This window comes from Orbicella faveolata, unplaced genomic scaffold, assembly GCF_042242905.1.
Source record: "Orbicella faveolata isolate gen_17 unplaced genomic scaffold, um_ofav_v1 contig_25, whole genome shotgun sequence".
NCBI lineage: Eukaryota > Metazoa > Cnidaria > Anthozoa > Scleractinia > Merulinidae > Orbicella > Orbicella faveolata.
In genome coordinates this window covers 6,772,253-6,915,880 of record NW_028301553.1, presented here as the reverse complement: position 1 = coordinate 6,915,880, position 143,628 = coordinate 6,772,253, and the positions used below count along the sequence as shown (strand labels likewise).

The 143,628-nt window shown below is 40.5% G+C and overlaps 7 protein-coding genes, 4 long non-coding RNA genes and 9 pseudogenes across 14 annotated transcripts in view; 11 read left to right on the top strand and 9 right to left on the bottom strand.

Annotated features, from left to right (window-relative positions):
- Positions 1-3,463, top strand: part of LOC149108761 (uncharacterized) — a 25,351-nt pseudogene extending 21,888 nt beyond the window's left edge. Inside the window, exon 8 of the transcript XR_016208276.1 lies at positions 1-3,463. This exon is cut by the window's left edge and continues 526 nt beyond it. The product of XR_016208276.1 is annotated as an uncharacterized LOC149108761 (transcript).
- A 3,371-nt stretch (positions 3,464-6,834) lies between these two features.
- Positions 6,835-10,213, top strand: LOC149108760 (uncharacterized; annotated as a pseudogene).
- A 5,503-nt stretch (positions 10,214-15,716) lies between these two features.
- Positions 15,717-18,490, top strand: LOC149108759 (uncharacterized; annotated as a pseudogene).
- An 11,988-nt stretch (positions 18,491-30,478) lies between these two features.
- Positions 30,479-32,364, bottom strand: LOC149108758 (lys-63-specific deubiquitinase BRCC36-like). Its single transcript, XM_089293373.1, has 2 exons — positions 32,075-32,364; positions 30,479-30,855 (listed from the first exon to the last, which is right to left on the bottom strand). Exons 1-2 carry the CDS (start codon positions 32,177-32,179, stop codon positions 30,760-30,762), a joined length of 201 nt encoding a protein of 66 aa, XP_089149499.1. The 5' UTR covers positions 32,180-32,364; the 3' UTR covers positions 30,479-30,759.
- A 158-nt stretch (positions 32,365-32,522) lies between these two features.
- On the top strand, positions 32,523-39,633 carry LOC149108757 (2-acylglycerol O-acyltransferase 2-like). The gene is made up of 5 exons (XM_089293380.1): positions 32,523-32,656; positions 34,275-34,606; positions 36,013-36,232; positions 36,580-36,758; positions 37,901-39,633. The coding sequence occupies exons 1-5, from the start codon at positions 32,562-32,564 to the stop codon at positions 38,053-38,055; spliced, it is 981 nt and encodes a 326-aa protein (XP_089149506.1). The 5' UTR covers positions 32,523-32,561; the 3' UTR covers positions 38,056-39,633.
- On the bottom strand, positions 39,347-40,340 carry LOC149108756 (uncharacterized). Its single transcript, XR_016208487.1, has 3 exons — positions 40,189-40,340; positions 39,736-39,809; positions 39,347-39,412 (listed from the first exon to the last, which is right to left on the bottom strand). It is a non-coding gene; the product is annotated as an uncharacterized LOC149108756 (long non-coding RNA).
- A 10,905-nt stretch (positions 40,341-51,245) lies between these two features.
- On the bottom strand, positions 51,246-52,371 carry LOC149108755 (uncharacterized). Its single transcript, XM_089293826.1, has 2 exons — positions 51,890-52,371; positions 51,246-51,342 (listed from the first exon to the last, which is right to left on the bottom strand). The coding sequence occupies exons 1-2, from the start codon at positions 52,369-52,371 to the stop codon at positions 51,246-51,248; spliced, it is 579 nt and encodes a 192-aa protein (XP_089149952.1).
- LOC149108754 (uncharacterized) lies at positions 52,356-53,817 on the top strand (annotated as a pseudogene).
- A 238-nt stretch (positions 53,818-54,055) lies between these two features.
- Positions 54,056-55,424, bottom strand: LOC149108753 (uncharacterized). The gene has a single exon (XM_089293311.1). It carries the CDS (start codon positions 55,422-55,424, stop codon positions 54,066-54,068), a length of 1,359 nt encoding a protein of 452 aa, XP_089149437.1. The 3' UTR covers positions 54,056-54,065.
- A 5,712-nt stretch (positions 55,425-61,136) lies between these two features.
- On the bottom strand, positions 61,137-64,441 carry LOC149108752 (uncharacterized; annotated as a pseudogene).
- Positions 64,442-65,560: 1,119 nt separating this feature from the next.
- LOC149108751 (uncharacterized) lies at positions 65,561-66,205 on the bottom strand. The gene has a single exon (XM_089293825.1). The coding sequence runs from the start codon at positions 66,203-66,205 to the stop codon at positions 65,561-65,563; it is 645 nt and encodes a 214-aa protein (XP_089149951.1).
- Positions 66,206-68,257: 2,052 nt separating this feature from the next.
- On the bottom strand, positions 68,258-77,508 carry LOC149108750 (uncharacterized). Its single transcript, XM_089293277.1, has 7 exons — positions 77,353-77,508; positions 76,878-76,991; positions 75,967-76,217; positions 75,283-75,544; positions 74,543-74,656; positions 73,112-73,762; positions 68,258-71,954 (listed from the first exon to the last, which is right to left on the bottom strand). Exons 1-7 carry the CDS (start codon positions 77,369-77,371, stop codon positions 69,064-69,066), a joined length of 4,302 nt encoding a protein of 1,433 aa, XP_089149403.1. The 5' UTR covers positions 77,372-77,508; the 3' UTR covers positions 68,258-69,063.
- A 10,710-nt stretch (positions 77,509-88,218) lies between these two features.
- LOC149108749 (uncharacterized) lies at positions 88,219-90,131 on the bottom strand. Its single transcript, XR_016208297.1, has 2 exons — positions 89,544-90,131; positions 88,219-88,567 (listed from the first exon to the last, which is right to left on the bottom strand). It is a non-coding gene; the product is annotated as an uncharacterized LOC149108749 (long non-coding RNA).
- Positions 90,132-95,990: 5,859 nt separating this feature from the next.
- LOC149108748 (uncharacterized) lies at positions 95,991-97,983 on the top strand. The gene is made up of 2 exons (XR_016208306.1): positions 95,991-96,135; positions 97,836-97,983. It is a non-coding gene; the product is annotated as an uncharacterized LOC149108748 (long non-coding RNA).
- A 1,123-nt stretch (positions 97,984-99,106) lies between these two features.
- On the top strand, positions 99,107-102,589 carry LOC149108747 (uncharacterized). Its single transcript, XR_016208303.1, has 3 exons — positions 99,107-99,504; positions 100,466-102,262; positions 102,344-102,589. It is a non-coding gene; the product is annotated as an uncharacterized LOC149108747 (long non-coding RNA).
- LOC149108746 (uncharacterized) lies at positions 102,140-103,341 on the bottom strand. Its single transcript, XM_089293369.1, has 3 exons — positions 103,014-103,341; positions 102,597-102,697; positions 102,140-102,243 (listed from the first exon to the last, which is right to left on the bottom strand). The coding sequence occupies exons 1-2, from the start codon at positions 103,227-103,229 to the stop codon at positions 102,611-102,613; spliced, it is 303 nt and encodes a 100-aa protein (XP_089149495.1). The 5' UTR covers positions 103,230-103,341; the 3' UTR covers positions 102,140-102,243; positions 102,597-102,610.
- A 3,843-nt stretch (positions 103,342-107,184) lies between these two features.
- LOC149108738 (uncharacterized) overlaps positions 107,185-143,628 on the top strand; it is an 87,020-nt pseudogene continuing 50,576 nt past the window's right edge. Inside the window, exons 1-5 of the transcript XR_016208486.1 lie at positions 107,185-108,385; positions 108,755-108,868; positions 109,528-109,778; positions 110,201-110,462; positions 111,092-111,205. The product of XR_016208486.1 is annotated as an uncharacterized LOC149108738 (transcript). The remainder of the gene's footprint in view (positions 108,386-108,754; positions 108,869-109,527; positions 109,779-110,200; positions 110,463-111,091; positions 111,206-143,628) is intronic.
- Positions 124,237-130,087, top strand: LOC149108745 (uncharacterized; annotated as a pseudogene).
- On the top strand, positions 133,356-136,746 carry LOC149108744 (uncharacterized; annotated as a pseudogene).
- The window catches only part of LOC149108743 (uncharacterized), a 2,768-nt pseudogene continuing 1,407 nt past the window's right edge, over positions 142,268-143,628 (top strand). The window contains exons 1-3 of the transcript XR_016208443.1: positions 142,268-142,361; positions 142,741-142,814; positions 143,138-143,245. The product of XR_016208443.1 is annotated as an uncharacterized LOC149108743 (transcript). The remainder of the gene's footprint in view (positions 142,362-142,740; positions 142,815-143,137; positions 143,246-143,628) is intronic.

Sequence of the window (143,628 nt, the reverse complement as noted above, 5' to 3'; positions counted from 1 at the left end):
GGCCATGTACTTAAAACTCGTTCAAGGTCGAGAGTTCTCTAAGTGTCACATCGTTTTTACATCTAGACATGAAGTTGGAATGAAATTTAGGCGGTTCTGTGATACCCTGTGGGAAATTGTGGGATTCACTACGGAAGATGCAGAAAGCTTCATCTTCAAGTATTTTAAAAACAACAGACCTTTGGCTTACAAACTCCTAGAACTACTTAGGTCAGGATCTAAAGACTTACGTGAAATGATGGCAAATCCTTTGAACACCACTTTACTTTGTCTTCTTTGCGAGGATTTCCAGGGTTCTTTTCCGACGGGCAGGACTCAATTGTACATTGAAATTGTACTTTGTGTTTTGAGAAGATATGAAGAGAAGAACCAATTGCCGAGTACCAACGACGACCTGATTAAAGTTTACGAGAAAGAGCTGATACATCTGGGGCATATGGCGTTCAAATCTCTGTGTGAAGGACAGCTATATATTGAAGAAAGCAGATTTGATTGCAGTTCGACTGTTTTAAGTCTTTTAACCAAGTTTGGATTTTTATCAGTCCAAGTCAGTCTAGGTAGTCGAAGAAGACGTTGTGTGCGTTACGGATTTATGCACAAGAGTTTTCAAGAATTCTTTAGTGGTTTCTATCTCGCTTCGAAGATTCTCAGCGGAGAAGTTGACTGTGACACAGTAGTAACTGATGAGAGATATTTAGATGAACTGAACCAAGCGTTTTTGTTCATGAGTGGAATTGTTGTCTCACGATGCGAAGAAACCGCAGTGGGTCTTGTAAAAAGCATCGCAGCACATATAAACGGCGAAAGTCAAATAAGTAGGAATCTGAAATTCGCGTTTGACTGTGTAGAGGAGTGCGCAACCCATAAGGAAAACCTTCAATCGCAATTGTTGCATACTTTTGGTGCCCACCTCCACATTACGGCTTTAGGGTTAAATGATGAAACAGTACTTGATGCACCGTTGTACTTTGAGTATTTCTGTGAGGCCCTTACTGTAAATACTTCTTTGACTCATTTGGCTATAGAGATTCCGGAGGATTCTGATGCTGGTTTACTTTCTGATGCTATTAAAGTCAATACCGTATTGACTAATTTGGATTTGACCTTGAACTATATTGGTGCTTCTGGTGCAGCTTCCCTCTCTGATGCTATTAAAGTCAATACCATATTGACTAATTTGGATTTGAGCCGGAACAATATTGGTGCTTCTGGTGCTGCTTCCCTCTCTGATGCTATTAAAGTCAATACCGTATTGACTAATTTGGATTTGAGCTGGAACGATATTGGTGCTTCTGGTGCTGCTTCCCTCTCTGATGCTATTAAAGTCAATACCGTATTGACTAATTTGGATGTGAGCTGGAACAATATTGGTGATTTTGGTGCTGCTTCCCTCTCTGATGCTATTAAAGTCAATACCGTATTGACTAATTTGGATTTGAGCCGGAACAATATTGGTGCTTCTGGTGCTGCTTCCCTCTCTGATGCTATTAAAGTCAATACCGTATTGACTAATTTGGATTTGAGTGGGAACGATATTGGTGCTTCTGGTGCTGCTTCCCTCTCGGATGCTATTAAAGTCAATACCGTATTGACTAATTTGGATTTGACCTTGAACTATATTGGTGCTTCTGGTGCAGCTTCCCTCTCTGATGCTATTAAAGTCAATACCGTATTGACTAATTTGGATTTGAGCTGGAACAATATTGGTGCTTCTGGTGCTGCTTCCCTCTCTGATGCTATTAAAGTCAATACCGTATTGACTAATTTGGATTTGACCTTGAACTATATTGGTGCTTCTGGTGCAGCTTCCCTCTCTGATGCTATTAAAGTCAATACCATATTGACTAATTTGGATTTGAGCCGGAACAATATTGGTGCTTCTGGTGCTGCTTCCCTCTCTGATGCTATTAAAGTCAATACCGTATTGACTAATTTGGATTTGAGCTGGAACGATATTGGTGCTTCTGGTGCTGCTTCCCTCTCTGATGCTATTAAAGTCAATACCGTATTGACTAATTTGGATGTGAGCTGGAACAATATTGGTGATTTTGGTGCTGCTTCCCTCTCTGATGCTATTAAAGTCAATACCGTATTGACTAATTTGGATTTGAGCCGGAACAATATTGGTGCTTCTGGTGCTGCTTCCCTCTCTGACGCTATTAAAGTCAATACCGTATTGACTAATTTGGATTTGAGTGGGAACAATATTGGTGCTTCTGGTGCTACTTCCCTCTCTGATGCTATTAAAGTCAATACCGTATTGACTAATTTGGATTTGAGCTGGAACAATATTGGTGATTCTGGTGCTGCTTCCCTCTCTGATGCTATTAAAGTCAATACCGTATTGACTAATTTGGATTTGAGCTGGAACAATATTGGTGCTTCTGGTGCTGCTTCCCTCTCGGATGCTATTAAAGTCAATACCGTATTGACTAATTTGGATTTGAGTGGGAACAATATTGGTGCTTCTGGTGCTACTTCCCTCTCTGATGCTATTAAAGTCAATACCGTATTGACTAATTTGGATTTGAGCTGGAACAATATTGGTGCTTCTGGTGCTGCTTCCCTCTCTGATGCTATTAAAGTCAATACCGTATTGACTAATTTGGATTTGAGTGGGAACGATATTGATGCTTCTGGTGCTGCTTCCCTCTCTGATGCTATTAAAGTCAATACCGTATTGACTAATTTGGATTTGAGGTGGAACAATATTGGTGCTTCTGGTGCTGCTTCCCTCTCTGATGCTATTAAAGTCAATACCGTATTGACTAATTTGGATTTGGAGCCGGAACAATATTGGTGATTTTGGTGCTGCTTCCCTCTCTGATGCTATTAAAGTCAACCCGTATTGACTAATTTGAATTTGAGTGAGAACAATATTGGTGCTTCTTGTGCTGCTTCCCTCTCTGACGCTATTAAAGTCAATATGCCTTATGTGAAATTAGTAACATGACAGTTGTAAATATACAGTATGGCTTCCAAAAGATAGTTTGCGTGAGATTGTCACGTGTCATAATCTGATCAGCGCTAACATGTCGCCGAAAACTTATGTAGTCTTATACTAACGACAAACTGACGCTCTATTTTACCGGTACTGTGGTAGCTGACTCGTTCCCAGTCGTTTCCATACAACTTCATGCAGAGCGCGGAACGGGGCGAGGCGGGAGTGCAGGGTGAGATCACCCCTTCCTCACCTTGCGCCCTGCCGCGTGTTGAATGAAGACGACTGGGGACGAGTCAGCTGTGGTAGAGATTTTTACATAGCAATGCCCATAGAACCGGTTGTTTTATGTCAAAGAAGTGCTTACAATTTACACCCATTTCGATTTAGTTCAATTATATTTGAGACAGAAACCTTAATGACGTATGCCAATGAAAAATTTAGAATCCTTTAATTAACATTCTGATACCAGAATCATGGGTAATAAAGAGCCTTTACTCTCCGAGCTGGAGTTACGTGAAACGTGTCTAGATGTTAAATACAAGAATTTTCTAAATGATATGTTGCAACCCTTCATTTCCCCGCTGTTTAAAACACATTGATTTTGACTCTCAGGGAGAATAACAACAAAACAAAATCAAAAGGCCCCTTTGGGCTATCTCGCCTAACGTTTCTTCCCGTCATGCAATATACTCCTTCAGATTACTGGTCCCTCTCAGCCAACCATTAGCCCACTGGGTCTCTGTGTGTACCTGTATCAACTTCAAGTCCCTAAAAAACTGAATGGTACCCGTTTATACTCCTTGCCGGGTGGTGAGAGGCACTATGAAGGCACAGGTGGTAAAGACGTTGTATACAATTTACGTGACATGCTCTTGGTAATTGCGCAATGATTTCAGCCGTTACGCGTTTAAGCCAATGTTTGAAATTGCGTCGAAAATTGCCCTAAATTATAAATACTGCGTGTAGAAAAAACAAAATATACATATATAAAGTGTAAAATTTGATTTTCGTAAAACAGTGCTCAATACATCAGAGTAGAGCGAAGTATATAATGTGGGAGGAAAAACACAAATAAACTACAAGTTCGTCCCTACAAGCCGGTTTCGTGGTTGCCCACTAATTAGGGGCTTTAATGAGAACAATCTTTACCACCGCTTATATACAATATGTAGTGAATTTTTGTTTAAGGTTTTTTAGTTGTAAACATCATCTTAACGTATGAGAAGGTATACTTCAATAGCATCGTCCTTCAGTGACTTCTTTCACGTACAAGGCGAATAGAAGCTTTTCATTTCATCGTGCGTGTGCAATATAGAACCAGTTTGTTTTTGAAATTTTGGCACAGTTTTGCTACAATTATACCACTGAACCATTTTGTTCACCACGAAACAAGTCAACTGTATTGATACAAGCCTTGCATAAAACACGGAGCTTTCACGGTGTAAACACAGCAAATACAGTGTATGAGTCCATCACGTGTAAGCCCAGGTGTTTTGATAAAAATCTTACCGAGCACAGCGAAGCTGTCGCGAATCATGTAAGTCCAGGTCATTCGTTGAAGCCAACCAAAGTTTAGCTAATTTGCTTGCTGCGATTTCAAATATAAACAAACCTCTACAAACCCTTCGACTGCAAAGGTACAGAAGTGTTTGATTTAGCTGAAAAATGCGTGATCATTCTGCCAAATCAGTACGATGTGATAAAACAGACGGGGAACCCCCGCGTGGGCTTTCTGCCAAATCAGTTCGATGTGGTAAAAGAGACAGGGAACCCTCGAGAATACCTAAACAGAAATTGTTTCAATTTCTAAAACACAGACAGGAGAGAAAACAAATTAAACTTATTTTTCAAAAAAATTGTCCTAGCTCATCCGGTTTTAACTACTTCTGCAAAACATTTAAAACTTGGTTTCTAAGACACTGCTATGAAAGTTGTTTTCACTATTATTACTTTGGTTCAAAGCTAAATGCAAAAAATGTTCCAGCTCATAACAGAATATTTCAAAAATTAAGGTGTAATAATTCAAAGCCTTCATTGAAAAAATCTTCCAGGTTTGTACTTTTTACAACACTTTCTGGTGATATGAATCCAGACAATAGACACTCATCTCAAATGGATACAAATGCTTCAAGTACAAGTGCTGAAAACAGTTCATATGACCGAATGATTAATAGACTATGTCGTAAAGGTTTGCAGGCTTTGGATGTTGGTAGTTCTGGTGACTGCTTTTTCAGAGCAATTTCACATCAGTATTATGGCACTTCTGAGTTTCATATTGCTGTAAGGCAAGCTGGTGTTAGCTATTTAGAACAACATGCTGAGTTGTTTGTAGAGAGTATATCCGAGGATTCATCGAAAAGTTATTTGAAAAGAATGGCAACACCAGGCACATGGTGTGACAACATTATCATACAAGCTGTAGCCAATCAACTTAATTGTGTAATTCATATCATTGAATCAAGGCTTTCTTGCCCAGAGGGCACTACAATAACTCCACCTCCTGCTAATAAAAACCAAAGAGTATTGTTTGTTGTTTTCATAGAAGACTTGCATTATGTTTCTACAGAACCTCATACTATTAATAAGAATGCCTTGACATATCTTAAATTAAAATTATCAGAATCACACGAGCAACATCAAAAGAGACTTCAAAACAGGCGAGATAATAGGCAGAGAAAAAGGAAACAAGAACAAAGTCCTGAAAATATTGTAAAAAAGGCATGTAATAATCAGCCAGAGGGTAACTGTACCATTACACAAAAACAGTACTTACTAAATTTTGATGCAGAAAAAAATGGAGATATTCACAAACAGAGTTGGGCAAAAGAAAATATAACTAAATTCCATAATTCCAATAATTATGCCATTTACCAAAGCAAAATTTGTTTTGAAGCATGGCCATTGAGAGTGGCACCAAAATGTCTGCAAAATTATAAGTGTTCTAGGTGCTCAAGGGAAAAGGAGTCACCAAAAAAATTCTCCAAGGAAAACTTAATGATACCCTCACCAGTACCCAGTGAACTTCCTGGTTTAACGCAAATAGAAGAAATGCTTATTGCTAAAGCTCTTCCTATAATGCATATTTATATTAAACCAGGAGGACAAAGAGGATATTCAGCACATACAATAAATTTTCCTCAAGATGTCAGTGAATTGGCACATTTACTTCCAAGATACCCTAAAGATTTATCAATAATTCTTGTTAAAGTTAAAGGAAAAGGAAATTTTGTTAAAAACCTTTCGGTGAGAAGACAAGTGGTTTCAGATGCAATTCACTAGCTTGTTAAAAATAATCCACATTATTCACACATTGAATTAAATTATCACGCATTCAATTCTTTACCAGAGAATGATGTTCCCAATGAAATTCTTTCTATAGAAACAGATGAGACTTCATTAGAGGATAACGCAACTTCCAGACCAGATGTTGGTCCTGTTTCTAATGAAGATGATGTTGTTTATAACAGTAATACAGATTCTTCCAGGTTGCTACCTGTTAATGACACCCAGCGACAAGAAATTGATTTCATTCGTCAGAATGTTTCACAGGGACATATGAACAGGCCAAATTTGGGTAATAGCCCTTTAAATGAGTATGTCACTCCCTTTTTAGCCACAATGGCATTTCCAACATTGTTTCCTGATGGTAAAGGAGATCCAAGAAATCCTGCAATTTGAAAAAAAATATAACTCTGAAAGAAAAGATAAAACACCTTATTAAATTTGCAGAGAAAAAGGACAATAAATGGATTTACCGGTTTGCAAATCATCCGAGGTTTTCATATTGGGCTTTAAACGTGATTCAGCGTAAACAAATCCTACAACAAACCGGAATATTTGTAAAACAAAATCGTGGAGAACAACATCTGACTTTGGAAGAAATAAGAGAAATGGTTGACAACAATAATGCAAACCTTTAGATGACAAAGCTGTCCCGTTACATTACTAACATAAGTGGGCCAGATGCTTATTGGTACAAAGCAAAAGAGGATTTGAAAGCAATCATTCAACATGCTGGACCTCCCACATTCTTTTTCACATTTTCAGCAGCAGATATGCATTGGCCAGAATTACATTATTATTCTCTTATTGGAAACAAAACAGATAAAGGAAAAAGCTTATCTGAAACGAGACGTCAAAATGTTATTACAATCCTCACATTGTTGATTGGTTTTTTACTGAACGCTTGAAACAATTTATCAAGCACTGGCTATATGATTCACTTGATGCAAAATGGCACTGGTACAGATTTGAGTATCAGTCTAGAGGGAGCATTCATTGCCATGGTGTTGTCAAACTCAGCAATGATCCAGGCCTATGCAAGTTAAGTGAAACTGCACTTAGTGGTTATTTGGCAGAAAATAATAAAGATAATGCTACCAGTACAATAGTGAGTGAGGGGAAAATAGCTGCTGAGAAGATCTGTCAATATGTTGATTGGTTATTGTCCACCTGTAACCCAAATCCTCCAGATAATGGCCTGTGGATAAAACCTTCTATTCATCCTTGTCAAGAATACCACAAAAATATCAAACATTCTGACACTGACTACGTTGATTTGTTGAATATGGTTCAAAGACACACTCGATGTAGTACAAGTTATTGTTTGCGAAAAAAGAACAATGAAACAGACCCAAAATGTCGATTTAACTTTCCATTTGAGACTTGCGAAAAAACATCATTGCATTTTGAGCATTCATTCAAAAGACAACACATCAAAATACAGAGTTCAGGTAATTACAAAAAGAAATGATCACAGAGTTAACAACCACCAGCGCCTTCAACTTCAAGGCTGGCGTGCAAATTGTGACATTCAAGTAGTTGTAGATTACCATGCATGTGTGAAGTACTTGGCAAAGTATGCAGCAAAAACTGAATCCAGATCGCATCTTCTTAAGCAAGCATTCAGTAATATTGTACATAATTCACAAATAAATGCCAATGCTGCATCCATGATTAAGAAAACTGTGATGAAAACACTTGGCCAGCGAGATTTTTCTGCACAAGAAGCAATGCACAATTTACTTTTCTTAAACCTTGTAAGCTCGTCCTTTAATGTAATCCCTATCAACTTAAATGGTTCGCGAAGGCCTAATGTAACAAAAAAACCTGATGATAGAGCAACAACAGACAGTTTGCTTGATGTGTATGCTCAACGTGAAAAATATCAAGGCACTGTAAAATGTGACTTGCGTAATTTAAAATTTTCTTCAGTTTGCAATGAAATACAAACTTGTCAATGGAAAATTAGTAGATCAACTAAACAATGTAGCACCAAGAGTTTTCCCCACGTATTCATCCAATCCAAAAAGTACAAATTTTGGATTATACTGTAAGTACCAATTGCTAAGATATAAACCTTGGAAAAACAAACAGGATGACGCATGGGAAAACCAAGCAAGCAGCGATGATGTATTTATTTTACAGTGAAAAAGTTTCTTGCAAACAAATTTTGCAAAAAAAACACGTACCTGATTGGCATGGAAAGCTGGAAGACATACAGTCTCTCTCTGATATTCAGCAAAGTGAAAATTGTGTACAACCAGAGCAGCAACGCGAAGAATGGATGGTTTTAGCAGACTTAATTAACTCAACTTATACAAACAATTTTGAAGCCTTCTCAGAAAATGACTGGCACAGCTACAGTTATTCATACACCCCACAGCAACTGTTAGAAATGAGTTCTTAGATAAAATCCTAAACACAGTTTTATGAAAGTCAAGAACAAAACTTCAATGTAGATATAAATACTTTTAGTAGCATGCAGTCACTTGCATTCAATATAGTGAAAGACCATTTCAACAACCCGGACCCTCAGTCACCTTTGCATCTGATAATAAATGGCTTTGCTGGAACAGGCAAAAGTTACCTTATCAATGCATTGAGAAACCTCCTGCAAAATAATTGTACTGTGACAGCAACTACTGGAAAAGCTTCATTCAGTGTAAATGGTATAACCATTCACTCACTTCTGAGCTTACCTGTTGGCCCCAGGGGCAACACAGATCTCAAAGGCCAAACCCTAGTAAGATTACAAGATAAACTACATGACATTAAATACATACTTATCGACGAGTACTCTATGATTGGTCAAACATTGCTTGGCTGGATTGATAAACGCTGTAGGCAGGCAACTGAGCAACAGGAGGAAGTTTTTGGAAATGTATCAATTATTTTAATAGGGGACACTGCACAATTACCACCTGTCGCAGGCAAACCTTTGTATCATACAAAGCCATCAGGGGTTCTAGGTGAACAAGGCCATCTTGCATATTTGATGTTTGACAAAGTTCTAAAATTAACTCAAAATCAAACAGTAAAAGGTTCTAACCCAGAACAGGTTTCTTTTAAAGATTTATTAAAGCGTCTCAGAACTGGAGATTCAACTACAGAAGACTGGCAACTTCTTCTTACTCGACAGCCATCAGCGGTACCCAATCTACATGAATTTGAAAATGCAATAAAACTATTTTATGGCAATGATCAAGTTGCCTCTCGCACTAAAACCTTGAGAGTTGTTGGATTTGATCAATCAACACACAATCAGTGTCAGCATTTTGAAACCACAGGAAATCCAGTAAAGCTCGTTAATGTCAGGGAGGACAATGGACAGATTCTGGTCAACCAACAATCAACATTACTGCAAATGTCCAATGGTGATGTTACCTTCCAATATACACCATCATCACTATCTGCAGATTGCACTGCACAAAATGGTCCTGCTGTAACTTCCACTGACATATCATTGAACCACCTACAGAATCTCACAAGAAACCAAAAGGTAAACGTCAAAGGAGTTATCACTCTTGGCGGCAAACCACCTAAGCAAGTCAAGAAAAGAAATGGAGAAAATGGCACAGTGAAAGAAGACTGTGCAATAGAAGATGCAACTGGGAACGCAGTTCTTCACATCTGGGATGAAATGATAAATAAACTCCAAACCTCCAAGAGTTACAGCATCAAGAATCTTAGTGTTAAAAACTATTCCGGAAACACCATGTTAGGAACGACAGTGACAACAACATTCGAAGAAGTACCACCTCTACTTGAACAAGTTCAAGGGTCAAACCTTCTGAGAAATACAGATAAAAAAGTTACTGTCAAGGAATAGACCATTTTACAGTTGTCTGCTCAGTGACCTGGCCTTTGTATGGCAGCGAGGCTAGAGTTGACCTTGTTTTGATACAGACCTCTCTGCTTTTGTTGTGTAAAACAAGTTGTTCTGATGCTAACTAGGTGCATTTACATGACAAAAGCAGTGAGGTCTGTATCAAAACAAGGTCAACTCTAGCCTCGCTGCCATACAAAGGCCAGGTCACCGAGCAGACAACTGTAAAATGGTCTATTCAAATTTGTTGACAAACTTAACATTTACCTCCAATGTCAACTTAAATCATGTAACAAGAAGATACCATACACCATAAATGATAAAATTGTCACCTGCCCATCATGTAGTGCCACCCAGAAAACGAAATCATCAAAGAAAGCTATGTCAGCAAGACTTTGTGCTGATGTTGATGGCACTGAAACGTGGTTCACTGCATTCACCGATGTGTTGCAATGTCTTCTGAACAAGAACAAAGAAGACACTCCGCTAACATCCGATCAAATTTCTGAAGCGTTACTTTCCGTTGAGAACATTACAATGCTAGTGGACACAACATCAAATTACATCAAGGAAATAATGAACTTGAATAAGAGTAAACACTTTGTATTCTCAATAGAAGTTAATCTGTGACAGCTTCAAGGGCCAGACCTTCTGAGAAATACTAATAAAAAAGTTACTGTCAAGGAATTCAAATTTGTTGACAAACTGAACATTTACCTCTCATGTCAACTTACATCATGTAACAATATTGGTTTCGTTACAGTTCCTAACATGTTCAAGTTTTGCATATGATAAGAAATGCATTTTGTTGGAAATTTTTACTTATCATTGAAATCACTTGTTCAAATTTATATAATAGTTTCGTTATAGTTACTGTCCAATAACATGTTCAAGTTTTGCATATGATAACCAATGCGTTTTGTTGGAATTCTTTGTTAATCATTTAAATCACATGTTCAAAATTTTATAGGTTATAATATTTCAATAAATATTTGTTGAGTTCCAAAAATTCATTTTGACTCAATCATTACAGGGAATATAGAGGGAGTTTAAGGGGGAGAGCGGGAACGAGGGGAGGGGGGAGAACTGCAGGAGCAGGGATTGCCTTAGAAAATATTTCACATCCTTATAACTACTATGCATCACTTACTGACTATACCTTGGACAATATAAACCTTTTTTACCCAAAATGACCTCATATCGTCCTCGCCCGCACTTTCTAACCTTTGGTTATTACTAGTTTACATAATATATGCAGCGCGAAATTTATCGGGTTAGTTGTTTCGTAGGAGGGCTTTGTTTCTGTGGCGGCAAGATGACACGAGTTCATTACGTTTGTTTAGTGTTGATAGCTCGGGTTGGCAGATGATAAGGAATTTTTCTTTAAGGCAAAGGTTACATCTTTTACTTGAGCTGTTGTACGGCGAGTGTGATGAGAGAATGCGCCAGGAAATAAAGTGTTCGATGTTATTGTCTTTGAGGGTCCAGATGTGCTTGCTGAGTTCGGTCGAGTTTCTGTGTTTAGTGTGGCGGAATGATGCGGGTTGGTACATTTCACTGACCTCTAGTCCATGGACTACCCCGATGGACCTGGTCCATGGACTACTTGAATGGACTACCCGTGGACTACCCTAAATGGACCACCCTGAAATTTGTGGCAAACATAAATTTAACGATGGTAGAACCCGAACAAAAGATGCGATCGATCGGGAAACACAAATTATGGAACACTTGCGATGTAACAGATTTAATCCCCAGCTGGACCTTTGCCACAAAATGTTACAACCGAAATAAAGGAAATGAGTTGCTTTTTTCGTTCCCCGTCATGGCGTAAAGAACTGGCTCACGAGTCAGAGATGAATGCATTATATATGTAAAATTTCCACTTAACATCTAGCATGCTTTCCATATTGGCCCATATTGTGAGTGACCGTAAGTGACTCGTGGGCAACTACTGCGCCTGCTAGCTACACTCATTTGGCCAGCGGTAGACATGCATAATGGCGGTGTATTGGAGGTGTATGGGTGTATGGGTGTGTGGGGTTATGTGAATGTCGTGTCTTATCATGTAGGTAACAAAAGAAAAACTCGCTCTAATCCAATATTTTGTAACAAAAGTCCAGATGTTAGGGTAGGAAAAGTTTGAGGATTAAATCGCAACTGTTCTGATCGATCGCGTCTTTTGTTCGGATCTTTAAATCTATTACATCGCAAGTGTTCCGTAATGTGTTAGTCGATCGATCGCATCTTTTGTTCGGGTTCTGGCATCGTTAAATTTATGTTTGCCACAAATTTCAGGGTAGTCCATTTAGGGTAGTCCACGGGTAGTCCATTCAAGTAGTCCATGGACCAGGTCCGCCGGGGTAGTCCATGGACTAGGGGTCAGCCAAATGTACCGAATGATGCAGTGTGGTTTCTGTATCTAGTTTTGAAGTCGTTCTCTGTGAGTCCGATGTACGTTTCTGTCGTGTTGTTGTCTTTGCGTGTTACGGTGACTTAGTAGATTACAGATGATTGAAGGCAGTTTCCGTCGAGCGGGCATGTGTTCTTTTGTCGGCAGTTACATGTCTTTTTATTGTTAATGGTAGCGGCGGCGGCGATGTCACCAGTCGGCATAGATGCAGTTAGGATGCGTTTGTTATGGCTGTCGATTATTTGTTTTGTGTTGTTCATGTAGCTGTAACTGATCTTAATGGTGTTTCGGTTGAAGATTTTTCTTAGCTTGTGATCTTTCGGAAAGTGGTTGTCTATTAGGGCGAGGAATTTGTGTGCGATGTTGGTGCTGGTGTTCTTGCTAAAAGGAGGATTGTACCAGGGGATGTTATTACGTTGTCGGTTTCTCCGTTTGCGTGTGTTGGCTGGTTCGTACCGTAGTGTGTAGTGATATCCACTTTCGTCGAGTGCTTTCTGGTATGGAGGGGCGGCTTGGTCAAAGGATGCTTTGTCGGATGATAGGGACGACAGTCGTTTGTTGATGCCGGCGGGAATGTTCTTAGTAGTGATCGGCGGGTGGTTGCTCTCGCGGTGAACGTATTGCAGTGAAGTATTACGGCTTTGTAATTTATGCTATACACACAGTGTATGTATAGCATAAATTACAAAGCCGTTACAGAACACAAGCGTGCATATAAAGAATGTTTGACAAATTAACATATTATAGGTTAAATTGAGGTATGTCCGCCATTTTGAATAATCAAATCCCGCCGGTGTCAGAAACTCGTTTGTCTAGTTTGGCTATGACGCTTTATAAGTTAATAACTCCACCGTAATATATACATCTCTCTTAATCTCTCTTAAAACAATACCGCCTGGATATATAATCAAGTATTCTTCCTCAACCACATATATACCTGCACATCCTACATCTCATTAATCCCTCACATATACCTACACAGCCTACATCTCATTAATCCCCCCTCATATACCTACACAGCATACATCTCATTAATCCTACATATACCTACACAGCTTTCATCGTATTAATTCCCAACATATACCTACACAGCCTACATCTCATCAATCCCCCTAATATACCTGCATAGCCTACATCTCACCAATCCCCCTCATATACCTACACAGCCTAGATCTCATTAATTCCCTACATATACCTACACAGCCTACATCTCATTAATCCCCCCTCATATACCTACACAGTATACATCTCATTAATCCTACATATACCTACACAGCTTTCATCGTATTAATTCCCAACATATACCTACACAGCCTACATCTCATCAATCCCCCTAATATACCTGCATAGCCTACATCTCATTAATCCCCCTCATATACCTACACAGCCTAGATCTCATTAATTCCCTACATATACCTACACAGCCTACATCTCATTAATCCCCTACATATACCTACACAGCCTACATCTCATTAATCCCCCTCGTATACCTACACAGCAATACATCTCATCAATCCCCTACATATACCTACACAGCTTTCATCGTATTAATTCCCAACATATACCTACACAGCCTACATCTCATCAATCCCCCTCATATACCTACACATCCTACATCTCATCAATCCCATACATATACCTACACAGCCTACAGCTCATTGATCCCCCACATATACCTGCACAACCTACATCTCATTAATCCCCTACGTATACCTACACAACCTACATCTCATTAATCCCCCTCGTATACCTACACAGCAATACATCTCATCAGTCCCCTGCATATACCTACACAGCTTTCATCGTATTAATTCCCAACATATAACTACACATGTGACTACACATCCTACATCTCATTAATCCCCTACATATACCTAAACAACCTACATCTCATTAATCCCCCTCATATACCTGCACATCCTACATCTCATTAATCCCCCTCATATACCTACACAGCCTAGATCTCATTAATCCCCTACATATACCTACACAATCTACATCTAATTAATCCCCTAGATATACCTACACAACCTCCATCTCATTAATCTCCCTCGTATACCTACACAGCAATACATCTCATGAATCCCCTACATATACCTACACAGCTTTCATCGTATTAATTCCCAAGATATACCTACACAGCCTACATCTCTTTAATCCCTCACATTTACTTTCACAATCAAACCTACAACTCGCTTACGACTGTTGTGTACGTCAAAAAAATGTCGTAGGATTTTAAAACATGTTTTAAAATGCTGCGACAATCGTAGCCGCAATCGATAGAAAATGACGTATTTTGTGACAAATTTCTTGCGTCAAAATGGCGGACGGAGTTGTTGTTGACTGAGTCACATGAAGCCGTTTCTCGAAAAGTACTGAACGGATTAAAGCGAAAAATGTCTCGTTATAAAGTTTTTTTTTAAAGCACAGGACAGCTAAAATATCTGTTTAGAACTTTCGCTCTGAAAATCCCGAAACAAACTTTTGCATATTTAATTTAGTACGTGAAAATGTCGTGCGCGTGTAAATGGTCCTTGGTCATGTCGTAAGCCCGTCGTAAGCTTGTGTTATAAGACAAAGTCGTACCGTGTAAATCGGCCCTAAGAACAAATATCCGAGCATATTTTCGCTTCAAATGGAGGCTACTGTGTGCGACCATTGTGTTTATTATCCTTCAAATATTTTTCGCACGGGCGATTTTGAAAATTGAGGAATTTCATTCGGATATTCCCCAGTTTCAGTCATGTGACGCGTTTTGATCAATCGCGGAAATATTTGATGTATTATGATGACTACTTCTACTTTCAGTGGTCACTCCCTAAGATTTATGTTGAAACATATGAAACGTCAAGTAAAAAGGTATCATTTTTGTTTTCCAACAACGCGTATTTTTATCATGTTTATCACCGCAGTTTGCATGCTATTCCTTGTTAGGCTACGATGGCCAAAGAAAAAGAGTATTTACGATTTAGTTTTTGTACTGTATGGTCAGGAGACGTTGTCAACAGTCAGGGTTTATGAGAAGGATCTATCACGCTCTCGCATAGATTTGTCCATCTAAATTAAACTAGTGAGAGTTCTTTTCCACTATTGTGAAAATTACTGGGGGTTAAGGAATCATTCGCCTACAGCAGAGAAGTGTGAAGCGCAACGGGCAAGGAGAGCCGGCAGCCGCACCGTGAGGTAAGAAGGGATACTGGGACTTCATTAAGTCGCGTTCGCATAGCTACGAGGAGACGCAAAAATTGAAGATGGCGTCTGGAAATCCCTTGCTAACGCTAGAACGAATGTTAAATGGCAGAACAACCTTAAAAACACAAAAGGTTACGCACAACAACATCGTATGTAAGTAAAGTATTTATCGTCTTCGTTCTTCATCTAAAGATATGCTGCTATAGTCTTAAAATCCTCGGCGTGATCACTATGTTCTAGAACAACTGATCTGTACTCGAGTTCAACAGAAGTGTTCGTATAAAAACTATCTACCAAACCTGGCTAAGATGTGCTAAGGAATATTACATGAAGTTAGGGTATAGTGTTCGGGAGCAAATCAAGCTAAATGCACACTGCAGCCATATCAAGAAATTGATAACAAGAGAAATTTTGATCTAAATAATTTACAATATCATCATATGATATAATGGCTACGGTTTGGTAGTAAATTTTGAGTGTAAATTTGATTGATTTTGATTCACTTAATGTGCGTAATTGTGTATATTTTCAGGTATTGGAACAGAGCTTCTGAATGAAATCCAGCAAGTTATGAGAGAAGACAAAGAGAAAGCAGTCCGAGATGCTGTGAGTAGCTAAATGTCCACGCATGCTCTATTTTGCGCCTGCTTAAAGGGTGTGTTTGGAGATTTAAAATGAAAAAGAAAAAGAAACAAGAGAAAAAGGCTCTTTTTATTTTAAGCTTTCTTTATTTTTTGAGTAATTTTTTGAAGTTACAAATTAACTAGGATATTATTCTGTAATACTAACAGACCCCAGCTTAAAAAAGTCTTGTAATCCCGGCTTCAGTGTCATCAGTATTATCATTACTCAATATTTGCTCATCTGGTCTGAAAAATTAACTTTACATCAAAAGGTGATGTTTTGAATGTTTCTTTCATAAATACCAGGTTGCTGCTGCTGAAGCAAAGGCACTTGCAAAGCTGAATCAATCTTTGAATGAACTAAGAGAACGAATGAATGAGGAGAGAGAACAGGCCTTGGAAGAAGCTAGGCTGGTAATATAATTGAAATAAAAGTCTTAATTTTATATGCTATTCTCTTGTCTTGACCATTTTTTGCTTGATTTCATATCAATTAATGTCAATATGAATTTGGCAAATCATTTTATTCCAAGAGTGATCCACATCTAATGTATTTGATTCTCTATACAATAATAACAAGCTGATGTACTGATAACAGTGATGAGAAAACATAATCTTATGGGTGTTCTCATAAAACAGTAATAGAGAGTACCGGTAGTCATTGTGTTTCTCTCAGATCATACAATCATGCTAGTAGAAAAATACAGTTGATGCCTGCTTTCTCAAACTCTCAAGGAAAACAAAAAATAGTTCAAGGTAGCAGAGGTTCGAGATAGCTAATACTAAGACTGAAAAAGTATATCCCAGGTAAACTGAAACTTGGAAGTGTTAAGCAATCAATACTTTGGCTAGGTGTTTTTTAGGCATCTAGTAATCAATTGGTCCAACACTTGTAAGTATTACATGTATCTGTTAGGTGGAGCACAAGCTCAACCAAATTTCTGTTCAATATTTAGTGGATATAATTTGATATTGCTTTCATTCATTTGAATCCTGATCTCAGATTGTGTCAAATATTAATAAAATTATCTGCAGAAAATTCTCACCAATTGACAGCAGTTGAGAAACTCTGCTTTTTATGTAGCCTCCTATCCAGATGTGCTTATGGCTCGCCATGCACTCCTCCCCAACAAAGCAAAGAATGCTTGGCAAACTGATAGAGAATCAGTGTAAGAGCCTGCTCTTTATGGGAAATACAGTTTATAACCTCAGACAAGATTATTGGACTGCTTAATTTATTTTCTCTTTTTTAGCGAGCTGAGGAGCAAGTGGGAGAAATTCAGTACAGATGTGAAGTCGCAGAGAAGAAGCGTGCACGTTCAGCTTGGGAGAGATCCCAGGAGGAAAAGCAGGTAGCTCTGCAGAAAGCAGCAGAAGAAGCCGAGAAAAGGAAACAAGAAGAAATGAGAAACCTTACAGAGACACTCACAAGAAAGTTGAGGAATGAAGCAGTGCTGTAGAGAGAAATGGCCGTTGGGGAAGCACTTGCTGTTGCAAGGGTAATATTTTTAATGACATAATTATTTTATGATCATGTCTCATGAGGACTGGGAATGTCAGAACATCAGATAGAGTATAACCAGAGAAGGGAGAAGATTTTGCAAGCCCAGAATCAAGATCATGATCACTCTACAAAATTATGAAGATAAGAATAGAGACATCCGTAATGCCTGCAATAAGTTTTTCAGTAAATGAAAAAAACTAGGGAAATTGGGAAACTTCTTTTGACCTTCTCTTTGTCATGGCTCTTGCTCTTGGCCAACCATTGTCACTTACAACATTGCTACCTCTTATAAGCCTGAATTTTAAGGCATCTCTTTGAGTCACATATGGCTAAAATTCGCTACCCCATAAAAAAAAATGAGTCCAGTGCCTTTTGAGAGATTTCCTTTCAATTTCCCGGGTGGGGGCGGGGGGGGGGGGGGGGGGGGGGTCATGGAACATTTCATGTAGGAGTCCTCCCCTGCCCCCACCCCCTTCCCCTTCAGGGGCTCAGACTGTCAACTTGATAACAACGTTTGAAACAAAAAAGTCATCAATTAGTGTTGATCTTTGGAATTGTTTTCAACTCTACCTAGAAAAACGCTGAGAGACGTCGACAAGAGTCCATTGAAGAGACAACACGAGAATGTGGGAGCAAAGCTGCAGCTGAAGCAGCAAGAGTAGCTAGGTCACACAAAAACAGAGTGGATGAACTCAATCAGAGGTAACGTTTATTTGGATTTTTCTCCATCTCGGGAGATCTATAATTAACAAGTAGTGGATGAGCTGAAGTGTGGTAGCAAGATTTGTCAAGACCGAGGTTTGTGGTCAAAAGTACAGTGAAGGATCGTTTTTGAGTTATTTTTTTTGGTAAAAAAAATACCTCTTAGTCGGCGCGTCGGGTATGTTATGGACGGGTCAATGGGTGAGTGAGTGAGTGAGTGAGTGAGAGATGTATGTATGTCACACCAATCAGATTGGATCTACTATGAACAGCCAATCAAATTTCTTGTTGTAAAGGTAAATGGTACGTAAGAAACACAAGGTATGTATAAACACAAGGACTTTGGTAATTGAAAAATAAAGAGTGGCGTGTATGTGGCCGGTTTGCGATTTTTAGTCCGGTTTGGAGGGGAGTATGACAGTTACATACGTACATTGGGTTGTTTTAGAGTGCATAATTTTCAGTGTAATGGTGGCTAGTTATGAACGAGATGAGTCTTGAGTTTTGAAGCAGTTCTTGAGTTAGTAGTAGGCAAATGGCACGAGATATTTTTATTTTTAATTACAAAGGGTAACTTGATACTTCTGTTTTTCGCAAGGAGTTAATTCAATTAGAGGTCACGAATCGTCGGTTCTAGTTCTTAGGACATGTTTTAGAGGAGACGAGACTATTTAGATTTGAAGCATTTCTAACGTTTACAATAGTAAGTGCAGGTAACGATTGCTTTGTTCTTATTGCATGCAAATATAACAAGATACTTTTATTTTTTAGTTACAATGGGTAATTTGACACTCTTGTTTTTCACAAGGTGGTAAATTCAATTAGAACTGACGAATCGTCACCACTTGTTCCCAATACAAATAATAAATGTTATTGTTATTGTTATTGTTATTCCCACGAGATGTTTGCTATTTTTAGTTACAAATGGTAACTCGACACTTTTGTTTTTCATATGGGAGTAAATTCAATTAGAGCTTACAAGTTATCGGCTATTGTTCCCAGGATATCAAACAAAAAAGAAGCTTTCATTTCTGGACGGTTTTTACGTCTCTGCAGTGGCACTTTAATATTTTTATTTGATGGGCATTTTATGACATTCTTTTCAGGCCGATATTTTTTAAAGGTAAAAAGTATGAAAACTGTTCAAATGTTCTTTGAAGACTGTGTGGCACCAAGTTAAAGTGCAATTTAATTAAATCAGACTTTCAACGTGCCAGAGAGGTTTTTTTTCTCTTTCTTTCAATTTTCGGTGAAGTAGTGTTGTGTAAAAAGGGTAAACTTACGACTCGTATAAAATGCGAAAAGTTCTCTTACTTGCGTATTTTTGAGCAAAAATTCCTCTTGGGGGCTAGAAGGGCTCCCGAGGGGGTACTCCCAGAAAAATTGGTCGGGGGTGTGTGGCCCGCTTCCCAAAACCCTTACCCTATTTATGACCAAAATCTGCGATATTCTTTACCCTATTTATGACCTGACCAAAAATTCGAAACCCTATTTACGACCTGACCCTCAAATCAAAACCCTGTTTCAGACCTGCGTTATAATTAGCTCCCTAGTTCAAACCAATGTTAAATTACCGTAAACATATAAATTTGTGAAGAGCTTTTGTTGATTTTCTTTTCGATAATGATGAAAAAGTGGCTTCTTCTTAAAGCATACCCATATCAAGGCTAGAGTGCAAAAACCATACCCTATTTATGATCAAAATGGCCAAAATCAGCTAAAATCGATACCCTATTTATGACCAAAACGGCTGAAAAACCATACCCTTCGGGGCCGCACAGACCTATATAGCCCATATAAGGGAGTCCCCCCGCCGGGGGGAAGGGCTACGTGATCGGTGAGTGAGAGAGCTATGCATGTGCGAGTGTCAGACCAATCACAGTGTGGGTTGTATCAAAGAACGAATAAAATTGCCTGTTAAAAAATAAGATGGTATCTACATTAATCTGGAGACGTGTCAGATTACTGTAGTTTCTTCAGTCAAACATTTTATGGCATACTATTTAGTTATCTTACCATTACCGATGTAACATTGTATGTACATCATAAACTCCCAGTTTCTTTCTTGCTGTACATCGCAACCAAAAAACTTGTTAAATCAACCAAATCATTACTGTAAACAGTTCCATGAATGCTGCTATCTCCGAGACTTATAGTTCACAAAAAAATAACTCTTGCACGCCTTGCGTGCCTATGTTTTGAAGAGCCAGGAGTTTAGCCCTCACAGTCTAAAATAAAGTCAGCCGCCGGCAGCTTTCACAAGTTGTTCATGTTGTTATCTAGGAGCGGATAGGTCACTGCAAATGCTTCAAGGCTCCGTCCACTCTATGCCGGGGAAATTAAAAAAAGCTTTGACTGACGAACAATCAACCGTCACGAAGTTAAGAGCATCTCTGAAGGAGGTAGGTTTCTACATGCGTGTTTTTACTGATTTAAATCGTCAAGTATATAAAATTGCCCTGTCAAAACCGGCGAATAAATGACAGTCAGATCTTTTCTGGTTAATCCCTTAGAGCCTGGCAGAGAAAGAAGTCTACAAGTCCCGATTAGAGACCCATCTACAGACTGCCGAACGGCACAGGACGACGTCAGTGCTTGTAAGTTAGATGTTCGTACAGTGCGCCATGTTATCACTAACAAAGCAGCCTTAATCAATAATGAATTTACTATTGGCAGCTCTCAGTTGAAAAATACGACTACGCGACTTGGAATATTAACTGAACAGTGAAAAAGCTAGCAGGACAACTCAAACTCTCTCCCATACCATAATCAATAAGTAAAGTAAGGACCGTGAAATTGATAAAGTTTATCTAATGTAACCAGGATGTTAACTCAGTGGTAAGTCAAAACGTCTTGCCTTAATGTTCGATATTAGGGCCCGGGGCGCTTATTTACTTTTGGTACTTCAAGGAAGAGCGCTTATTCGAGACAGGGCGCTTGTTCGGAACAGGGTGCTTATTTCTGTTTTGAGAAACAACCGAATGTTCAAAACAAAACTCTAATACAGTATTTATTAAAAAGAGGATCAGAAACTGTAACAGTAACAAACATGTGGTGAATGTTCAGTTAACATGAGTAAATTTTAATTTATTTCGACGCCCGATAGAGATCATTCGTTTGAATGAATTATGCACTCACATGGACATAACAGTTTAGAAATTCAGATGAAGACCACTGTTTTTGTAATGCGGCAGTACCTGTGTTAGCAATCAAAGAAGATGAACATTCCTTGAAACATACTCTGACAGTGCTATAATATTATAATATTGAAATAGGGGCGCTTGTCAATAAAAACACATTCGAAGGGGCGCTAAATCGAATCATTACGGTACTTTTTCGATAGTCCTGTCTCACTGCCGTGACACGAGTGATTCGTCGATAAGGATGACTTGTCGAACCATAACAAAGCAAATGATTTGTACATTTTTTTCTCTCCTGATAGGAAATTCAAAAGCTTAAAACAGAAATGTCAGAGTTTAAGATGTCTTTCATCAACAGAGAGACAGATACTGTAAATACTGAGGAGGTAAAGCTTGCGTTTCCTTCAATCACCTGTACATGAACTTCAGTGAATATCCCATCTTATAGTCTTCACGCTGATTATATTAATATTCATTTCATGGCTAACTCCGCGATGGAGAAAGATATACCAAATCCTGCTCTTGATTGGCTATCCAACCCGGAGGACTGAGCTATCTTTCCCGCTCGTTCGTTTATTACACGTTCATGGACCACGACTGCGCTTCGGTCCATAAACACGCCAAAAATGAAGAAAATCAAAAAACGAAAAAAAAAAAAAAAAAAAAAAAAAAAAGAATGGCCAATACCCAGCCATCACCGACCTCACACTTGATCGGTAACCCATATGTACATGTGACCGATACATTGACTTCCTCAGTTAAAAGGTATCATCGACTGATGTGTTGCAGTCCTCAAGTACAGGAGCAGACCCCTTAATGAACGTGGTAAGTCAGTGGATGTTGCTAGACTCAAGTGAAAGAAGTTGCTGTTTAACATTTCTCAAGTGCAAGTTGTCTACTCTCACGCTACCTTAACCCTTTCCAGGAACGTAGCGCATCGAAGAGAAGAGCGAATGAAAACAAAGAGAGAACAGGAAATTCGACAACGGTCTCCAGGCATGCTGAGGTAATTGTGACCCCTTTTAGGGTCATTGTAATTTAATAATCGAGTCAATTTGGTACGTAGGTAAAATTCATAATAATAATAATAAATAAATATTTATATAGCGCCTATCCATGCCTGCTCTAGGCGCTGTACAATTCGTCAAAATGAGCTGTACTAATCTTAATAATTAAAAATGTGCATTTAATATTAATAATAGTATTATAGTATTATAGTAGTATAATATAGTATTATAATAGTATTATATTTTGGCGTGTTTAATAGTAATAATATTAATTAAGTTTCCTTTTTTCCCTTTCTATTTTGAATCAGGTCAAAGAGGGCGTTAGCCTCCTTATGGAGAATATTTCCTATATGTTACCCGGTAGTACTTGCGAGGTATGTAAGACAAAAGTCAGTGGCATAAAGAACTTTGACTAAAAACCCACTAAATAGAAAATTATTAAAAAGCCTGGATATTTTGGTGATGATATTTATTTTACCGCGGGAGAGTGTGTTCCTCTGTATCTGAAGTTGACAATAGCACCAGTTTTCCTCCCAACTCGAATCTTGGAGGTCAATCTCCGTTACTCAACGTTTTTCTTCATTTGGACAGGAGGACGACCAATTCCTAGAAGATATCGATGTTTCATGGCCGCTTGAAAGTGAAGAGGTGGAAACTTTTCCAATGGTAATGTCCTATTCATTGGTTCCAAAACAATTATCATGCATGGTGTTCTTATGCTTGTTGTGCCAACTCGAGTTGATCCTGCTATGCATATTTCTCTTGCGACTCTTAGGATACAGATATACAAAGAGAAGAGGAGGATGACGAGGATGATGAGGACGATAATCTGCCTTTGGGAGTAGTCCGAAAGGTATGTTAAACATTACGAAGAAAAACCGGCAAATGTTTAATTCCTTCCTTTAACACCGTCTTATTTTAAATTTCAAACAGAAAATGAGAAGCCATTCGGAACAGGGAAGCCACGCAACGGTTTGCCAAATAAAAGAACAGGTATTTCTCATTTATTTCAGTAACTGCGGGAAATAACCAGTTATTATAAACGTCGAAACTAGTAACAATTCAAAACTGTTAAAAAACCCGGTTTATGTACATTTTCTGACTACCATAAAAAATTGTGCTTTCTCGCGTTCTATTCTGTAGGAGCACTCTGAAAAGAAAGAGGAGTGGGTAGCGGTAGGCTACTCCAGAGATTTAAAGTACATAGGGAAAGTTGTGAGTGAGGAGGAAACCACACTAACGGTCAGGTTCCTGGAACGAAGAGATGGAACGTATGAAATTAAGAAGAATGCCGAGGAGGTGGAAAAAAGTTTAGTATTCATGCGTGACGTCCAAGTCAAGTGGATAGGACCTGGCCGTTATGAGATTGCCGAACCGAATACCGTAAAGAAAGAACACGAGGAGCACTGGAGGATATTGCGTCTACGCGAAAAGGTGCACTTTATTCAGAAAAGTGTTAGTTTAATTTTAACGCTGCCTAATTTACTGCAAACAGATAATATGATCACTTGTTGCAAAACTTGTATACGGTATATAATTATCAGGAAAAAGCTTTACGCTACAATGCAATACAATCAATACAATCCTTTATTTACCCACTATAGACTCGAACAGGGCTTAAAGTTAAATGCTATGATCTGCTACCGCTCATGTTGGATTTTTTTATTCTAGGTTGATCGTTGTTGGGATATCACCAACTTGGCACAAGTAGTTTGCCAGTCGTTAACAGGTGATGCCCTGACTGTGGCTGATATTAAAACAACACAGCCCAAGATGAGCAAAACCCAACAAGCGAAAATGCTGGCACTCTCACCAAAATTTCGTGTTGGTTGGCTCAACGACAAGGTTAGAATGTGATTGAAAAATCTTTTGAGAGTTTGTTCCTGCCATTGACACAAAGTCTTTGAACAATGTCGATAGGTCTTGAGGTGACTAAAATATTTGACTGTCTCTTACACAGGTGATGAATGCAAGTTTAAAGACACTTGAAGGTTCCAGTAAAAAGGCGAGCACCACAGTAGTAGTATATACTATTTCTCTTTACTATCTTTACTATGCTTAATGAAACACTGTTTACAATTCCATGCTATGTCTTCATACGTAGGCAGGGAAGATGCTGGCCGCAGATTCATTGCTGCTGAAAAAAATTCACAGCACAGAAATCGAAAAGTTACCCAAATGGAGGTGGATACAGAAGGTCAGTAATGTTCTGTTGCTATTTATTTTTCATTCCTCGTTTAACTAGTGAATTGAAGTAGCAATTAAGATTTCAAGATTATTATTTCGACTATTACTATTACTATTACTATTACTATGAAGGACTATTCGGTTTGGTGTATTATCCTTCACCGGTTTGGCAGACAGTTTTGGGCATGTTTTAAAGATTCATACGATCGCACAATCACGATATGGCAGTCTCTCTTCCTTTTTACGTCAATAATGAAAATAATTTTTCCCTGCATTAGGTAAATTTCATGACGAAAGACCTCGTCATCGTCCCTGTCAACCATGGCAACCACTGGACGTTAGGGGTATGGCACTTTCAAGTTCATTGCTAAATGTATATGGAAGCAAGGTGAGCAAGGTTTATAGAATTTCTCAGGAAAGATGATTATTCATTTGTCTTAACGATGTAGATTGTGAAACCAAGAAAGCGAACGCTGCTCCACTTTGACAGCTATGCTGTCATTAACTCTGGAGGAAAAGAGTTCTTTTTTACATGCATGAGGTAAGTGATGAATAATACTATCTGTACATTACTCTCCATCGTTAGTTTGTGAACTTCAACTTCAATTTCACATGTTTGATACACACAGAAAGCTGCTCACGGCATGGAAGATCGATACAGCTTCATGGGGGGAAGAGACGCCCCAAACGCCCCAACAAGACGATGCAAAAAGTTGCGGCGTCTATGTTTTAAAGGTAGGTCTACATTGACCCGCCATATCAACAAAAATCACTGAGAAGTTTCCATTTAAATTAAGGAAATCAAAGAAATCGCTGAAAGTAGTGAGCTCAAGATATCACAATCCCGGGGAAGGTAGTCCCTATCATGATGACCAATACGGGTATGGCCCGCCCGAAAGGGATACTTTTCCCAGGCTTGTGGTGTAGGGTAAAAGGGTAGGGATGACACAAGTGGAGGTATTTGAAATGGTAGCGCAATCTGTCATTTAGGTATTTAAAGGGCCTTCCATCATTTAAATCATTCAATTTATTGAGCACTACATTAAAATGACAAGAATACTTCTTTTTCGCGATTTAAAGAAAGGGTGTACCCTTTTTCAACAACATACAGGTAAACAAAAAGGTAGAGGATTGGACGTCGAGGCGGAGCCTCACCGTAAAAAGCATTTTCTGAGAGCATTGACCAGAGGAACAAAACTACAAAGTGATAAAATGCACTTCGGTAAACAGCGCCTTAATTACTTAATTTGTGATAAACGTTCAGTTTTAGCGAAGGGGCTAGAAAACTGGAGATACTTTTTTGCCATTTCAGGTGGCAGAATGCGTTGTGAATTGTAAAGAGCCATTTATTTTAAAGGTAAAGTCGCTTTATTTCTGTTTTTGTTTTAACTTCACTTCTCACCACTATCCTTATTGATTGTGCAAATGTCTCCATTTTTATTTAGGACGAAATAAATAAATACAGAGACGAAATCGCTGCAAGCCTGCTGAAGAAGACACGGTAGCTCGGAGATCTACAGTTCACAGTGAAAATTGGAATGTTCTGTTCGTGCACGTCAATGGTATTCTTGACTTCTGGAAGTTCAGCAGCGTTTAGAATAAAGTTACAACGAAGAAAATGAGGAGGGGGAGTAAAACTCAGTAGGCAAGATAACACAGTACTGTTTCCACGGCATCTGCAATCACCAGGACAGTCGTAGCCCATTTCGTAACGAATTTGCAGGAACTGAAGTTACAGCAAAGACATCATGTAACCTTTCAGCGAAAGTTTTAAGTAATCGCAGTAATGTCATTCTTTATTGTATACATGTCTCTGGATTTATGAAGAAAGGGTTGACACAAAAAAAGATTTGAATGGGGTTAACATACAGCGTTTACATAATTAGACCGTCTATATCATCCAGGAACCCGGTGACATTTCAATCTTTTTACACAAGCTCAAACAAAAGTTCTTAATTTGTCTTGAATGGTAGGAAACCTTGGGTGGGCTGAGGCAATGTCCATCATGAGCAGTCTTCCTTTCGTGCCTTAATTTTGAAACTTTAGAACTAAAGCATTTACCACAGTCAGCTTTAGGGCAGTAAAAGGGCCCGTGGTGAGAAATGGCCAGATGTGCCTTCATGTTGTATTTCTTTCTTAACTTCTTGTTGTAGTCAGGAAATGGGCAATGATAATAATTGAAATTGTCGGTTCCGAAGAGCACGGATGTCATTTCACAGCCACTCCAGTCACGAACTATTACAAGCTCAATTTTAGCAATCGGTTCCTTAACGTTGTCACTGAACTTGACAGCTTCAAATAAGTGCTTTGAGCAATGCACGTCTTGACGCAGAAAATGCGTCGTCAGTTTAAATGATTTAGAACCCAAAGAATATAAACTTTCCATAAAAGGAACACATGGAGCAGGACCCATAACTATCACGTGTAGGTCGGAAGAGCTTTCGTCTTCCATATCTTCAGGATCGCTTTCCAACACGAGTTCGTAATTAAAACTGCTTCTTTGTAAGGAAACCTTCGTGGAAGCACTAATGACTTCACAGCAAGGAGAGAGGGCAGCATAACCAATGTCAATTAGCGGGAAAACAGTTTCTTCTTCTGTTTCACTTTCCGAAACGATAACTTCGCTCCTATCTTCCATCTAGAACGGTTACCGTAATATACCAAGTATCCACTGTCGCCACCTATTATTTCACATGATTTAAAACCGGCGGAATATTCCGCTCATAAACCAATGCCAAAATGCCACATGCAAAACGTGACGTCATCTTGCAATGTTATCAAAATGTAAGGTACCATATTTTTTCTCACCTTACATACATTGTATTATTTTATGCTACTGGTTTGTGAAAACGTGGGACAATTCCGTTATAACATAACAGGAAATAGTTTTTGCACAGCTAAAAATTATACTGTTAATTGTTATCGGTAAGACTTGTTTGCAATATGATATCACGATGCGAAAATAAAATAGTACATCTCATTACATTAGCGTTGCGTGACCTTTGTTGGGACTGCGCGTTGTTGCTGTGCGCAACTCCCCGGCGAAACTTTGCCTGCTTCCAGAATTTAGTTTAAGTTGGGAAACAGACTTTCGTATTTCAAGACAAAAATAGAATTTCAATCGGCACAACGCTTCGTGTAGCACTCATTTTTGAATGAGTGTATTACTGGATCTTGGAATATTGACTGCCATGCGACGAAGGCGCCAAATGAACACGAGGGCGGGAAAAGTACGATAAACATTGCCGGAAAATAATGAAGGAAAAACGCTACAGAAAAGTTACTGGCAAAATCGGAGGAGAAAAACAATGTTAGTGCATCAATCAGCTTGTCACAACACATAAGATGAAGTTAGCGAGAGAGATTTGATGGTCTTGGAGACCTTGCAGAACTCGAGAGATAGAGAGCCCCGGCCCCCCAGCGTGACGGGATGAACACAAAGGTAAGCCTCAACTTATCACTTATCGTTAGCGATAGGTCTATGTAAAAACAACTTCTTAATGAATATCTTTAGTTTTATATTGAGGGAGAAACAAATTAGCGAAATTACATTTTCTAGGAACCTGAAAACTGTTCTAACATCAGGCCGCCGGGTAGCGGGGGTGTAGTTTTATTCGTTTTTAATACGCGTTCACAATAGCAGTGACAAAATGTGACGAGTCAAGCAGAAATTAAATCGAACAAACCGATCGCGTCTCATTAGACCGTCGTGCGACTTTGAAATCGTAGAGCAAGATTAGAAACAGTGCCGGAGAAAGTCGTATTCAATTTCCGACATTGAACAGATTCTTCTCGATCTCATTGGATTAATGCATCAGTCAATTCCAGCAGTGCCCATCCCCCCCCCCCCCGGGCAACCGCGGGGCATTTGCTCACGTTGTCAGTCCCGGGGATGGGGCATCCGCAATTTTATCGCGGTCCGGGGGCTGGGCATTTGCGTACCCCGGGGCGACCCCCGGGCATTCGACACACGTGTTTTGGAAAGTGCCATGGATGAGTTCATCGGGAAAGACGAGGCGTTTGTCGAACAATGGCTTGTCCGTCAGGGACTAGAGAAACTTGCGGATGTTTTTAAAGGCATGTTTTCTCAATTTTAGATATTTCTTCATTACTTGTGAGCATATAAATATAAGAGACAAGGTGAACTATATTTTGTTTATCAAAAAACAGTCACTGACATGAACACGATTATTTCGCATTTCGCATTCAAAACTAGCCTAGTGGAGTTAAAATACTTAAGGTTTGCGAATTCAAATGATGCGATCTTCAAGACAGATCCTGCGAGCTTAAAATGCAATGCATCATCATTTAAAATGTGTTGATCCTTCACATAAAAAGTAGCCCGCGAGTACTGGCGCCTATCATCGCTCGCGGCTGGGGACACGTCCGCCGCAATCCCAGCTATTCTCTAGCAAACTGTTAAAAACAAATATAAAGAAATAAATATAATCAGAATCAACTAACACGTACTGTTGTCCTTGAAGTCTTACCGTTGCATTAAAATACTGAACAGTTGACCGTTTTATTCACTGATTAATTAAAAAACTGTGGAGGTGTCGGAAGGCGACGATCCCGGGGGCGGGGCATTTGCCCTCTTTCTTCGTCCCCACCCCGGGGAATTTGCCAATTTTTTTAAAAAAATGCTAATGCCCGGGGGTTAGCCCGGGGGGGGGGGGATGGGCACTGCTGGAATTGACTGATGCATAAGACCGGAATATTCCTCAGAAACTGACAGAGTTCACGTTTGAAAAACACCATGCATGTCATTTTAGACGTAAATGAAATGGCGCGCTAATGTAAACAAAGACTGTAGATCGAGAGTGAACATAAAATATTCGACTCTAAAGGGGCACGATGAGTAGAAAATTTCTGTCTGCTTTTGGACAATTTTTGGCATATGAATATTCGTTCGTGAAAGAGTCGATCGAGGTAATTCCTAGGAATACCGGTACATTTTTTTTGCGCGCCCGTTAACCGGAAACGACTACTGAATATCTGGAATCTGTTCGGCGGAGACAAAAACATAGCTGTGGCTCGATCGATGTCGATGACAGAGTCGTAATTACACCGATGCTTCTCATTGGATCAAGAACGGAATATTCCGAAGAAGATGACAAAGGTCACGTTTGAAAATCATCATGCAGGAACCATGCAGGCGATATTCACGCAACATTTTGTAAAATAAATGGTGCAGAAAATCTGAACAACGAGAATAAGATTCTTCAAACGCAAAATTGATCGAGAGTAAATCAGAGTAAATTGTTCAACTAAAATATTTTGAGTAAATAACAAGTGTTTATGAATTGTATACTCTAAATAACAATATAGTACCAATAATAGCGTACATAACATGTACATTTCTATGAAAGAAAAAAATATAAGTCGGTTGATATGTTGATATGTTGCAATTGCTAGCGTCGACAATGTTTGTGTGGCTAACAATTAGTTTTGTAGATGTGTAAATTGATTTCTGCCAAAATAGCACCTCTCATTGGCTAAAATACGGAATATTCCGTTTGTGAAAGATATCATATTACTAAATGATCACGTAAATAACAGACGGTCCTGATTGGATCACAGGCGGAATATTCCCTGAAACACTATCACAATTACAAGTACAGATTTAAATGAAGTCGTACAAATTTAAATCGAGAACTGTTAGTAATGATTCATCGAGTTTAATTTACCTTGAGATGGTGTTTTGATATCTGATCTTTTAACAATTTTATTTCCCCATTTTCTCGTTAGTTTAGTTTTGGTTGTGAAGATATTATCAAACACTCGACACACTGTTTTACCAAATCTCCAAACAACTCAAAGTTCATCAAAGTTTCTCTGCTGAGTGTTGTATTTTCCACTTTCCTCTTGGTGTTTGGAAATGCGGTAAAACATGTTCTCTTGTGTGTGATATAATACATAACAATTAAACTTCAGTTTAATTAGACTTCTGGAGAAATCTCTACTCGATCTTTCCGTTTGTCCAGTCTTTGAAGCATTATGACTGAATAAATGTGAGCAACGTTCTCATCCTCAACCTAAATTAGAAAAGGAGCATAAACATTTCTTAAAAGGCAAGAAAAAATTAAATAAAATACAGCACTCTGAATTCATTTTTTACGGTGAAACTCCAATATAGTGAACTGCTGGTCTTGAAAAACAGGTTCATCATGACAGAGGTTCATTAACTTATATCAGGATAATTTCTGTTCCATACATTTTACTGTAAGTAGCTTTTTTCTGCAGAAAAGAATATTGGAGTCCTAATGAGTCCTGACTTTTTATATAAATAGCGGTTCATTATACCCGGCATTGACAATTGCGCTCAATCGGACTGAATTTCAATTGAACTCAGTAAAACTCTATCCATGGAGTTTGACAACTGAAGCAGTAAATAAAACCCTCACAAAAATAATTGGACAATCGAACTCAATCAAACATCTGAGTTCTGAACTATTGATTTTTGTAAAACTGGTGTTGAAAATCAATAACAAGTTTTTGGAGGCTCAAGATACTTTGGTATAACACATGTTCTTCATGTTTTCGAGATCACATAACATGATCTTTGTTCCAGCGAATTCACTCACCGAACACAATGAAACACAATCCACTGGATTATGTTCCGCTGAGTTTGGTTTCTGAACTCATTTGAACACAGTCTAATAGATCAAATACGATTGGGTCCGATCTGCTTGATTGAGTTTGATCAGTTCGGAAATCGAATTCACACAAAGGTTGATGTTTGATTTCCTTCAATATGTCGAACCCAGTCAAACTCAATCCGTGGAGTTTGATTGTGTTCGATTGAGTTCAATTTCTGAACCGGATTACAATAGTGCTCCACTATACTGTATAAAGATGTGGAGATCAATGTAGATTCCTACATGCAATGGGATGAAAGCATAATTAATAACTTTGCACAAGTACATCAAACGATAGAAAACATATTAGCTTAGTTACATGGGCGAGAATTGCGATTAATAAGTTTAGGGTGAAAGTAACTCTTGTTCCTTGCAGGATTGCCAAACTTTTACGACAAATATATCTTTTAGGCTCTTATAGCTCCCAACTTTTCTTTTTACAACACATCACATAAGAGCGGCTGATCATAATACGGTCAAATCGTATAATTATCATGCCCGTCAGAGGCAACAATTCTTTCGGTTTAGTCGAAGAAAATGGCTTTTATTTATCTTTTTTTGGTTTTTCTTTTACGGTAGCAAGCCCTAAAAATGTAACGTAATAACAACAATATACCTCTCCAATTAACAGGCCCATGACTTCTTCTCTTTCAGTAGTCAATGCATGCGTTAAACAGACCATATATGCATCCGCTTCTATCTTCACAGATTCGACCGCCATCTTGACTTCCTTATCCTCCAGCGGCCATGGGGAACTCCGCTGAAAATAAAAACTGAAGTCTAGCTGTTATTGTCACGAAACGAAAAACGTTGCGTGACGACCCGAGACTGGCTTTACTGGCCAATAACATGGTGAAAATTACGAAAAAGTCGATGAAATTAAAGACGTTAACTACATCTTCTTGAAGAGCAAAACTTAGCTATGGCTCTGTGATTCCACTGATGCCACTTTCCCATGTTACAGCTGTTCTTAGCACTGTGACTTGTGCGAATGACGTACACATGACGTAACCAGTTTTCCGCTTTTATGAAAATCATACACGACAGAGGAGAGTAAGTACACTATATTTATCGATCGCTGTTTCTCGTTCAAAATCACAGACATGTCGTTTGTTAACTACATTCTGCAAACAGCCAGTGTCACGTTTCTGTACGTGGTGGGTTTCTTAGGAGGAATGCATCTTCTCGGCCTGGTCACGCTATCTGTACGGGTCCGCAAATGATCCCGGACCGCAAATGATCCCCAAATTGGACCGCAAATGATCCTGAACCGGAAATGATCCCCGATAGGGACCGCAAATGATCCCGACTAAAAAATTAGGAATGGCATGGATAGTGGGATGGTGTGGATAGGGAATTGCCGTGCGTGAATACCGATGGTTTTTTTAAAGCCATCTTATAATTATAGTGGCTTACAACTTGCTTTTTTTTTCGTACTTTCGACTAAATTTTGTTGCTAACTACGATGTTATGAATATCACCACTCAATCATCAAAACACGACTTGGCTTGCATTTCTTTGCTCAGTAAAATCATGATCAGTGTAACATACGCTACATATCCTCCTTTGTTAAACATTGATAGTTCGGTGTTATAGTTAAATCACATTTAATCAGCCATTAACGCCACTCGTCTAACGTTTTAAACTAAAATCTAACCATGAAGCAACTATTAAGGAAGACCCTGTCACCTGAGTAGACCCACAAGCCTACAACGCTTCATCACGCTGTAAAACACCTATTGTGTAGCACTGGAAATTTGAACAAATTTATTTTGTAATTTTTCCTCGGTCGTATTTTGGCTTTGATTCCTTGGAAATGACTACTTGAGTATTCTAAGAAGCCAAAATTCCAAGTTTTAGTTATGAAGTTCAGCCTCATGACCAAGCAAGACCAAGGCTTGCGCTTCGTTTTGACAAGTTTGCTGTACGATAGATGTTTGATACTATCGCCAGGATCGCTACTGGGATTTCGAGAATGTTTACAAGTATGTGTTTTTCTAAGACTTCTAATTCAATAGATCGTCTTCACGTGACGTATTTTTATCCTCATCAGGCATAAGAGGCGGTACATTTATATCTGTTTACAATTAGAGTGCTTCGTTTGGAAACCAGAACATTTTGAATTTCAGGGTTATTGAGGTTGCGTGACACAACGCTACGATCGAGTTTGTTGAAAAATATATACTTATCTCATGATTTTGAGCCTTTTTAGAAGTTAGAGCATTAGGAAAAGTGCTTATTTAAAAGCTTGTTTGTTTAGTACTGATAATCAGTCGCCTAGAAAGCCAAGGTAAGTTCCAGATGTTTACACTATATTCCAGCCGCCATATTGGTGTACCACGGGTGTATACCAACATGGCGTTTTCTTACTGGGCTCTGTAAATTTCTGGGAAACATTTACGACGAATTTCTGAAGTTTGGGGAAACGCACAGGCCTAAAACTTGGAGAAGTGTCTTGTTTAGTTATCTTCTATAGCGTACGTCACAATTTCTTAGCTTTTTCCATTGGTTGGTTTTCGATTTATTATTTTGTTTATTGCGTGACAGTGAAAACGATCTGTACCGTTCGAAGAACAAAACAGCAACTGTGGAATATTTTTTTGCAAAAATGATAAAACATGTTTTTTAGTTCATAATTTTTGTACATGTTCTCACCTTCCTCTGAAATAAATCCATGCCATTGCTTATTTTTTAGTCGGGATCATTTGTGGTCCAATATGGGGATCATTTCCGGTCTGGGATCATTTGCGGTTCAATTTGGGGATCATTTGCGGTCCGGGATCATTTGCGGGCCTGGGATCATTTGCGGACCCGTACATATCTCTGTTGTTCTTTTACACACCTCTGTGGCCGTTTGTACTTTTGTATTTATCATGGATGTATCTTGCGGAGTGGAAAACTCCCCAACGAGGGGGAAGAGACCTTCTAAGGAGCTTCACAAGGCGGCTTTCTGTTTTCAAGTACATAAGCGATTATTTCCCGATCACTCTCGTCAAGACGAGCCAACTTGATCCTCAGAAGAACTACATCTTAGGCTATCATCCCCATGGTATATTTACCGAGGGAGTATCCATGGCGTTGAATACAGAGGCTTGTGGATTTAGTGAAAAGTTCCCTGGGATTATACCGCATCTGTCAGTTCACTCAAGTGAGAAAACTAGCAGCGCTCACGATATTTGCGATATTCTTTAAAATGCTTTTTCGCGGTCGCTATAAATTTAAAATTTCTTTATTTGACTTATTATATTTAGCATATATTTGTCCCGACTTGTCGAATCTAACATCCCCTCCTAGTGTTATCGAAAAAACATCGTTGTTTTAGGTACCACAGTATTTCTTATATTCTATGAATTTTATTGCTTTGTTATTTCACTTGTATGAAATCATTACAATAATGAACTGATTTGTAATAGTAATTCGACCTCGTGTCGCATAAATATTATTCAGGCAGTATTCGCGCGAGTTACTTTAAACTCGGACGAGCGCCAGACCGATTTGAAATTACGAGCAAGATCACTCCCTGAATAGACTTCCCTCAAGTCGACCTTTGTCGCATATTCAGGCTGTCACGAGGACCAGTTACTAATTAATCGTATCTATAACAAATCTCTAAATTAAAAAAAGTATTTTGAGAGCTTCGTTTGAGCGAAAAAGTCGATAGCGCTTTCTATGTATGTTTTAAAAACTATAGGAAAAGCCATTAAAGCGCGCGTAATTGACGTGCGAATGGCGAGCACCGATTACGTGACAAATAGACGCGCGGAGAACCAATCACGATCGAGAATTTAGTTATAGATACGATTACGAAGTAAAATCGGTATTGGCATACTGGTGTTCGAGTAAATGGATCATGGATCGGATTGGCATGACATGTAGCATTAGAATCAGCTGTAGCAGTAGCAGAGTAGTAGCAATGGCATTGACAAAAGAAGTCAGTAGTAGCAGTGGCAGTGGCAGTAGTAGAGGCCAGCAGTAGGGGCAGTAGAAGTGGCATTGGCAGTGGCAGCAGTAGTACCTGTAGCGGCAAACGTAGTAGCAGCAGCATTCAGTGGCAGAGGCAGAAGCGGCCAGTGGCAGCAGTGGTAGTAGTAGCGGTGGCCGTGGCAGTGCCAGTAGCAGTACCGGTAGCAGTAAAAGTGGTAGCAGCAGCATTCAGTGGTGCCAGTGGCAGCAGTATTCATTGGCAGTGGCACTAACAGAATAAGTGACAGTAGCAGTAGCACTAGCAGTAGCAGTAGCAGCATTGGGGGCAGCAGTAGTGTATAAAGAAATAGTGTTAGGAGCCCATCCGCCCCTGTGGTTCGGTGAGGTCGTAGAAGTAGTTTAATGGTATTTTTGTATTTCCAAACTCATTTGAGGGAGAAGATTTTTCTGTATTGCCCAATATTGATAGAAGTTGATAATTTTTCGTCAAATTGAAGAGTGCAAATGTAAAAAGACAAAAGTAGAAACGGGAAACGCATGCATGGGTCTTCCTCGTGTAGGTTAATCTGATTAAACAGAGTAAAAGGAACTACCATTGCAATAATTACACAGTGGTTGTTACCTTCACAGGTCTTTTGACGGCTTGGCTATACCGTGACGTTCTCATGAGCCTGGGTGTGATTGACGTGACACGTCCAAGCTTGGAATACACGCTGACACAAAAAGGGGCGGGGCACTCTGTTGTCATCGTTGTGGGCGGAGCAGCAGAGATACTTGACACTCGCTTTGATAGCTACGTGCTGACACTAAAACGTCGAAAGGGATTTATTAAACTGGCGTTACAGACTGGGTTTGTATGAGATTTTGTGGCGAGAGAATTGTCTGAGATTCGACCCGAAAAATCAGATGCGCTTTACATCATCCGTTGTCGTTGTGGCATGGGGCGCATATGAGGTCTTAACGGATCATTGTAAAGCTTTGCCATCTTGTGCGCGCAAATGTTTGTTAACTGTTCTGAAACTAACTTTAAATTTGCTGCGACTTAAGTACATGCACTTATTTCTCAGCTTTTCCACGCCTATTTACAATCAAAGGGCAATCTAAGCAATCTCGTATAACGCCTTCTCCTAAACAGCTAACTTCCTCTAAACAGCTTTTTGATGTGATTTACACACTGCGCTTTTCTGTTCTTTGCAGATGTGAACTTGTTCCTGTTTTTGCCTTTGGACAGAACAATCTGTTTCATATTTTTGGTGGCGGTTACTACTCTCGATTTTCACGATTTCAGCGCTGGCTTCGATCCAAAACCCAGAGTGGATTTTGTTATTGTTGGGGAGCTTGTATGCTGCCGAGACGATCTCCAATCCACGTTGTAGGTAGGTCGAGCGTTTCACGTGTGCCATTACATTCCTGGCTGATTTTAATTCCCGGCAACGGTGTACAGCCTTAATTTTTCATTAAAGCCAGGAGCCCATGCTACTGATAAAAGCGAGCTTTGTTATCCTTTCCAAGTTTTGCGATTTCGCGGCCTTTCCTTCAAAGTTCGTTTTCAGATTTCAAGCTAAATTGCATATAAACTCGTGCCATCTATCCCCTAGATCTCAAGTTCCACAATTTCACCCCGCAACCTCGTTCCCAGATCTCTCATCTTACAGCCCTTCAGATGAGAGACCCTGGGAACGAGGTTGTTCATCCCGGTGGGAACTCCCATATAAAAAGGACGGGGGGGGGGTGCTCGTCGTACCTTTTGGGGGTTAAAAAAATAGTTTTGGTACCTCTGAGGGTGTTCATCCTCAACAGGTCCACAGCGGGAGCTGTTGTGGCACCTTCTACAGGTATTGAGCCGAAAAAAATATGACAGGAGATAATGTGTTGTTTTAGATTTGGTACCTCTTAGGGGTAAAGAAAATGTTAAGCCACACCCACAAAATAGAACCTTGGTACCTGTTAGGGGTTCTTTTCAAAATTTTCGACGAGCATGGACCCCAGTCCTTTTTATATGGGCGTTTCCTCCCGGGAATTCACTGACCTATTAGCATAGAGGTTGTAACCAATTAAAGGCAAAACTATCCGAGTTTTTATGTAGCTCTATAGGACCGTGCGTCCGTGCTTCGATGAACTAAGCTAAGCTTGCGATCTTGACGGGCTCAAAATAGAGGGTCTGTGAACAGGCTAGACTTCGTGTTTTCGATCGAATTTCAAATCCATACAAACTCCTATAGATCGCTCCACACAAGTTCTCATACGTACGCTTTAGTCATCTGTAAGTAAACTATTGTTAACGCTTTCGGCAGAGTTCTGAGATCATGCTCGAGATTTGAAAAAAAGGGAGATATTGATGGCCAAGCTCTTCAGAAGAGCAGGATTATTTATATTTTTCCTTCTTGATATTCCGGCATATCTGTTCTAAATATTCCATATTGATTTTTTTTCTGAAATATCCCGTTTTCTGTAAACTCCCTTATAGGGCATCATTTATCGGATATTGTTGTTTTTTTGTTCTCTTTTACCTTGACAGTGGGATCGCCTATTCCTGTGCGCAAAGTTGCTAATCCAAGCCAAGAAGAAATCGACAAACTCCACTCGCGATACATAGAAGATCTTAAAGAGTTGTATGAAAAATACAAGGACAAGTATCATCCAACAGATACCTCAGAGTTATTGATCGTTTAGCTACAAATACTGAATAACCGCTGCAGAATTAAACATTATCTTTCGTTTTATCCTCAGCGTAGACTGACAAACGGATCTCCTTAATAAGTTTTGGACTAACACTTCCGGCCTGCGAGAGAGACATCCGAGATTTAACCCGAATGACATGCCATGCATGATAATGCAGGATTTCGCGCGGTCATTTCTTTTTTTTTTTTTTGCGGTTTTCTTTCGTGTCACGCACGACGGACTAAGCGAAAGAGGGACTACTCGTAGTCTAGTAGAGTGTCGGTCTTAGAATGGCTGTCTTTTGCGCGCGAAAATCCAAGACGACAGATTTCCGTAATTAACCAATTAGAGACTCTTTTCATTTCTTTTTATGTGTGCTTTTGTTGCTATCTTGCTGACCCGTAATTACTTTTCCTTTAATTTTTTTTTTTATTTAACGCTGATGTCAACTGGCTGCTTGGTTCCGCTAGCCCCTATGACTACTCCAGTCAGCCAGTACTCTAATTTTATTATCTGTATTTTCTGTAATAGTTATAAGGCAAGAGAGAGTACTGTGGAGATAAAGATTGTTGTTTTTGTTGTTGTTCTAAGAGGGTGGCAAAAGGTTTTTGCGTGACGCGTGATCGCCCCAAAATTAGCAGCGTGATTGAGACCAAATTAGCCGCGTGACGCGGGACAGGACATCGTCATTTTGAAGAGATTCACAACATCACTCGGATTAATACAGGCTAATTGAAAAACGGATGAAGCTGGGGTTATGAAGAGATTAAAAGCCTTGATAGTGCTTGACACTACACCGGAGATATTGAAAAACGCAACAATCACCGGTCGTTTTATACTTTTGTTTGAGGAAATCTCGACCAGGGAAATCACTGACGTGGTTCTCCTGACCTACCGTGTTCGAAAAGGTCCGTTTTAAAATGTTTTTCGTCTACACGAAAACTCAAAACCGGCGTTTTCAAATTCCTCCGATTTGAAGAGCGTTTTCGAAAAGCTCCGTTTTCGTGACGGATTACTTTGGACCGTAGGCCTAACCGTAGAAATAAAGCTGTATGCGTTTATAAATTCCTCCGGCGTCACGTGGATGGAGTCTGGAGCAAACCACGACGTCAATGAGCACCACCAAACAAAAGGCTTAATGAGAAAAAGAAAGGCTGTACAAGTGTGTTAAGTAAACCTTTAAACATTTCATAGCTGTCCTCTGCAAAACAACAACGCAAAATGACCGCGAATCGCGAACGATGAGTCGAATTGAACTGCTAATTTTTCGTATTTCCATTTAGCATTGAACGCTGTCATTCATTCATTCTCTTAGTTCATTCAAAGATTGATTCAGCTTTGCAAGTGCCTTTGCTTCAGCAGCAGCAACCTGGTATTTATGAGAGAAACATTCAAAAGATTACGTTTTGATGTACAGTTAATTTTTCAGACCAGATGAGCAAATATTGAGTAATGATAATACTAATGACACTGAAGCCGAGATTACAAGACTTTTTTAAGCTGGGGTCTGTTAGTATTACAAAATAATATCCTAGTCAATTTGTAACTTCAAAAAATTACTCAAAAAATAAAGAAAGCTTAAAATAAAAAGAGCCTTTTTCTCTTGTTTGTTTTTCTTTTTCATTTTAAATCTCCAAACACACCCTTTAAGCAGGCGCAAAATAGAGCATGCGTTGACATTTAGCTACTCACAGCATCTCGGACTGCTTTCTCTTTGTCTTCTCTCATAACTTGCTGGATTTCATTCAGAAGCTCTGTTCCAATACCTGAAAATATACACAATTATGCACATTAAGTGAATCAAAATCAAGCAAATTTACATTCAAAATTTACTACCAAACCGTAGCCATTATATCATGTGATGATATTGTAAATTATTTGGATCAAAATTTCTCTTGTTATCAATTTCTTGATATGGCTGCAGTGTGCATTTAGCTTGATTTGCTCCCGAACACTATACCCTAACTTTATGTGATATTCCTTAGCACGTCTTAGCTAGGTTTGGTAAATAGTTTTTATACGAACACTTCTGTTGAACTCGAGTTCAGATCAGTTGTTCTAGAACATAGTGATCACGTCGAGGATTTTAAGACTATAGCAGCATATCTTTAGATGAAGAACGAAGACGATAAATACTTTACTTACATACGATGTTGTTGTGCGTAACCTTCTGTGTTTTTAAGGTTGTTCTGCCATTTAACATTCGTTCTAACGTTAGCAAGGGATTTCCAGACGCCATCTTGAATTTTCGCGTCTCCTCGTAGCTATGCGACCGCGACTTAATGAAAGTCCCAGTCTCCCTTCTTACCTCACGGTGCGGATGCCGGCTCTCCTTACCCGTTGCGCTTCACACTTCTCTACTGTAGGCGAATGATTCCTTAACCCCCAGTAATTTTCACAATAGTAGAAAAGAACTCTCACTAGTTAAATTTAGATGGACAAATCTATGCGAGATGATAGATCCTTCTCATAAACCCTGACTGTTGACAACGTCTCCTGACCATACAGTACAAAAACTAAATCGTAAATACTCTTTTTCTTTGGCCATCTTAGCCTAACAAAGAATAGCATGCAAACTGCGGAGATAAACATGATAAAAATACGCATTGTTGGAAAACAAAAATGATACCTTGTTACTTGACGTTTCATATGTTTCAACATAAATGTTAGGGAGTGACCACTGAAAGTAGAAGTAGTCATTATAATACGTCAAATATTTCCGCGATTGGTCAAAACGCGTCACATGACTGAATATTTCCCAGCTAAAACTGGGGAATATCCGAATGAAATTCCTCAATTTTCATAATCGCCCGTGTTGCGAAAAATATTTGAAGGATAATAAACACAATGGCCACACACAATAGCCTCCATTTGAAGCGAAAATATGCTCGGATATTTGTTCTTAGGGCCGATTTACACTGTACGACTTTGTCTCATAACACAAGCTTACGACGGGCCTACGACATGACCAAGGACCATTTACACGCGCACGACATTTTCACTTACTAAATTAAATATGCAAAAGTTTGCATCGGGATTTTCAGAGCGAAAGTTCCAAACAGATATTTTAGCTGTCCTGTGCTCTAAAAAATAACTTTATAACGAGATATTTTTCGCTTTAATCCGTTCATTACTTTTCGAGAAACGGCTTCATGTGACTCAGTCAACAACAACTCCGTCCGCCATTTTGACGCAAGAAATTTGTCACAAAATATGTCATTTTCTATCGATTGCGGCTACGATTGTCGCAGCATTTTAAAACATGTTTTAAAATCCTACGACATTTTTTTGACGTATACAACAATCGTAAGCGAGTTGTAGGTTTGATTTTTGAGTTGTAGGTTTGATTGTGAAAGTAAATGTGAGGGATTAAAGAGATGCAGGCTGTGTAGGTATATGTTGGGAATTAATACGATGAAAGCTGTGTAGGTATATGTAGGGGATTGATGAGATGTATTGCTGTGTAGGTATACGAGGGAGATTAATGAGATGGAGGTTGTGTAGGTATATGTAGGGGATTAATGAGATGTAGGTTGTGTAGGTATATGTGGGGGATTAATAAGATGTAGGTTGTGTAGGTATATGTAGGGGATTAATGAGATGTAGGTTGTGTAGGTATATGTAGGGATTAATGAGATCTAGGCTGTGTAGGTATATGAGGGGGATTAATGAGATGTAGGCTGTGCAGGTATATGAGGGGGATTGATGAGATGTAGGCTGTGTAGGTATATGTGAGGGATTAATGAGATGTAGGCTGTGTAGGTATATGTAGGGGGTTAATGAGATGTAGGCTGTGTAGGCATATGTGGGGAACTAATGAGATGTTAATAAGATGTAGGCTCTGTAGGTATATGTAGGGATTAATGAGATGTAGGATGCGTAGGTATATGTGAAGGATCAATAAGATGTAGGCTGTGTAGGTATAAGTAGGTGATTAATGAGATTTAGGATGTAGAATGTGTAGGTATATGTAGGGGATTGATGAGATGTAGGCTGTGTAGGTATATGAGGGGGATTGATGAGATGCAGGCTGTGTAGGTATATGTTGGGAATTAATACGATGAAAGCTGTGTAGGTATATGTAGGGGACTGATGAGATGTATTGCTGTGTAGGTATACGAGGGGGATTAATGAGATGGAGGTTGTGTAGGTATATGTAGGGGATTAATGAGATGTAGGTTGTGTAGGTTTATGTAGAGGATTAATGAGATGTAGGTTGTGTAGGTATATGTGGGGGATCAATGAGATGTAGGTTGTGTAGGTATATGTAGAGGATTAATGAGATGTAGGCTGTGTAGGTATAGGTGGGGGATCAATGAGATGTAGGTTGTGTAGGTATATGTAGAGGATTAATGAGATGTAGGTTGTGTAGGTATATGTGGGGGATCAATGAGATGTAGGTTGTGTAGGTATATGTAGAGGATTAATGAGATGTAGGTTGTGCAGGTATATGTGGGGGATTAATGAGATGTAGGTTGTGTAGGTATATGTGGGGGATCAATGAGATGTTTGTTGTGTAGGTATATGTGGGGGATTAATAAGCTGTAGGCTGTGTAGGTATATGTAGGGAGTTAATAAGATCTAGGCTCTGTAGGTATTTGAGGGGGATTAATAAGCTGTAGGCTGTGTAGGTATATGTAGGGAATTAATAAGATCTAGGCTCTGTAGGTATTTGAGGGGGATTAATGAGATGTAGGCTCTGCAGGTATATGTGGGGGATTGATGAGATGTAGGCTGTGTGGGTATATGTTGGGAATTAATACGATGAAAGCTGTGTAGGTATATGTAGGATTAATGAGATGTATGCTGTGTAGGTATACGAGGGAGATTAATGAGATGTAGGCTGTGTAGGTATATGTGGGGGATTAACGAGATGTAGGCTGTGTAGGTATATGTGGGGGATTAATAAGATGGTAGGCTGAGTAGGTATCTGTAGGGATTAATGAGATGTAGGATGTAGGTATAAGTAGGTGATTAATGAGATGTAGGATGTGCAGGTATATATGTGGTTGAGGAAGAATACTTGATTATATATCCAGGAGGTATTGTTTTAAGAGAGATTAAGAGAGATGTGTATATTACGATGGAGTTATTAACTGGCCGCCCAACCATCCGGGTGGTGTCGCACTTATAAAGCGTCATAGCCAAACTAGACAAACGAGTTTCTGACACCGGCGGGATTTGATTATTCAAAATGGCGGACATACCTCAATTTAACCTATAATATGTTAATTTGCCAAACATTCTTTATATGCACGCTTGTGTTCTGTAACGGCTTTGTAATTTATGCTGTACATACACTGTATGTATAGCATAAATTACAAAGCCGTAATACTTAACTGCAATAAGTTCACCGCGAGAGCAACCACCCGCCGATCACTACTAAGAACATTCCCACCGGCATCAACAAACGACTGTCGTCCCTATCATCCGACAAAGCATCCTTTGACCAAGCCGCCCCTCCATACCAGAAAGCACTCGACGAAAGTGGATATCACTACACACTACGGTACGAACCAGCCAACACACGCAAACGGAGAAACCGACAACGTAATAACATCCTCTGGTACAACCCTCATTTTAGCAAGAACACCAGCACCGACATCGGACATAAATTCCTCGCCCTGATAGACAACCACTTTCCGAAAGATCACAAGCTAAGAAAAATCTTCAACCGAAACACCATTAAGATCAGTTACAGCTGCATGAACAACACAAAACAAATAATCGACAGCCATAACAAACGCATCCTAACTGCATCTATGCCGACTGATGACACCGCCGCCGCTACTATCAACAATAAAAAGACATGTAACTGCCGACAAAAGAACGCATGTCCGCTGGACGGAAACTGCCTACAATCATCTGTAATCTACCAAGCCACCGTAACACGCAAAGACAACAACACGACAGAAACCTACATCGGATTCACAGAGAACGACTTCAAAACTAGATACAGAAACCACACCGCGTCATTCGGTACATTTCTCTGACCCCTAGTCCATGGACTACCCCGATGGACCTGGTCCATGGATTACTCGAATGGACTACCCATGGACTACCCTAAATGGACAACCCTGAAATTTGTGGCAAACATAAATTTAACGATGCCAGAACCCGAACAAAAGATGCGATCGATCGACAAACACGTTACGGAACACTTGCGATGTAACAGATTTAACGATCCGAACAAAAGATGCGATCGATCAGAACAGTTGCGATTTAATCCTCAAACTTTTCCTACCTTAACATCTAGACTTTTGTTACAAAATATTGGATTCGAGCGAGTTTTTCTTTTGTTATCTACATGATAAGACACGACATTCACATAACCCCATACACCCATACACTTCACACACATATATAGTGGGGGTTCTGGCACAGTGGGTAGCAAGAGGACAACAACCGTCCGAAAAAAGCCCCCCAGCTCCTTCTCCTCAGACTAAAGCTTCGGAGAAGGAGCTGGGGGGCTTTTTTCGGACGGTTGTTGTTCTCTTGCTACCCACTGTGTCCAGAACTCCCACTATATATGTGTGTGTGTTTCTCTTCGTCCTTGATCAGTGCTGTGCCAGAAACCTCACTTCGGGTCCATCGAAGCTGCAACGCAAGTAATCAATATGCGCGGATGTGCCCTTCACTAGTTTATACAAAAAATGTGCCAGAAATATTTTCCTATTGGAGATCTATATGCACAGTGTATACTGCGCCGACATGGCTGCCGCAAGGTATTCGTCCGATGTTCTGCAAATGTTCTACGGCCCAATACCGAGGGAGGAAAGAACAAACCTTCCCGAACCGTTGACACCCGAGTTTCACGCATTATACGATGGGTTCCAAATATCTCAAAACAATTTCCAAGAATGGCTCCGTGTGTGGAGAATGGATATATCCGAAAGGAACCCAAACAATAAAGATATTTTGAAGTTCGCAAGAGAGAACAAAGAAAAGATCACCGATTTGGTCGAACAAGAAACCCTTGGGTTAAATAGCGTAAAAGTAAGTTTCGGGTTACAAGTAAAGTTCTCAATAGAAAGAAACGGTGAAACGCAATTCATAGAGCATTATTTTAAAGAAGACGAACCGCACGTTTTCAAAAAAAATGATGAGGACCTGATAAGACAAAAATTTGACGAATTCATTGAAAACGCAAAAGGAGAAATAGAGCACTGGTCCGAGATGGGATCAGGATGGGCGGTTGAAAGGATACAGGTCGCGTACGTGAATGTTGCGCGCTATCAGCCACTTCGCGGAGGGACCTATTTCCCTCTTCCTGCCAAACTGGCGAAAAAGAAGGCAATAATCAACGTGCAAAACAGAGACAACGAATGTTTGAAGTGGGCAATCAGATCCGCTTTATTCCCTCCAAAAGATGGAAAGAACCCGCAAAGACCAAGCAAATATCCGGTCAATGTCGGTATCAACTACGCAGGCATCGATTTCCCAACACCGGTAAAACAGATAGAAAAGCTCGAGGAACAAAACCCAAAACTCGCAATAAACGTATTTGGCTGGGAAAACGATTGTGCGATTGTGCACCGGATAAGCCAAAAACAAGCGAATGTGCTGCGGATAAACCTGATGTTAATCGAGAAAGGGGAACTTCAGCACTATTGTTACGTAAAAAGAGAAAGCGCTTTGCTGTTCGATCAGACCAAGCACAGAGATACGAAGCACTATTGCATGCTGTACTTGACCGGTTTCTCAAGAGCAGACTTGCTCGTGGATCACAAAAAATATTGCAACGGTGTGAACGGCAGGCCAACAAGGATCGTGATGCCGGAAGAGGGGGAAAACATACTTTCCTTCCAAAACTTCAAAAAACAGATGAAGGCGCCTTTCATTATTTACGCGGACTTTGAGGCAATTATCAGAAAGATTCTGGGCTGTGAGCGTGGGAGAATGCAAACAAGCTACACAGAGAAGACCGAAAGGCACGAGGCATGCGGTTATTCTTACCTTGTTGTGAGAAGCGATTGTGAAGTGGTAGGTTCCAACACGTACAGGGGTGAAAACGCGGTTGGGGAGTTTTTAGGTGCCATTATGCGGGAGGAGGAGAAAATAGGAGAGAGTTTGGCCACACCAAAGCCGATTGAAATGACGTGGAAGGACTGGGAAGACTTCAAGAAAGCGGTCGATTGCCATGTTTGCAACAAAGCTCTGATAAAAGACGAATTCATGGATTCTTTGCCCGTCTGGAACGTTGAAGAAGAACCGGTTGAAGAAGGCGTAAGAGAAAAATGGGGTTATTGGGGGCAAGGCCACAAAAAATGTTTCTACATGGCACAGAAAGAGAAGGAGAAGTGGGGATTTCAAAGGCTGAAAGTTGGAAGCCGAATCACAGGAAAACTGCAAGTACTGTGGAAACCCTTTACTTCAGAAAAACTTCAGAGACGCGGTAAAGGACCATTGCCACATAACGGGCAGGTACCGCGGAGCCGCGCACGCCGAATGCAACAAGAAACTGCGAATTAACCCGAAGACTGACCCAATACCAGTCGTATTCCACAACCTGAGGGGTTACGACGCGCACCACTTGATGCAAGCGATGTCGAAGCTGGAGAAAGAGGTCAAATGTGTCGCCAACAACATGGAGAAATATATCACATTCTCAGTCGGTAATCTTTGTTTCATCGACAGCTTGAACTTTTTGCAAGGGAGCCTTGATTCACTTGTAAGAGCGACACCGAAGGAGGCTTTGAAAATAACATCAACGATTTCGAAAGGCAGCGACCTGCTTTACAAAAAAGGGATCTATCCTTACGAGTACATGGACTCAAGGGAAAGATTCAGCGAGACAAGGCTTCCGGACAAAGAGAAGTTTTACAGCAAGCTGAACGACGAGCACATAACAGACGAAGAGTACGCGCACGCGCAGGCCGTCTGGGAGGCTTTTGGATACAAAACGCTGGGCGATTACCACGATCTTTACGTGAAAACTGACGTCGCGCTGCTGGCGGATGTGTTTGAGAACTTCCGAAAACTGTGCCTTTATCAGTACGGGCTGGATCCGGCGCACTATTTCACGTCGCCAGGCCTCTCCTGGGACGCGCTCTTGAAAAAGACTGGGGTCGAGCTTGAGCTCTTCACAGACTACGAAATGCATCTCTTCGTGGAAAGGGGAATGCGGGACGGAATCTCCATGGTGAGCAACAGGTACGCCAAGGCAAACAACCCGCAGGTACCGGGCTACGACCCCAGCAAGCCAAAAAAATACCTCCTCTATCTCGACGCAAACAATCTTTACGGATGGGCAAAGAGCTTGCCTCTGCCGATAAGAGGTTTCAAGTGGAAACGCGAGTTGCCCACAGAGGAGGAGATTCTTGGGATGAAAGAAAACGCGAAGAAGGGGTGCATTCTCGAGGTCGATCTTGAATACCCTGCAGAACTGCACGAGGAGCACAACAGCTATCCCCTGGCGCCGGAGAAAAAGGCCGTAAAAAAGGAGTGGATGTCGGACTACCAAAACGGGTTGATGAAAGACCTGGATCTAAAACCCCCGGACAGCAAGAAGCTGCTGCTAACGCTTCATGACAAAAAGAACTACGTCGTGCATTACAGAAACTTGCAGTTTTATCTGAAGCAGGACGTGAAACTGAAGCGTGTGCACAGAGTGCTGGAGTTCGAACAAGAACGCTGGATGGAGCCTTACATCCGGATGAACACAGAGTTCAGAAAGAAAGCGAAGAGCGTCTTCGAACAGAACTTTTACAAGCTCATGAACAACTCCGTTTTCGGCAAAACCATGGAAAACCTGCGCAACCGCGTTGACATAAGAATAGTGCGCAGCAACGAGACGGACAAAATAAGGAAATTGATCGCCAGCCCTTTGTACTCAAGGCATGTTTTATTTTCAAACGACATGGCAGGAATCGACATGCGAAAAAGCAAGCTGCTTCTCAACAAGCTGGTCTACACGGGGATGACGATCCTTGACAACAGCAAGATCCTGATGTACGACTTCTTTTACAACGAGCTTAAAAAGCAGTACGGCTCGAAGTGCGAGCTCTTGGACACCGACAGCCTTCTTGTCGAGATCGAAACGGATGACGTCTACGAAGACATGAAAAACAACATGGGCCTTTACGACACGAGTGACTACCCGAAGGACCATCCACTCCATTCGAACACCAACAAATAGGTCTTGGGCAAGATGAAAGACGAATGCGCAGGAACCCCCATCGCAGAGTATGTTGGTCTGAGACCGAAAATGTACTCCATCTTGAAGGCGGACGAAAAAAATATTAAAAAAGCGAAGGGCGTGAAAAAGAACGTTGTCAAGAAACAAATAACGCATGAACAGTACAAGGAAACGCTTTTCGGCGCGAAGCAGCAATGGCATGGAATGAACATTCTTCGAAGCGAGGGACACGAGATCTACGGTATGCATCTTAACAAAATTTCGCTTTCGCCATTTGATTCAAAGCGATGGATAGTTGACGATGGTATCCATACAAAAGCTTACGGGTACACCTGCATGGATATATTGTCAACATTAACAGATGACGAACTTAGAGGGTTGGAAGCCGAAGTTTCGAAGTTGCTCTGGGGGTAATTGTGTGTTTGGAGGGACAACCAGAAGTTCTTCACGCACAAAGCCGCGCTTGGGCCCGTCGCGCAGATGGTATAGAACGGGTTGATCGGGTTTGGAAAAAGATCTTTCAATGCCGAAAACTTTCAAAGACCAGATTGGATCCGTGGCCCTTTTCACGCCCCCTTCAAGCTCGCCGGGCTGGTAGAGATAACGAACTTGGACAAGAGGGGGGAGGATTTTTTCGCGTTTTCCGACAGGCCTCGTGTAAGGTGTCGACGGCCTCGCGTAAACAGATTTTTCTTTGATGGCGACGGTGGGTTTCTTGCCGATAAGGCTTGTGACCTCGTTGTTCAAAGCCGAAACAACTTCAGGAAGTCTTTTCACCCAGGCGGTGGACCGCTTGCCCTCAGGGAGAAGCATCCCCACGGCGTACTGGTGCCCGAACAATCGCTCCGCCAGGGTGCGGTTGAAACGTTCGACAATGGCCTGGTCGCGGTGAATGTCAACGCGCCCGCGCCGGATATATGTCTTGTGCTTTTCCATCTCTTGTGTGACAGCGCCCATGAATTCGCACCCGGGGTCAACCTGCAGCATTTCGGGCCATTCGAGAGGCGAGCGCTTGTAAATCTTCTGAAAGGCCTGGGTGACCTCATCAGAATTCTTCGAAGTCAGGGGTTCGGCCTCTTTGAAGCGGCTGGCCACGTCGACAACGGTCAGCGCGTATTTGAAAACTTTGCGGCCGCGAGGGAGCTTGTCGTGCGGCAGAAAAAGAAGGTCTGCCTGATGGACCTTGTTGGGCGTGGGAACGTCGAATTTCGGCCGAGGGATCCGCTTCGGCGCGGGGAGGAATATCTGCCAGAGCGCTTGCCGGATCAGCCACTTTTTTGCGGCATCTTCAGGTACCTTGGCGGCCTCGGCAAATTTTTTGATCGCGGCGATTCCTTTCCAGTAGCCTCCTGGGCCGTAGTAAATCTTCGCGAGTTTGGCGTCCATATGAGAAAGACGCAAAAAAGTTTAAAGGAACCGAAAGGCCGCGTAGCCCAGAGCGAGCGCCCCGGCGCCCACGAACGCGAGTTCACCGTTTTTCTGCTGCTCGCTCGGCTGATAGAAATCTGAGAGCTTGGGCTCCTTGGGCGGCGCCACCTGCGCACCGGGATGCGCCTGGTTGTAGAGTTTGAAGGCGTAGTCCGTGTTGGTGAAGTTCTGCTTGGCCTGCTCCTTTGTTTGCTCGTTGGTCGCGATCCAGTCGAGAAGTTGTGTTCGGTCGCGCGTGTATTTGGCGTAAGCCGCTTGATAATCTTCGAGAGCCTTGTCGTGGCGCTTTTTTTCTTCAAGCGCGGCTTTGTCGCCCTCGCCGAGCGCCCTCGCCAGATAATTGCCGCCGATAAAAGCCGTGGCGTTCAACACAGCCCCGCCAATCATGATCGCGATGCTCGCCATGGTTATATATTAATGGAAGCTTTTTTCAAATCATTATTCAGACGCTGTCGGGGAGGATTTTCTGGTCCTCGAGGTACTTTTTGAGCGCAATGCTGCCCGCCATGACAGCGGTGAGCTTCACGTAATTCATCACGCTGCTGCTGGGATCGGAAGTGAAATTCTCTTTCACAACCTTTTTTGCGACCCAGCCGATGCCCGCAGCTAATCCCGTGAGAGTTGCGGCGTCAATGACGGTCTTGACAAGCTTGTTGTCAGACATGGTATGTTCGATATAAGAGCGGAATAAAAGTTTAAAACAAAATTAATACTTCTTCCATCTGAGTATATTTTCAAGGCTTTTTAATTTATATGTCTGTCTATTATTTTTGTTATTTCTTCTTCTGCAACTCCATTCTTTTTTAATTCTTCTTCCATATCTTTTATAATTCTTATTAATTTTTCTCTCTTATCTTTGTCTTTTTCTATGCGTTTTCTGGCAAAGGCTTCATCCAAAACTTCGAATGTTTTTTTCAAAACATCTCTGCTGAACTTGAACAGATAAAACGTGACACCAAGAGTGGCGACGAAAGTGATAATGTTCTGTGAAGCGTTGTTATGTTCCGGCATCGCGGTACATATTACAGACAAAGGTTTAAAACATTGTTTTAAATGTATTTGGCCGTGTCGCGCGAGCAGGTTCTGGCTCAACACGCACGGGCTCAGGCGCGGGCTCCGGCGTTTTGAATTTGTCGAACACGGGCTTGGCCATCGCCTTGAGCTCTTCGCGTTTGTAATAGATCCCGAGCAGGGAAACGCCTATGCCGCCAATAGCAATCAATTGGTTGGCGCTGAGGCCAAAAAGGCCGCCGCTATTTGGGCTTTCACCTTCTGTGGTCGGGGCTGGCTCAGGGGCCGCTGTGGCGGCTTTCGCTTCCTTTTCCGCGTGATAAGCCTCAGCCGCTTTCTTCTGTTCTTCCCGGGCCATCCGCGTTCTTTCGGCAACCATTTTTCCAGCGGCCACACGCCTGGGGCTTTTTAAGCGCTGCGTGGTTGCAGTCGGAGTTGTCGCTTGCTGTGTGACATCGGTGGCAGGCGCTGCCTTGGTCTCGACCTGAGGCGCCGTGACGGCAGGTGCGCTCTCGGATTGTTCGGTTGACATTCTGAAGCGAACCGTATTCTAAGCAAATAAAAAAGTTTAATTCTTAACAATTTGTCAGCAAGACCTCAGCATTTGTTGATGAATGGTGACCATTTATTCTGCAGTTGCTGAGCCGGGTACTTCATCAACGTCCTCAAGCGGATAGTCATATTCATCACGAGAAGGGTGGCTCTTCTCCGGCAATTGTGGACTAAAATCAATATGTTTAGTGGTGATGAACACAGCGGTGTAGAACTTTGTCATATCCATGTGCTCCGTTTTAATTTTTTTCTTTCACAAACAAGTTGCGGGCCTCTTCCCACATGTCCTTGCCTTCGATGCCGCTGTTGTAAAACATGTTGGGCGAGCCGTTGACCGTGACGCTGACTTTAGTCAGATCGGGGAAGATAAATTTTTCTGAATCTCTGTCGCAAGCAGTATACGGCTCTACAAACAGGAGGAGGAGGGCTTTCAGCGACCTTCTTTGGGCGTTGACTTTGATGTTGATCTTCGTGTCAGTGTCTTTTTTGAAGGCCACCTCTTTGTCATGCATCACGTGGTCGTAACTGAAATATTTGCCGCTGGAGTAAACGCTCCGCGCCTCGTCTGCCAGAGTCTTGCTGAGGATCATTTTGTACTCGAGCTGGATGTTTTTCAGCTTGTATTTCAGCTGGGTTGTGTCAGAGCCTTTGACCACGTGTATGGCTTCGGCATACACGTGGTCGGTTAAGATCTGATGGTCCAGCCTGATCCGGTACTTTTTTCCGTAAACCTCGTTCAGCTTGTTTTCAGCTTCGACGCCCGAGGTTTTCTTGTCTCCCGCGTCTGAGCGGATATTGCACAGATCCTCGCTCTGAATCCCTTCGAGAATCCTGTTGTCGCGCTCTTCCTGCGAAAGAAAAAGGTCTTCGAAAGTTTTGTATATGTCGTACCCAACCGTGTCTTGCAGGGTTGTTCCCGCAAACTTTACGACCAGACTGTCAACGAGCGCCCGCGTGACGTTCTGGACGAGGAAGTTGTTCGCGTGCCCTCCAGCAAGGTCGATGTCAAAGACAAGCGCTAGCGAGCTCGGCACCAGAACCTCGTTCTCGTTCAGCTTGGGCACGTAAACGTACAGCGTATTGCCGGGGTCGGCTTCAGAGGGGTTAAAGGTGATTCGCTTGACCGTGCGCTGGGCCTTCATTGCGTGTACGGTCTTTTCGCTGTACGTTGGGCGAAGGTTCTCTGGAACAACTGACATTGTATAAATATCCCGGCGATTATTTCTAATTTGAAAAATAATAGGCTTGAAATATATCGCTATGGCGGAAGGCGGTGGCGAATTTGGTTACGAAGACACGGGCCTTGACAACCGGATTGACCACGACGATGATGGTGATGGAGAACAAGAGGGTGACACGACCCGTCCTTTTAATCCAGGCTCGGCGTCCACTCCCTACCAACCTGGCGACCCCTACCACGGGGGCGAACAAACGGAAATGTCTTCTATGCGGCACGAGCAGTCCGGCCTGCCTGACACTTATTATGCCGAGACGTCATTTTTTGGAGAAGATATCCCTTTGCTTGAACCAGATTTGGAACGGGAATTTGTCATAGACCAGTTAAAAAGAGTATTTACCAACTTTAAAGAGAATAGTTTTGCAAAGGGAAAACCAAGGGTAAAACTGTTGCAGTAGGTACGGGTGGAGGCGAGTACAAGATTATGAAAGATGACGGGATAAACTTCACGCAAAGTTTTTTAGGGCCAAGAGCTGCAGATGTCATTGTGGAAGACCGGGATACCATCAGAGAAATGAAACAAAGACAAAAAGAGGCAGAGAAACAACTACAACAGGCGGAAAAACTCGCTTCGCAAAGAGAACAAGAAAAGAAAGAATTGGAAGTTCTGAGACGCAAAATCAAGCAAACCGACGCTAAGATTGATGACATTCAGGATGAACATGGTTCGAATCTTGAAAGTGAAGCAGAGCTGCGTAGGCTCAAAGAACTGAAAAAGAACTATCAAAACGATCTTGAAAACAAGAAAAAAGAATTGGACTCGCTAACAAAAAAATCAAGAAACATAGAAAAAGAACAAGAAAAGGTAGACAGACTCAGGGCCAGCATCGCAGCAAAAGAAAGTGAAACAAACGCCATGGAAGAAAGGCTCAACCAAACAAAACCGTTGGACGACCTGAAAGAGCGGGAAAGCGAGCTGCAGCGCCAAAACGAGGAAGACCAGGCAATCATCCAAGATGAGAATGCCTCGCCCTCTGAAAAAGAAGCCGCAGAAGGCAGAGTGGCAGAAAGAAACGAGCAGATCGCGCGTTTGCAAACTCAGATCGCGGAAAGGGAAAGGGGGCGGCCTCTCTTGGAAAGGGTCAAAGAGATCTTCAAAAAATACGGCGTGACCTTGACCGCTATTCTTCTCGCCGCCGGGACCACAATCGGCGCTGTCATCGGGGTCCTCACCAGAGGTTTGAAAGCCACCGGCAAAGCTTTGGGAAATGGCCTCAAAGATATTGCCGCAAAACTCGGTTCTCTGCTGCCCGGGCTGATTGGCTCGATCGTGAGCTTCCTGTTCAAAGCCGCCGGCCAAGTCGTCGGGTTTCTGGCCGAGCACACCTGGCTGCTTATTCTTGCCGCGGTGGCCTTTTTGTTCGAAAAATATTTTAAGAAGCAGCGTTAACTTACCACCAAGCCATGAACAGCAACGCCGATAATCCAACTACACCGACAATGACAGCCGTTTTGTTAATCTCGTGTTGCGTTGTTTTATCCGGAGCCTCGGGCTCTATTTTTTCCGCCGTTGGCTGCGCTTGTTGAGTTTCGGACGGAGCTGGTTTCCTTGATTCGGCTGTTGCGGCTTTGTGTATCGGGTTGGACGGATGGCTATTGGGAGGGTTTATCTTTGACGGGCCGCCTGCCATTAGTTTGAGCCCAGCTTTTTATGTGTCAGGGTTTACCTCGTTGTTCACCCCCAGTTTCATCCCGGAGACCGCCTGTTTCAGCTTGTTGTTGTAACCAATCGTGCTTGCGGTGTTGATTATCATTTGCGCAGGCATGAGCCAGGCCATGGGGGGCAACAGCGAGATTGAGCCTGACTTTCGCTTGATCCACCGCGAGCTGGTACCTTTGCACGCTCTTGGCCAAGTCGGGCTGTCTGATCGCGTCTTCCATCAGCACCAGGAACTCGCTTTGGGCTTCTTTCGCCCTGTCGCCAGAGCCGAGAATGCTGCTGCGGACGTTCACCTGCGCGCCTAAGACACAGTAAACGAAAGCCTCGATTGACTGATTTATTCGTGCCAAGCCCGCCTGCGTCAAACCGTTCGCGGTGTTTGGCGCGAACCAGTCCGCTTGAGCATCAGAAGCGGCCCCCGGCTCGATGAAATAAATCAAGTCACCATTTATAGCTTTGCCGCCTTCATCGTTGAATTTGTTCCATCCCGGGTATTTATAGTCAGTTTTCGACGCGCCCGCGCCGGACACGTAAACATAAACGCTTCCCAGAACGTGGTTTTCCCCATGCGTGTAACGGAAATCGCTCGAGGGGTCAATGCCGAACTCGCTGCATATCCTTTTGTACGAAGCGACGTCGTAATGATTGTTGAATTGGTTGAAAGCCGGGTCTCCGGGCAAAGCGCTCATGCTCTGAATTCCTCCCAGCTGGTACAAAATTCGCCTGACCGTGAAATACACGTGGAATTTGTAGAAAGCTCTTATCTGCGGGGGGAGATTCATCCCGCTGTCAAAGATTTCGCGAGAAACTCCGCACGCCTGTGTCGCGCAGAAAACCGCGAAGTTGAGCTGCTGCGGCCAATATTTCATGTCAGGCCCTCCTAACCAGTGTTTTGATTCGGCTGCAGATGTGTGCCTGAGTTTGGTATCTTGAAATATTTCTCTGAATTTTGTCTTGAAATATTGGTCAGGCGTGACGTAGGTTTGGATTGGGGCGTCGAATATTTTCTTCAAGCTTTGCGCTTTGCCGTCGAAAGGTACTGCAGGGATGGCCAATGAAACTTTTGAACTGAGGGGCGACAATTGATAAGGAAAACCACCGCTGTCTCCCAAACCGAACGCCTCTTTCATTTCCGCGCTCCAATATTTCCTGTCTGAGCCGAAGACGCTTTGAAACGAGTCTTCGCTTTCTTTGAAAAACACCTCCGCGGTCACGTTATTTTTTTCATCGACGCTTCCTTGCGAAACGAACCGGCTTTTGTCCGCTTTGGGGAAGCGGTTTAAAAAGTTTGTCCACGCCTTTTTCTTCGTCGCCTCCGCTTTTTTTAAGGCAGGACCATTCCACAAATTGGCCATATTATTTGAACACAATTTTATTTGTTAAATATAAAATGGTTGTTCTCACTATTGTCACGCAACAGAACGGAGGGACAATATATTTTGAAAACCCGATACCGAAAGTGCATTTCATGAAACTCATTTCTTGCAGTTTGTACAATAACTGGGACACTTTGAAGAAAGAAGGTTCGGCCACCTTGGGGAATAAAGGCAATCATGCCACTTTGCCAGTTGGTCAAGTACTCCCAGGGCATTACAAGTTAGAAAGAATTGCACTTGAAATAGGCAATCTGTTCGCCAAATATGACTATAAGTTGGAAACAGAAATAAACCAACCTCTTGGCCAGCTTGTAATCAAAAATTCTAGGTTAAGACCGATAGAACTTGATCGCGATTTAGCCCGTTTGCTTGGTATTGGGCGAAAGCTGCAGTTTATGACCTTCGTAAAAAGGCTTACAGCTTCAACGACATATTTTATTCATTGCGACTTGATCGACAAACAAAAGAATCTGTTCAATGGCAAAAGGTCAGATGTATTAGCCTTTTTTGATGTGAAAGGTAAGCCTTATGAAAAAGTAAGCTACCAGGCTTCTCCGCAACAGGTTTTGCGAGACTGCTCTACAGACGAATCCATAAATAGCATCACTATTAGCGTCAAAGATGAAAATGGCGAACTCTTTGATTTCAAGGGCTTCCCTCTTCTTTTTGAATTAGAGTTAAATTAAATTCTATATACACGCAATGTCTTCGGCAAATCTGTTGCCACCAAGCGCGCCAAGCGCGCCGCCTGACGAGCGTCTTTATCCAAACATTCCCGAAATAACAAATGCCGAGAATTTCCGGCTAACCGAGATAAGCAGAATTGAAAAAGAAATATCTGCTGAGGTCGAGCATTACAGGCTTGTGTTGAAAAAATACAAAAAAGCCCGGAAAGCGCTTCACTATTCCGTGGTTGGCCTTGGCGCTGTCACGGCAGCTCTGTCTTCTGGGGCTGTCGCAACATCACTCACCGGTGTTGGAATTGTTGTCGGCGCGCCTGTTGCCTGGATTGCCGCTTTATCTGGCGCAGTTTCCACTGGCCTGTCCGTTGTCAACAAGAAGCTTGAACGCAAAGTTTTAATAAGCGCTCGAGAATCCACTCTCTGGCTATTGCAAAACGTGACTCGATAAACTGCTCTGTCTCACAGGCTCTTAACGATAATCGGGTTTCCCACACGGAGTTTCAACTGATCACACGTGAAATGCAGAAATATCGCCAGCTTAAAGAGACTTTACGCTCGAACTTTGCGCAAATAGAAACAAATCCAATCCAGCCAGATATCGAAAAAGTAAGAAACCAGGTTCGGGACCAGGTTCGGGAAGAATATAGAAAAAAACTTGCGGATTAAACAGGAGATTTGAACTAAATTTTGAGCGAAAAAACACAAAACTTTCTCTTTGTCTAATCAAAAACAGGTGATTGTGTTACACCGCGTTACCTTCACGCGTGACGTTGCGTGACTGGGTTACGTTACTGTCACGCGTGACGTTGCGTGACAGGTCACACAAAAAAGCAAAACCCTGTCGGGAGGTGCTCGTTGGCTGTTCTTTTGCCTAGCCCCGGCTAGGACTTTTTCTCGCCGCTGACAAGGCGGCTGTCCCGTTTTACCTCCGGACAAGGTTTGAGATCCCGAGGGATCTCTGAGCACCTCCCAGTCACCACTGGGCCGGGGTGGGTTCATCCGCGCGTTGGCTGGGCGTATTTTTTTGGTAAATTCTGTTTTGGTTCGTTATTTTCGGCCCAAACAAAAAAATCTTGAGTTGTCCTCCATGTTTTTCTGTACTGCTCGGCCAAGGGCCTGGGAGAATATTTGGTTCCAGTCTTCTGAGAAAAATGTCACGCAACTCGCCGATTTCAAACAAAACTTTTGCTTCGAACGAAGGTTAATATCGTCGCCTCTCAGTAAAATTTCTTAAAGATTTCGGCGTAGTCGTTCTCGTCATACACGGGGTAGCCAAGATAATGTTTTTCTCTATTTTTATAACACTCGTAACAGAGTCCTTTTAGGCCGCAAGAGTTGCATTTACTGCAAAACATGACCTTAACAATTTTTGATCGTTTTTCGCAAAAGGGCGCCTCATCAATCTCGTAATGCACCTCATCCCAGCCCATTGACTTTCTTCCCCTTCTTTTTATCGCGAGATACTTCTTGTAAATTATCTCGCGAAGCTCTGGAGAGAGGTTTTGAATGGCCTCGGAAAGTTCGCAGTTGCTCTTTTGCAGAACATCGGACGAATATCTTGCGGCAGCCATGTCGGCGCAGTATACACTGTGCATATAAATCTCCAATAGGAAAATATTTCTGGCACATTTTTTGTATAAACTAGTGAAGGGCACATCCGCGCATATTGATTACTTGCGTTGCAGCTTCGATGGACCCGAAGTGAGGTTTCTGGCACAGCACTGATCAAGGACGAAGAGAAACACACACACATATATAGTGGGAGTTCTGGACACAGTGGGTAGCAAGAGGACAACAACCGTCCGAAAAAAGCCCCCCAGCTCCTTCTCCGAAGCTTTAGTCTGAGGAGAAGGAGCTGGGGGGCTTGTTTCGGACGGTTGTTGTCCTCTTGCTACCCACTGTGCCAGAACCCCCACTATATATGTGTGTCACTTCCCATACACCGCCATCATGCGTGTCTACCGCTGGCCAAACGAGTGTAGCTAGCAGGCGCAGTAGTTGCCCACGAGTCACTCACTGTCACTCACAATATGGTCCAATATGGAAAGCACGCTAGATGGTAAGTGGAAATTTTGCATATATATAATGCATTCATCTCTGACTCGTGAGCCAGTTCTTTACGCCATGAGAGGGAACGGGAAAAGCAACTCATTTCCTTTATTTCGGTTGTAATATTTTGTGGCAAAGGTCCAGTTGGGGACTAAATCTGTTACATCGCAAGTGTTCCATAATTGTGTTTGTCGATCGATCCATAGTTAGTGGAGGGGACTATGATCGATCGCATCTTTTGTTCGGGTTCTAGCATCGTTAAATATATGTTTGCCACAAATTTCAGGGTGGTCCATTTAGGGTAGTTCACAGACCAGGTCCATCAGGGTAGTCCATGGACTAGAGGTCAGAGAAATGTACCAAATGTACGCATCATTCCGCCACGCTAAACACAGAAACTCGACCGAACTCAGCAAGCACATCTGGACCCTCAAAGACAATAACATCGGACATTTTATTTCCTGGCGCATTCTCTCATCACACTCGCCGTACAACAGCTCAAGTAAAAGATGTAGCCTTTGCCTTAAAGAAAAATTCCTTATCATCTGCCAACCCGAGCTATCAACACTAAACAAACGTAATGAACTCGTGTCATCTTGCCGCCACAGAAACAAAGCGCTCCTACGAAACAACTAACCCGCTAAATTTCGCGCTGCATATATTATGTAAACTAGTAATAACCAAAGGTTAGAAAGTGCGGGCGAGGACGATATCTGGTCATTTTGGGTAAAAAAGGTTTATATATATTGTCCAAGGTATAGTCAGTGAGTGATGCATAGTAGTTATAAGGATGTGAAATATTTTCTAAGGCAATCCCTGCTCCTGCAGTTCTCTTCCCTCCCCTCGTTCCCCTTCTCCCCCTTAAACTCCCTCTATATTCCCTGTAATGATTGAGTCAAAATGAATTTTTGGAACTCAACAAACATTTATTGAAATATTATAACATGTAAAATTTGAACATGTGATTTAAATGATCAATAAAGAATTCCAACAAAACGAATTGGTTATCATATGCAAAACTTGAACATGTTATTGGACAGTTACTGTAACGAAACTATTATATAAATTTGAACAAGTGATTTCAATGATACGTAAAAATTTCCAACAAAATGCATTGGTTATCATATGCAAAACTTGAACATGTTAGGAACTGTAACGAAACCATTATATAAATTTGGTATCTTCTTGTCACATGGTGTAAGTTGACATTAGAGGTAAATGTTCAGTTTGTCAACAAATTTGAATTCCTTGACAGTAACTTTTTTATTAGTATTTGTCAGAAGGTCTGGCCCTTGAAGTTGTCACAGATTAACTTCTATTGAGAATACAAAGTGTTTACTGTTATTCAAAGTTCATTATTTCTTTGATGTAATTTGATGTTGTGTCCACTAGCATTGTAATGTTCTCAACAGAAAGTAGCGCTTCAGAGATTTGGTCGGATGTTAGCGGAGTGTCTTCTTTGTTCTTGTTCAGAAGACATTGTAACACGTCGGTGAATGCAGTGAACCACGTTTCAGTGCCATCAACATCAGCACAAAGTCTTGCTGACATAGCTTTCTTTGATGATTTCGTTTTCTGGGTGGTACTACATGATGGGCAGGTGACAATTTTATCATTTATGGTGTATTGTATCCTCTTGTTACATGATTTAAGTTGACATTGGAGGTAACTGTTAAGTTTGTCGACAAATTTGAATTCCTTGACAGTAACTTTTTTATCTGTATTTCTCAGAAGGTTTGACCCTTGAACTTGTTCAAGTACAGGTGGTACTTCTTCGAATGTTGTTGTCACTGTCGTTCCTAACATGGTGTTTCCGGAATAGTTTTTAACACTAAGATTCTTTATGCTGTAACCCTTGGAGGTTTGGAGTTTATTTATCATTTCATCCCAGATGTGAAGAACAGCGTGCCCAGTTGCATCTTCTATTACACAGCCTTCTTTCACTGTGCCATTTTCTCCATTTCTTTTCTTCACTTGCTTAGGTGGTTTGTCCGCAAGAGTGATAACTCCTTTGACATTTACCTTTTGGTTTCTTGTGAGATTCTGTAGGTGATTCAATGATATGTCAGTGGAAGTTACAGCAGGACCATTTTGTGATGATGGTGTATATTGGAAGGTAACATCACTATTGGACATTTGCAGTAATGTTGATTGTTGGTTGACCAGAATCTGTCCATTGTCCTCCCTGACATTAACGAGCTTTACTGGATTTCTTGTGGTTTCAAAATGCTGACACTGATTGTGTGTTGCTTGATCAAATCCAACAACTCTCAAGGTTTTAGTGGGAGAGGTCTGCAGGGTGCAATGGAAGTATTGCGTTCCTTTTTTTGGTTTTTTCATGGGTGATACAGTGTGGATAAAGCAAGGGTCACTTTCTGGAAAAAAAAACAACAACAACAAAACAAAACAAAAAAAGCAGAAGTAATTTGTTAGAATACAGTGAGGAATATTTCATACAGAAATTGAATGTAACTTCAGTTGTTCATAAAAGATTTAAACAATCTGTATCATAGGAACACTCAGGTAATCAGAACAATAAACTTACGTTATATTGCCTGGCATTTCTTCAATACCAAAGTATAGAATTATAGGTAAGTTGTTAGAAGGTTTAGTAAGTGAAGTATAGAACAAATAATTTACCTTTGCGTTCTGAAGGGTTTGAAGACATTTTTGCCTGTGAAAGAAAATCATAGTGTAATCTTAATTGCAGTTTAAACTTTTGTTTTTCTTTGTATACACGTACCTTTTGCCATGTTACATACATGCTGGTAAAGAATTGTTTAATTGCCTAGAGATTTTGTATTTTGCAATGTAGGAAAACTCATCAGAGTAACAATCAATAAGATTATTCCTATTGTTGTTATTGCTATTATTATACACCAAAAAATAAATATACTATAGAAATTTATGCGTATAAGTGAATAGTACATTGAGGACATTTTTTTGTTGTTGGTTAAAGTGATTTTGATGCAGGAATTTCCATTCAATATTTTGGTGGCTTAAAAGAACACAAAACTAATGGAAATTATTTTCTCATTAAAAGTGATTCTGTATCCTCTGCTAATTTACCCAAGCGGTTTTCTTCCTTTAGCCTGAATTGAAATTGAGAAGATTTCTTAATACTTGTTAGCCGCTCAAATGTCATAGGTTCGATTCTAGAAGAGTGAAGTGATCTAGCTCTACTTATTGCAACATATGTAATTTCTGCCCCTTTTTCACTTGCTCCAATATCAATCCATGCTTTTGATAGAGTAAGTCCTTGGCTTTTATGTATTGTTATTGCCCATGCGAGCTTTAATGGTATTTGCTGTCTTTCATGAATATTAGTGTCAAGTGACTGATAAGTAACGGTAATTGGAGGAATTGGAACACATTTAGGCAAAGTCGCAATAAATGATGGTCCTGTGTAATAGTCAAACTGAACTATTACTGCTATAGGTAGGTTTGGCGGTGAATGGTAGTCTGCATAAACAATATCTATTACTTTTCCTGTAGCACCATTACAAAGCCCAACTTCTGACCACAAATTCATAGTTAGCATCACATAAGCTTCTCTGGCTAGAAACAAGGCAGGAACTAATCCGCGCATTTCTTCAGGAGAAAGAGCCTTTGAAATGGAAGAGGAATGACGAGCTTCGATTTTGGCTATTGGTTTATGAAGCTTTAATAATTGATCATAATTAAAAGCAGCAACTTGATTATTGCCATAAAATAGTCTTATTGCATTTTCAGATTGGGTACCGCTGATGGCTGTCGAGTAAGAAGAAGTTGCTAGTCTTCTGTAGTTGAATCTCCAGTTCTGAGACGCTTTAATAAATCTTTAAAAGAAACCTGTTCTGGGTTAGAACCTTGTACTCTTTGATTTTGAGTTAATTTTACAACTTTGTTAAACATCAAATATGCAAGATGGCCTTGTTCACCTAGAACCCCTGATGGCTTTGCATGATACAAAGGTTTGTCTGCGACAGGTGGTAATTGTGCAGGGTCCCCTATTAAAATAATTGATACATTTCCAAAAACTTCCTCCTGTTGCCCAGTTGCCTGCCTACAGCGTTTATCAATCCAACCAAGCAATGTTTGACCAATCATAGAGTACTCGTCGATAAGTATGTATTTAATGTCATGTAGTTTATCTTGTAATCTTACTAGGGTTTGGCCTTTGAGATCTGTGTTGCCCCTGGGGCCAACAGGTAAGCTCAGAAGTGAGTGAATGGTTATACCATTTACATTGAATGAAGCTTTTCCAGTAGTTACTGTCACAGTACAATTATTTTGCAGAGGGTTTCTTAATGCATTGATAAGGTAACTTTTGCCTGTTCCAGCAAAGCCATTTATTATCAAATGCAAAGGTGATTGAGGGTCCGGGTTGTTGAAATGGTCTTTTGCTATATTGTACGCAAGTGACTGCATGCTACTAAAAGTATTTATATCTACATTGAAGTTTTGTTCTTGACTCTCATAAAACTGTTTTTTGGATTTTATCCAAGAACTCATTTCTAACAGTTGCTGTGGGGTGTATGAATAACTGTAGCTGTGCCACTCATTTTCTGATGAGGCTTCAAAATTGTTTGTATAAGTTGAGTTAATGAAGTCTGCTAAAACCATCCATTCTTCGCGTTGCTGTTCTGGTTGTACACAATTTTCACTTTGCTGAATATCAGAGAATGTCTTCCAGCTTTCCATGCCAATCAGGCACATGTTTTCTTGCAAAATTTGTTTGCAAGAAACTTTTCCACTGTAAAATAAATACATCATCGCTGCTTGCTTGGTTTTCCCGTGCATCATCCTGTTTGTTTTTCCAAGGTTTATATCTTAGCAATTGGTACTTACAGTATAAGCCAAAATTTGTACTTTCTGGATTTGATGAATACGTGGGGATAACTCTTGGTACCACATTGTTTAGTTGATCTACTAATTTTCCATTGACAAGGTTGTATTTCATTGCAAACTGAAGAAAATTTAAATTACGCAAGTCACATTTTACAGTGCCTTGATATTTTTCACGTTGAGCATACACATCAAGCAAACTGTCTGTTGTTGCTCTATCATCAGGTTTTTTTTGTTACATTAAGCCTTCGCGAACCATTTAAGTTGATAGGGATTACATTAAAGGACGAGCTCACAAGGCTTAAGGAAAGTAAATGGTGCATTGCTTCTTGTGCAGAAAATCTCGCTGGCCAAGTGTTTTCATCACAGTTTTCTTAATTATGGATACAGCATTGGCATTTATTTGAGAATTATGCACAATATTACTGAATGCTTGCTTAAGAAGATGCGATCTGGATTCAGTTTTTGCTGCATACTTTGCCAAGTACTCCACACATGCATGGTAATCTATAACTACTTGAATGTCACAATTTGCACGCCAGCCTTGAAGTTGAAGGCGCTGGTGGTTGTTAACTCTGTGATCATTTCTTTTTGTAATTACCTGAATTCTGTATTTTGATGTGTTGTCTTTTGAATGAATGCTCAAAATGCAATGATGTTTTTTTCGCAAGTCTCAAATGGAAAGTTAAATCGACATTTTGGTTCTGTTTCATTGTTCTTTTTTTGCAAACAATAACTTGTACTACATCGAGTGTGTCTTTGAACCATATTCAACAAATTAACATAGTCAGTGTCAGAGTGTTTGATATTTTTGTGGTATTCTTGACAAGGATGAATAGAAGGTTTTATCCACAGGCCATTATCTGGAGGATTTGGGTTACAGGTGGACAATAACGAATCAACATATTGACAGATCTTCTCAGCAGCCATTCTCCCCTCACTCACGAATGTACTGGTAGCATTAACTTTACTATTTTCTGCCAAATAACTAAGTGCAGTTTCACTTAACTTGTATAGGCCTGGATCATTGCTGAGTTTGGCATCACCATGGGAATGAATGCTCCCTCTAGACTGATACTCAAATCTGTACCAGTGCCATTTTGCATCAAGTGAATCATATAGCCAGTGCTTGATAAATTGTTTCAAGCGTTCAGTAAAAAAACCAATCAACAATGTGAGGATTGTAATAACATTTTGACGTCTCGTTTCAGATAAGCTGTTTCCTTCATCTGTTTTGTTTCCAATAAGAGAATGTAATTCTGGCCAATGCATATCTGCTGCTGAAAATGTGAAAAAGAATGTGGGAGGTCCAGCATGTTGAATGATTGCTTTCAAATCATCTTTTGCTTTGTACCAATAAGCATCTGACCCACTTATGTTAGTAGTGTAACGGGACAGCTTTGTCATCAAAAGGTTTGCATTATTATTGTCAACCATTTCTCTTATTTCTTCCAAAGTCAGATGTTGTTCTCCAGGATTTTGTTTTAAAAATATTCCGGTTTGTTGTAGGATTTGTTTACGCTGAATCATGTTTAAAGCCCAATATGAAAACCTCAGATGATTTGCAAACCGGTAAATCCATTTATTGTCCTTTTTCTCTGCAAATTTAGTAAGGTGTTTTATCTTTTCTCTCAGAGTTATATTTTTTAAAATTGCAGGATTTGTTGGATCTCCTTTACCATCGGGAAACAATGTTGGAAATGCCATTGTGGCTAAAAAGGGAGTGACATACTCATTTAAAGGGCTATTACCCAAATTTGGCCAGTTCATATGTCCCTGTGAAACATTCTGACGAATGAAATCAATTTCTTGTTGCTGGGTGTCATTAACAGGTAGCAACCTGGAAGAATCTGTATTATTGTTATAAACAACATCATCTTCATTAGAAACAGGATCAACATCTGGTCTGGAAGTTGCGTTATCCTCTAATGAAGTCTCATCTGTTTCTATAGAAAGAATTTCATTGGGAACATCATTCTCTGGTAAAGAATTTAATGCGTGATAGTTTAATTCAATGTGTGAATAATGTGGATTATTTTTAACAAGCCAGTGAATTGCATCTGAAACCACTTGTCTTCTCACCGAAAGGTTTTTAACAAAATTTCCTTTTCCTTTAACTTTAACAAGAATTATTGATAAATCTTTAGGGTATCTTGGAAGTGAATGTACCAATTCACTGACATCTTGAGGAAGATTTATTGTATGTCCTGAATATCCTCTTTGTCCTCCTGGTTTAATATAAATATGCATTATACGAAGAGCTTTAGCAATAAGCGTTAAACCAGAAAGTTCACTGGGTACTGGTGAGGGTATCATTAAGTTTTCCTTGGAGAATTTTTTTGGTGACTCCTTTTCCCTTGAGCACCTAGAACACTTGTAATTTTGCAGACATTTTGGTGCCACTCTCAATGGCCATGCTTTAAAACAAATTTTGCTTTGATAAATGGCATAATTATTGGAATTATGGAATTTAGTTATATTTTCTTTTGCCCAGCTCTGTTTGTGAATATCTCCATCTTTTTCTGTATCAAAATTTAGTAACGCTGTGGCTGATTATTACATGCCTTTTTTTACAATATTTTCAGGACTTTGTTCTTGTTTCCTTTTTCTCTGCCTAATATCTCGCCTGTTTTGAAGTCTCTTTTGATGTTGCTCGTGTGATTCTGATAATTTTGATTTAAGATATTTCAAGGCATTCTTATTAATAGTATGAGGTACTGTAGAAACATAATACAAGTCTTCTATGTAACCAACAAACAATACTCTTTGGTTTTTATTAGCAGGAGGTGGAGTTATTGTAGTGCCTTCTGGGCAAGAAAGCCTTGATTCAATGATATGAATTACACAATTAAGTTGATTGCCTACAGCTTGTATGATAATGTTGTCACACCATGTGCCTGGGGTTGCCATTCTTTTCAAATAACTTTTCGATGAATCCTCGGATATACTCTCTACAAACAACTCAGCGTGTTGTTCTAAATAGCTAACACCAGCTTGCCTTACAGTAATATGAAACTCAGAAGTGCCATAATACTGATGTGAAATTGCTCTGAAAAACCAGTCACCAGAACCACCAACATCCAAAGCCTGCAAACCTTTACGACATATATTATTAATCATTCGGTCATATGAACTGTTTTCAGCGCTTGTACTAGATGCATTTGTATCCATTTGAGATGAGTGTCTATTATCTGGATTCATATCACCAGAAAGTGTTGTAAAAAGTACAAGCCTGGAAGATTTTTTCAATGAAGGCTTTGAATTATTACACCTTAATTTTTGAAATATTCTGTTATGAGATGGAACATTTTTTGCATTTAGCTTTGAACCAAAGTAATAATAGTGAAAACAACTTTCATAGCAGTGTCTTAGAAACCAAGTTTTAAATGTTTTGCAGAAGTAGTTAAAACCGGATAAGCTAGGACAAGTTTTTTGAAAAATAAGTTTAATTTGTTTTCTCTTCTGTCTGTGTTTTAGAAATTGAAACAATTTCTGTTTAGGTATTCTCGAGGGTTCCCTGTCTCTTTTACCACATCGAACTGATTTGGCAGAACGTCCACGCGAGGGTTCCCCGTCTGTTTTATCACATCGTACTGATTTGGCAGAATGATCACGCATTTTTCAGCTAAATCAAACACTTCTGTACCTTTACAGTCGAAGGGTTTGTAGAGGTTTGTTTATATTTGAAATAGCAGCAAGCAAATTAGCTAAACTTTGGCTGGCTTCAACGAATGACCTGGACTTACATGATTCGCGACAGCTTCGCTGTGCTCGGTAAGATTTTTACGAAACACCTGGGCTTACACGTGATGGTCTGATACACCGTATTTGCTGTGTTTACATCCTGAAAGCTCCGTGTTTTATGCAAGGCTTGTATCAATACAGTTGACTTGTTTCGTGGTGAACAAAATGGTTCAGTGGTATAATTGTGGCAAAACTGTGCCAAAATTTCAAAAACAAACTGGTTCTATACTGCACACGCCCGATGAAATGAAAAGCTTCTATTCGCCTTGTACGTGAAAGAAGTCACTGAAGGACGATTATGCTATTGAAATATACCTTCTTGTACGTTAAGATGATGTTTATAACTAAAAAACCTTAAACAAAAATTCACTATATATTGTATATAAGCGTTGTTAAAAATTATTCTCATTAAATCCCCTGATGAGTGGGCAACCACGAAACAGGCTTGTAGGGACGAACTTGTAGTTTATTTGTGTTTTTCCTTCCACATTATATACTTCGCTCTACTCTGACTTACTGAGCACTCTTTTACGAAAATCAAATTTTGCACTTTATATATATATATATATATATATATATATATATATATATATGTCTGAATTTATGAAAACCGTGTCAAATTTGGGGCAAAACTTTCGCGCCTGCCTGCTGGCGATAGCCGGCAGGGAGGCCTTTGCGGTGCTTGAAAAGCCAGGGGGGCTTCCGTCAAGCAGGGTGGGGGAAGATAGCCCTGGGACCTGGCTACCCGCTGATACCAAGCGGGGCTGCCAGGAGCTAACCCCAGGGGGGTGGGGTGGGTCACAGAGAGAGGCACATTCCTCAGTTAAAACTGCTCATTTTCTTTGCAGGACAGCCTTGGCCGGCAATGCCCTGCAGTCTTAGGGGCTGGCAGCCAGCCAGCCAGACACAAGCAAGGTGGGTGAGTAGGCTGTGTGTTGACAGAGTGCCTGTGGTTGATCGAGTGAAAAAGCCTGTGTATTTTCTTGGAAAAGTGTCAGGGTGGTTGTGTTGAAATTAGCACGGTTTTCATAAATCCAGACATATATATATATATAGTTTTTTTTACACGCAGTATTTATGATTTAGGGCAATTTTCGACGCAATTTGAAACATTGGCTTAAACGCGTAACGGCTGAAATCATTACGCAATTACCAAGAGCATGTCACGTAAATTGTAGACAACGTCTTTACCACCTGTGCCTTCATAATGCCTCTCACCACCCCGGCAAGGAGTATAAACGGGTACCATTCAGTTTTTTAGGGACTTGAAGTTGATACAAGTACACACTGAGACCCAGTGGGCTAATGGTTGGCTGAGAGGGACCAGTAATCTGAAGGAGTATATTGCATGACGGGAAGAAACGTTACGCGAGATAGCCCAAAGGGGCCTTTTGATTTTGTTTTGTTGTTATTCTCCCTGAGAGTCAAAATCAATGTGTTTTAAACAGCGGGGAAATGAAGGGTTGCACATATCATTTAGAAAATACTTGTAGTTAACATCTAGACACGTTTCACGTAACTCCAGCATGGAGAGTAAAGGCTCTTTATTACCCATGATTCTGGTATCAGAGTATTAATTAAAGGATTCTAAATTTTTCATTGGCATACGTCATTAAGGTTTCTGTCTCAAATATAATTGAACTAAATCGAAATGGGTGTAAATTGTAAGCACTTCTTTGACATAAAACAACCGGTTCTATGTGCATTGCTATGTAAAAATCTCTACCACAGCTGACTCGTCCCCTGTCGTCTTCATTTAACACGCAGCAGGGCGCAAGGTGAGGAAGGGGTGATCTCACCCTGCACTCCCGCCTCGCCCCGTTCCGCGCTCTGCATGGAGTTGTATGGAAACGACTGGGAACGAGTCAGCTACCACAGTGCCGGTAAAATAGAGCGTCAGTTTTTCGTCAGTATAAGACTACATAAGTTTTCGGGGACATGTTAGCGCTGATCAGATTATGACACACGTGACAATCTTTAAAAAAACTTAAGCATTTAAATGGTTTTCAACATCAAGATTTAAAGACACTCACGCAAACTATCTTCTGGAAGTCATACTGTATATTTACAACTGTCATGTTGCTAGCGACAACAACCTTTACACCAATTTACAGCGATTTCACATAAAGCAGTTCTGTAAAATATAAACTGAAGCATTTACACACTTGCGCGATATACATAGTCAGCAAAATACCGGGTTAGGATAGCTGCAAGGCCTAATCAGTACATTAAAACCTAAAGCCATTAAACTGAACCATTATTGACCGTTTGTGTATGAGAAAGAGGCAAGTTCAGAATCATCAAGTTGGATCCGCCTAAAAATTCAAATTAGTCAAAGTGGTATTGACTTTAATAGCATCAGAGAGGGAAGCAGCACCAGAAGCACCAATATTGTTCCACCTCAAATCCAAATTAGTCAATACGGTATTGACTTTAATAGCATCAGAGAGGGAAGCAGCACCAGAAGCACCAATATTGTTCCCACTCAAATGCAAATTAGTCAATACGGTATTGACTTTAATAGCATCAGAGAGGGAAGCAGCACCAGAAGCACCAATATTGTTCCTCCACAAATTCAAATTAGTCAATACGGTATTGACTTTAATAGCATCAGAGACGAAAGCTGCACCAGAAGCACCAATATCGTTCTCACTCAAATGCAAATTAGTCAAAGTGGTATTGACTTTAATAGCATCAGAGAGGGAAGCTGCACCAGAAGCACCAATATCGTTCTCACTCAAATCCAAATTAGTCAATACGGTATTGACTTTAATAGCATCAGAGAGGGAAGCAGCACCAGAAGCACCAATATTGTTCCCACGCAAATTCAAATTAGTCAATACGGTATTGACTTTAATAGCATCAGAGAGGGAAGCAGCACCAGAAGCACCAATATCGTTCATACTCAAATCCAAATTAGTCAATACGGTATTGACTTTAATAGCATCAGAGAGGGAAGCAGCACCAGAAGCACCAATATTGTTCCTCCACAAATTCAAATTAGTCAATACGGTATTGACTTTAATAGCATCAGAGACGGAAGCTGCACCAGAAGCACCAATATTGTTCTCACTCAAATGCAAATTAGTCAATACGGTATTGACTTTAATAGCACCAGAGAGGGAAGCAGCACCAGAAGCACCAATATCGTTCATACTCAAATGCAAATTAGTCAATACGGTATTGACTTTAATAGCATCAGAGAGGGAAGCAGCACCAGAAGCACCAATATTGTTCCAGCTCAAATCCAAATTAGTCAATACGGTATTGACTTTAATAGCATCAGAGAGGGAAGCAGCACCAGAAGCACCAATATTGTTCCCACTTAAATGCAAATTAGTCAATACGGTATTGACTTTAATAGCATCAGAGAGGGAAGCAGCACCAGAATCACCAATATCGTTCTTACTCAAATCCAAATTAGTCAATACGGTATTGACTTTAATAGCATCAGAGAGGGAAGCAGCACCAGAATCACCAATATCGTTCTTACTCAAATCCAAATTAGTCAAAGTGGTATTGACTTTAATAGCATCAGAGAGGGAAGCAGCACCAGAATCACCAATATCGTTCTCACCCAAATACAAATTAGTCAATACGGTATTGACTTTAATAGCATCAGAAAGTAAACCAGCATCAGAATCCTCCGGAATCCCTATAGCCAAATAAGTCAAAGAGGTATTTACAGTAAGAGCCTCACAGAAATACTCAAAGTGCAACGCTGCATAACGTACTGTTGCATCATTTAACGCTAAAGCCGTAATGTGGAGGTGGGCACCAAAAGTATGCAACAATTGCGAATGAAGGTTTTCCTTATGGGTTGCGCACTCCGCTACACAGTCAAACGCGAATTTCAGATTCTTACTTATTTGACTTTCGCCGTTTATGTGTGTGGCGATGCTTTTTACAAGACCCACTGCGGTTTCTTCGCATCGTGAGACAACAATTCCACTCATGAACAAAAACGCTTGGTTCAGTTCATCTAAATATCTCTCATTAGTTACTACTGTGTCACAGTCAACTTCTCCGCTGAGAATCTTCGACGCGAGATAGAAACCACTAAAGAATTCTTGAAAACTCTTGTGCATAAATCCGTAACGCACACAACGTCTTCTTCGACTACCTAGACTGACTTGGACTGATAAAAATCCGAACTTAGCTAAAAGACTTAAAACAGTCGAACTGCAATCAGGTCTGCTTTCTTCAATATATAGCTGTCCTTCACACAGAGATTTGAACGCCATATGTCCCAGATGTATCAGCTCTTTCTCGTAAACTTTAATCAGGTCGTCGTTGGTACTCGGCAATTGGTTCTTCTCTTCATATCTTCTCAAAACACAAAGTACAATTTCAATGTACAATTGAGTCCTGCCCGTTGGAAAAGAACCCTGGAAATCCTCGCAAAGAAGACAAAGTAAAGTGGTGTTCAAAGGATTTGCCATCATTTCACGTATGTCTTTAGATCCTGACCTAAGTAGTTTTAGGAGTTTGTAAGCTAAACGTCTGTTGTTTTTAAAATACTTGAAGATGAAGCTTTCTGCATCTTCCGTAGTGAATCCCACAATTTCCCACAGGGTATCACAGAACCGCCTAAATTTCATTCCAACTTCATGTCTAGATGTAAAAACGATGTGACACTTAGAGAACTCTCTACCTTCAACAAGTTTTAAGTACATGGCCAGTTTACTTGGATCATCCACTTCATCTAAACCATCAAGTACTAACAAAACTTTGGACTGATTTTCACGGATGAATTTGAAAATGTTTTCTTTGGATTCTTTGTTAATATCTTCGGGGAGAATTTGTTCTTCGATAGCCTCCCAGATGTTAGTTTCGATATCATGGCATCTAAGCAGTAGCAGCAATTCGATTTCTGGAAAAGACTCGTCCCATTCTTCCTGTCCATTTGCCCAGTCATACGCCAGCTTTTGACAGTAAGTTGTCTTTCCCATGCCAGGATCTCCTTCAATCAAAACAGTCCGTGGCTTCTGAGATCCTTCATGGGCTTTGAAGATAGCTGTCATGTTGGTGATTTCTTCAGCCAGTGTTCCTCTTGCTTTTTCTTTGTTCAAAAACCTGAGCCTGGTGAAAATCTCATCCAGATGAAAGCTGAAATCTTCACACCAAGGTACTGGCAGGACACTTCCTTCACGAGTTTTGTAGAGCTGGCGGATTCTTTCTATCTCATTTGCTGGATAAGGCATGCCTAGAAAAAGAGAAAACGACAATAAATCAGATAAGAAAATACGCTTTTTATGTTAACCAAGCTAAGAAATATATATTACTTCGGTTTCACATGAGAGGCAAAAATCATAATTTGCAATTATGTTTACCATGCATAAGATATCAGGAATGTCTATGATGTCGACTTGCTTGATCTCTTTTTTTGGCACTTGATAAATAAAGGTTTTCCAATTCTATAGGATCATTGTCGTATCGGAATATTCAGGCACTGCGTTCTAACAGCAAAGACCGCTTTCACTTTCAGCACCACTGAAAAGCTACAGTATGACATAAGCGTAACAAACTTACCTGTTGCAATGTACTAAACAAATGTTATGAATAAAATGTTGACAAAACAGAAGAATCACAGAAACAAAATTTAAAAGGTGTACATTTGAAATTTTCAAAGTAGAGGGAGCCAGAGTAGAAAAGTCGAATATACCGCTATTAATAATAGGTCAAAAGGCAATACTATTCTCCTCTTTCAAAACAGTTGCAAATAACTTGGTGCTGATCAAATTGTGTTTAGTCTTGGAAAAATGCTAGTTAAACTAAGGCAAAACATTTTAAGCCTTTGACTTCGGTGATTTATTTTACCTCAAAACGGAAATTGGACGCTGCACATAGCTATATGTAACTGTCCTCCCCAGGGGGATGGAATTGGGCGCTGTTATCGCGAGTAATTGAAGCTGAGCACGCAAAGGGTGAGCACGCAAAAATCTCTCTTGAACGAGGCAATTATTTCAATGTTTTGTTGGAAGGTGCGCACATAGGGAAATTTGTTAAAATTTTCTTTGAGTTCTGCATGTTCTTTTTGGCTTACTCTTTTTAGCAGTTTTGCTGAAATGTACCCTTTTTTCTGCTCGTTGGGAAAGTTTCCGTCCTCACAGCTGGGAAAGTGATTATTTCAGGGAATGGCGTCCATGACGAGAAAGGCCCTGTTTTCTCCCCCATTTTGAGGGCATAAATTCCAATGTTGACTTCCTGTATTTCATTGTTTTCTTTGTTGCACTTTCAAATATTCAGTAAAAAGGCATTTATGGAATAAGGAGTCGCACTGTATCAGCAGAACGGAATACTGACAAGAGTCGGTTCTGACATGACTATTCCATTTGTAACTATTGTCAAATCAGAACTCACCCACATCTCCAGAAGATTCCGCCGCACTATGCAGCTCATTCATTTTGTCCTTGATGCAGTCCTCGTTCTTTTTCCACTGCATCAGGAGCTCCTTGTAATGTTCCTCGGTGATAGGGTCCGTTTTCGGATGCATGATTTTGTCCATGGCATCACCATAACCAGCTCCTCCTAATCTCACCAGCGTTTCCCGGATGTTCTCGCAGTAGCTAACAAATACTGCATCACTAACACGGGCTTTGTCTGCATGGTCAAGCACAGTATTCATGAAATACCTCACACGGGCTATGTCAGCCTCGCGACTGGTGTCTGCTGCACGAGGAGGTGCGTCCCAGCCAGCTGTTGGTGGAGTCAACTTACAAACTGTCCTTAACAGAACCATAAGAAGTGTAGGGTCAAAGTCTTTGGATGTCACCGAGGAAGCGCGACCAGGATACAGTTGACCCCATTGCTTTGAAGTGAGGATTCTTTGCTTTCGAAGTGACCGCAGTGTGTCATGATTTTGATAGTCTTTCAAATGTTTCCGAAGATTTTGTGGTAGAATGATTCTGTCAAATGTTTCCCTCAGGACTCCTGAACCCACAGTGACCAGAATCTGACACAACTGAGCATAATTGGATTCTTCTTTCGTGGAGGTTAATTTGGGAGTAGTGCCTACAACAGTTCACATAAAAGCACTTGATGAGTCACCTCTTACAATCTACCTCCCGAGGACGTTATTTAATGCTTTGTTACCATGGTCCTAAAAGCCAGGCAATTCTGAATTTCGGGGAAAGACACTGGAATCATGGCACACGGCCAAAACTGTTGAGGCTGACAATAATTCGTGCCCACTCCTGAGACAATATAACATTCTTTTAAACAAACATTAATTTGAGCGCTTTTTGCATTCTTCCGAACATTCTTTTTAGTGCGTATTTAATTTATGCGAATTACTCTCTATATTCTATACTCTATATTCTATATGTTCGTTTAACTTGGTCATTTGCTCTACTTGTTTTGAGATTTGCTGAGTAGTCTAATCGGTAAGTACATAAATTTGGTTTTCGTTTTCCGACACTCAATTGAAAACCGCTCTAACTTGTTGGACTTATTATTTGATCCTAACTCTTCTTGCGGTCTCGTGTACCACTAAGCACCAAGAACCTTGGTGAAGTTGATCGTCTTTAAAATTTTCGTTATTGGTATTAATAAAGATAGTAAGCCTCCGTATTATGAAAGCGTCCGTATTGTAGACGTATATGAACTGTTTACTAATGTATGAATTCTGGATTTTTGAGTTCAAATTAACTGTCCGTGATATAGATGTTCCCGTAAGAACACGTTGGAGACAGCAGGTGTATTAAAATTTTCGTATACTTACAACTTCCTGCAAAGTTACATAACATGATTTATTTATAAATCTGTTGCTGCCGATTCAGATCTGCTATTTACCTGCATGGTCCTCGCGAAGCATCCTCTTGGTACCCTGGGTACTAGAAGCAGATAAAACTGCAGGAGATTTGTGTTTTCGTCTTTGAGTTGAACATTTAACAAAATTGGTTTGACCTGCACATAGAAAGGTATTTTGAATTAAACAAAAGATTAGCCAGAAAGTTTGCATTTTAAAAAACCATCAGTTCTTCCTGGTATGCCGATTAACACTAATACAATATTAAAAGTTATATGAACATGCAAAAGTGCTCCTCACTACAGTTTTTTTTTGGAGGTGAAGTCGAAAAATGTAAACATAACGGCTTTAATGAAACATTACACAACTGAAATCAAATCACTCTTACATCGGTCAGTCACCCAACGTTCATATCAGACGAAATACTTGTACTGCTGATATCAAAGATGTCTTATTTGTGGCGACTTGAAAGAAATTTATTAAAACTAAAGCTTAAACTGACTATTTTAAAAAGGTTTTTTTATCATCTGCATCTAAAGTTATCTTCTTGAAACCCTGTTATAATACCATGTCAACGGAAAGTGAAAATCATGTTTCCTTATAGCTACACTATCACATCGCACTACAGGTGTGATCTGAATTTCGGGTTCAACAAAATTGGGGAAATTCCTGCTATTGAGCTAAAACAGCAAACTAATTGAGAGCCACTTGTTAATTACGTTAAAATCGAGAGAACAAATTTTTTATGTTGGTTTTACTGGCTTATCAAATCCTTGCAACTTACCTTGTCTGGGTTGCAGACTAACGTAGTGTTTCTCGTGGATGTGTCCCAAAACAAGCAGGCTGGTGTTGCCAACAACACGATCTGGATTGATGATTAAATCACAGTCAAGACTGCTGATTACACGAATAGGCGTTTTGTAGCAGTTTGCTGCGGCACGGAGAACCAAGTGATCGCCCCATGTGCCATCCTTTTCCATGCTTCTCAAGTAATCAGCCCATGATGGGTATCCATGGACAAAGTTGAACAAATCTGTTCCATCGGTCTTTGAGAGCGAAAAACGTTTAAAGTTAATTGAATGTACTAAAAGTAGCTGAAACGATATGTCAGTCGTCCTGACCTATACCAAAATAAACGGCGTTTGGTTTTCAATATTCTTAACAATAATTCACGTTTTTACAATCGATGGGTATTCAAAACCTAACCCGGTTGTTACTAGATTTATGGAATTATGTTGACACATAGTTTATCTAATAAGGTAACATCTCTCGATTGGGTCAGGGACACAAAGTTCCTACTGATACCAAAGCTTTTGCTGGTTATTTTGCCCGGCAATAACTATGATTACGTACTCGAGAAAGGACTATAATATTTAAATTCCATCATCAGTTACTCGAAGAGATTTCAGAGCCCTGTTTTAGCACACTTTCATTCACATCAGAAGACACTTGTGGACCGCTTACTTACCAATTTGGGGGAGTTCCTGAGGCATCCGACTAACTTTTTCCGAAGTTCAGTCACCGAAATTTGGATTCCTTTCACGCTTTGCAGTTGCTCTGACAGTGCGTAGAACATACAGTTTCCCGATCCTGGGTTGTCACAAATGCTGAATCCCTTGTCTGAAGCAATCTTTTGCAGATTTTCTGTTGCGTCAGATTTCTTGCTGAACTCGTTTGGATCACCCTCCATTTGCTGCAGATCACGAATACTTTTCATAGCTGGAAGCAGTCAAAATTCTTGCCGTTATAATAATCTTCTATCTAATTGGTTAGCTGAGTAAAAGATCACGCGTTTGTCTGGTTTATATATATAATTTATTACTGCAAGTCACAACTAAATATTGTACTACACTCCGAAAGAATAGGAAATTGTACGAAATAACAACAAATTAGGATTTAGGATTTCAGTGTCGAAAGTAATCAGGCAATTACTGACTTGGGTTTTGGTTTTGGGTTTCCTAGGTTTTCAGATTGGCTGAGTAGTCTAATTGGTAAGTACATTGGTTTGGTGTTTTCGTTTTACGACTCTCATTTAAAAACCGCTCTAACCTATTGGACTCATTATTTGATCCTTACTCTTCTTGAGGTCTCGTGCGCCACTAAGCACCAAGACACTAGGTGAAGTGCATCGTCTTCACAGTTTTCCATATTTGTACAAATGAAGAGTATGGAAGAGTCCGTATTATAGAGGTAAATGAACTGTCTAAGAATGTATGAATTCTGGAATTTTGGGATCAAATATTAATTGTCCGTAATATAAAGGTGTCCGTAAGAAGAGGTTCGAGTGTATTAAAATTTTCGTAATCTTACAACTTCCTGCAAACCTGGACATAACATGACTTATTTATAACATTGTTACAGTTCGGAGCTGCTATTTACCTGCATGGTCCTCGACAAGGATTCTCTTGGTATCCTGGGCACTAGTAGGCGATAAAACTGCAGGAAATTTGCGTTTTCGGCTTTGAGCTGAATCTTTAACAAAATTGGTTTGACCTGCAAATATTTTAAATTAAACAAAAGAGTAGCCATTTTTGAAAATCAGCAGTTTAGCCTGGTATGCCGATTAACACTAATACAATTAAACGTGTTTCTCCAAGAACTGTTTCTGGGTGAAGTCCAAAAATATCAACATAACGGCTTCACTGAAACATTACAGACCTGAAATCAAAAATCACACTTTCACCGAATTAGTTTGGTCATACTTTAGACAGCCGGGTCCAGTGTCCAGTTTATCATTCTTAATGTGCGGTGCTACAAAATTTGATTAAAAATGTCTTTTTTTTTTCACGTCACAGTCACTATCACTAGTTATAAATTTGTAGATATCCTACAAAAATGCCCTATAAGCACATACCATCAACGAGGGTTAACATTTGGTTAACAAGACCTCGACTTTGTTGGGCCCAGTTGTAATTCCTCTCATAGGAAGAACGTAACAGTTCAGCCTCCTGAAGTCTTGTCTCTCTATCTTTATTCCAAACTTCCTTGATGGCTTCAGCCCATACCAGAGGATTCTCAGAATCAATCACACATGCTGAACCAAACGGTACTTTACCTAGGGCTTCTCCAAATCCTGAGTTCTTGCTAACAAGTACAGGGAGACCAGCTGATAATGCCTCTAGGCCAGTCAAGCCAAATCCCTCTGTTCTGGAAGGCATCAGTACAAGATCTACTTCGCAGAACAATTGTTTCAAATCCTCTCTGCTTTGCAGGAAGCTTCTCACTGTCAGGCGGTGAGCAGGAAGACCACACTCAAGCAGACGCTTTGCTATGTCCTCGTGCTTTCCTTCAGGTGCACCAACGAAAACAAGATGAGCATCATTCAACTCAGCGACGGCTTTGCCAGCAACATCAAAACCTTTTAACTGAAAATCTTCAGCATCTCCACGGCCAAACACTAAAATGCCGCATCGTTCTCTCTCTTCAGCAGCATGTTCAACATCCACAAATTCATTAAAGACACCAGGGGTAATGTTAAGAATGGTTTCATCTTTCTTACACCAGCGAAGATATCTGCGAAAAGTCTCGCACAACTTCGGCCCAACGCCCACAACGAAGTCAGCCTTTTCGCAAAGTTCCACTTCTACTTTGTGCTTCTTCTCGCCCGTGGAAATCGGATTTTGGTAGGACTTATACATTCCCAGTTCCTCTGGGTCTGTGTGGACAACTTGAATCCACTTACATTTGTGAGACTTCCTTATTATTTGTGCTTGGTGACCAAGCTTCACGCCATGACCAACGATGACATCAATTTGCAAATGATCTGGCGGAAAGCTAAGCCATTCTAGTTCATCGTACCCAGTCAGTCTTGTTGCCTCGACAATTTCAATGTGGTGATCACGGGCCGTTCTCTTGTCTTCTTCGCTGCATTGTGGAACAAAAAAAGAGATTTCCACCTCAGGACATTTAGCCAACTCTATGGCTAATTCTCTGTTTATGGTGGAGAGTCCGCCTTTAGTTGACCTCCATTCTGATGCTAGTATTGTTACATATAATTTGCCAGGGGATGGATATAGCTGGCCATGTTCTCGAGATTTCTGTGTCATTGCCACCCGCCGGGAGATCAGACTCCTACGAGGAAAAAAGAAGCAGACTTGTAAAAGCCATACTGTGAAGTGTCTACATGTTAAAAACATTGCCCATTTTAGCCTTTGCATCTGATTACTTCAGCCATATGGTGTCATCAAGCTTCCTCACTGCGCTAAATATAGAGATGAAGTAAGCCAAGCTTTTTCAAGACTCAACTGAGACCGATATAACAATTCCACAATTGCTGTTAGACTCACAGTAATGCAGAAATAATTTCCATCTCATTCGCGTTTGGACATCTTAATATTACAATCAAACCTGAATTAAGCGGACCTCTTAAGCGGTCCACTTGAGATTGAAAGACCATTTAAAAAGGTTTCCTACAGAACACGTTATATTATAAGTCAGAAGCCACTGTAAGGAATGTTTTATACTTTTGGGATTACGTCCGCAACTATATCGATGTAATCGCGTTCATTTGTTAGTTAAAGGAGGAGTGAAAATTGATCGACAGCTATTCAGATTATGCTGCAGTCTTCAAGTCATAAAACAGGCGAAACAATTTCAAAAAAGAGCACACAACGAACTCTGACATGAGACGGATCAAGCATGCATGGGAGGAAATCTCCGGAGCGTCTAATCAACGCGGGCCGCGGGTGGCGGGTAAGCAGCGCGGGTCGCGGGTAGGCAGCGCGGGTCGCGGGTAAGCGGTGCGGATCGCGAGTAAACAGCGCTGGTCACGCAAAAAATAATCATAAGCAAAAAACCTGAAACAAACGTTTTGATAGACCAATAAAGGATGATCTTTGGTAGACCTATCTTCAAAAACATTTGTTAAAACACCTGTTCCTTTGGCCGACTCTTGTGACCCATGTTATGTTTATAAATTAAATGACCGGGGTGGTAATCCTGATAAGCCGTCATTTGTTTTTCAGACCAGTAAGTTTAAAGCAAAATTCGCACCTAGCATGGACAGAACTGAACACCATATCTTGAGTCAAGAATTTTGTTTTTTCGACGGGAAGGTAAAGAGCTGCAAAGGTTTGGTTTCACTGACTGCTAGCGTCTATCATTCTCTAATCAGAAGACTTGTACCTCTCGCCACAATGAAATGTGAAAGTGAAGACTGTTGCTCAGTCGAGCTTTTTTAGAGCAACTTTTAACGAAGTTCTATGGAAAGAAAGTCCCAAAACAGTAAGAAGTATTTCTTAACTTTAATCTTCGTGGCCGTGTTAATGATATGGCATGGTCAAATATGGCGGGTTTGCGACGGTCAGTTGATTCTCATGCCCTGAATCGGAAAGAGTCAAGACTAGCGAATGTTATTTTCTAAGATTGCCGGAAGCGGCAGGCTCCCAGGTTAAGAAAAGAAGCCAGAAGACGTTTTAAAGCAATGTGCAATCGTCAACAAGGCCAAGGAAGACTTAGAGAATTTCAATGAAGAGGACAACGATCGAAAATATTTACACAGGTGGGTCGAATCATACCGTTACTAAGTACTCCGAAAATGAATCAAGCGGAGACCATTCACGCCAACTGGGTGAAAAGAGACCGTATGAACATGTCCCTTCTTTATACAGCTCATGCTGATGTCCGAGACAACGTGCAGCTGGAGGTAGAATATAAGGCACTTTAAAATGGCAACGGCAAGGGAGGCAGTGGTCCCTCCCTGGCAAAGACAAGACAAAGCGAAAAGAAGTCAACTAAAATGGGCGAAAGGTCGCGGATAGAAGATCTAAGGGACGAGGATAGGGCCGGTGACTCAAACAACCCGATGGCTAGTCCTAACCCGTGCGATCGGCACAACGCAAGTGTCGACTCTAGGAGGTCTGACGAGGCAAGAGGTAGTCGTTACAGGCCGATACGAAGCAGACTATTTTTACAGAAGCTTCAAACGGCAAGCAAGAGAACGAGACAACTAAAGATAAGTCAAGTTCTTCGCAGTCGTCTCTCGAAAGGACTTTTATTGTAGTTAATTCTAAGAGTGACGGTTTCGGTTACAAAGTTCAAACTGGAAGTAATCCCTCGCGCTAATGTGAACATTTTTCAAAAACACATCATGTGGACAATGCTAGATATTAAAGAGAGCCGGAGAACAGTTATCTTCTACAGCAGTTCTCCTTAACCGACAGCGAAGTTTTGTTAGAGTTGGGTAACACACCAACGGTTATCCCGGAGCAGCTCCTTTATAAAAATAAAACACCGCCCAGATCCAGGAAAAACAATAGTAGAAGATCTTTTGAGAAAACACGCGCGCCAGAAATCGGCATGCACAGATTTGGACTTAAGGAAAAAAAAAAAAAAAGAAAAGAAAAGGGGAACTGTGCCAAGATGTCGAGCATGTAGAAATCTGCAAAATGAGGGAGAGTTAACAGTTACTGTTAAAGGGTTGTGTGTCCCGTACAGTCAATATTTTGTAACGGAAACTATGTTTTATTTTTGCCCGAGCGTGCCTTGGGTCAACAGCATACCTTCTTAGACTAATTTACATCTCCCCCCCCCCCCCCCCCCACCAGCACCCGTAGTATTGTGGCTAACAAATTGTCAGTAACTGAATCCACGATAAATAAGTTAAAAGAGGATAGCTTACCAACAGAGTAGCCTCTTAACTCGAACTTGTTAACTCCAAACTTGGTAGCAATTAACCAAGTTACCTTTGTTTGTCCAGTTTTTGAAACGTTAATCGGGCAAACACCAAACAAGCTCACGAATCCACGACATTTCCATTTCGTTGGGTCGGCTTGTTTTCAAAGAAGCTTTCTCAGAAGGATCCTTAATTTTCATTCAACGTTTGCGTTAAGGTTACAGTATACCTTCAGGGGTGTCTCGCGCGCAAGCGATGAAGCGCGTGCAGTTTAAGCTTTAGATACCTAAACCCCTATATCAAATTAAAGCTTATGGAGCTGGCTATCAAACTATGCCAAGAATTTTGAAAGAAAGTGAATTGTCGAATTTTTCACGACCACTAAATGCGAGCGCCCGAATCACCTCTCGAAAGCTACAAGTCAAAGCGAATTTCGTTTTTCGCCAATTTAATTTTTTCCTCGGTTTCAGGGCCCAAAGCGCTTAAAAACCGTGTGTGCGTTTTGGCATATTCGATTGCAGTAAAAAGTTACAGAACATTTTCGAAATAGGATTAAAAAAATGTGCAGTGATCGTACAAAAATCGCTCTCGAAGAAAAAGTATTTCGAAATTAACAATTCCCAGACACGCTTTTGTAGTTTATATGTTAAACTAGCCACTGTCCAAATTTAAGAGCAATTGAACAAATTCCCTTTGAGTTATAACTCTTTAAAGTGTCTGCTTCAAGTGAAAAAATTTATTCGAGAAAACAGCGCTAAGAAAAATTTTCTGCTTCGCAAACAAAGTCCGCCCACAAACGCCTTCAACTGGGTTCTCAGATAACTAAGCCAATCAGTGAAGGGAAACTTTACTACCGTTAACCTCCTGGTGAAATGTACGCGCGAAACTCTTGTGTTTCGCAATGCGCTCAAGGAACCGAAGGCAGAGGGATAATTTTTCTGTAGCTCGGTTTTTCTTGAAGCTGGTCTGGCAAAATGGGGAAGACTAAAAAGGATACGAACGCTAGAGTGGCTGAGCGAAGGAAACAAACAAAAGACAGCGCGGAGAGAAACTGTGTGTGGGCAACTGTGCATGGATAATATTTCAAATGGTCTCAATGAGTCCGACGATTCGTCGATATCGGACTCATCAGAAGAGTCTCTGTCAGCATCCCTGTTATTGCTGTCAAGTTCCGAAATTTTTACAGAACCTTTCTTTTCTCTTACCACGAATATTTGCCCGCCTTATACGATAACTATAGCTTTATCCGCGTGGCGAACTTTCGCTTCTTCACTCATTGATGTATTTTCATTCGTTCTTCGCTGTTTTCGCTCTTTCGAACCGGTCCATGGTTTAAACGTGGTCTATGTTTACTTATAACTTAATAGAGACACGCCTAATATCAAAAATGCTGGGTAGTTGGAACAACAATGTTGATCAACTGAGTAGTCAATTCGTGACATCCATATAGGTAATTCCCGCGAAAATCGTCTCGGTTGATTGCATACGCGCCATAGGGCTGTCAATCAAGAGGTAAACTTTTACTTCCGGTGAAAACGTAAAACCGCCATTTCTCCGCCAATATTTAGGCTTTTTCAAAATTTTTTTTCAGAAATTAGAGATTATTCTTCGACCACTATTTTGACCCAAAAATCCAAATTTGAAGAAAATTGTCAACCCGAAGGTATACTGTAACCTTAAACACGACGCGTGACTGTATTTTACAACTGAAAGGAAGGTCTTCTAAACCAAGGCAATTAGAGCTAGATTTCAGCCGGGCTAATTATTTTGCACATCATTGGGTAGTTTAGTAATAAATACTTTGATTTATTGTCATTCATTTTAGTCTGATGAATAGTTCAGCCGATGGGACATCCTGAGAACGTTTGACCTTCGTAGCAGTGTTTTTTGGTTTGTGAGAGAGCGCAAAGGGCTTTGGATAGAAAACACGTCTACGTACGCTAGGAAACGCTTAATTTTAACCGTTTCTACACCAGAGGGCGAGTTACAAGCATGACCCGCAAACTGTCCTATTAGTGCTCAAACGGGGTTATTGATAACCAATCACGTACCAGAATTTTGTTATAGTTTTCATTACACGGGAAATATCGAGAAAATCTGGTTTACGGATACGGCTTTCTTTCAGATACGAGTTGAAACAGCAAGGCGACGTCTTACTCAAAACATTCATTTCTAGTTTCTCAATACGATCAAAGCGTAGGAAGGCGAATTTTACTACGAAAATGTACTTAACTCACGACATCTCATTAACCGATCTTTTCGAGCCGTTGCTAAGGAAAATTTATTCTCATATAACCTCATCATTTTTAGTTACTTCAGAGTTATTTCATGTGTTTTAAAGTGCACCTAACCCCAAAATGTTTTTTTCGCTAAAACAAATCTAGACTTTATTTGAAGCATTTGGGCGAAGAAATTTTTGAATTTGGTTGAATCCTCGATTTTCTATGCCCTTTCAAAGTCGCGATTAAGTGTTTCACGACCGCGTTTTAGGGAGTCTGGGGTGGCGGTACCTGATGACGTCTACCCAGGAACCAAACACAATAGCGCCTCAGTCAACTCTCTGTATTTGCTCGAGAAAATAGAACGCAAAACTAATCGTTCCGATGTATTTTGGGACTAAAACGTCCAAGTTTTGTCTCAGAATCATTTCTTTTTCGTCACTGGAGTCAGAGTTAAGTTTCGATTCGGAAGGCTCCGAAATAAACTTCGATCGAGCACGTTCGACAACTGTGAACTCACTGCTTAGAGCTTTGAGAGCAATTTACAATATTTCAAGCGACGACGGGGAAGACGTCTTTGCGGACGAGCTGCTTGTATATTAGGAATGGAAAGCTAGATACGAAGTGGAGGAGCAGGCAAACGAAAAGCAGGAAAGAAAACTCAAGGACTGCTTTGGATGATAATTTCGTCAACTAAACATAAGATTCCCACGCGTGTTTATAGCCCGTTTACATTTGTCCTTACCGAGAATGTATTTTGTCAAGGTTCTGTTAAATCCAGTTTGTGTTTTACTTTCAGTTGAATGCTTCATGTTTATAAGAACGACGTACGTGTTGCAGTTTTCGAGACTTGATGACCTCCAAAACATTGGCTTCGATCGATTGAAAATCGTATTGTTTGGACCTGTATTTTTGAAGCTGCGGGAAGCAAGGCGGAAGGAAACATTTCATACAATTACCGATTTCACATTGTCACACGTTTTAAGTCGTAACTCCAAATAACCAATGTAAATTGTTCTCAAAGTTTGCAGTGAAATTCGTCGGATAAGCGAAAAGGATGTGTTCCCTAAGCGGTCCGCAGATAATGTTACGCGGTCATATTTTCGACGCTATTGCACAGAATCTTTGTTGCACTGCTGATTTCCAAACCTTCGAAAAACTCTGTGAGTCTAACAATTTTGTTATCATGTAATTCTAGAGGATTAATCTTCGACTTTCATCTAAATCGAAAGAGAAATAAGTGTTGGTTAGCGGCGTACAGTTGCGATCTATTTACATATCAGTATAACGCTTCTTGATCATGACCGGATCACACAACTTTGCCGGTTATGTTATAAATACTGCGGGATTGGAAGATATAGGTTGTAGGTAGTATTTCTACAAATTTCTGGTTAGCTTTAAGCAGAAAATTTATGAAAATAGCGTTCGAAAGTCTGCGGAACAAATTCCAGTGAGAGTTCTTCAATGATTCTCACAGATTCAGTTCGCTTGTTTCGGTTCGACAAAATCAACCATCGTTTACGTCCTTATTGCACCATTAGCCGATCATCGTCAGTAAATTGTACAGTATATCTTTCTTTAAATCTGGAATATTGCTGCAACAGCCGATAGCACCTCTGGAAGGCGTTTTCTGCGCACTTTTCGAATGTGTATTGCACCATCCTGAAGGAAATGAGAGGAAATGAGATATCCAACCTTCCTGGGTAGACGTCACAAGAGCCGCTGGACCCATTCTCCTCAAACTCGGTCGTGAAACAAAATGGCGGTGTTTTGGAGCTATTTTCGAGATTTCGTCGTGGCACAGAAAATCGAGGATTTAACGGAATTCAAAAATTCTTTCGCACAACTATTTCAAATAATAAGTAGATTCGTTCTAGCGAAAAAAAATTTTTGGGGTTAGGTGCACTTTAACTTTTTCATGATCAGTAACACTAGTGATGACGTCATCAGGTCACGCCCATGGTCATGTGACTAATACTGAAAAAACGCAAAGGCTCCCAGGCAAATTACTTTATCGGGATTTTTTTCATTGATTTAATATTTTAATTTAAATCCTCATTACGCTATGCATAGATTTTGTTTCATTTTTGAAAGCTCAGATTTTGAGGGAATTTTAAAATATTAAAATATTCGTAATTTTCTGGAAAAAGCATGATTTTGAAAAAGGAATGCATAGCTATCTTTCCAACGTTGGCTTTAAAGGAGCTACGTCACGAACCGCGCATGTGCGAAATTTGGCTCCGTTCTCGTTGAGATTCAAATGCATCCGCCATCTTGAATTTATCGGAGTTGTTAAATTTTGCGCGAATTTAGCCGTTCTTGGTTAAAATTATTACGTCTTTTTGTCGCGTGTGTGGATTTCTTCTCGTCGATCTACTTATTTTATCGCAGAGGCAAAATTATGGACGCAGAAGAGGCAAGAAAGGCTACGGTGCTGAGTTTCCTTCGACTCCATTACGTGACAGATTTAAATGTGTGAACTGTTTCGTAGTTTCTGGGAATATGCTCCAACGCAACGTCCATTTTCTCTTTCTTCTGTTGTTATCCTCTTAGGAAAATCGCATCTCCTGTTCGTGCGAAAGCGCTTGTTCCACGAAATAGAAAACAAATGCAAATCGTGGCTGCCCTTGCAAGATGTGGAAGTGAGTGCATGTGTGGTTCGACAGCAAATCCGTGTCGAAAACACGGTGAGATTCCTTATTTATGCACTTAGCTTTGATGTAACATAGTTTGTAAGTAGGTATTGAAGGCTGCACGCGAATGGAACGACTAGATTTCTGGCTATTTTTGGTTCTGTTTGTGTTCAAGTCTTCATATGTACACATGTTCATGTGTACAGCATGTCTTTTTCATTCAGGCCAAACATTTCACTAAGCATAGAGCAGTTTCGAGTTTTTGCAGTTTGAATTGTCTTTTCCTTGAGCTGAGAACGTTTCTAGGAGAGTTTGGTTTTTCATATACAAAGTACAACAGCTTTGACATGACTCTTTTTTTCATATCAAGGCTGGTGCAAGTATAGCTTCATTTGTGGCTGAAAAACACAGCCATACCAGACTGACAACAGGCCAAGTCAAGAGCAGGAGAGGATAAAATAAAATGGAGGCGTAAGGGTCTGCTTGTATAGAAATATGTTTTTATTTGTTATTATTCCAAGAACAAAAATATGCCTAAATATGGAAAAGACCACAAAAATCAAAGCTTGAACACCAATGCAAATGCATTAAGTTTAGCAAGGCAAGATTTGTTTTGTTCCTACACTCGATTTTTTTTATTTCTAGGCCCACTTGAATGGGCAAAAACTCTGTGCTTGCTAGCAAGCTGTCAAACTTGAATCTTTGACACAGTTGTTGGCTCTACCTAAAATAAATCAATTACAACACTTAATTTTGTCAGGCCAGCACAAAATACTTTACAGTACTGTACTTTATTGGTGATTACCTCCATAATGTTCTTTTAGGAATTCATTCAAATGCTTGACGAAGCAATGTGTGCAAGCTGTGCACGAGAAGCCTGCCTAGAAGAATTGACAATTTAGATGAGATTATCAGTGAAAGCGACATTCTCAACCCTCCCCTGGTACATCCACAGAAGGACAGATGACAAGTGTGGATGGAATGCCTAACCCTGCACCTCCTTCTAGCAACTCGGCAATACCATGGTGCAAGTGTGGCATGTACCAAATTATGCTACAAGAAATAGACTGTGATGACAATAGCATGCATGTCTTCATGAACGCAGACTATTGGCAAAATGTTCTCCATAGACACGGTTATCTGGGGAGGAAACAAGGTGTGCCCTTCCTGTGTAGTAACAGTTATCCATTGGCAATATCCCTCACACTGGAGTTTATTTGGGATTCAGGGCTGATTAAACCAAAACAAATGCAAGTAACAAGTTCTTTCCTCCTGAAGAAAAGCCTACAAAGAAAGCACTATTTTATAGTAATAGTGGAAGAGGCATTTGTTTTGTTAATTTAAATCACCTCCACACCTTGTTTTCATCTTTATCATTGCACATTCATGGTGGGTGTTGGTTCATTATGCCGAAATAAAATGCATGCTCAATACATGGTTCTGAGCTGAAAATTCACCAACAGCTAGTTCATGAATTTGTTCCTTTTATAACAAGGCCAATGTTTATTACTGGAAAAAAAAATCAATACAGAAAAAAGATCAATAAATTCAAGGTATAGACAGAAAAAAGATCAATAAAACAAGGTATAGACTAGAAGAGCACACTGGGATTTTTAATGAGCCAGATTTTCAAGCTACATCTCTAGGCAGGCTTGTGCAATTTTAAAAATATTTCCCTACAACTGATGGCAGTGCCAAAACCCAAAAGAAAACCACTGAAATGAAACTCCTCACAACTGTCAACAGCCAACTGTAACCTGAGTGTTATTCAGGCTAACCAAGGTTTTATAGAGCTAACCTGAGTGCTATCTTGTTGTTACATTTTGTTTGCAGGGCTGCAAATAACAGTCGGTCATCAGTCATTGGCCGACCAAAATTTGCTCATGTCCAACGAAATCCCAACTGTGGGTGGACATGATGTCTTGACAATTTTTTATCGTAAATTACTTTACAGTAAGGGCGAATAAAGATCTACTGTTAGTAAATCTTACTTTTTTGGTGATGCGCGACCACAATTTGTTTTGTCTGACCAAGATGGTGTTTTAGTAAGACATATGTCCTTTCAAGAGAAAAAAATTATTTGCAGCCCTGGTTTGGTTATTTTGTTTCTGGTTTTAGTACCTGACCTATGCAATTTTTCCATTTTTGCTAGCAATGTTTCATAATATCCAGTAGTTCCAAAAGACTTTGCTTTCATCAAACACCCTGGGACATACTGTATTCAATAACTAGTCATGGTCAGCACAGTCACCAAATAGTAATCAATAAATTTTATTGACTATATACATGTACTTTAGTGGAGATGTAATTTATTTTAGTGTGGGAGAGAAGTAAAAATTGGTTTGATCATGTCATTGAAATGAAAGATTATTGGTACACATTGTAAAAAATAAACACTTCGTATGTTTGAGGACAATTTGGATTTTAAGCATCTACACTGTATTAGAAAAAAAAAATTGACAGTATTGAAAGACAACTGTTCCCATGGAGATGTTCTAAAAGAGGCCATATCTTGTAAACAGGACTTCCTTATATGTTCAATAAGATGCTGATATGCCTGTAATATCAACATTGGTAGAACTCGCTGTAACATCAGTATCCTCTCTGCAACAAAGACATTGAGCACAACACATATTAATCATACAATCAGTAAAAATATGCATAAGTCAAGCCTTGGAGCTGATGGCTCATAGCTGCCAGAGCTTATCCTGGTTTCTGTAGCATGAAGAGGCTAGGAGTATTTCTAATCCTCCTGGATGGTATGCCAGTCCATTGCAGGTCACCCCCCCCCCCATCCCACCTCCCCCCATCCCCCCTCCCCCCGCAATTTGTTAGGTTTCCCCAACAATTCACTGGTACCCATTTATACTCCTGAGTGGAGAGAGGCACTGTGAGAGTTAAGTGTCTTGCCCAAGAACACAACACCATGTCCCCAGCCAGGGCTCGAACCCAAACCCCTCGCTCCAGGGACAAGTGCACTAACCATACATGCATACATATACTCTATTGGCTCAGCCGCATAAGATAGTCAATGTTTGAATGCAACAAACAAAACAGTAACAAATATAAAAAAAAAAAAAAACTATCAAAATGAATGCAAAGTCACGCCAAATTAAATTTTGAGCATTACTGAAAAGGATGCAGAGGACAAAGGGAATTTTGTATATTTGGATAATAGATGTAACATGTGGAGGGCAGGATGACTGAAAAAACATCAGTTACTTGAGTGGGCCTTTATGATTACGGCTGATCATTCACCCTTACAACAACAGAGCCGAGAGTCCTGATGATGCACTAATTAACACACTTGTAAAACATACAGAATAGCGAGGCATACTAAATGTAAGTGGCATATTATTTTGTTTTGAAAGCGGAAATTTCACTTGTAGAAAAATCTAGCTCATATGCCCAGTTAGAGTACATTAAAATAAGTAAACAGGTTGTATTGACTTCGAAGGAAACATATAAGACGAAAATGGCGAAATGAATTAAATGAAACGACTACACTTAGTTATTGCTCCTCTAATTAAAGTCAAAGTTGCGTATGGCAACTTGTTTACAGTTGTACATATCAGCTCACCTTCAACATGGCGCCGTCATTTTACGGAAGAGCTATCTTTCAGTATCTTCTCTCGTCTTGTATTTTCCTCTACTGACTTAGCTTCCTATATGTGAGAGGCAAAAGAATAGGAAACATGTAAAATGACCAGATAAATGGTATAAACAAAGTGGCAAACTGCATGTGAAAGATAAACGAAAGGTACTTGCCTTCGTCGTTCCAGGGAAAGAAGGTGGCCAGCAAACGCTTAATCACTCCGATATTCGCCATAAATCATCGCAAATACTGACGAAGAATAAAAGCGGCAGTCTAGCAAAATCCTTCGATGGCCTTTTTACCAAAACGTTACTCCCTCAGAAACGGAAGTGTAAATCCTCTTCCGACCACTTGCAGATCGCCGACCACCTCAAGAAGACATCACACTGCATCACAACATCCACGGAAATTCACTCACAAAACATTGAACCCGAGCCAAAATCTACATGTAAATACTCTGCAACAATCAATTGACTTATAACCGCTATCAAAAGAATAGACCACTCAAGGATGACAGAGATAGTTTTCGATAAAGTTACGAATATGTCCTCGCCGATGACTTTGAAAGTTTGAGGCTAAAACTTTCAAACTTTTTCGTGACTGCACGCGCATGCGCGACCGTGACCTAGCTCCTTTAATCAAAATCTGTCGAAAAAGGCTGGATTTAATGAAAAACCCCCTTTCCTTTAGCATTTAAAGAAACCAGAAGTGCGCCCGATATATATTGAAGGTTACCCTATCAGCGCGTGCGCAATTTACACTACCAGCGCACTTCGGTAAGATCCAGCAAAGCCACACGGATTTTTTCTCTTTCTATTGCTCTTGTTTTTCTGTCTTTTTCTTGTTTTGTCTTTGCTCGTACTTTTTTTACTTTGCATTGTGTGAAACACAAAGAAAAACAACTAAAATGTAAGCCAATTTGCAAGTTATTGAGTTGTTTTTATTTTCTGTGCTCAGGCTGACGTAAGTGACCGGAAGTGAAATTTAACCTCCTTAGTAACACGCGCGAGCGCGCGCATTGCTAAGGAGGGGAAATTTCACTTCCGGTCGCTTACGTCAGCCTGAGCACAGAAAATAAAAACAACCCAAAAACTTGTAAATTCCCACACACTTTAGATGTTTTTCTTTGTGTTTCGCAAAATGCAAAGTAAAAAAAAAGTACAAGCAAAGACAAAACAAGAGAAAGACAGAAAAACAAGAGCAATAGAAAGAGAAAAACTAACTTCGTGTGGCTTTGTTTGATCTTACCGGAGTGCGCTGGTAGTGTAAATTGCACGCGCACTGATAGGGTAACTTCCGATAGATATCGGGCACACTTCCGTTTTCTTTGAATGCTAAAGGAAATGCGGGTTTTGATTAAATCCAGCTTTTTTCGACGAATTTCGATTAAAGCCAACGTTGGCCACATAGCTATGCATTCCTTTTTCGAAATCATGCTTTTTTCAGAAAATTACGAATTTTTCAATATTTTGAAATGCTCTCAAATTGTGACCTTTTAGAAATGAACCAAAATCGATGCAGAGCTCAGTGAGGATTTAAATTAAAGTATTAAATCAATGAAAAACATCCAGAGAAAGTAATTTGCCTGGGAGCCTTTGCATTTTCTCTGTATTAGTCACATGACCACGGACGTGGCCTGATGACGTCATCACTAGTGTTACTGATCATAAAAAAGTTGAAACACATGAAATAACTCTGAACTAACTGAAAATGATGAGGTTTTATGAGACTAAATTTTCCTTAGCAACGGCTCGAAAAGATCGGTTAATGGGCCCTTAAGACACTGCCTTAGTTAACCCGCACCAATTTACCCACGACCCGAGCTGTTCAGTGGACGTGATACTCGGCTCAAGTATATGAATTCCATGGTAATAGATGTCCAACAGTAGCATTCCGAGTATTACGTCCACTGAACATATAGGGCCGAACCCACACACGACCGCTCTCATGTGGCTTTCATAGCTCAGTTGGTAGAGCATTGCACCAGTAACGCAAAGGTCGTGGGTTGGAATCCCGTTCAGAACCTGAAATTTTTTCAGGTCATTTTTCCAGTAGTGTTATGGCTGCATTCGCATCACTCATTCTTTCGAAATGTCGTCAAGTTAAGAGAACTGCCCCACGAGGAAATCAAATAGTCTAATATTATCATTGATGTTTTACAAAGCCATAAATTTGCAGAGCTAAATTACGTATCCAGGTTTTAGTCCTTTTAATACTGAGAATTACAACAAACCTGCATTCACGGAGACCAAAGGAAGAGAAGATGGATAGTTAAAGGCTGCAAGCACTTCGCACACTGCCATGTCATGTTCAAAATGAAAGAGGAGTCAGATGGTGTACAGGCCTGTGAAAATGGGCGGATGACATCATCTCAAGATTTCTGTCTTCTTGGCAACAATAACCCAATATTTCTCTGGCTATCCGGTCACCGCCAAACTAAGACACACTATGTAACGCTAGGAGCCCAAAATTTAATCCTCTCTTCTCTCAATGTATAAAACATTTTCATCTTATTAAGATGGGTATCACAAAGAGCCAATTAAAAAACAACGTCTAATGCGCGTTTTCCGAAAATAAGCAAACATTTGTAACTGACAAAAATAAATTGTTAATTGTTAATTATTAATGTCTTACCCATTTATATCAACAATGGGCGCATCAGGCCAAATCGGATTGCACTCGCCAAAATACCGCCAATTGTAAAAAATTATTTAGTTTACGTAGCGTTACAGTCACATTACACTTGGTTTTGTAGTTTGATATCAGATGAGAGATGGTCCGAAGAGAAATAATATATTTGGAGTAAATGGTCTTAGATCTTAAAAATATCAAATTTTCAGCTGATCGCTTTCATCATTTTCCGCCTCCATGCTGCAATTGTGCAATAGCATGACACCAGACAGCGAAATAAAGGGCTTATTGTCTTATCTGGCAGATTAGATGAGAGGAGTCACGCTATATCAAAGGCTATGGAATAATTTACCTTAGTGATCGTTTTCTCTGGGCTTTAAATTGAGCAGTATGAAATTGGTCTGTACTTAATTTCACTTTGGATAACTTTTAAGAACTTTGATATAACTTCGTCTTCTCAAGTTTATAAGTCATGAATTTTATCATTTGGAATGTGTTCAAGAAAAAAAGACTGATTGTTTATACAAAGTATCATTTACATAAAATTGCGATCATATTTCTACGACTCTAAGTAAAAGTTCACCACATTAACTTGTAAAGAACTTACAAGATTTTTTCTTGTGTTTCATCTATTCTTAAGGACATTACAATCACATGTTTGAATAACTGTTATTCTAGCAGAATTACTGCGTTCCACCCTGAACAAAGCGGTTTTTTCTGCTTGAAATGATCAGACGCATTCCGCCGACGCCACGCTCAAAAAACACCTAATTAACAGTTCTTACAACGATGAATTCATGTCACTGGCATAAAATAACATCAGCGACGGAAGAATGAATCCCAAAAGGGTTTCTTTTGCGGTCAAACATGCTGATTATAGATTCTGCTGATTTCGATGAGTAACAGACGTATAAATGATCAATGATCAGTCTGAAACGGGTAACAGAACTGATAAACAAACTGTAGCGAGTTTCCCATACCTTGCCGTGACAACGGAATATTAAAGACGTTAGACGCAATATCCATAACTATCAGAGACTGTTTTAAAATTGAGCTTCACTCAAAAGAATATATTTCAACTCAGCATCTGAGAGCCATCTTTAGATGGTTCTAAAGCAATCTGGCTTCCTTCGCTCGTACTTAAGAGTCTGATTTACAGCGACAGCCAAACATAACCGCTGTAATACACACTGTATACTGGCTACTACGGAGCGCTCAAGCTTTCCGCATTGAGCGGGAGACTCGATCAGACAAACGAGTACAGCACAGCTTTGCTGTTTTCAGTGAAACGTCGTCAAGTTAAGAGATCCACTAGGCGAGGAAACCGAACAGTGTAGTATTGTCACTGATGTATTAAAAAGCCATAAGTAAATATTACATATCCAGGTTACAGTCCTTTTAATACTGAGATTTACAACAAACCTGCATTCACGGAGAACCAAGGAAGAGAAGACAGCAAGTTGAAAGCTGCAAGCACCACACCGTCATGTTGGTTCAAAGTCTTCAAACTGAAAGAGGAAGTTAGAAGGGCGGATGACGTCATCTCAAGATTTCGGTCCTCTTGGCAACAAGAGGTGTCATGCAACATTTCTCTAGCTATTCGTCACCGCATCGCAAAATTAGAAACACTGTGTAACGCTAGGAACCCAAAATTCAATCCTCTCTTCTCTCAATGAATATAAACATTTTTATCTTATTAAATTAGTGGAAAATTAGTGGAAAATGGCGCTATATAAATGTATATTTATTTATTTTATTTATTTATTTATTAAGATGGATTGGTCCATACGTTTTAGCTATCCAAAACCAGCTCGCCCTCCTCCCTACCCTTCAAAAGTTTTTACCCTCCGAAGTAGCTTACTACATGCCATTAGGGACAGCGCGTCTCCCAACCCCAAAATGCTTTGGGAACGAAAGAATATCGAGATCGAAATGTATTATGGACCAAAATATAACAAGACAGCGGGAACCTGGTCTCTAACATTAGTAGCGCCTGGTTAATTTTATCATTTTTAGCGGGAAAGGTAAATCCTGAATAAAATTTTTCACTTGAATTGCTCCAAGCATTGTTCAATATTTACGTATAGAATGATCTTGCAAAGTTGAGCCGTCGACAGGGCAAACCCAGTGCTTACAATACTGAGATGAGGTGGTTTTCGAAAGCTTTTCGCCAGCCCAAAACTCGGCGAGAAATTTCCTCGGAAGCGATCGACGAATTCAAAGCCATGATCTGGGACACTACAGTGTGGGGCCCAGTTCTCGGCCGGGCCCAGTTCTCGGCCACTTTTTGTTCAGCGTTCGTCCTGCCCAGTTTTTCTGTGAGCACGTCGAGGTGACACGAAGGTAGGTGAATCTGGTTTCCCCGAAAACGTGTTTGTTTACGGCTACTCGAATTACATGGTTTAATTCAAGTTTATATTTTGTCCGTCTAGAAAGCCCAAATGAGCCAATTCTTGGCATAAAGGACGTAGAGTGATAAAGCTATCTGTTAAATATAAACTTTTCCTGGCCTGTTTAATTCTTTGACCTAAATTCACTCCTCAATATTTCCTTCGTCCTTTTGGGTATTTGCCTATTCTCGGCCACCCTGTTCGCCTTCAACACTAAAAGCGCTCATAGTTCTGTGTGGAGTATTCGTGTCAAGTCAGTTGTAAAAATAAAGCTGTAATGGGGCGGCATGCTGAAAACTATGAGCTCTGACTTAACCCAACTCTTTTTTAGCCTCGCTTGACTGCACTTAAGAGAAAAACTAGGCGTGAAAGAAACTTCCTTTTCTAACATGAAACAAAGCTCTTTAAGGATAATTTGTGATCGAAATATCAAAACACAAGCCTTATAAGTGATTTAACAACAAAAAAATGGTAATAAAGCGTTGTTTATTCTGAGGAATCGCGCCCACTCTTTTGTGGCCGAGAACTGGGCCTGCTGGCCGATAACTGGGACCACGAACGAAGCCTCCATTTTCGTTATTACTCGGGAGAAAACAGCGTTGAGCAGTCGATAGCTCTACATGTGTAAACTGAATGCTGAAGCTAGCTGTACGTGAAATTTTAAGTCCTTACGGCTATTCCAAGGTAAGAAAGACAAGTTTACGTTTTTTGTGGCCGAGAACTGGGCCCCATACTGTATTGTCTCAGATCATGGCTTTGAATTTGTCGATCGCTTCCGAGGAAATTTCTCGCCGAGTTTTGGGCTGGCGAAAAGCTTTCGAAAACCACCTCATCTCAGTATTGTAAGCACTGGGTTTGCCCTGTCGACGGCTCAACTTTGCAAGGATCATTCTATACGTAAATACTGAACAATGCTTGGAGCAATTCAAATGAAAATTTTTATTCAGGATTTACCTTTCCCGCTAAAAATGATAAAATTAACCAGGCGCTACTAATGTTAGAGACCAGGTTCCCGCTGTCTTGTTATATTTTGGTCCATAATACATTTCGATCTCCATATTCTTTCGTTCCCAAAGCATTTTGGGGTTGGGAGACGCGCTGTCCCTAATGGCATGTAGTAAGCTACTTCGGAGGGTAAGAACTTTTGAAGGGTAGGGAGGAGGGCGAGCTGGTTTTGGATAGCTAAAACGTGTGGACCAATCCATCTTAATAAATAAATAAATTAAATAAATAAATATACATTTATATAGCGCCATTTTCCACTAATTTTCCACTAATTTAATAAGATAAAAATGTTTATATCCATTGAGAGAAGAGAGGATTAAATTTTGGGTTCCTAGCGTTACACAGTGTTTCTAATTTTGCGATGCGGTGACGAATAGCTAGAGAAATGTTGCATGACACCTCTTGTTGCCAAGAGGACCGAAATCTTGAGATGACGTCATCCGCCCTTCTAACTTCCTCTTTCAGTTTGAAGACTTTGAACCAACATGACGGTGTGGCGCTTGCAGCTTTCAACTTGCTGTCTTCTCTTCCTTGGTTCTCCGTGAATGCAGGTTTGTTGTAAATCTCAGTATTAAAAGGACTGTAACCTGGATATGTAATATTTACTTATGGCTTTTTAATACATCAGTGACAATACTACACTGTTCGGTTTCCTCGCCTAGTGGATCTCTTAACTTGACGACGTTTCACTGAAAACAGCAAAGCTGTGCTGTACTCGTTTGTCTGATCGAGTCTCCCGCTCAATGCGGAAAGCTTGAGCTCTCCATAGTAGCCAGTATACAGTGTGTATTACAGCGGTTATGTTTGACTGTCGCTGTAAATCAGACTCTTAAGTACGAGCGAAGGAAGCCAGATTGCTTTAGAACCATCTAAAGATGGCTCTCAGATGCTGAGTTGAAATATATTCTTTTGAGTGAAGCTCAATTTTAAAACAGTCTCTGATAGCTATGGATATTGCATCTAACGTCTTTAATATTCCGTTGTCACGGCAAGGTATGGGAAACTCGCTACAGTTTGTTTATCAGTTCTGTTACCCGTTTCATTGATCATTTATACGTCTGTTACTCATCGAAATCAGCAGAATCTATAATCAGCATGTTTGACCGCAAGAGAAACCCTTTTGGGATTCATTCTTCCGTCGCTGATGTTATTTTATACCAGTGACATGAATTCATCGTTGTAAGAACTGTTAATTAGGTGTTTTTTGAGCGTGGCGTCGGCGGAATGCGTCTGATCATTTCAAGCAGAAAAAACCGCTTTGTTCAGGGTGGAACGCAGTAATTCTGCTAGAATAACAGTTATTCAAACATGTGATTGTTATGTCCTTAAGAATAGATGAAACACAAGAAAAAATCTTTTAAGTTCTTTACAAGTTAATGCAGTGAACTTTTACTTAGAATCGTAGAAATATGATCGCAATTTTATGTAAATGATACTTTGTATAAACAATGAGACTTTTTTTCTTGAACACATTCCAAATGATAAAATTCATGACTTATAAACTTGAGAAGACGAAGTTATATCAAAGTTCTTAAAAGTTATCCAAAGTGAAACTAAGTACAGACCAATTTCATACTGCTCAATTTAAAGCCCAGAGAAAACGATCACTAAGGTAAATTATTCCATAGCCTTTGATATAGCGTGACTCCTCTCATCTAATCTGCCAGATAAGACAATAAGCCCTTTATTTCGCTGTCTGGTGTCATGCTATTGCACAATTGCAGCATGGAGGCGGAAAATGATGAAAGCGATCAGCTGAAAATTTGATATTTTTAAGATCTAAGACCATTTACTCCAAATATATTATTTCTCTTCGGACCATCTCTCATCTGATATCAAACTACAAAACCAAGTGTAATGTGACTGTAACGCTACGTAAACTAAATAATTTTTTACAATTGGCGGTATTTTGGCGAGTGCAATCCGATTTGGCCTGATGCGCCCATTGTTGATATAAATGGGTAAGACATTAATAATTAACAATTAACAATTTATTTTTGTCAGTTACAAATGTTTGCTTATTTTCGGAAAACGCGCATTAGACGTTGTTTTTTAATTGGCTCTTTGTGATACCCATCTTAATAAGATGAAAATGTTTTATACATTGAGAGAAGAGAGGATTAAATTTTGGGCTCCTAGCGTTACATAGTGTGTCTTAGTTTGGCGGTGACCGGATAGCCAGAGAAATATTGGGTTATTGTTGCCAAGAAGACAGAAATCTTGAGATGATGTCATCCGCCCATTTTCACAGGCCTGTACACCATCTGACTCCTCTTTCATTTTGAACATGACATGGCAGTGTGCGAAGTGCTTGCAGCCTTTAACTATCCATCTTCTCTTCCTTTGGTCTCCGTGAATGCAGGTTTGTTGTAATTCTCAGTATTAAAAGGACTAAAACCTGGATACGTAATTTAGCTCTGCAAATTTATGGCTTTGTAAAACATCAATGATAATATTAGACTATTTGATTTCCTCGTGGGGCAGTTCTCTTAACTTGACGACATTTCGAAAGAATGAGTGATGCGAATGCAGCCATAACACTACTGGAAAAATGACCTGAAAAAATTTCAGGTTCTGAACAGGATTCGAACCCACGACCTTTGCCTTACTGGTGAAATGCTCTACCAACTGAGCTATTAAAGCCACATGAGAGCGGTCGTGTGTAGGTTTGGCCCTATATGTTCAGTGGACGTAATACTTGGAATGCTACTGTTGGACATCTATTACCATGGAATTCATATACTTGAGCCGAGTATCACGTCCACTGAACAGCTCGGGTCGTGGGTAAATTGGTGCGGGTTAACTAAGGCAGTGTCTTAAGGGCCCATTAACCGATCTTTTCGAGCCGTTGCTAAGGAAAATTTAGTCTCATAAAACCTCATCATTTTCAGTTAGTTCAGAGTTATTTCATGTGTTTCAACTTTTTTATGATTAGTAACACTAGTGATGACGTCATCAGGCCACGCCCATGGTCATGTGACTAATACAAAAAAAATGCAAAGGCTCCCAGGCAAATTACTTTCTCTGGATTTTTTTCATTGATTTAATACTTTAATTTAAATCCTCACTGAGCTCTGCATCGATTTTGGTTCATTTCTAAAAGGTCACAATTTGAGAGCATTTCAAAATATTGAAAAATTCGTAATTTTCTGAAAAAAGCATGATTTCGAAAAAGGAATGCATAGCTATGTGGCCAACGTTGGCTTTAATCGAAATTCGTCGAAAAAAGCTGTAATTTCCTTTAGCATTTAAAGAAAACGGAAGTGCGCCCGATATCTGTTGGAAGTTACCCTATCAGTGCATGTGCAATTTACACTACCAGTGCACTTCGGTAAGATCAAACAGAGCCACATGAAGTTAGTTTTTCTCTTTCTATTGCTCTTGTTTTTCTGTCTTTCTCTTGTTTTGTCTTTGCTTGTACTTTTTTTTACTTTGCATTTTGCGAAACACAAAGAAAAACATCTAAAGTGTGTGGGAATTTACAAGTTTTTGGGTTGTTTTTATTTTCTGTGCTCAGGCTGACGTAAGCGACCGGAAGTGAAATTTCCCCTCCTTAGCAATGCGCGCGCTCGCACGCATTGCTAAGGAGGTGCTAAAGGCCATTGCTAAAGGCCATCGAAGGATTTTGCTAGACTGCCACTTTTATTCTTCGTCAGTATCTGCGATGATTTATGGCGAATATCGGAGTGATTAAGCGTTTGCTGGCCACCTTCTTTCCCTGGAACGACGAAGGCAAGTACCTTTCGTTTATCTTTCACGTGCAGTTTGCCACTTTGTTTGTACCTTTTATCTGGTCATTTTACATGTTTCCTATTCTTTTGCCTCTCACATAAAGGAAGCTAAGTCAGTAGAGGAAAATACAAGACGAGAGAAGATACTGAAAGATAGCTCTTCTGTAAAATGATGGCGCCATGTTGAAGGTGAGCTGATATGTACAACTGTAAACAAGTTGCCACGCGCAACTTTGACTTCAATTAGAGGAGCAATAACTAAGTGTAGTCGTTTCATTTAATTCATTTTGCCATTTTCGTCTTATATGTTTCCTTCGAAGTCAATACAACCTGTTTACTTATTTTAATGTACTCTAACTGGGCATATGAGCTAGATTTTTCTACAAGTGAAATTTCCACTTTCAAAACAAAATAATATACCACTTACATTTAGTATGCCTCGCTATTCTGTATGTTTTACAAGTGTGTTAATTAGTGCATCATCAGGACTCTCGGCTCTGTTGTTGTAAGGGTGAATGATCAGCCGTAATCATAAAGGCCCACTCAAGTAACTGATGTTTTTTCAGTCATCCTGCCCTCCACATGTTACATCTATTATCCAAATATACAAAATTCCCTTTGTCCTCTGCATCCTTTTCAGTAATGCTCAAAATTTAATTTGGCGTGACTTTGCATTCATTTTGATAGTTTTTTTTTTTTTTTATATTTGTTACTGTTTTGTTTGTTGCATTCAAACATTGACTATCTTATGCGGCTGAGCCAATAGAGTATATGTATGCATGTATGGTTAGTGCACTCGTCCCTGGAGCGAGGGGTTTGGGTTCGAGCCCTAGCCGGGGACACGGTGTTGTGTCCTTGGGCAAGACACTTAACTCTCACAGTGCCTCTCTCCATTCAGGAGTATAAATGGGTACCGGTGAATTTTTGGGGAAACCTAACAAATTGCAGGAGGAGGGGGGATGGGGGGGGGGGTGACCTGCGATGGACTGGCATCCCATCAAGGGGGATTAGAAATACTCCTAGCCTCTTCATGCTACAGAAACCAGGATAAGCCCTGGCAGCTATGAGCCATCAGCTCCAAGGCTTCACTTATGTATATTTGTACTGATTGTATGATTAATATGTGTTGTGCTCAATGTCTTTGTTGCAGAGAGGATACTGATGTTACAGCGAGTTCTACCAATGTTGATATTACAGGCATATCAGCATCTTATTGAACATATAAGGAAGTCCTGTTTACAAGATATGGCCTCTTTTAGAGCATCTCCATGGGAACAGTTGTCTTTCAATACTGTCAATTTTTTTTTCTAATACAGTGTAGATGCTTAAAATCCAAATTGTCCTCAAACATACAAAGTGTTTATTTTTTACAATGTGTACCAATAATCTTTCATTTCAATGACATGATCAAACCAATTTTTACTTCTCTCCCACACTAAAATAAATTACATCTCCACTAAAGTACATGGATATAGTCAATAAAATTATTGATTACTATTTGGTGACTGTGCTGACCATGACTAGTTATTGAATACAGTATGTCCCAGGGTGTTTGATGAAAGCAAAGTCTTTTGGAACTACTGGATATTATGAAACATTGCTAGCAAAAATGGAAAAATTGCATAGGTCAGGTACTAAAACCAGAAACAAAATAACCAAACCAGGGCTGCAAATAATTTTTTTCTCTTGAAAGGACATATGTCCTACTTAAACACCATCTTGGTCAGACAAAACAAATTGTGGTCGGGCATCACCAAAAAAGTAAGATTTACTAACAGTAGATCTTTATTCGCCCTTACTGTAAAGTAATTTACGATAAAAAATTGTCAAGACATCATGTCCACCCACGGTTGGGATTTCGTTGGACATGCGCAAATTTTGGTCGGCCAATGACTGATGACCGACTGTTATTTGCAGCCCTGCAAACAAAATGTAACAACAAGATAGCACTCAGGTTAGCTCTATAAAACCTTGGTTAGCCTGAATAACACTCAGGTTACAGTTGGCTGTTGACAGTTGTGAGGAGTTTCATTTCAGTGGTTTTCTTTTGGGTTTTGGCACTGCCATCAGTTGTAGGGAAATATTTTTAAAATTGCACAAGCCTGCCTAGAGATGTAGCTTGAAAATCTGGCTCATTAAAAATCCCAGTGTGCTCTTCTAGTCTATACCTTGTTTATTGATCTTTTTTCTGTCTATACCTTGAATTTATTGATCTTTTTTCTGGATTGATTTTTTTTTCCTGTAATAAACATTGGCCTTGTTATAAAAGGAACAAATTCATGAACTAGCTGTTGGTGAATTTTCAGCTCAGAACCATGTATTGAGCATGCATTTTATTTCGGCATAATGAACCAACACCCATCCTGAATGTGCAATGATAAAGATGAAAACAAGGTGTGGAGGTGATTTACATTAACAAAACAAATGCCTCTTCCACTATTACTATAAAATAATGCTTTCTTTGTAGGCTTTTCTTCAGGGGGAAAGAACTTGTTACTAGCATTTGTTTTGGTTTAATCAGCCCTGAATCCCAAATAAACTCCAGTGTGAGGGATATTGCCAATGGATAACTGTTACTACACAGGAAGGGCACACCTGGTTTCCTTTCCCCAGATAACCGTATCTATGGAGAACATTTTGCCAATAGTCTGCCTTCATGAAGACATGCATGCTATTGTCATCGCAGTCTATTTCTTGTAGCATAATTTGGTACATGCCACACTTGCACCATGGTGTTGCCGAGTTGCTAGAAGGAGGTGCAGGTTAGGCATTCCATCCACACTTGTCATCTGTCCTTCTGTGGATGTACCAGGGGTAGGTTGAGAATGTCGCTTTCACTGATGGTCTCATCTAAATTGTCAATTCTTCTAGGCAGGCTTCTCGCACACAGCTTGCACACATTGCTTCATCAAGCATTTGAATGAATTCCTAAAAGAACATTATGGAGGTAATCACCAATAAAGTACAGTACTGTAAAGTATTTTGTGCTGGCCTGACAAAATTAAGTGTTGTAATTGATTTATTTTAGGTAGAGCCAACAACTGTGTCAAAGATTCAAGTTTGACAGCTTGCTAGCAAGCACAGAGTTTTTGCCCATTCAAGTGGGCCTAGAAATAAAAAAAATCAAGTGTAGGAACAAAACAAATCTTGACTTGCTAAACTTTATGCATTTGCATTGGTGTTCAAGCTTTGATTTTTGTGGTCTTTTCCATATTTAGGCATATCTTTGTTCTTGGAATAATAACAAATAAAAACATATTTCTATACAAGCAGACCCTTACATCTCTATTTTATTTTATCCTCTCCTGCTTTTCACTTGGCCTGTTGTCAGTCTGGTATGGCTGTGTTTTTCAGCCACAAATGAAGCTGTACTTGCACCAGCCTTGATATGAAAAAAAGAGCCATGTCAAAGTTGTTGTACTTTGTATATGAAAAATCAAACTCTCCTAGAAACCTTCTCAGCTCAAGGAAAAGACAATTCAAACTGCAAAAACTCGAAACTGCTCTATGCTTAGTGAAATGTTTGGCCTGAATGAAAAAGACATGCTGTACACATGAACATGTGTACATATGAAGACTTGAACACAAACAGAACCAAAAATAGCCAGAAATCTAGTCGTTCCATTCGCGTGCGGCCTTCAATACCTACTTACAAACTATGTTACATCAAAGCTAAGTGCATAAATAAGGAATCTCACCGTGTTTTCGACACGGATTTGCTGTCGAACCACACATGCACTCACTTCCACATCTTGCAAGGGCAGCCACGATTTGCATTTGTTTTCTGTTTCGTGGAACAAGCGCTTTCGCACGAACAGGAGATGCGATTCTCCTAAGAGGATAACAACAGAAGAAAGAGAAAATGGACGTTGCGTTGGAGCATATTCCCAGAAACTACGAAACAGTTCACACATTTAAATCTGTCACGTAATGGAGTCGAAGGAAACTCAGCACCGTAGCCTTTCTTGCCTCTTCTGCGTCCATAATTTTGCCTCTGCGATAAAATGAGTAGATCGACGAGAAGAAATCCACACCCGCGACAAAAAGACGCAATAATTTTAACCAAGAACGGCTAAATTCGCGCAAAATTTAACAACTCCGATAAATTCAAGAAGGCGGATGCATTTGAATCTCAATGAGAACGGAGCCAAATTTCGCACATGCGCGGGTCGTTACGTAGCTCCTTTAAAGCCAACGTTGGAAAGATAGCTACACATTCCTTTTTCAAAATCATGCTTTTTCCAGAAAATTACGAATATTTTAATATTTTAAAATTCCCTCAAAATCTGAGCTTTCAAAAATGAAACAAAATCTATGCATAGCGTAATGAGGATTTAAATTAAAATATTAAATCAATGAAAAAAATCCCGATAAAGTAATTTGCCTGGGAGCCTTTGCGTTTTTTCAGTATTAGTCACATGACCATGGGCGTGGCCTAATGACGTCATCACTAGTGTTACTGATCATGAAAAAGTTAAAACACATGAAATAACTCTGAAGTAACTAAAAATGATGAGGTTATATGAGAATGAATTTTCCTTAGCAACGGCTCGAAAAAGATCGGTTAATGAGATGTCGTGAGTTAAGTACATTTTCGTAGTAAAATTCGCTTTGTCTGTTTTAGTATTTTATGTCCGAGCAAATGATAGTTAATCTTAACTTGAACACGGCCTTCCTACGCTTTTATCATATTGAGAAACTAGAAATGAATGTTTTGAGTAAGACATCGCCTTGCTGGTTCAACTCGTATCTGAAAGAAAGCCGTATCCGTAAACCAGATTTTCTCGATATTTCCCGTGTAATGAAAACTATAACAAAATTCTGGTACGTGATTGGTTATTAATAGCCCCGTTTGAGCACTAATAGGACAGTTTGCGGGTCATGCTTGTAACTCGCCCTCTGGTGTAGAAACGGTTAAAATTAAGCGTTTCCTAGCGTACGTAGACGTGTTTTCTATCCAAAGCCCTTTACGCTCTCTCACAAACCAAAAAACACTGCTACGAAGGTCAAACGTTCCCAGGATGTCCTATCGGCTGAACTATTCATCAGACTAAAATGAGTGACAATAAATCAAAGTATTTATTACTAAACTACCCAATGATGCGCAAAATAATTAGCCCGGCTGAAATCTAGCACTAATTGCCTTGGTTTAGAAGACCTTCCTTTCAGTTATAAAATACAGTCACGCGTCGTGTTTAACGTAAACGTTGAATGAAAATTAAGGATCCTTCTGAGAAAGCTTCTCTGAAAACAAGCCGACCCAACGAAATGGCAGTGTCGTGGATTCGTGAGCTTGCTTGGTGTTTGCCCGATTAACGTTTCAAAAACTGGACAAATAAAGGTAACTTGGTTAATTGCTACCAAGTGGATTCAGTTACTGACAATTTGTTAGCCACAATACTACGGGTGGTAGGGAGGCTGTAAATTAGTCTAAGAGGGTATGCTGTTGACACAAGACACGCTCGGGCAAAAATAAAACATAGTTTCCGTTACAAAATATTGACTGTACGGGACGCACAACCCTTTAACAGTAACTGTTAACTCTCCCTCATTTTGCAGCTTTCTACATGCTCGACATCTTGGCACAGTTCCTCTTTTCTTTTCTTTTTTTTTTTGTCCTTAAGTCCAAATCTGTGCATGCTGATATCTGGCGTGCGTGGTTTCTCAAAAGATCTACTACTATTGTTTTCCTGGATCTGGGCGGTGTTGTATTTTTATAAAGGAGCTGCTCCGGGATAACCGTTGGTGTGTTACCCAACACTAACAAAACTTCGCTGTCGGTTAAGGAGAACTGCTGTAGAAGATAACTGTTCTCCGGAACTCTTTAATATCTAGCGTTGTCCACATGATGTGGTTTTGAAAAATGTTCACATTAGCGCGAGGGATTATTTCCAGTTTGAACTTTGTAACCGGAACTGTCACTCTTAGAATTAACTACAATAAGAGTCCCTTCGAGAGACGACTGCGAAGAACTTGATTTAGCTTTAGTTGTCTCGTTCTCTTGCTTTGCCGTTTAAAGCCTCTGTAAAAATAGTCTGCTTCGTATCGGCCTGTAACGACTACCTCTTGCCTCGTCAGACCTCCTAGACTCGACACTTGCGTTGTGCCGATCGCACGGGTTAGGACTAGCCATCGGGTTGTTTGAGTCACCGGCCCTATCCTCGTCCCTTAGATCTTCTATCCGCGACCTTTCGCCCATTTTAGTTGACTTCTTTTCGCTTTGTCTTGTCTTTGCCAGGGAGGGACCACTGCCTCCCTTGCCGTTGCCATTTTAAAGTGCCTTATATTCTACTTCCAGCTGCACGTTGTCTCGGACATCAGCATGAGCTGCATAGAGAAGGGGCATGTTCAGACGGTCTCTTTTCACCCAGTTGGCGTAAATGGTCTCCGCTTGATTCATTTTCGGAGTACTTAGTAACGGTACGATTCGACCCACCTGTGTAAATATTTTCGATCGTTGTCCTCTTCATTGAAATCCTCTAAGTCTTCCTTGGCCTTGTTGACGATTGCACAGTGCTTTAAAACGTCTTCTGTCTTCTTTTCTTAACCTGGGAGCCTGCCGGTTCCGGCAATCTTAGAAAATAACATTCGCTAGTCTTGACTCTTTCCGATCCAGGGCATGAGAATCTACTGACCGTCGCAAACCCGCCATATTTGAGCATGCCATATCATTAACCCGGCCATGAAGATTAAAGTTAAGAAATACTTCTTACAGTATTTCGACTTTCTTTCCATAGAACTTCGCTAAAAGTTGTTCTAAAAAAGCTCGACTGAGCAACAGTCTTCACTTTCACATTTCATTGTGGCGAGAGGTACAAGTCAGTGAAACCAAACCTTTGCACCTCTTTACCTTCCCGTCCAAAAAACAAAATTCTTGACTCAAGATATGGTATTCAGTTCTGTCCATGCTAAGTGTGAATTTTGCTTTAAACTTACTGGTCTGAAAAACAAATGAGGGCTTATCAGGATTACCACCCCGGTCATTTAATTTATAAACATAACATGGGTCACAAGAGTCGGCCAAAGGAACAGGTGTTTTAAAAAACGTTTTTGAAGATAGGTCTACCAAAGATCATCCTTTACTGGTCTATCAAAACGTTTGTTTCAGGTTTTTTGCTTATGATTATTTTTCAAGTTTGCGTGACCAGCGCTGTTTACTCGCGATCCGCACCGCTTACCCGCGACCCGCGCTGCCTACCCGCGACCCGCGCTGCCTACCCGCGACCCGCGCTGCTTACCCGCGACCCGCGGCTCGCGTTGATTACACACTCCCGAGATTTCCTCCCATGCATGCTTGATCCGTCTCATGTCAGAGTTCGTTGTGTTCTCTTTTTTGAAATTATTTCACCTGTTTTATGACTCGAAGGCTGCAGCATAATCTGAATAGCTGTCGATCAATTTTCACTCCTCCTTTAACAAACAAATGAACGCGATTACATCGATATAGTTGCGGACGTAATCCCAAAAGTATAAAACATTCCTTACAGTGGCTTCTGACTTATAATATAACGTGTTCTTTTTAAATGGTCTTTCAATCTCAAGTGGACCGCTGAAGAGGTCTGCTTGATACAGGTTTGACTGTAATATTAAGATGTCCAAACGCAAATGAGATGGAAATTATTTCTGCACTACTGTGAGTCTAACAGCAGTTGTGGAATTGTTATATCGGTCTCAGTTGAGTCTTGAAAAAGCTTGGCTTACTTCATCTCTATATTTAGCTCAGTAGGAAGCTTGACGCCATATGGCTGAAGCAATCAGATGGAAAGGCTAAAATGGGCAATGTTTTTAACATGTAGACACTTCACGGTATGGCTTTTACAAGTCTGCTTCTTTTTTCCTCGTAGGAGTCTGATCTCCAGGCAGGTGGCAATGACTTCACCTTCACCGAAATCTCGAGAACATGGCCAGCTATATTCGTCCCCTGGCAAATTACATGTAACAATACTGGCATCAGAATGGAGGTCAACTAAAGGCGGACTCTCCACCATAAACAGAGAATTAGCCATAGAGTTGGCTAAATGTCCTGAGGTGGAAATCTCTTTCTTTGTTCCACAATGCAGCGAAGAAGACAAGAGAACAGCCCGTGATCACCACATTGAAATTGTCGAGGCAACAAGACTGACTGGGTACGATGAACTAGAATGGCTTAGCTTTCCGCCAGATCATTTGCAAATTGATGTCATCGTTGGTCATGGCGTGAAGCTTGGTCACCAAGCGCAAGTAATAAGGAAGTCTCACAAATGTAAGTGGATTCAAGTTGTCCACACAGACCCAGAGGAACTGGGAATGTATAAGTCCTACCAAAATCCGATTTCCACGGGCGAGAAGAAGCACAAAATAGAAGTGGAACTTTGCGAAAAGGCTGACTTCGTTGTGGGCGTTGGGCCGAAGTTGTGCGAGACTTTTCGCAGATATCTTCGCTGGTGTAAGAAAGATGAAACCATTCTTAACATTACCCCTGGTGTCTTTAATGAATTTGTGCATGTTGAACATGCTGCTGAAGAGAGAGAACGATGCGGCATTTTAGTGTTTGGCCGCGGAGATGCTGAAGATTTTCAGTTAAAGGGTTTTGATGTGGCTGGCAAAGCCGTCGCTGAGTTGAATGATGCTCATCTTGTTTTCGTTGGTGCACCTGAAGGAAAGCACGAGGACATAGCAAAGCGTCTGCTTGAGTGTGGTCTTCCTGCTCACCGCCTGACAGTGAGAAGCTTCCTGCAAAGCGGAGAGGATTTGAAACAATTGTTCTGCGAAGTAGATCTTGTACTGATGCCTTCCAGAACAGAGGGATTTGGCTTGACTGGCCTAGAGGCATTATCAGCTGGTCTCCCTGTACTTGTTAGCAAGAACTCAGGATTTGGAGAAGCCCTAGGTAAAGTACCGTTTGGTTCAGCATGTGTGATTGATTCTGAGAATCCGCTGGTATGGGCTGAAGCCATCAAGAAAGTCTGGAATAAAGATAGAGAGACAAGACTTCAGGAGGCTGAACTGTTACGTTCTTCCTATAAGAAGAATTACAACTGGGCCAAACAAAGTCGAGGTCTTGTTAACCAAATGTTAACCCTCGTTGATGGTATGTACTTGTCGGGCATTTTTGTAGGATATCTACAAATTTATAACTAGTGATAGTGACTGTGACGTGAAAAAAAAAAGGCGTTTTTAATCAAATTTTGTAGCACCACACATTAAGAATGATAAACTGGACACTGGACCCGGCTGTCTAAAGTATGACCAAACTAATTCGGTGAAAGTGTGATTTTTGATTTCAGGTCTGTAATGTTTCAGTGAAGCCGTTATGTTGATATTTTTGAACTTCATCCAGAAACAGTTCTTGGAGAAACACGTTTAATTATATTAGTGTTAATCGGCATACCAGGCTAAACTGCTGATTTTCAAAAATGGCTACTCTTTTGTTTAATTTAAAATATCTCTCTGTTTGCAGGTCAAACTAATTTTGTTAAAGATTCAGCTCAAAGCCCAAAACCCAAATTTCCTGCAGTTTTATCGTCTTCTAGTGCCCAGGATACCAAGAGGATGCTTGTGGAGGACCATGCAGGTAAATAGCAGCTCCGAACTGTAACAATTTTATAAATAAGTCATGTTATGTCCAGGTTTGCAGGAAGCTGTAAGATTACGAAAATTTTAATACACTCGAACCTCTTCTTGCGGACACCTTTATATTACGGACAATTAATATTTGATCCCAAAATTCCAGAATTCATACATTCGTAGACAGTTCATTTACCTCTATAATACGGACTCTTCCATACTCTTCATTTGTACTAATATGGAAAATTGTGAAGACGATGCACTTCACCTAGTGTCTTGGTGCTTAGTGGCACGCGAGACCTCAAGAAGAGTAAGGATCAAATAATGGGTCCAATAGGTTAAAGCGGTTTTTAAATGAGAGTCGTAAAACGAAAACACCAAACCAATGTACTTACCAATTAGACTACTCAGCTAATCTGAAAACCTAGGAAACCCAAAACCAAAACCCAAGTCAGTAATTGCCTGATTACTTTCGACACTGAAATCCTATATCCTAATTTGTTGTTATTTCGTACAATTTCCTATTCTTTCTGAGTTTAGTACAGTATTTAGTCGTGACTTGCAGTAATAAATTATATATATAAACCAGACAAATGCGTGATCTTTTACTCAGCTAACCAATTAGATAGAAGATATTATAACGGCAATAATTTTGACTGCTTCCAGCTATGAAAAGTATTCGTGATCTGCAGCAAATGGAGAGTGATCCAAACGAGTTCAACAAGAAATCTGACGCAACGGAAAATCTGCAAAAGATTGCTTCAGATAAGGGATTCAGCATTTGTGACAACCCAGGATCGGGAAACTGTATGTTCTACGCACTGTCAGAGCAACTGCAAAGCGTGAAAGGAATCCAAATTTCGGTGACTGAACTTCGGAAAAAGTTAGTCGGATGCCTCAGGAACTCCCCCAAATTGGTAAGTAAGCGGTGCACAGGTGTCTTCTGATGTGAATGAAAGTGTGCTAAAACAGGGCTTTGAAATCTCTTCGAGTATCTGATGATGGAATTTAAAAATTATACTCCTTTCTCGAGTACGTAATCATAGTTATTGCCGGGCAAAATAACTAGCAAAAGCTTTGGTATCAGTAGGAACTTTGTGTCTCTGACCCAATCGAGAGATGTTACCTTATTAGATAAACTATGTATCAACATAATTCCATAAATCTAGTAACAACCGGGTTAGGTTTTGAATACCCATCGATTGTAAAAACGTGAATTATTGTTAAGAATATTGAAAACCAAATGCCGTTTATTTTGGTATAGGCCAGGACGACTCTCATATCGTGTCAGCTACTTTTAGTACATTCAATTAACTTTAAACTTTTTTCGCTTTCAAAGACCGACGGAACAGATTTGTTCAACTTTGTCCATGGATACCCATTTTGGGCTGATTACTTGAAAAGCATGGAAAAGGATGGCACATGGGGCGATCACTTGGTTCTCCGTGCCGCAGCAAGCTGCTACAAAGTTCCTATTCGTGTAATCAGCAGTCTTGACTGTGATTTAATCATCAATCCAGATCCTGTTGTTGGCAACACCAGCCTGCTTGTTTTGGGACACATCCACGAGAAACACTACGTTAGTCTGCAACCCAGACAAGGTAAGTTGCAAGGATTTGATAAGCCAGTAAAACCAACATAAAAAATTTGTTCTCTCGATTTTAACGTAATTAACAAGCGGCTCTCAATTAGTTTGCTGTTTTAGCTCAATAGCAGGAATTTTCCCAATTTTGTTAAACCCGAAATTCAGATCACACCTGTGGTGCGATGTGATAGTGTAGCTATAAGGAAACATGATTTTCACTTTCCTTTGACATGGTATTATAACAGGGTTTCAAGAAGATAACTTTAGATGCAGATGATAAAAAAACCTTTTTAAAATAGTCGGTTTAAGCTTTAGTTTTAATAAATTTCTTTCAAGTCGCCACAAATAAGACATCTTTGATATCAGCAGTACAAGTATTTCGTCTGGTATGAACGTTGGGTGACTGACCGATGTACGAGTGATTTGATTTCAGTTGTGTGATGTTTCAGTAAAGCCGTTATGTTTACATTTTTCGACTTCACCTCTCGTAAAAAAAAAAAGTAGTGAGGAGCACTTTTGAATGTTCATTTAACTATTAATATTGTATTAGTGTTAATCAGCATACGAGGAAGAACTGATGGTTTTTAAAAATGCAAACTTTCTGGCTAATCTTTTGTTTAATTAAAAATACCTTTCTATGTGCAGGTCAAACCAATTTTGTTAAATGTTCAACTCAAAGACGAAAACACAAATCTCCTGCAGTTTTATCTGCTTCTAGTACCCAGGGTACTTGGAGGATGCTTGGCGAGGACCATGCAGGTAAATAGCAGATCTGAATCGGCAGCAACAGATATATAAATAAATCATGTTATGTAACTTTGCAGGAAGTTGTAAGTATACGAAAATTTTAATACACATGCTGTCTCCAACGTGTTCTTACGGGAACATCTATATCACGGACAGTTAATTTGAACTCAAAAATCCAGAATTCAATACATTCGTAGACAGTTCATATACGTCTATAATACGGACGCTTCCATAATACGGAGGCTTACTATCTTTATTAATACCAATAACGAAAATTTTAAAGACGATCAACTTCACCAAGGTTCTTGGTGCTTAGTGGTACACGAGACCGCAAGAAGAGTAAGGATCAAATAATGAGTCCAACAAGTTAGAGCGGTTTTCAATTGAGTGTCGGAAAACGAAAACCAAATTTATGTACTTACCGATTAGACTACTCAGCAAATCTCAAAACAAGTAGAGCAAATGACCAAGTTAAACTAACACATAGAATAAAGAGTATAGAATATAGAGAGTAATTCGCATAAATTAAATACGCACGTAAAAGGAATGTTCGGAAGAATGCAAAAAGCGCTCAAATTAATGTTTGTTTAAAAGAATGTTATATTGTCTCAGGAGTGGGCATGAATTATTGTCAGCCTCAACAGTTTTGGCCGTGTGCCATGATTCCAGTGTCTTTCCCCGAAATTCAGAATTGCCTGGCTTTTAGGACCATGATAACAAAGCATTAAATAACATCCTCGGGAGGTAGATTGTAAGAGGTAACTCATCAAGTGCTTTTATATGAACTGTTGTAGGCACTACTCCCAAATTAACCTCCACGAAAGAAGAATCGAATTATGCTCAGTTGTGTCAGATTCTGGTCACTGTGGGTTCAGGAGTCCTGAGGGAAACATTTGACAGAATCATTCTACCACAAAATCTTCGGAAACATTTGAAAGACTATCAAAATCATGACACACTGCGGTCACTTCGAAAGCAAAGAATCCTCACTTCAAAGCAATGGGGTCAACTGTATCCTGATCGCGCTTCCTCGGTGGCATCCAAAGACTTTGACCTTACACTTCTCATGATTCTGTTAAGGACAGTTTGTAAGTTGACTCCACCAACAGCTGGCTGGGACGCACCTCCTCATGCAGCAGACACCAGTCGCGAGGCTGACATAGCCCGTGTTAGGTATTTCATGAATACTGTGCTTGACCATGCAGACAAAGCCCGTGTTAGTGATGCAGTATTTGTTAACTACTGCGAGAACATCCGGGAAACGCTGGTGAGATTAGGAGGAGCTGGTTGTGGTGATGCCATGGACAAAATCATGCATCCGAAAACGGACCCTATCACCGAGGAACATTACAAGGAGCTCCTGATGCAGTGGAAAAAGAACGAGGACTGCATCAAGGACAAAATGAATGAGCTGGATAGTGCGACGGAATCTTCTGGAGATGTGGGTGAGTTCTGATTTGACAATAGTTGCAAATGGAATAGTCATGTCAGAACCGACTCTTGTCAGTATTCCGTTCTGCTGAGACAGTGCGACTTCTTCTTATTCCATAAATGCCTTTTTATTGAATATTTGAAAGTGCAACAAAGAAAAGAAAGAAATACAGGTAGTCAACCTTGGAATTTATGCCCTGAAAATAGGGGAAAAACAGGGCCTTTCTCGCCTTGGACGCCATTCCGTGAAATAATCACTTTCCCAGCTGTGAGGACGGAAACTTTCCCAAAGAGCAGAAAAAAGGGTACATTTCAACGAAACTGCTAAAAAGAGTAAGCCAAAAAGAACATGCAGAACTCATAGAAAATTTTAACAAATTTCCCTATGTGCGCACGTTCCAACAAAACATTGAAATAATTGCCTCGTTCAAGAGGGATTTTTGCGTGCTCACCCTTTGCGTGCTCAGCTTCAATTACTCGCGATAACAGCGACCAATTCCATCCCCCTGGGGAGGACAGTTACATATAGCTATGTGCAGCGTCCAATTTCCGTTTTGAGGTAAAATAAATCACCGAAGTCAAAGGCTTAAAATGTTTTGCCTTAGTTTAACTTGCATTTTTCCAAGACTAAACACAATTTGATCAGCACCAAGTTATTTGCAACTGTTTTGAAAGAGGAGAATAGTATTGTCTTTTGACCAAGTATTAATAACGGCATATTCGACTTTTTTACTCTGGCTCCCTCTACTTTGAAAATTTCAAATGTATACCTTTTAAATTTTGTTTCTGTGATTCTTCTGGAGAAGGACGTTTTGTCAACATTTTATTCATAACATTTATTTAGTACATTGCAACAGGTAAGTTTGTTACGCTTATGTCATACTGTAGCTTTTCAGTGGTGCTGAAAGTGAAAGCGGTCTTTGCTGTTAGAACGCAGTGCCTGATATTCCGATACGACAATGATCCTATAGAATTGGAAAACTTTTATTTATCAAGTGCCAAAAAAGAGATCAAGCAAGTCGACATCATAGACATTCCTGATATCTTATGCATGGTAAACATAACTGCAAATTATAATTTTTGCCTCTCATGTGAAACCGAAGTAATTTATATTTCCTAGCTTGATTAACATAAAAAGCGTATTTTCTCATCTGATTTATTGTCTTTTTCTCTTTTTCTAGGCATGCCTTATCCAGCAAATGAGATAGAAAGAATCCGCCAGCTCTACAAAACTCGTGAAGGAAGTGTGCTGCCAGTACCATGGTGTGAAGATTTCAGCTTTCATCTGGATGAGATTTTCACCAGGCTCAGGGTTTTGAACAAAGAAAAAGCAAGAGGAACACTGGCTGAAGAAATCACCAACATGACAGCTATCTTCAAAGCCCATGAAGGATGTCAGAAGCCACGGACTATTTTGATTGAAGGAGATCCTGGCATGGGAAAGACAACTTACTGTCAAAAGCTGGCGTATGACTGGGCAAATAGACAGGAAGAATGGGACGAGTCTTTTCCAGAAATCGAATTGCTGCTACTGCTTAGATGCCATGATATCGAAACTAACATCTGGGAGGCTATCGAAGAACAAATTCTCCCCGAAGATATTAACAAAGAATCCAAAGAAAACATTTTCAAATTCATCCGTGAAAATCAGTCCAAAGTGTTGTTAGTACTTGATGGTTTAGATGAAGTGGATGATCCTAGTAAACTGGCCATGTACTTAAAACTTGTTGAAGGTAGAGAGTTTTCTAAGTGTCACATCGTTTTTACATCTAGACAGGAAGTTGGAATGAAGTTTAGGCGGTTCTGTGATACCCTGTGGGAAATTGTGGGATTCACTACGGAAGGTGCAGAAAGCTTCATCTTCAAGTATTTTAAAAACAACAGACCTTTGGCTTACAAACTCCTAGAACTACTTAGGTCAGGATCTGAAGACTTAAGTGAAATGATGGCAAATCCTTTGAACACCACTTTACTTTGTCTTCTTTGCGAGGATTTCCAGGGTTCTTTTCCGAAGAGCAGGACTCAATTGTACATTGAAATTGTACTCTGTGTTTTGAGAAGATATGAAGAGAAGAACCAATTGCCGAGTACCAACGACGACCTGATTAAAGTTTACGAGAAAGAGCTGATACATCTGGGGCATATGGCGTTCAAATCTCTGTGTGAAGGACAGCTATATATTGAAGAAAGTAGACTTGATTGCAGTTCGACTGTTTTAAGTCTTTTCGCTAAGTTCGGATTTTTATCAGTCCAAGTCAGTCTAGGTAGTCGAAGAAGACGTTGTGTGCGTTACGGATTTATGCACAAGAGTTTTCAAGAATTCTTTAGTGGTTTCTATCTCGCTTCGAAGATTCTCAGCGGAGAAGTTGACTGTGACACAGTAGTGACTGATGAGAGATATTTAGATGAACTGAACCAAGCGTTTTTGTTCATGAGTGGAATTATTGTCTCACGATGCGAAGAAACCGCAGTGGGTCTTGTAAAAAGCATCGCCGCACACATAAACGGCGAAAGTCAAATAAGTAGGAATCTGAAATTCGCGTTTGACTGTGTAGAGGAGTGCGCAACCCATAAGAAAAACCTTCAATCGCAATTGTTGCATACTTTTGGTGCCCACCTCCACATTACGGCGTTAGGGTTAAATGATGAAACAGTACGTGATGTACCGTTGTATTTTGAATACTTCTGTGAGGCTCTTACTGTAAATACCTCTTTGACTAATTTTGATTTGCGTGAAAACTATATTGGTGCTTCTGGTGCTGCTTCCCTCTCTGATGCTATTAAAGTCAATACCGTATTGACTAATTTGGAGTTGACGTCGAACAATATTGGTGCTTCTGGTGCTGCTTCCCTCTCTGATGCTATTAAAGTCAATACCGTATTGACTAATTTGGAGTTGACGTGGAACAAGATTGGTGCTTCTGGTGCTGCTTCCCTCTCTGATGCTATTAAAGTCAATACTGTATTGACTAATTTGGTTTTGATTGCGAACAATATTGGTGCTTCTGGTGCTGCTTCCCTCTCTGGTGCTATTAAAGTCAATACCGTATTGACTAATTTGGATTTGAGGTGGAACGATATTGGTGCTTCTGGTGCAGCTTCCCTCTCTGATGCTATTAAAGTCAATACCGTATTGACTGATTTGCATTTGAGTTGGAACCATATTGGTGCTTCTGGTGCAGCTTCCCTCTCTGATGCTATTAAAGTCAATACCGTATTGACTAATTTGGATTTGAGTGGGAACAATATTGGTGATTCTGGTGCTGCTTCCCTCTCTGATGCTATTAAAGTCAATACCGTATTGACTAATTTGGATTTGAGTTGGAACCACATTGGTGATTCTGGTGCTGTTTCCCTCTCTGATGCTATTAAAGTCAATACCGTATTGACTAATTTGCATTTGAGTTGGAACCATATTGGTGCTTCTGGTGCTGTTTCCCTCTCTGATGCTATTAAAGTCAATACCGTATTGACTAATTTGGATTTGAGTGTGAACAATATTGGTGATTCTGGTGCTGCTTCCCTCTCTGATGCTATTAAAGTCAATACGTATTGACTAATTTGGATTTGAGTGGGAACGAGATTGGTGCTTCTGGTGCAGCTTCCCTTTCTGATGTTATTGAAGTCAATACCACTTTGACTAATTTGATTTTTTAGGCGGATCCAACTTGATGATTCTGAACTTGCCTCTTTCTCACACCCAAACGGTCAATAATGGTTCAGTTTAATGGCTTTAGGTTTTAATGTCCTGATTAGGTCTTGCAGCTAACCTAACCCAGTATCTTGCTGACTATGTATATCGCGCAAGTGTGTAAATGCTTCAGTTTATATTTTACAGAACTGCTTTATGTGAAATTGCTGTAAATTGGTATAAAGGTTGTTATCGCTAGCAACTTGACAGTTGTAAATATACAGTATGGCTTCCAGAAGATAGTTTGCGTGAGTGTCTTTAAATCTTGATGTTGAAAACCATTTAAATGCTTAAGTTTTTTTAAAGATTGTCACGTGTGTCATAATCTGATCAGCGCTAACATGTCGCCGAAATTTTATGTAGTCTTATACTAACGAAAAACTGACGCTCTATTTTACCGGTACTGTGGTAGCTGACTCGTTCCCAGTCGTTTCCATACAACCTCATGCAGAGCGCGGAACGGGGCGAGACGGGAGTGCAGGGTGAGATCACCCCTTCCTCACCTTGCGCCCTGCCGCGTGTTGAATGAAGACGACTGGGGACGAGTCAGCTGTGGTAGAGACTTTTACATAGCAATGCCCATAGAACCGGTTGTTTTATGTCAAAGAAGTGCTTACAATTTACATCCATTTCGATTTAGTTCAGTTATATTTGAGACAGAAACCTTAATGACGTATGCCGATGAAAAATTTAGAATCCTTTAACTAATACTCTGATACCAGAATCATGGGTAATAAAGAGCCTTTACTCTCCATGCTGGAGTTACGTGAAACGTGTCTAGATGTTAAATAGAAGTATTTTCTAAATGATATGTGCAACCCTTCATTTCCCCGCTGTTTAAAACACATTGATTTTGACTCTCAGGGAGAATAACAACAAAACAAAATCAAAAGGCCCCTTTGGGCTATCTCGCCTAACGTTTCTTCCCGTCATGCAATATACTCCTTCAGATTACTGGTCCCTCTCAGCCAACCATTAGCCCTCTGGGTCTCTGTGTGTACCTGTATCAACTTCAAGTCCCTAAAAAACTGAATGCTACCCGTTTATACTCCTTGTCGGGGTGGTGAGAGGCACTATGAAGGCACAGGTGGTAAAGACGTAAACAATTTACGTGACATGCTCTTGGTAATTGCGTAATGATTTCAGCCGTTACGCGTTTAAGCCAATGTTTGAAATTGCGTCGAAAATTGCCCTAAATCATAAATACTGCGTGTAGAAAAAACAATATATATATATATGTCTGGATTTATGAAAGCGGTGTTAAGGACTGAATCAGGTGTTTTTTGATTTATTTGCTTTTTTCATTTCATCGTTTGTTTGTTTTTTTCTGCTTTCGCTATGACAGCAGCTTGTAAATCTTACCTAGCATGAAATGTAGGAACTCCTTGCCGCATGTTTCATTTATTTAGGTATTTTTTTTTATTATTTATCGGACCCCCCCCCCCCCGGCCCTTTTCAATTTACGTTAAGTTTAGCCCAGGCTACACTCGTCTGAATTCAGTTCGCGCGGTGACTCTGACAAGGAGCGACCGATAAGCGTTCTGTATTTGCTGTCTAAAGGAAGTCTGCCCGAGGACATCATTAAGTCCAATGAAGGCCCAAGTCTAACGATTTGCTAGTAAGCGTCGTCCATTATCGTACGTGAGTCGGGCCTGAGGAGATGTGTAAACTGTACGGGTCACATTTAGTCCCCTAAGAGTAGGCCGTTTGCCCTGTGGCGATAATGTTGTGCTTGCTTTAGACAGCAAAACTCTTTAGCCACATCGATTTAGGGCTCAGACGTGTAATGGACTAGACATTTCTAGCTGCTGTTGGCGTCATTTGCTCTGAACTTTAATGTAGCTAAAAAAAAAGAAAAAAAGTCTGTTGAAATCTGGATGTGCCATTCTGCGCTCGACAAAATTGAAGTACATCCGGGACATTGCTATTTGCGAGCAAAACGTGGCCACCAGGAGAGAGAAGAACATGAGTTCAAGCGCTGATCGTGAGTAGAATTTCCTTGTTTTATCAATTTTACGCGTTCTCGGCTTAGCTAAGTATCAGAACTGTCTGTGATTCGCTAGCGCGGAAGAAATTTATTTGCGTGGCTTCCGGGCGATAATCGACGTAACGACAACATGTTGAGTGTTCGCTTACTGCTAACTATGGCCTAGTTTGTTTGAATTTCAATCGATTCTCGATGTAGGAAGCTCTTGTTCAGTCCATTTAGGACGATGCAGGCCTTTAGAAAGCAATAGATTGGCTCTCCGCCGCGGTTTTGATATCTGTACGTTCTATCGTGTTGATTTAGACTCCAATTGCATGTTAAAAGCACTCTTAATTAAATTGTACAATACATGATTCAACGAAAAGACGGTGTATTTAGTCTTCCTGGCCTCAAAAGGCATACAGGAGAGTTAAGTGTAAAATTTGATTTTCGTAAAACAGTGCTCAATACATCAGAGTAGAGCGAAGTATATAATGTGGGAGGAAAAACACAAATAAACTACAAGTTCGTCCCTACAAGCCTGTTTCGTGGTTGCCCACTCATTAGGGGATTTAATGAGAATAATCTTTACCACCGCTTATATACAATATGTAGTGAATTTTTGTTTAAGGTTTTTTAGTTATAAACATCATCTTAACGTACAAGAAGGTATATTTCAATAGCATAATCGTCCTTCAGTGACTTCTTTCACGTACAAGGCGAATAGAAGCTTTTCATTTCATCGGGCGTGTGCAATATAGAACCAGTTTGTTTTTGAAATTTTGGCACAGTTTTGCCACAATTATACCACTGAACCATTTTGTTCACCACGAAACAAGTCAACTGTATTGATACAAGCCTTGCATAAAACACGGAGCTTTCAGGATGTAAACACAGCAAATACGGTGTATCAGACCATCACGTGTAAGCCCAGGTGTTTCGTAAAAATCTTACCGAGCACAGCGAAGCTGTCGCGAATCATGTAAGTCCAGGTCATTCGTTGAAGCCAGCCAAAGTTTAGCTAATTTGCTTGCTGCTATTTCAAATATAAACAAACCTCTACAAACCCTTCGACTGTAAAGGTACAGAAGTGTTTGATTTAGCTGAAAAATGCGTGATCATTCTGCCAAATCAGTACGATGTGATAAAACAGACGGGGAACCCTCGCGTGGACGTTCTGCCAAATCAGTTCGATGTGGTAAAAGAGACAGGGAACCCTCGAGAATACCTAAACAGAAATTGTTTCAATTTCTAAAACACAGACAGAAGAGAAAACAAATTAAACTTATTTTTCAAAAAACTTGTCCTAGCTTATCCGGTTTTAACTACTTCTGCAAAACATTTAAAACTTGGTTTCTAAGACACTGCTATGAAAGTTGTTTTCACTATTATTACTTTGGTTCAAAGCTAAATGCAAAAAATGTTCCATCTCATAACAGAATATTTCAAAAATTAAGGTGTAATAATTCAAAGCCTTCATTGAAAAAATCTTCCAGGCTTGTACTTTTTACAACACTTTCTGGTGATATGAATCCAGACAATAGACACTCATCTCAAATGGATACAAATGCTTCTAGTGCAAGTGCTGAAAACAGTTCATATGACCGAATGATTAACAGACTATGTCGTAAAGGTTTGCAGGCTTTGGATGTTGGTGGTTCTGGTTGTAACGATAGATCGTATCACTAGGTTAGAGATTATAGTAACGCAAGTGTGTCACGTGATTTTGTAATCGATGTAACACCTTTTTAGATAGAACAAGGCGTTGTCTCAAGTGTATTCTAGGGAACACTCGATTCCATTAAAGCACTTTGAACAGTTTTCTATGATCTGTGCGATATCGAAACATGGTGTCAGAAGTCTACTGAGCCTAACGTCTGCAAGATCATGCCTACGCCTGGTCAAGACGATTCGGCTGATACAAGTCCACCAAGCGTAGCGCAGCAAAATGAAGCCGTACCTGTCATACCGCCTCATGCAATTCAGAGCAACTTGCCTGTACCGTCGCGTTTGGATATACGTGGCAATATCGCCGAAAACTGGAAAAGGTGGAAACAAGTATGGGATTCCTTCGAAATCGCATCTCGCCTCAACCAGCAGGAAAACCAAATACACTGCATCGGACAAACCAATGTCATTTATCAACGCTACTGCTTTAACAACAGAAATCAAGAAACTGGGGAATCGTTCGACGAGTATCTTACGGCCCTTAAAGTCCTAGCCAAAACATGCAATTTTGGTGCGCTAAAGGATGAGCTAATTAGAGATAGGATCGTCTGTGGCATTCGTGACATGGAAACTAGGAAAAAACTACTCCAAGAAGTTGGATTAACGCTGCAGAAATGCGTTAATACCTGCCGATCAGCGGAGACAACGGCCACGCAGATGAAGGCCATGAGTGGCAAAGAAGATGTGAATGCCCTTAGTCAGAACGAAAAGCACCGATCCAAAGACAAGAACAAGAACAGAAAAAAGCTCGTGGATTGCAAGTATTGTGGCCGGAAACACGAGCGATCGCGTGATAAATGCGTCGCGTTTGGGAAGGAATGCACGAAATGTGGAAAAGCAAATCACCTGGCGAAAGTATGTAGGCAAGAAAATCCAAGCTGTAAAAAAGAGAAGAAAAAACGCATCCATCAATTAGGCACCCCATCAGAGTCACAAGATTCAAGCGAAGGGGAATACTGTTTTATGCTCTCTCGAAGGATCAGAAGAACATGTCAACAACGTTGACAGCTCGCTTTTTAAATCGAAGATCTTTGCAACGATGACAGTTGGAGGTCAACCAGTTCGTTTCCAAGTTGACAGCGGAGCAACATGCAATGTTTTCAACAAAAACACCTTACCTAACGCAAACAATGTCAAGTCACGCCATGCACGCAAGTTTTAAGCATGTTCAATGGCTCAAAAATGCAAACAATCGGAAAATGTCGAGTACCTCTATTAAATCCCAAGCTAAACGAAGAGCACGAAGCAGACTTTGTGGTCATCAATGAGGCATGCACTCCACTGTTGGGTTCAAAAACAGTTCAGCAAATGAAGCTAGTCGAAGTGCATTACGAAAACATTGCCTCAGCTCAAAAGGAAACCGAAGCACGTGGCCTCACTATGGATCAGATTTCCGCCCAATTCCATGATGTCTTCAACGGAGAAGGAAGACTAGAGAAGAAGCTTCACTTAGAGATCGACGGCACTGTGGAACCAGTCAGGCAGCCTGTGAGAAGAATACCCGTGGCCATGAAGCCAAAACAAGAAGATCTGTTAGATCTTATAACCGCGCTTTTAAAATTTAACTGTTTGCTTAGCACTACCGTCGGAACGCAGTGCACATTCCAAAGCAGTTATTGATGATTCTTTTCTTACTGTAGACATCACATCACTTGATCAACACAAACTGTATTATTGCACCATCAGTTGTAGCCATTGACAAATCTCCGATGACGTAATGGTCTTAATCTTTGTAGAACTTTCTTCGGGATATGTATGGGCATGAGCGATATGAATGACACGCTAATAACACTATTAACAACAGCTTTCTTTCTTAAAAGTCATGATTAAATTTAATTGGTGTTTTCCACGAGTAAAGGGCTAGCAAAGTAGTCACACAAGTCATATAATTTAATAATAAAACTCTATCCCGACCGATGTATCGATTTTGGTCACTTCAGTGACCACAGATTGAAAACGTGACAGAAAATTGACGTTACTTTCGATGATCTCATCATTAGCCAATTATAGGCCATCTTTCAGCTCTTTTCGTCATATCCCCCCCTCGGGAGAATTTTGTCAAGTTAGCTAATTTAGTATGCAGGCCAACGTAATGGCGGTCACCGTCGACGAAATGTTTATTTGATCAAAATTGGGGCAAAATCTTTCGGAGATGGAAATCAGGACATTTGTAAGGATACAGAAAGTAATTTGGGACCGGTTGCTGGCTTCTAAGGCTGAATTTATCCAGAAGTAAGCTGTATTTTCGTTTCCGTGCCGAAAGCCGTGCGATGAAATGTTATCGGCTTGTTCTGCTGTCTTGTTCTGTTTTTCTCTTGGTCTTTCTTGTAGCCCGCCGAGGCCAGTCTTTCGTCTAAATCAGTTGAAAAAAGTTCGAAAAAGATATTCCCATTCAAGTTTAAGCTCTCAGGCGATAATTCTGGAGATTTTTGGCCGAAACGTTCGGCTTTGTTATGTTCGTGTTTTTCGGTTGCTATGGGCGACCGTGGCTTCCTTTGTTAGGTCAAGTCTGGGGAGTGAGGTCACAAAAAAATTCTAATTAATTCTGGTTTTGTTCGATTTCGCTGAAATTTTAACACGATAAGGCTGGATTGTTAACGAATAGATTTACTGCCAGCCGATGTGTGGTAGCTATTAACGCTGAAGTGTTATATCGCTTCGAAGTCAGGGTTTTGAAGAGATTTTTTTGTAACGTGTGGGTTCGGCGTGATTTTGTAATCGGAGGTTTCTGTTGACCCCGAAGGAAAAAATATCCGGAAAAGGTCATTTCATCGACGATTCAAAGGAATATAAATATGTATATGTTCCGAGCTAAATTTCGGCTGAAAAAATATAATTTTTGACGAACGCTGGGTTTTTAATTTTTTCCTGCGAAAGTCAGTATCGGAGATGAGATTTATTAATGTTTCAACAGCTTTTGGCGAGTAAACATCGCAGGTTGCGTGACTCAAAATTTGGCCGAGTGGAAGCTTGGGTCTGGTCGCAGACAAAACTGCGAAAACAAAACCACGGGTAAACCATGAACCGCGCCCGGCCCATGGCCGCGCGGTTAATTAAAAGAAGAACTAGCTCGTCTACAGAAAATCGGAGTCATCAAACCAGTCGACACGTCAACAGATTGTGTGTCAAGTCTAGTGGTAATCAAGAAACCGAATAGTAAGTTGAGAGTGTGTATTGACCCAAAGCCACTCAACAAAGCATTGAAGCGTAGCCACTATCCTCTTCCGGTCATTGATGATCTATTACCAGATTTGTCAAAAGCCAAGGTTTTCAGCGTCTGTGACGTAAAAAATGGGTTTTGGCACGTGGAATTGGATGAAGCTTCGAGCTACCTTACAACCTTTGACACTCCATTTGGGCGTTACCGCTGGCTCAAACTACCATTTGGCATCTCCCCTGCGCCCGAATACTTCCAACAACGCCTAAATCAAGCAATTGAAGGCCTTCCAGGTGTACGTACGGTCGCAGACGACATTCTTATCACTGGCGAAGGTGACACTTTACGAGATGCTGTCAAAGATCACGACAAGAAGCTGCTAGCCCTCCTCGCAAGATGCAGAGACAAGGGGGTAAAGCTCAACAAAGAGAAATTCAAACTGAGGATGACGGAAGTCCCCTACGTCGGTCATGTGCTAACGAAAGACGGCCTAAAGCCGGACCCATCCAAGATAGAAGCCATCGAGAAAATGAGTCGACCTAGCGATGTGAAAGGTGTTCAACGAATCGTAGGTCTAGCCAACTATCTCACACGATTCCTGGAAAATTTGGCTGATATCTGTGAGCCTCTTCGGCAGCTAACTCGCAAGGATGCTGAATGGCACTGGAGCGAGGAACATGAAAATGCATTCCAAAGAATCAAGCAAGCAGCCACTCAAGCACCCGTCCTGAGATACTTCAATCCTGCGGAAGAAACTGTGCTACAATATGACGCCTCAGACACTGGTCTTGGAGCCACACTGTTACAAAATGGCCAGCCAGTCGCCTATGCGTCCCGCTCACTGACGGATACAGAGCGACCTTGAGATCTATTTTAAGCCAGGCAAGCATATGTACTTGGCTGACACGCTTTCAAGAGCACCCCTCAGCAGGAACGATGAAATTCTGTCCATTGAAAAGGAAATCGAGCAAATACGGATGGTCGACTTAATACCGATCCGTAGCGCTAGTCTGGAGGACATCCGCCGAGAAAGTCTGAAAGACAGCTCAATTCAAGCTCTCCAGAGAGTGATCAAGAGCGGATTGACCGGAACTGTCGTGACTGCGTAGCGTTACAACCGGATGTCATATTTAGTTCTTAGATGATTAAAGATGATTGACAAGTGAAATTGTAATAAGAGACAAGTATTGTGAAATAGGTTGATAGAGGGGAGAGACACGAACACAACGCAAACAACACGAGCATCGAGAGAGAAACTATTTTGTATTATTTTCGTTTCGTTTTGTCATTAAACCCGTGAATTGTTCACAACATCGAGAGTCTTTTGTGTACCGTACAACTTCGGGACATAAGTGGTGCCGGGACCAGGATTCGCCGGGAGAAAAGGAGTGTGATTTCAACACAAGACCTTGCACAAACATGGGAGACTCGGACAACGAGAAATCCGACCAAGGTGAGACAGGCATGTCACAACAAGAACAAGATCTCGAGAAGAAAATCAAGAAAGAGATTGACAAACTAAAATTCTACTTAGAGGAAGGCGATGAGCTTTTAGAAGACTGCGATTACAGCGAGATTGCGCTTACGTGCAAGCGAACGGATGAAATTCAAGACCGCTTAAACGACCTTATGTCAACACTACAAGAACTTAAAATCGACCGTGGAATATCGACACAGAGAGAGGTGAGACAGTGGAAAAAGGACTTGAAGGCCACATACGCGCCGCTTTTGGAGATGAAAACCAAACTAAGCAAGGTTTTGGAGGAAAGAGAGCGAAACAAAAGTCAAAAGGCCGAGGAGGAGAAACTCAGAGCAAAATTCGAGCAGGAGGAGAAATTTAGACGCGAGATCCAGCAACAAGAGAAGGAACTTTGGGAAGAGAAGATGATGGCGGAGGTAAAATTAACGGAAACGAAAATCGAGATGGAAAAAGCTGTGAAAGCCGCCCGAGCAAAGCTGCCAGAGCTCAAGATAACCCCTTTCAACGGCACTTCGGTTGACTGGATCAGGTTTGAGAACATATTTACATCACAAATAGACAGCAAGCCATTATCGGACGAGGAAAAATACGGCTACCTTTTGGAGCTGGTGGCCCCAAAGGTAAGAGATAGACTAGCTAATTTAAAGCCGGGTACTCTGGGGTACAAGACGGCGTGGGACAGGTTGAGAACTGAGTTTGGACAGAGCAAAACTGTTGTCGCTGCACACATGGAAGAGATAATTAACTTGCCAGTTACCAGAGGACTAAATTAGGAAAGGGTGCGCGAGTTTTATGAGAGGCTGAGCAAGAATTTTGACGCGTTGCAAACTCTGGGGGAGGGAGAGATGCTCAAGGGTTTTGCTCTGTCAACCCTGAACAAGCTTCCCCAAGTAAAACCCGATTTGGTGAGAACAGACGAAGGGTGGGAAGATTGGAACATGGAAAAGTTGATCAATTCTATCCAAAAATGGCTCAAGCGCAACAAACCCGAAGACAATCACAAAGATCAAACGGAACCAAAAAGAAGGGAACGTAGTTATTTTGGCCAGAAACAGCCCCACTGCCTGTTCTGTGAGAAAAACCACTGGGGAGAATCGTGCCCAACATACGACACAATCGCGAAACGGAGAGAGTTCTTTGCAGCAAGATGACTGTTTCAATTGCGCCCGCTCAGGACATACCGGGAAGGAATGTCGAAGCAGGTTGTGCTATAAGTGTAAGAGCAAACACCACACCAGCCTATGTGATAGGTCCAAGGGAAGCGAGACGCAAGATTCCAACGCCACGCTAAGCGGATACACGCCTTCTGTCGAGGAAAGGTCCCTACCCGCCATAGTACCATTGAAAATCCAGGGGAGTACATTTTGGGCTTACCTAGACACAGGGTCGGGAAGAAACTTTATCTCCAAAGAAGCAGCTAACAAGTTGAAGTTAAACCCGATACGTCACGACTCACGCCACATTGTAACGGTTAATGGGACGAAGAAACAGTCTATGCCAATCTATGACGTGACAATCAACTCAATCGGCAGTAAGGCAGGCGAGAAAATAGAAATTACAGGAAGCAAACTCGCAGATTTCACAACTATCAAGAGGCCCACCCTTTCAGAACTGAAGGAGAAATATCAACATGTCCAGGGAAAGATGTTTTACAGAACCGCAAGCGAAGAGTACCCAATCCATCTAATACTCGGGGATGCAACCTACTGCAAGATCAGGACGGAACAAGTGTATAAAGGCAAACCGGAAGATCCAATCGTTGAGGGAACCACATTTGGCTGGATTGTTCATGGTGGGAAAGAATACACAGACAGCAATTGCATATATGTGAGAGAGACTGACGAGTATGAAAGACTGTACTCGCTCGACGTTTTAGGAGTAGAGAACCGAGGGGAAGACGATCAGCTAGACATCTACAAGGAATTTCAAGGGGGCATATCGAAGAGAAGTGATGGCAGGTACGAGGTGGGCGTGCCGTGGATTCCAGGCGCCAAGCTCTCAAATACAAATGAGGAACCAAGCAGGAGACGTCTTCACAATGTAGAACGAAAACTGAAGAGAAACGAAGAACTGAAGATTGAGTATGACAACATAGTTTACGAACAGATCGAGCAGAGCATCGTCGAGAAAGCTCCAGAGCAGCCAACGGGTGAACGCGTATTTTACATCCCCCACAAGCCGGTGGTGAGAGAGAGCGCTACTTCAACCAAGGTGAGAATGGTGTTCGTTGCAAGCGCGAAACCACATCCACTCGCCAACAGGGTGAACGAGTGCATGCACACCGGCCCACCGCTACAACCGCTGCTATGGGACATCATGATTAGGGCGCGAATGTCATCTGACATACTGCTGGTGGATGTTCAAAAGGCGTTCCTACAGATTGCAATCAAGGAGGAGGACAGGGATGCGTTCCGCTTCTTATTCAACATAAATGGAAAGGAAGAGCATTTACGTTTTGCAAGAATGCCCTTCGGAGCAGAAGCTAGCCCGTTCATGCTGGGGGCTACCGTTCAGCATCATTTCAATGAACAACCGCCGGAGTTAGAGGATACTGTCCAAGCGCTAAAAGAAAACACTTACGTGGACAATCTCATGAAAACCGGAAGGGGCGTGGAGGAACTAAAGGAGTTCAAACAGGAAGAAACTGAGATTCTTGAAGGCGCCAGGTTCCCAGTACACAAGTGGGAGTCCAACATTCCAGAATTAGATAGTGAGGACAATCCAAGCAAGTTGCTCGGACTCGTGTGGGACAAGAGGGAGGATACGCTAGAGATCCAAGCACAGATACAGGGTGAACAAGCACCAACAAAACGATCCATTCTCAGTCAACTCTCAAGTATCTATGATCCGCTTGGCATAATTTCACCGACCATGGTAGAGGGCAAGCGAATTTACAGAGAGGCGTGTGATGAAAAGGTTGGCTGGAACACTGAAGTAAACAGTGTCAATTCGCGAGATTGGCTCAAGTGGAGTAGTCAGCTGAGGAACGTCAAGGTGCACAGGAGCGTAGCCAGAGATATCAGCAAGATTAGGGCTGTACATCTCCACGTTTTCGCAGATGCCAGTAACATAGCGTGTTCAGCGGTGACCATTGCTGTAGTGGAGCACTCAACAGGTTTTGTGAAGGGGCTGCTAACGTCAAAATCGAGGATTTCAAAACGTAACACATCGATTTCAAGGCTAGAACTGGTGGGAGGACAGATAGCCGCAAACATGGTGAGAAATTTACTGACAGTGCTGGGGCGGTGGCCTATCACTTCAGTGAACGTGTGGATGGACAGCATGGTTGCGCTATTTTGAATCTGCAACCCAGGAAGAGCATGGAAAACATTCGTATCCAATCGAGTGAGGAAGATCGCTGAGATCACTCAAGAAACCAGAATCCAGTGGAGATATTGCCCAACTGACAAGAATTTGGCAGACTTAGGAAGCCGTGGTGCCTCACTAGAGAAGATGCAGAAAGGGCAGTGGTTTGAAGGGCCGGAGTGGTTGCTACATGAGGAGGAGTGGCCCGAACAGCCGGAATTAGAGAAAACTAAAAGCGTCAGTGAAGAACACAGACCAGAAAAGGAAGAAACGCTTTATTCAGCCAAGAAGGAGCCTGATGAGTGGGACACACTCCTTGCTAGAAGCAAACTCTGGAGAACCTTCCGAGTGACCGCGTGGGCTCTATGGTTCAAACACAACTCACTCACCAAGAAACACAGAACGAAGAAGAGAAAGGGGCCGTTGACGACCGAGGAGTTGAGTTACGCAAGAGACCGATGGATAAGGAAAGAGCAAGCAGACATGGAACCAAATCTAGAAAGCCCCGGTTGGAAGTTAGTAACAGACGAAAACACTGGTATCTTCAAATGCAAGGGGAGGATTCCTGGTTACCAGCCGACGTACATTGAGGGGGGAGTATTTGCAGACAAGCTCATACGTCATATCCACGAAGACATAAAGCACCTAGGAGTCGCAAGCACCACAGCAGCAGTGAGAGAGGAGTGGTGGATACCTCAACTGAGATCAAAGACGAAGAAGATAATCAACAGCTCTTACTTGTGCAAGGTGTTTCGCACTCAACCATACAGACCAACAGAAACAGCTGCACTACCACCGTTCCGCACAGAATGTGGAAGACCATTTGAGACCACAGGGATCGACTTCGCAGGACCCCTCAGTTACAAGATTTCCAAGAAAGAGCAGGGCAAGTGTCACATATTGATATTCACTTGCGCAACATCACGAGCAGTGCACTTAGAGGTGACTAAGTCACAAACAGCAGAGGAATTCCGGAGAAAGCTCAACGGATTCATCACACGCCGTACCCGCCCAAAACGCATCGTGTCGGACAACGCAGCCGTCTTCAAAACCACAGCCACCTGGATCAAGAAGATACGCAAGAGTGAAGAGCTGCAAGACTTCTTAGCGCAACAGCAGATAACGTGGCAATTCAACTTATCAAAGTTGCCGTGGTGGGGAGGACTGTACGAAAGGTTAATTAAAGAGGTGAAGAGAACCTTGTACAAAACAATGAGGAGAACACACCTAGAATACGCACAATTTGAAGCTGTAGTGATGGATATCGAACGACATCTCAACAACCGTCCTTTGACATACATGGAAAGCGAAACAGGAGAGGAGCAAGTGTTGACGCCTAACACACTCATGTGGGGACAAGAATCGTACACCGTAGAAGACATAGAGTTGGACGGAGACGAAGTCACCAAGTTACATGCACGATTGAATGAGAAAAGGCAGCATGTGTGGCAGAGGTGGAAGAAGGAGTATGTTCACGGCCTTATGGAAAGTCACCGAATCAAGAGAGGCGAGAGTGACTACCCAGAAATCGGAGAGGTCGTACTCATCATCGGTGATGAGAAGAACAGAGGAGAATGGAAGAAAGGTCGTGTTCTGAAACACATCAGAGGCAGAGACGGAGTTGTAAGAGGAGTTGATTTGCTACACAAGGGAAACCAAATCCAGAGGCCAATACAGCTGGTGTGTCCTCTCGAAATACGGAGCCCACTTGAAAGGAACACAGAGGAGTTAGCGGAGATTAGAGTGTAGGGGAGAACCGTTGAGAGACGAAGAGCAGCAGTAGACGCGGGAGCTAAAATCAGATTAATTGCCGCGGATGATTGAACTTTGAATCGTTTTTTCAGTTTCAACTGACATTGATCGTGATAAAAGTAAAATTTAAGTGATAATCAAATTTTAGGGGAGCGTGACCGGAACTGTCGTGACTGCGTAGCCTTACAACCGGATGTCATATTTAGTTCTTAGATGATTAAAGATGATTGACAAGTAAAATTGTAATAAGAGACAAGTATTGTGAAATAGGTTGATAGAGGGGAGAGACACGAACACAACGCAAACAACACGAGGATCGAGAGAGAAACTATTTTGTATTATTTTCGTTTCGTTTTGTCATTAAACCCGTGAATTGTTCACAACATCGAGAGTCTTTTGTGTACCGTACAACTTCGGGACAGGATGGCCTGAAACCAAAAACGATCTTCCTGCCGAATTAACGCCATTCTTTGATGTGCGTGACCAGCTCTCAGTTGAAGACAGAATCGTATTCAAGGGAGATCGATGTTTAATTCCAGTGTCCCTCAGGCCCTAAGTTCTTGCCAGAATCCACCGATCGCACATTGGCTTAGAAGGATGTCTGAGACGCGCCAGAGAGAGTGTCTACTGGCCAGGAATGACAGCTGCCCTGAAGAATTATGTCAATCGGTGTGACGTCTGCAGAAACTTCGAAATGTCATAGCAGAAGGAAAAGCTCCACCCGCACGACGTACCGGACAAGCCTTGGTCCAAGGTAGCTGTTGACCTATTTGAATTCAGCAACCGTCACTACCTTGTCACAGTGGATTACTACAGCAACTTCTGGGAAGTTGATTGAATGGAATCCAGCACAACGTCAAAAGTTGTTATCTCCAAGCTGAAACAGCATTTTGCAAGACAAGGCATCCCCGACAAAGTGGTCTGGGATAATGGTCCCCAGTTCGACTCGGACGAATTCCGTAGATTTGCACGTCAGTGGGAGTTCGATCATGTCACCTCAAGTCCCGGACATGTGCAGTCCAATGGCCTGGTCGAAAGTGCTGTCAAGACGGTCAAAAGGCTAATTAGGAAGGCACATGACGACGGAAAAGATCCCTGGCTCGCGCTTCTCGATCACGGGAACACGCCCACCGAAGGCATGAGAAGCAGTCCGGTTAAGCGACTGATGAGTCGTCGGACCAGAACACTACTCCCGGCAAGAGAAACCCTTCTCAGACCAAAGCTGGCTGAAAGTGTCCAGGAAGAGAGGAACAAAATCAAGGTGAAACAAGCATTCTATTACAATCGAAATGCTAAAGATCTACTACCCTTAGCGAAAGGTGACACAGTGCGACTACAGCCTTTAAAGAACAGGAAAGAACCATGGAAGAAAGCTACAGTCCAGGAAGAAGTCAATGTTAGGTCATACAATGTCCTTACAGAAGATGGTTCCATCTTACGACGTAACAGACGACATCTTAAGGCAACTAAAGAACAGGCAATGCAGCCGCAAACAGATCAAATGCCACAGGACAACAATACACCGGCAGCCCAAGAAACCGCAACTTCACCATTCAATTCGTCGCAGACAGCGCCCTCTCCAGAGACACCAGTAAAGCTTCCAGCAGCCGATTCAGCGCTAACAAAGCAGCCGGCTGGAGTAAAGCAAACTCGTTCTGGTCGACTTGTCAAGACCCCTTTGTACTTGAGGGACTATGTTTGCTAAAGCAAAGGGACAAACAAAACAGGACATGACTTAAGTAGAACTCAATTTGATTTATTTGATTCTTTGATTTTTTTTAGAAACGAAGGGATGTAACGATAGATCGTATCACTAGGTTAGAGATTATAGTAACGCAAGTGTGTCACGTGATTTTGTAATCGATATAACACCTTTTTAGATAGAGCAAGGCGTTGTCTCAAGTGTATTCTAGGGAACACTCGATTCCATTAAAGCACTTTGAACAGTTTTCTATGATCTGTTCGATATCGAAACACTGGTGACTGCTTTTTCAGAGCAATTTCACATCAGTATTATGGCACTTCTGAGTTTCATATTGCTGTAAGGCAAGCTGGTGTTAGCTATTTAGAAAAACATGCTGAGTTGTTTGTAGAGAGTATATCCGAGGATTCATCGAAACGTTATTTGAAAAGAATGGCAACACCAGGCACATGGTGTGACAACATTATCATACAAGCTGTAGCCAATCAATTTAATTGTGTAATTCATATCATTGAAACAAGGCTTTCTTGCCCAGAAGGCACTACGATAACTCCACCTCTTGCTAATAAAAGCCAAAGAGTATTGTTTGTTGGTTACATAGAAGACTTGCATTATGTTTCTACAGTACCTCATACTATTAATAAGAATGCCGTGAAACATCTTAAATTAAAATTATCAGAATCACACGAGCAACATCAAAAGAGACTTCAAAACAGGCGAGATAATAGGCAGAGAAAAAGGAAACAAGAACAAAGTCCTGAAAATATTGTAAAAAAGGCGTGTAATAATCAGCCAGAGGGTAACTGTACCATTACACAAAAACAATACTTACTAAATTTTGATGCAGAAAAAAATGGAGATATTCACAAACAGAGCTGGGCAAAAGAAAATATAACTAAATTCCATAATTCCAATAATTATGCCATTTACCAAAGCAAAATTTGTTTTGAAGCATGGCCATTGAGAGTGGCACCAAAATGTCTGCAAAATTATAAGTGTTCTAGGTGCTCAAGGGAAAAGGAGTCACCAAAAAAATTCTCCAAGGAAAACTTAATGATACCCTCACCAGTACCCAGTGAACTTTCTGGTTTAACGCAAATAGAAGAAATGCTTATTGCTAAAGCTCTTCCTATAATGCATATTTATATTAAACCAGGAGGACAAAGAGGATATTCAGCACATACAATAAATTTTCCTCAAGATGTCAGTGAATTGGCACATTTACTTCCAAGATACCCTAAAGATTTATCAATAATTCTTGTTAAAGTTAAAGGAAAAGGAAATTTTGTTAAAAACCTTTCGGTGAGAAGACAAGTGGTTTCAGATGCAATTCACTAGCTTGTTAAAAATAATCCACATTATTCACACATTGAATTAAATTATCACGCATTCAATTCTTTACCAGAGAATGATGTTCCCAATGAAATTCTTTCTATAGAAACAGATGAGACTTCATTAGAGGATAACGCAACTTCCAGACCAGATGTTGGTCCTGTTTCTAATGAAGATGATGTTGTTTATAACAGTAATACAGATTCTTCCAGGTTGCTACCTGTTAATGACACCCAGCGACAAGAAATTGATTTCATTCGTCAGAATGTTTCACAGGGACATATGAACAGGCCAAATTTGGGTAATAGCCCTTTAAATGAGTATGTCACTCCCTTTTTAGCCACAATGGCATTTCCAACATTGTTTCCTGATGGTAAAGGAGATCCAAGAAATCCTGCAATTTGAAAAAAAATATAACTCTGAAAGAAAAGATAAAACACCTTATTAAATTTGCAGAGAAAAAGGACAATAAATGGATTTACCGGTTTGCAAATCATCCGAGGTTTTCATATTGGGCTTTAAACGTGATTCAGCGTAAACAAATCCTACAACAAACCGGAATATTTGTAAAACAAAATCGTGGAGAACAACATCTGACTTTGGAAGAAATAAGAGAAATGGTTGACAACAATAATGCAAACCTTTAGATGACAAAGCTGTCCCGTTACATTACTAACATAAGTGGGCCAGATGCTTATTGGTACAAAGCAAAAGAGGATTTGAAAGCAATCATTCAACATGCTGGACCTCCCACATTCTTTTTCACATTTTCAGCAGCAGATATGCATTGGCCAGAATTACATTATTATTCTCTTATTGGAAACAAAACAGATAAAGGAAAAAGCTTATCTGAAACGAGACGTCAAAATGTTATTACAATCCTCACATTGTTGATTGGTTTTTTACTGAACGCTTGAAACAATTTATCAAGCACTGGCTATATGATTCACTTGATGCAAAATGGCACTGGTACAGATTTGAGTATCAGTCTAGAGGGAGCATTCATTGCCATGGTGTTGTCAAACTCAGCAATGATCCAGGCCTATGCAAGTTAAGTGAAACTGCACTTAGTGGTTATTTGGCAGAAAATAATAAAGATAATGCTACCAGTACAATAGTGAGTGAGGGGAAAATAGCTGCTGAGAAGATCTGTCAATATGTTGATTGGTTATTGTCCACCTGTAACCCAAATCCTCCAGATAATGGCCTGTGGATAAAACCTTCTATTCATCCTTGTCAAGAATACCACAAAAATATCAAACATTCTGACACTGACTACGTTGATTTGTTGAATATGGTTCAAAGACACACTCGATGTAGTACAAGTTATTGTTTGCGAAAAAAGAACAATGAAACAGACCCAAAATGTCGATTTAACTTTCCATTTGAGACTTGCGAAAAAACATCATTGCATTTTGAGCATTCATTCAAAAGACAACACATCAAAATACAGAGTTCAGGTAATTACAAAAAGAAATGATCACAGAGTTAACAACCACCAGCGCCTTCAACTTCAAGGCTGGCGTGCAAATTGTGACATTCAAGTAGTTGTAGATTACCATGCATGTGTGAAGTACTTGGCAAAGTATGCAGCAAAAACTGAATCCAGATCGCATCTTCTTAAGCAAGCATTCAGTAATATTGTACATAATTCACAAATAAATGCCAATGCTGCATCCATGATTAAGAAAACTGTGATGAAAACACTTGGCCAGCGAGATCTTTCTGCACAAGAAGCAATGCACAATTTACTTTTCTTAAACCTTGTAAGCTCGTCCTTTAATGTAATCCCTATCAACTTAAATGGTTCGCGAAGGCCTAATGTAACAAAAAAACCTGATGATAGAGCAACAACAGACAGTTTGCTTGATGTGTATGCTCAACGTGAAAAATATCAAGGCACTGTAAAATGTGACTTGCGTAATTTAAAATTTTCTTCAGTTTGCAATGAAATACAAACTTGTCAATGGAAAATTAGTAGATCAACTAAACAATGTAGCACCAAGAGTTTTCCCCACGTATTCATCCAATCCAAAAAGTACAAATTTTGGATTATACTGTAAGTACCAATTGCTAAGATATAAACCTTGGAAAAACAAACAGGATGACGCATGGGAAAACCAAGCAAGCAGCGATGATGTATTTATTTTACAGTGAAAAAGTTTCTTGCAAACAAATTTTGCAAAAAAAACACGTACCTGATTGGCATGGAAAGCTGGAAGACATACAGTCTCTCTCTGATATTCAGCAAAGTGAAAATTGTGTACAACCAGAGCAGCAACGCGAAGAATGGATGGTTTTAGCAGACTTAATTAACTCAACTTATACAAACAATTTTGAAGCCTTCTCAGAAAATGACTGGCACAGCTACAGTTATTCATACACCCCACAGCAACTGTTAGAAATGAGTTCTTAGATAAAATCCTAAACACAGTTTTATGAAAGTCAAGAACAAAACTTCAATGTAGATATAAATACTTTTAGTAGCATGCAGTCACTTGCATTCAATATAGTGAAAGACCATTTCAACAACCCGGACCCTCAGTCACCTTTGCATCTGATAATAAATGGCTTTGCTGGAACAGGCAAAAGTTACCTTATCAATGCATTGAGAAACCTCCTGCAAAATAATTGTACTGTGACAGCAACTACTGGAAAAGCTTCATTCAGTGTAAATGGTATAACCATTCACTCACTTCTGAGCTTACCTGTTGGCCCCAGGGGCAACACAGATCTCAAAGGCCAAACCCTAGTAAGATTACAAGATAAACTACATGACATTAAATACATACTTATCGACGAGTACTCTATGATTGGTCAAACATTGCTTGGCTGGATTGATAAACGCTGTAGGCAGGCAACTGAGCAACAGGAGGAAGTTTTTGGAAATGTATCAATTATTTTAATAGGGGACACTGCACAATTACCACCTGTCGCAGGCAAACCTTTGTATCATACAAAGCCATCAGGGGTTCTAGGTGAACAAGGCCATCTTGCATATTTGATGTTTGACAAAGTTCTAAAATTAACTCAAAATCAAACAGTAAAAGGTTCTAACCCAGAACAGGTTTCTTTTAAAGATTTATTAAAGCGTCTCAGAACTGGAGATTCAACTACAGAAGACTGGCAACTTCTTCTTACTCGACAGCCATCAGCGGTACCCAATCTACATGAATTTGAAAATGCAATAAGACTATTTTATGGCAATGATCAAGTTGCCTCTCGCACTAAAACCTTGAGAGTTGTTGGATTTGATCAATCAACACACAATCAGTGTCAGCATTTTGAAACCACAGGAAATCCAGTAAAGCTCGTTAATGTCAGGGAGGACAATGGACAGATTCTGGTCAACCAACAATCAACATTACTGCAAATGTCCAATGGTGATGTTACCTTCCAATATACACCATCATCACTATCTGCAGATTGCACTGCACAAAATGGTCCTGCTGTAACTTCCACTGACATATCATTGAACCACCTACAGAATCTCACAAGAAACCAAAAGGTAAACGTCAAAGGAGTTATCACTCTTGGCGGCAAACCACCTAAGCAAGTCAAGAAAAGAAATGGAGAAAATGGCACAGTGAAAGAAGACTGTGCAATAGAAGATGCAACTGGGAACGCAGTTCTTCACATCTGGGATGAAATGATAAATAAACTCCAAACCTCCAAGAGTTACAGCATCAAGAATCTTAGTGTTAAAAACTATTCCGGAAACACCATGTTAGGAACGACAGTGACAACAACATTCGAAGAAGTACCACCTCTACTTGAACAAGTTCAAGGGTCAAACCTTCTGAGAAATACAGATAAAAAAGTTACTGTCAAGGAATAGACCATTTTACAGTTGTCTGCTCAGTGACCTGGCCTTTGTATGGCAGCGAGGCTAGAGTTGACCTTGTTTTGATACAGACCTCTCTGCTTTTGTTGTGTAAAACAAGTTGTTCTGATGCTAACTAGGTGCATTTACATGACAAAAGCAGTGAGGTCTGTATCAAAACAAGGTCAACTCTAGCCTCGCTGCCATACAAAGGCCAGGTCACCGAGCAGACAACTGTAAAATGGTCTATTCAAATTTGTTGACAAACTTAACATTTACCTCCAATGTCAACTTAAATCATGTAACAAGAAGATACCATACACCATAAATGATAAAATTGTCACCTGCCCATCATGTAGTGCCACCCAGAAAACGAAATCATCAAAGAAAGCTATGTCAGCAAGACTTTGTGCTGATGTTGATGGCACTGAAACGTGGTTCACTGCATTCACCGATGTGTTGCAATGTCTTCTGAACAAGAACAAAGAAGACACTCCGCTAACATCCGATCAAATTTCTGAAGCGTTACTTTCCGTTGAGAACATTACAATGCTAGTGGACACAACATCAAATTACATCAAGGAAATAATGAACTTGAATAAGAGTAAACACTTTGTATTCTCAATAGAAGTTAATCTGTGACAGCTTCAAGGGCCAGACCTTCTGAGAAATACTAATAAAAAAGTTACTGTCAAGGAATTCAAATTTGTTGACAAACTGAACATTTACCTCTCATGTCAACTTACATCATGTAACAATATTGGTTTCGTTACAGTTCCTAACATGTTCAAGTTTTGCATATGATAAGAAATGCATTTTGTTGGAAATTTTTACTTATCATTGAAATCACTTGTTCAAATTTATATAATAGTTTCGTTATAGTTACTGTCCAATAACATGTTCAAGTTTTGCATATGATAACCAATGCGTTTTGTTGGAATTCTTTGTTAATCATTTAAATCACATGTTCAAAATTTTATAGGTTATAATATTTCAATAAATATTTGTTGAGTTCCAAAAATTCATTTTGACTCAATCATTACAGGGAATATAGAGGGAGTTTAAGGGGGAGAGGGGGAACGAGGGGAGGGGGAACGAGGGGAGGGGAAACGAGGGGAGGGGGGAGAACTGCAGGAGCAGGGATTGCCTTAGAAAATATTTCACATCCTTATAACTACTATGCATCACTTACTGACTATACCTTGGACAATATAAACCTTTTTTACCCAAAATGACCTGATATCGTCCTCGCCCGCACTTTCTAACCTTTGGTTATTACTAGTTTACATAATATATGCAGCGCGAAATTTATCGGGTTAGTTGTTTCGTAGGAGGGCTTTGTTTCTGTGGCGGCAAGATGACACGAGTTCATTACGTTTGTTTAGTGTTGATAGCTCGGGTTGGCAGATGATAAGGAATTTTTCTTTAAGGCAAAGGTTACATCTTTTACTTGAGCTGTTGTACGGCGAGTGTGATGAGAGAATGCGCCAGGAAATAAAGTGTTCGATGTTATTGTCTTTGAGGGTCCAGATGTGCTTGCTGAGTTCGGTCGAGTTTCTGTGTTTAGTGTGGCGGAATGATGCGGGTTGGTACATTTCACTGACCTCTAGTCCATGGACTACCCCGATGGACCTGGTCCATGGACTACTTGAATGGACTACCCGTGGACTACCCTAAATGGACCACCCTGAAATTTGTGGCAAACATAAATTTAACGATGGTAGAACCCGAACAAAAGATGCGATCGATCGGGAAACACAAATTATGGAACACTTGCGATGTAACAGATTTAATCCCCAGCTGGACCTTTGCCACAAAATGTTACAACCGAAATAAAGGAAATGAGTTGCTTTTTTCGTTCCCCGTCATGGCGTAAAGAACTGGCTCACGAGTCAGAGATGAATGCATTATATATGTAAAATTTCCACTTAACATCTAGCATGCTTTCCATATTGGCCCATATTGTGAGTGACCGTAAGTGACTCGTGGGCAACTACTGCGCCTGCTAGCTACACTCATTTGGCCAGCGGTAGACATGCATAATGGCGGTGTATTGGAGGTGTATGGGTGTATGGGTGTGTGGGGTTATGTGAATGTCGTGTCTTATCATGTAGGTAACAAAAGAAAAACTCGCTCTAATCCAATATTTTGTAACAAAAGTCCAGATGTTAGGGTAGGAAAAGTTTGAGGATTAAATCGCAACTGTTCTGATCGATCGCGTCTTTTGTTCGGATCTTTAAATCTATTACATCGCAAGTGTTCCGTAATGTGTTAGTCGATCGATCGCATCTTTTGTTCGGGTTCTGGCATCGTTAAATTTATGTTTGCCACAAATTTTAGGGTAGTCCATTTAGGGTAGTCCACGGGTAGTCCATTCAAGTAGTCCATGGACCAGGTCCGCCGGGGTAGTCCATGGACTAGGGGTCAGCCAAATGTACCGAATGATGCAGTGTGGTTTCTGTATCTAGTTTTGAAGTCGTTCTCTGTGAGTCCGATGTACGTTTCTGTCGTGTTGTTGTCTTTGCGTGTTACGGTGACTTAGTAGATTACAGATGATTGAAGGCAGTTTCCGTCGAGCGGGCATGTGTTCTTTTGTCGGCAGTTACATGTCTTTTTATTGTTAATGGTAGCGGCGGCGGCGATGTCACCAGTCGGCATAGATGCAGTTAGGATGCGTTTGTTATGGCTGTCGATTATTTGTTTTGTGTTGTTCATGTAGCTGTAACTGATCTTAATGGTGTTTCGGTTGAAGATTTTTCTTAGCTTGTGATCTTTCGGAAAGTGGTTGTCTATTAGGGCGAGGAATTTGTGTGCGATGTTGGTGCTGGTGTTCTTGCTAAAAGGAGGATTGTACCAGGGGATGTTATTACGTTGTCGGTTTCTCCGTTTGCGTGTGTTGGCTGGTTCGTACCGTAGTGTGTAGTGATATCCACTTTCGTCGAGTGCTTTCTGGTATGGAGGGGCGGCTTGGTCAAAGGATGCTTTGTCGGATGATAGGGACGACAGTCGTTTGTTGATGCCGGCGGGAATGTTCTTAGTAGTGATCGGCGGGTGGTTGCTCTCGCGGTGAACGTATTGCAGTGAAGTATTACGGCTTTGTAATTTATGCTATACATACAGTGTATGTATAGCATAAATTACAAAGCCGTTACAGAACACAAGCGTGCATATAAAGAATGTTTGACAAATTAACATATTATAGGTTAAATTGAGGTATGTCCGCCATTTTGAATAATCAAATCCCGCCGGTGTCAGAAACTCGTTTGTCTAGTTTGGCTATGACGCTTTATAAGTTAATAACTCCACCGTAATATATACATCTCTCTTAATCTCTCTTAAAACAATACCGCCTGGATATATAATCAAGTATTCTTCCTCAACCACATATATACCTGCACATCCTACATCTCATTAATCCCTCACATATACCTACACAGCCTACATCTCATTAATCCCCCCTCATATACCTACACAGCATACATCTCATTAATCCTACATATACCTACACAGCTTTCATCGTATTAATTCCCAACATATACCTACACAGCCTACATCTCATCAATCCCCCTAATATACCTGCATAGCCTACATCTCATCAATCCCCCTCATATACCTACACAGCCTAGATCTCATTAATTCCCTACATATACCTACACAGCCTACATCTCATTAATCCCCCCTCATATACCTACACAGTATACATCTCATTAATCCTACATATACCTACACAGCTTTCATCGTATTAATTCCCAACATATACCTACACAGCCTACATCTCATCAATCCCCCTAATATACCTGCATAGCCTACATCTCATTAATCCCCCTCATATACCTACACAGCCTAGATCTCATTAATTCCCTACATATACCTACACAGCCTACATCTCATTAATCCCCTACATATACCTACACAGCCTACATCTCATTAATCCCCCTCGTATACCTACACAGCAATACATCTCATCAATCCCCTACATATACCTACACAGCTTTCATCGTATTAATTCCCAACATATACCTACACAGCCTACATCTCATCAATCCCCCTCATATACCTACACATCCTACATCTCATCAATCCCATACATATACCTACACAGCCTACAGCTCATTGATCCCCCACATATACCTGCACAACCTACATCTCATTAATCCCCTACGTATACCTACACAACCTACATCTCATTAATCCCCCTCGTATACCTACACAGCAATACATCTCATCAGTCCCCTGCATATACCTACACAGCTTTCATCGTATTAATTCCCAACATATAACTACACATGTGACTACACATCCTACATCTCATTAATCCCCTACATATACCTAAACAACCTACATCTCATTAATCCCCCTCATATACCTGCACATCCTACATCTCATTAATCCCCCTCATATACCTACACAGCCTAGATCTCATTAATCCCCTACATATACCTACACAATCTACATCTAATTAATCCCCTAGATATACCTACACAACCTCCATCTCATTAATCTCCCTCGTATACCTACACAGCAATACATCTCATGAATCCCCTACATATACCTACACAGCTTTCATCGTATTAATTCCCAAGATATACCTACACAGCCTACATCTCTTTAATCCCTCACATTTACTTTCACAATCAAACCTACAACTCGCTTACGACTGTTGTGTACGTCAAAAAAATGTCGTAGGATTTTAAAACATGTTTTAAAATGCTGCGACAATCGTAGCCGCAATCGATAGAAAATGACGTATTTTGTGACAAATTTCTTGCGTCAAAATGGCGGACGGAGTTGTTGTTGACTGAGTCACATGAAGCCGTTTCTCGAAAAGTACTGAACGGATTAAAGCGAAAAATGTCTCGTTATAAAGTTTTTTTTTAAAGCACAGGACAGCTAAAATATCTGTTTAGAACTTTCGCTCTGAAAATCCCGAAACAAACTTTTGCATATTTAATTTAGTACGTGAAAATGTCGTGCGCGTGTAAATGGTCCTTGGTCATGTCGTAAGCCCGTCGTAAGCTTGTGTTATAAGACAAAGTCGTACCGTGTAAATCGGCCCTAAGAACAAATATCCGAGCATATTTTCGCTTCAAATGGAGGCTACTGTGTGCGACCATTGTGTTTATTATCCTTCAAATATTTTTCGCACGGGCGATTTTGAAAATTGAGGAATTTCATTCGGATATTCCCCAGTTTCAGTCATGTGACGCGTTTTGATCAATCGCGGAAATATTTGATGTATTATGATGACTACTTCTACTTTCAGTGGTCACTCCCTAAGATTTATGTTGAAACATATGAAACGTCAAGTAAAAAGGTATCATTTTTGTTTTCCAACAACGCGTATTTTTATCATGTTTATCACCGCAGTTTGCATGCTATTCCTTGTTAGGCTACGATGGCCAAAGAAAAAGAGTATTTACGATTTAGTTTTTGTACTGTATGGTCAGGAGACGTTGTCAACAGTCAGGGTTTATGAGAAGGATCTATCACGCTCTCGCATAGATTTGTCCATCTAAATTAAACTAGTGAGAGTTCTTTTCCACTATTGTGAAAATTACTGGGGGTTAAGGAATCATTCGCCTACAGCAGAGAAGTGTGAAGCGCAACGGGCAAGGAGAGCCGGCAGCCGCACCGTGAGGTAAGAAGGGATACTGGGACTTCATTAAGTCGCGTTCGCATAGCTACGAGGAGACGCAAAAATTGAAGATGGCGTCTGGAAATCCCTTGCTAACGCTAGAACGAATGTTAAATGGCAGAACAACCTTAAAAACACAAAAGGTTACGCACAACAACATCGTATGTAAGTAAAGTATTTATCGTCTTCGTTCTTCATCTAAAGATATGCTGCTATAGTCTTAAAATCCTCGGCGTGATCACTATGTTCTAGAACAACTGATCTGTACTCGAGTTCAACAGAAGTGTTCGTATAAAAACTATCTACCAAACCTGGCTAAGATGTGCTAAGGAATATTACATGAAGTTAGGGTATAGTGTTCGGGAGCAAATCAAGCTAAATGCACACTGCAGCCATATCAAGAAATTGATAACAAGAGAAATTTTGATCTAAATAATTTACAATATCATCATATGATATAATGGCTACGGTTTGGTAGTAAATTTTGAGTGTAAATTTGATTGATTTTGATTCACTTAATGTGCGTAATTGTGTATATTTTCAGGTATTGGAACAGAGCTTCTGAATGAAATCCAGCAAGTTATGAGAGAAGACAAAGAGAAAGCAGTCCGAGATGCTGTGAGTAGCTAAATGTCCACGCATGCTCTATTTTGCGCCTGCTTAAAGGGTGTGTTTGGAGATTTAAAATGAAAAAGAAAAAGAAACAAGAGAAAAAGGCTCTTTTTATTTTAAGCTTTCTTTATTTTTTGAGTAATTTTTTGAAGTTACAAATTAACTAGGATATTATTCTGTAATACTAACAGACCCCAGCTTAAAAAAGTCTTGTAATCCCGGCTTCAGTGTCATCAGTATTATCATTACTCAATATTTGCTCATCTGGTCTGAAAAATTAACTTTACATCAAAAGGTGATGTTTTGAATGTTTCTTTCATAAATACCAGGTTGCTGCTGCTGAAGCAAAGGCACTTGCAAAGCTGAATCAATCTTTGAATGAACTAAGAGAACGAATGAATGAGGAGAGAGAACAGGCCTTGGAAGAAGCTAGGCTGGTAATATAATTGAAATAAAAGTCTTAATTTTATATGCTATTCTCTTGTCTTGACCATTTTTTGCTTGATTTCATATCAATTAATGTCAATATGAATTTGGCAAATCATTTTATTCCAAGAGTGATCCACATCTAATGTATTTGATTCTCTATACAATAATAACAAGCTGATGTACTGATAACAGTGATGAGAAAACATAATCTTATGGGTGTTCTCATAAAACAGTAATAGAGAGTACCGGTAGTCATTGTGTTTCTCTCAGATCATACAATCATGCTAGTAGAAAAATACAGTTGATGCCTGCTTTCTCAAACTCTCAAGGAAAACAAAAAATAGTTCAAGGTAGCAGAGGTTCGAGATAGCTAATACTAAGACTGAAAAAG

What these genes read in the sequence shown, in the direction of transcription:
- LOC149108757 (XM_089293380.1), top strand. Translation starts at nt 32,562, where the DNA reads ATGTCGTTTGTTAACTACATTCTGCAAACAGCCAGTGTCACGTTTCTG. An exon ending in CATCTTCTCGGCCTGGTCAC is followed by an intron (nt 32,657 to 34,274) that starts GCTATCTGTACG and finishes TGCGGACCCGTA; the next exon opens with CATATCTCTGTTGTTCTTTT. An exon ending in GCATCTGTCAGTTCACTCAA is followed by an intron (nt 34,607 to 36,012) that starts GTGAGAAAACTA and finishes TTACCTTCACAG; the next exon opens with GTCTTTTGACGGCTTGGCTA.
- LOC149108753 (XM_089293311.1), bottom strand. Translation starts at nt 55,424, where the DNA reads ATGGCCAATTTGTGGAATGGTCCTGCCTTAAAAAAAGCGGAGGCGACG.
- LOC149108755 (XM_089293826.1), bottom strand. Translation starts at nt 52,371, where the DNA reads ATGTCAGTTGTTCCAGAGAACCTTCGCCCAACGTACAGCGAAAAGACC. An exon ending in AACGAGGTTTACGGAAAAAA is followed by an intron (nt 51,343 to 51,889) that starts GTACCGGATCAG and finishes TATTGATTTTAG; the next exon opens with TCCACAATTGCCGGAGAAGA.
- LOC149108750 (XM_089293277.1), bottom strand. An exon ending in GCTTCGCGAGGACCATGCAG is followed by an intron (nt 73,763 to 74,542) that starts GTAAATAGCAGA and finishes GAACTGTTGTAG; the next exon opens with GCACTACTCCCAAATTAACC. An exon ending in GGAATCTTCTGGAGATGTGG is followed by an intron (nt 71,955 to 73,111) that starts GTGAGTTCTGAT and finishes CTCTTTTTCTAG; the next exon opens with GCATGCCTTATCCAGCAAAT.
- LOC149108746 (XM_089293369.1), bottom strand. Translation starts at nt 103,229, where the DNA reads ATGTGTGAACTGTTTCGTAGTTTCTGGGAATATGCTCCAACGCAACGT. An exon ending in AAATCCGTGTCGAAAACACG is followed by an intron (nt 102,698 to 103,013) that starts GTGAGATTCCTT and finishes TTTCATATCAAG; the next exon opens with GCTGGTGCAAGTACAGCTTC.
- LOC149108751 (XM_089293825.1), bottom strand. Translation starts at nt 66,205, where the DNA reads ATGAATCCAGATAATAGACACTCATCTCAAATGGATACAAATGCATCT.
- LOC149108758 (XM_089293373.1), bottom strand. Translation starts at nt 32,179, where the DNA reads ATGGCGGTCGAATCTGTGAAGATAGAAGCGGATGCATATATGGTCTGT. An exon ending in TGGGCCTGTTAATTGGAGAG is followed by an intron (nt 30,856 to 32,074) that starts GTATATTGTTGT and finishes TTTCTAATTTAG; the next exon opens with GTTGAGGATGAGAACGTTGC.